Below are 144,179 nucleotides of genomic sequence, written 5' to 3'. Positions count from 1 at the left end.
ATTAGTCTTTCTTATCGCGTTTTAGTCCACTTTTTGCTCGGCGGTATGATGAAAAATGATATTTTTTTGCCTCTTTTTTTACACCAGAGTGGTGCATGGACGGATTCCTCCACAAGAGGCCCTCACAGCATACACACGCCTCCACCTTCCACCTCAGACCACCAGAGGGAGCCCATCAGGGATATAAATAGGGAAGGTGGAGCTAGGCAGTCAGTGAGACGAGTCTGTTGAGAGAGTTCCTGCAGTAGATGAGCCTGAGAGAGGTCAGCCTGCGGTAGAGCACAGTCCAGACTCAGAGAGCTCAGACTAGTGAGCTAACGGCGTGCCGACGCCATAAGAGCGGTGAAGAGTAGCGAGGCCTACTGCCAGTGTGAAGCCTAGTGAGGGCCACAAGCGGCCGAAGCCAATTGGAGTAGCGAGCTACATAGGGAGCAGAGGAGCTTAACCAGCTCACCACAAGACCATATACCGGACACCGGGTCCGAGTCTGCGAGGATCTCTAGGACCAGCAGAAACTACAGGAGCCACATCTGCATCTCTGGCTGCTATGGGCATAAAAGGGGACAAACTTATGGTGTGGCACCCATGCTCCCCTGACCTCAACCCCATTGAGAACCTCAGGAGCATCATCAAAAGGAGTGTCTATGATGGCGGGAGGCAGTTCACATCTAAGCAACAGCTCTGGGAGGGTATTCTGTCCTCATGCAAAACAATTAAAGCAGAAACCATCCAAAACCTGACAAATTCAATGGACGAGAGAGTTCAGAAGCTCCTTTCGAACAAGGGGTCCTATGTGCAAATGTAACATCACCTAGAATAAAGTTTTGAGTTGAAAACTGTTTGATTTCAGTTTGTAATAACCTGCTAATGCTTATAATTTCAAAAATGACAATTTTTTTGTTCTTTATTAAAATGAAAAGGTTGAAAACTCTGCTGTGCATAATAATTTGGAACATGCATTTTGAGTGCAGTTTGAGTTTTTTATTTTTTTTAAAATATACTTTTATCATAGGCAGTTTGTACAAAAACCTTTCAATTGTACTCTAATAGTTATTTGACTGGAAAATTACAATGGCTGCAATTCATATAGGTAATTTGGGAAAAGCTGAGAAAATATTATTTGCATAATAATTTGGAACACAGTGTATATAGTGTGACCCGAGAGAATGTCAAAAAATAAAATAAATAATCTATACTTACTCTCTGATGGCCCCCGGTGTCTTGCTTCGCTCCATTCTCCCTTGCCGGCAGCGGTCCACTGAAGGACCTGCCGACGTCAGCGTCGCGTGACCCGTCACATGACTATGATGTCAGCGCAGGTCCTTCAGTCCATCGTGAACTGCCGGCATGCGAGGAGGAGCGAACCGCGGGCCGCCAGAAGGTAAGTATATATTTATTTTTATTTTATTCTTTTTTTTACAGTTTTTTATGGTACCCAGGTCCAGAGGAGAGTCTCCTCTTCTCTAGACCTAGGTACCATCCGCACATTAGAACGCATGGAATGCACATCTACGTATACAGTGATGCGTAATCCATGCGTTCTAATGCAAGTCAATGGGGCCAAAACGCAGCACTTCCGCAAAATAATTGGTAGTGCTGCATTTTTTTCTGCAATGAAAGTCCGCAGCGGAAATTTCCGCAGCATGTACACAGCACATGCAGATTATCATTGGGGAACATGGCAGGCCTTCTACCATGCATTTTTTAAGCGTTTCTGCAGCGTTTTAGCTGCTGCGGAAACGCTTGAAAAACGCATCGTGGGCACACAGCCTTATGGGTACAATATATATATGTATATATATGTGGTGCCCCTGTGGGTCCAGTTGCCACAGAGGTACTGCACCTCACCCAGAGGTGTGGTACCCCACTCCCAGGTAAGGAAGGAACACTACCCGGGACCCACACATCTGCATCCATCACTACACCACTCCAGACCAGCAGACAGGACAAGATGCACTTGGTCACGGCTGAGCCCTGTCCCTGGATGGAGGAGGGGGGAACCAAAGGAGAGGCAACCAGGCTCAGCTAGCCAACCGGAGGCCCCAGCATTTTCAAGGTGTTGCAGCCGAAATCCACAATTACATCGCCGAAAAGGTGGCCACATAGGGTCCAGGGGACTGAGAGTAAGTCACTTGAAAAGGCCCGAGGCCACTGGCTTGGGACACTGATTGTGAGGCGCAAGGCAGGAGGACGAGAGCCAGCGCAGGGAGACGGCCAGAGAGGCACATAAGAAGGGGATCCCGACTAAGTGTACCTGAACTGCCTGGGAGTTGGCTGGATCCCTTCCTTGGAGAACACAGGACGACGTGGGTGGTTATAACCGGCTGCAGTGATAACCTGGAACTGCCTAAGAACTGTGAGTAAAGCCTGAAGACTGCACCCCACTGTGTCCTTGATTTATTGCTGCGTCATCGGCCCTGCACTACACTGTCCCTGCCAACAACATCTACCTCATCAAGTCCTATATACTGCCCTGGGGCTTAGCTCTGCCCGTGGAGAGCTGCACTATCTCTGCTGCATCATCATCAGCCCCAGTGGATCGACACCGCAGCAGTGGCCCCCTATAGCCGAATACCACGGGTGGCATCACAAACATTATCCCCAAATCTTTATTGCCCCAATTGACTCTTCACTTTATTTTATTGACCGTCCTGGGCCACGGACAGGGTCACTGCCACCGTGACAACCCCAATAGAAAAGGACCGGCCCTGCTACTGAGTACCCCACAGTCCAGGGGGCGCGTCATATATATACAGTATATACAGTTATATGAAAAAGTTTGGGCACCCCTATTAATCTTAAGCTTAATGTTTTATAAAAATTGGTGTGTTTGTAACAGCTATTTCAGTTTGATATATGTAATAACTGTTGGACACAGTAATGTTTCTGCCTTGAAATGAGGTTTATTGTACTAACAGAAAATGTGCAATCTGCATTCAAACAAAATTTGACAGGTGCATAAGTATGGGCACCTCACCAGAAAAGTGACATTAATATTTAGTAGATCCTCCTTTTGCAAAAATAACAGCCTCTAGTCGCTTCCTGTAGCTTTTAATGATTTCCTGGATCCTGGATGAAGGTATTTTTGACCATTCCTCTTTACAAAACAATTCCAGTTCAGTTAAGTTTGATGGTCGCCGAGCATGGACAGCCCTCTTCAAATGATCCCACAGATGTTCAATGATATTCAGGTCTGGGGACTGGGATGGCCATTCCAGAACATTGTAATTGTTCCTCTGCATGAATGCCTGAGTAGATTTGGAGTGGTGTTTTGGATCATTGTCTTGCTGAAAGATCAATCCCCTGCGTAACTTCAACTTTGTCACTGATTCTTGAACATTATTGTCAAGAATCTGCTGATACTGAGTTGAATCAATGCGTCCCTCAACTTTAACAAGATTCCCGGTGCCGGCATTGGCCACACAGCCCCAAAGCATGATGGAACCTCCACCAAATTTTACTGTGGGTAGCAAGTGTTTTTCTTGGAATGCTGTGTTTTTTTGCCGCCATGCATAACGCCTTTTTGTATGACCAAACAACTCAATCTTGGTTTCATCAGTCCACAGGACCTTCTTCCAAAAAGAAATTGGCTTCTCCAAATGTTCTTTTGCATACCTCAGCCGACTCTGTTTGTGGCGTGCTTGCAGAAACGGCTTCTTTCGCATCACTCTCCCATACAGCTTCTCCTTGTGCAAAGTGCATTGTATAGTTGACCGATGCACAGTGACACCATCTGCAGCAAGTTGATGCTGCAGGTCTCTGGAGGAGGTCTGAGGATTGTCCTTGACGGATCTCACCATTCTTCTTCTCTGCCTTTCTGATGTTTTTCTTGGCCTGCCACTTCTGGCCTTAACAAGAACTGTCCCTGTGTTCTTCCGTTTCCTTACTATGTTCCTCACAGTGGAAACTGACAGGTTAAATCTCTGAGACAGCTTTTTGTATCCTTCCCCTGAACAACTATGTTGAATAATCTTTGTTTTCAGATCATTTGACAGTTGTTTTGAGGAGCCCATGATGCCACTCTTCAGAGGAGATTCAAACAGGAGAACAACTTGCAAGTGGCCACTTTAAGTAGCATTTCTCATGATTGCATACACCTGGCTATGAAGTTCAAAGCTCAATGAGGTTACAAAACCACAAAAAGTACTTTAGTAAGTCAGTAAAAAGTAGGTAGGAGTATTTAAAACAAGAAAATGATACTTATGCACCTGTCAAATTTTGTTTGAATGCAGATTGCACATGTTCTGTTAGTACAATAAACCTCATTTCAAGGCAGAAACATTACTGTGTCCAACAGTTATTACATATATCAAACTGAAATAGCTGTTGCAAAAACACCAATTTTTATAAAACATTAAGCTTAAGATTAATAGGGGTGCCCAAACTTTTTCATATAACTGTATATATATAGAGAGAGAGAGAGAGAGAGATTTTAATTATTATTATTTTGTGATTTTTAAAAAAAATATTTTTACAATTTTTTTTTACTTTTTTACTTAGTTCTTCTATGGGACTTTCACTTTTTGTAGTCTGATTGCTTTATAAAGCATAGCAATGCAGGAGCCTTGCTACGCTTTATAAGCTGTCAGTGCTGCACTGATGCAAGCTATTTGGATCATGCACTGTGCATGATGATCTAACTAGCTTGATAGCTCTGGTGACCCGGTCATGATGACATTGGGTCACCATAGCAATGATCGGCCCCTCTCGATAACGTTGTGGGGGCGCTGATCGGAAGGGAGAGGAATCCCCCTTCCTCTCTCTGCCTTCTAAATGCTGCGAACGATCGGGCACCACTCCTGGCAGGGAATGTCGGGTGTCAGCAGTCATGTCATCTGAACACCCGGTGGCGATCGTGCGCACAGGTTCTGTGAGCGCAAAATCGTCATGAGGTATCAATACTTCCAATGTCGCGAAGTACTTCCCAAGCGGGATATATGGATACGTCTAAGGTCATGAAGGGGTTAAGCCACATTATATCTACAAATATTAGGGTCTTTCAAAACAAAAACAGCAAAAGAACGCTAAATATGCCTTCCTCTCCAGAAATAATCATTAGAAATGATCAATGTAATGCATGAAATGTAAAAAATATAAAAAGAAAAAAAACTGAAAAAAAATCCTGTTCTGCATAGCAATAATTTATTAATTGATTGTAGGGAACGCAATACTGCAAATAAATAAGAATATATTCCATTTAGCAACGTATAAGAAATACAAAATCCGCATATAACACTATGTTATTCTCAAAGAGAATAATTTTCATTCATTTTGACAAACTTGTCACACCGAAATGGCTACCACGAAACATAATTTCTTTTCCATGCACATTTTGAAGCAATTATAGCACAGACATTGAGTAACTCTTCAAGGGGTTAGGTAAATAATTCTCACCCCAGGTAGGTGAAAACCTGAGCATTAGAAAATTAGCATCCAGCCATCAATTTTATTAAATCAAGGCCTGTGACCCCGCTGTGTGTGAGAGACCCCAAGTCTCATACTCTTGAGGGATACATTTAAGTGCAGACTTTGGTTCCCCAACGCCAAATTTGCAAAAAAAAAAACCTACACAAAAGGACTCCTCTCAGAAGACTGTAACCCCCAATATGTTACCATGGTTAAATTCCCAGAATCCTGGTGACCTCCTGCTGATTTCCCTTATGAGCTAGTGTCCTGGAATCTCTCTTTATTAGGTGTCTGGAGCAGTTAGGCTGTGCTGAAGCCAGCAGCCCCACACTGAGGCGTTTATTAGGTTTTTGTACATTTTCTGTCTGGGTGCTCCGCTCTGCATCAAACTTTCCACAGCTGTTGCAGTCCATAAAACAAAGTGCTGCTCACACATTTCTATCGCTTTAGATGTGGAGTAGTAGAATCGCCTATGAAAAGTTTCATTGATATCTGAATTTTACTTTTATTTCCCTTCTTTTTATTATTGCTGTGAACTTTCCGTCAATAATCTACAACTATGCCATTGGTCAGGAGGGGTCTGACACAATACATACCGTAATACCCAAGCATATTTTTTCAGCCAGGACGATATTTCATTTTTAATGTTCTCCGTATTGGCACCCGTTTTTATACATCAACACAGTTATCACAATTTACAAGAAAAAATACAGTTCCCTATGTTTAAGAATTGCAGTGTATCCGTAAAAATAGAATGCTATACGGATGAGTCACATGGGATTACATTTTTTTTGCGCACCCATACACTTAAATAGGAGAGTCTCATCTGAAATACAGAGGAGACTACTGCATGATGCAATTTTTTTCACGAGGACATTTAATCAATAAAAAAAGATGGTCCTTTTGAATAACATTGGTTCAAGTGTACCCAGCTAGCCCTAAAATCTGTGAAATTTCATATACGCATATCCAAGACCGTGATCCTTATTAGAACAGTTCCTACTTTATACATCACTTCCAATTTGCTATGATTTATAGTTTCTTGACTATGGAATGCGTTAGAAAGTATACCATTTTTTTACATCATGGATCTTATGGATTGTTATGTTAGTAAACTTACTTTTTTCCTTTTTCACCATTCATTCCCTGATTCTTTAAAGAGCATACATTGCTTTAATTTATTTATGTTAATAGTACAAATGCAAAAAAATTATATTACCAATATTTTCAATATTCTTAATTCACAGTTAAAATCTGTCTTCACTGAATGAAGACTTTCCCATAACTAAGATAATAAATGGCAGTTAGTGCTCATAAAGTTCTATGAAGAGGGGAGGAGGGAGGAGCTAGAGGCAGCCACAGACATTCTGATGCTCTTGAAATGACACCTACACTTTCATAGCATGATGCATTTATTGGATGTGGATTGTTACAGTTATTTCTTATATATAGATTTGTATACAAACATGTATAATGTTTCACTTAAAGGGATTGCCAGAGATATGTACTGTAAGATGCTGCAAAAAGGCAGGAGTAGCGCTTGCTGCCTGTTTGCGGCATAAATCCGTATGATATGTGTATGCAATCCGCTCATCAGAGTCGTTGAGTTTCATGGAGGGCAGCGTGACTCTGTGACTCTGATGAGCGGTATAGATACTGACTGCTACAGCCTATGACGTTTCATTCTCTGAATAAGGCTCCATAGCCTTTGGCCTTCAGATTCGGGGATCGTTATGGCAACGCCATTGACTACGTCGGACCTGTGAGGGACAGTGTGTTGTCTTTATTTCTCTCTTTTTATGTTTTTTAGGAATCCATTTATGGACTGGCAGATTCAATGGATTCCCAGGCCTATGACGGACCTACATGGCTTTTTTTTATTATAAATTGGTGAACCAGGGAAAGTGTGTTGAGTGTTTTTTTTTTCAAATAAACTATTTTTTGTGTGTTTTTATTTTTAATTTCTGGGTTAGTAATGGAGGAGTCTGATAGACACCTCTACATTACTAACCCCTGGGCTTGATACCAGATGTGATTTTCGACAAATCACAGCTGACATCAAGCCCAACTACCATTACCCCGATTGCCACCGCACAAGGGCAATCGGGAAGAGCTGGGCAAAAGCTAAAAACACCATTTAGTGCCACATGAAAAGCACTAAAGGGTGTTAGCTTATTATATGTAGGGGGCTTGTGAATTTATATATCTACAGGATATCTATCTATTCTGAGGGTTCAGGCTTTGAATTTACTGTACTTGGCTGATGATCTTATATCGTGGTTCCTTTAAGATGTGTTCGAGAAAAAAATCGGAGCGCATACACATGGTCGGTGTGCCGTCTGTTTTTTCTGTCGCTCCCATTGACTTGCATTGGTGAGTCTCGTCCAATAAACGTGGCCATACACAGAATACTGTGATTTTTTTCCTCAACCCGATTCAAGCTGAGGAAAAAATCACAGATGAACACTGCCTCATTGAATAACATTGGTGCGAGTGCAAAGCGATTTTTTATCACATTGCACTAAGCGTTTTTATATGCAGATGTGAGCGAACCCCAAGGAGCAGATCCAGGCCCTATACGTGGTGTTTGTCAGGATAACCAAAAACCCAGCTGTGTGAGCCCTAAGTGTTCAGGGTTAGTGTTGAACATGCTCGAGTGTTATCTGAGTATCTTCGGCGTGCTCTGCTAATCTGTTTGCCTCCCTGCGGCTGCATGTTTTGCGGCGGTAGAAAGATGCAACACATGCAGGGATTGCCTGTTTGTTAGTCGATCCCCGCATGTGTTGCGTCTGTCTACCGCCACAAAACATGCAGGAACTGGAACATATTAGCCAAGCATGCTGAAGATACTCGAATAACACGTTATCCAAGCATGTTCGCTCAACACTATTCAGGGTCAATAGCGCTGCCTCCTCTAACTTGATGGAAGTGGATGATGTCTCTACGACATCTGCGCAGTGACTCCACTGTGAATGCACGAGACTTCGAGCAAAGACCGTCTTTACTTACGTCACCAGCTCACTGGCTATTCAATATGGCAGACTTAGGCACGCCAGCGCAAGTCTCTGATTCCACTGCACAGGTGTGAGACTTTGAACATTGTGTGGATGATGAAGGAGATTAAGCGTTTAAAGGGACTAGGATGGCGCTGAGCCTGATCTGTATTTGCCCATAGGATGGACCACAGAATTTACATACAGAACGGGACATGAATAAAACATTTATTTATTCATGTCTGGTTCTTGGAATTACTATCACCCATACTCCTCACCTATCTGACCTGTCTATTTTTCCTGGTATCTATATTTATGAACCATCATATTCAGGTCTCCAAGTTACCATTAGGGCCAATTCTGACTGCTGCATATGTGGCGCCCCTGAGGGTTCAGTTGCCACAGGGGTACTGCACCTCAGATAGAGGTGTGGTATCTCCTCTTCCAGGTAAGGATGGAGCATCACTCAGGACCCCACTTCACACTCAATACTACACCACTCCTGTCCTGTAGGGGGCCTAAATGCACCAGGGTGCTGCCCCTGCCCGGGATAGAGGAGATGGGTGGAACCAAAGATAGGGGGAACCATGTAGTGGGTGAGGGTAGAGGAAACACTTACAGGAAGCACTTATTGATTCATATATAATCTACGGCCATCTTAAGTTCAAGGTCTTTTGATTGTGGTCTTCTGTCAGGGTCCAGCAAGAGTCTGTAACTGGCTGAAGATTCACGGTCCCCGTTCTCAGGCCTTGAGACGAGGAGCAGGTTAGAGTTAACCAGTGTCTCTGCCCGGTCAGGGTCCCGTTCTAAGAAGGCCTAGGAGGGGAGCAGAGGAGATAGGCTCCACAGGCAAAAGGATCCCGGGGGCATACGGATGGAGCGGAGTCGCCACCTGTACTCCTCACTCTGGCTTAGCCAGAGGGATTCCTGCTGCAAGAGGGATGACTGGCCCCTGATATCTGACTGTGTACTTCACGTCACTGTTGGAAAAGCCCGGCGGCTTAGTGGATCCCAGGGAGGAACACAAGCGGGAGGAGAAGGAGAAGTAGAGGAACACACTGACGGGGTCTTGACAGGTGCTCCTGATCTACCTGGGAAGTGCTGAACCCCCTTCCTGGTGGCCGCAGTACGCCGTGTGGAGCAGAGAGAAGCTTTGCGGCTGAAAGTTCATTTAAAGTGAGTAAAGACCCGGATGACTTCATTTACCGCCTCCGCTTGGTTATTCCCGCGTGGCACTGCACCCACCATCCCTCCACACTGCTCATCAATCACTGCCCTGAGGCCTACTCCGCCTGTGGGGAGTAGTACCAACCAAGCTGCCAGAACATCAGCCTCAGAGGACTGTTGCAGCGCTGGTGGCCTTCACCAGAAACCACAGGTGGCGTAGTCGAACAACCACTCATCCAAAAAGCCCATTGTTTTCACGTGACAGACCTGGGCACGGACCGGGTCACGGCCACGATGACATCCCGCCCTACATTGGCCCGGCACCGAGTACCCCGCCGCTCAGGGAGGGCGTCACACATATTTCATGGATTTGCTGTTGTTACTGTATACAATTTTTTTGATTATTATTGTTGTATTGATGTACATATTTCCCTGATTGGGATATCCCTAATTTATCTAATTTTAATTATATTTTGTGTTCTTTATCAAACATACACTGTAAATAGTGGTCTGCTTGACTGAAGCATCACTGACTGTTAGGCTGTGTGCCCACGATGCGTTTTTTAAGCGTTTCCGCAGCGGCAAAAAAGCTGCAGAAACGCTTAAAAAATGCTTGGTAGAAGGTCTGCCATGTTCTGCAATGATAATCCGCATGCTGTGCACATGCTGCGGAAATTTCCGCTTCGGGTTATCATTGCGGGAAAAAACACAGCACTACCAATTATTTTGCGGGAGCGCTGCGTTTTCGCCGCCATTGACTTGCATTAGAACGCATGTATTCCGCTACACTAGATAAGCACATGCGGAATCCATGCGTTCAATGTGCGGATGGTACCCAGGTCTAGAGGAGAGGAGACTCTCCTCCGGACCCGGGTACCATAGAAACTGTAAAAAAGAAAGAATAAAATAAAAAATAAATATTATACTTACCTTCTGATGGCCCGCGGTGCGCTCGTCCTCCTATGCCGGCAGATCGCGATGGACTGGAGGACCTGCGCTGACGTCATAGTCATGTGATGGGTCACGCGATGCTGACGTCGGCAGGGCCTTCAGTGTACCGCTGCCGGCAGTCAGCACCGAGCGAAGCAAGACTGCGGGGGCCATCGGAAGGTAAGTATAGATTTATTTTTAATTTTTAACATTCCTTACGGTCACACTATATAAATCCATGCCGTTTGCATGGATTTATATAGTGTGACCGAGTTGACAAGCAGTTTCTAAGTGATGCTAAAATCGCTTTGAAAGCGCTTGACAACCCGCATGCAGAAATGCATGTGAAGAACGCTTCACATCCGCATGTCCCTGGCAGGAAAACACATGAACAATCCGCATGTACAATCCGCATGTACAATCCACATGTACAATCCGCATGTATAATCCGCATGCCTTTTTTTCTGCCAGGGAGATGCAGAAACACTCAGGAAAAATCCGGAGCATTTCTGCATCGTGGGCACATAGCCTTACACTGATTTGGACCACATTATTAAAAGGAGTGTCTTCACATCATGCCACTTTGAGTGCCGGATTCTTTTCTAGATAAAACATTATTTAGATTTGGCATCACCACAATTGTACTGATTCACAAAATAAAGGAAACATCTCATTTATACTTTACAGTGAGTGTCTTAAAAATGAACCTCAAAAAACCACAGCGATATTATTATTTTTTTTTGTGCCACCCCAATCCTCAAATAATTTATTTCTGCTTCCAATAAATTATAATAAAAACTAAGTTGCGCAATTAAAAGTGCTATTAATCCCACACAAAAAAAAGTTTTCACATGACCATATTGATGGAGAAATAAAAAATTGTGGCTCTTCGAAGATGTAAAAGCTGTGAAATGTCTGCCGCAGGAAAGGGTTAATGGTGACAGACCTATTCATATTGGTGCATTTAATAGAAGCCTCAATAAAGCCAACTCGTTTTTAATTGCTTCCGTCTCCTGTGACTAATTACTAGGAGATATTTCAGCCATAAATAGTGACCGACATGGTAGTATATAGCAATTCCTTATAGAAATCTTCATCATATTCTTTATTTTTTTTTCTTTTCAGGCCTAAGTGGATTCTTTACCGGTAGCTTTAAAAAAAGATACATGGCAGCTAACGCTGGGATGAATCATTGACCTCTGAGCTACTTTTAATAAGACCAGAAATGAGTTTCAGGCCTGGCATAAAGAATGCCACTCTATGGAGTTGTGTATGTGGAGTTTATAGGATGTTCAGATGCTAATCAGCGTGGGAACAAAAACTCCGTGCTTGATATTGCCTCCGCTGCTGCTGGTGACGCCTGCTTGTTTCATAAATTTTATCACAACCCAGCGCCACAGATAAAGCATCATAAAATGAGGTCAGAAAGCAGCAGAGCAGGAGGTTCTCTCAGGGGAAAATAAGAATGCATTCCAAAGGCCTCTTGTAAGATCACCAAGATGAACCCTTCACATGCTGGCCTCCATGAAGTCAGACAGGAGTTTATCTCACCAGTAGGCCTAGGTGTATACAATCCAGTTGGGTCAACCAAACATCCCTGTCTTCGGTGGGCTTCAGTTAGCAGAAATCCTCTGCTCTACCGGCTCCATTAAGAGCTTATTTACTTTTTTCGTATAGTGCCTGCAAGCTTTACATTTCAGGTTCAATGAAAATCTGAGTTCACCAATGGATTTTTTCATCTTACTTTCCTTCAAACTACTTTAAAGTGAACCTGACAGCTGATGCATGCTGCACTGGCTATATGAACTCAGCGGGGTATATCTGACTCGGAAACGCGGCGAATTTCAGGGAAAAGCATACTTTGATATCCGTGCTGTAGACTAGCAGGACAGGCGAGTTCCTGGTGTCTTCCCCCCACCTGCCGTCCTGCATTGATATGTCTCTGTCTATGTGCACGTGTAGAAGACATGCCCACCCTGCACCTTTTAACTCCATATCACTCAATTCCTCTTCTTTAACACCTTATACACCGTTCTTTCCTTTTTTGCATTTTTTCATTTTTTTTTACTTTATTGACTAGAACACCCCAACCCAACCTTCACATTTTATTTTTCACTTTTTCCCTCCATTTCACCTTGCAGAGACGTATCCTAGCGTATTTGGTGCCATTTTCCCTTTATAAAGCTATCCTGTACCCATACTCTGTAAATCTACCTTTTTTTATTTAACCTTGGTAAACGTGCTGGCCCGGCGCTGAAACTCGTTGGAACAAAAAAAGATCTATTTTGGAACACAAAATGCTTCTCATTTACCGCAGCACAGCCCGTACAATGTGATATCGTCTTCTTCTACTACGTGTGCGTATAGGCAGGGAGCTGTCAATCTAAGGTAGAAGATGGGAAGGACCCACCTGTCCGACTAGTCTACAGTGCGGCTCAGTCCCTGTCAATAGTGGTGCCATTTTTTAAGCCAGAAATGTTACTCCAGTGTATGACTGGAGTAGCATTTCTGACAAAGTGCAAGGAGACGCACGCCACTGAGAAGATGCATTAAATTAATTAAGTGTTGTACTACTCTTAATGAATTTAGTACTCACTATTGCAAAACGTCCCTTCATTAAGACTGGTGTGTATGATGCCAGTCGTAATAAATCAAACCCAATTTTTTTTTATTATAAAGGGAAATTCTCTAACTTTGCTCCATGTTGGTTATGACATATTTTATTAGCAAGGTTGTAGTTTTTTCCTGGATTTAGAAAATCTGCTTATGGAATGATATAACCTGATTTCATTGTAATATACAAAGCACTAGCAGTGGCTCACAAACGTCTTGTATTTCTAGATTCCGAATCTATACATTAAAGTTTTGGGATTGTACCACAAACTAGGGGCCTGTTTGCTGATGGGCTGCCCTTCTGTCTAATTTTTCACTGCGGCTCATGAACTGGCTCGCCCTATAGAGGGGGCAGTTGTCTACTAGCAATATTCTATCTTCTGCAGATCATGCATTCCTCAGAGCCGGGTGTGTGGCTTCCAGTCTGCGTGTGCCTGCCACACTTCACCGCTTCTGCTTATGTGTGCCTGACTCAGAGCTCCTGTTTTATGATGCACAGTCAGTTCTCAGAAAGCCACCAGATATATCACCATGGGAAGCTAGCTTTTATGGGTCAACATAAACAACAAGCATCTTGGCAGTTTTACTGTCTATGTATAATGTTACTCCAGTATCATCTAGGGAACTTTAGTTGGGGGCCAATATTTTCTTTTCAAGTGATATTGCAGATAAGCAGATCTAAGCCATTAAGTATGTGAAGGAATAGATTTGTAGTAGATCACATGGAAGGGTCCTAAAAAATGTCTCTTAAAGGAGCCACCTAGTGATCAGTCGATCAGTAACGGCTTAGCTCCTAGCCAAATGAGTCTACTGTATGCGTAGTGTTATAAGTCAACCACTCAAATAAATACTCAGCGGATCTGGCTAAAGGCCCCGTCACACTAAGCGAGATCGCTGCTGAGTCACAAGTTTTGTGACGCAACAGCGACCTCAGCAGCGATCTCGCTACGTTTGACACTTAGCAGCGACCAGACCCCTGCTGTGAGATCGCTGGTCGTGTCGGAATGGTCTGGACATTTTTTTGATCGTTGAGGCCCCGCTGGGTAGCATGCATCGGTGTCTTTGACACCTTACCAACGACCTTGTTGACGACTCAGACACAGAAACACATAGGCGTGCATCGTTATACAGGTCGCTATGGGTCGCCGCATCGTTGCTGCGTCGTTGGGAAGATCTGACTGTTTGACATCTCACCAGCGACCACATAGCGACGCAGCAACGATCCCTGACAGGTCGTATCGTTGTCGGGATCGCTGTAGCGTTGCTTAGTGTGACGGGGCCTTAAGAGAAGGGAGAAGGACTCTTTTCCTGCAAGCACGTCAGTAGCCAGACTTGAGCCCTTTAAGCTGCCTAATACCTGCTGGAATCTCTGGCGTCTCTTCTGCGCTATAGGTCTACTAATCAGAAGATGAGTCCAGGATGTCAGCAGGTAGGAGGTGGTTTGCAGGGCTCCCCACAAATACTGATGTGGCTGCTGGACCAAAGTCCTGCAAATAAATTTACGCATCCTCTAACCTTTTTACAAATTTAGTACCAAAGCCTCATGGATAGCAGTGTTACCTTGTAGTGCTGAAGTCCTGGGTATGCATCTGACCAAAGGCAACATGGAGATTGCACAGTATATTGTTTGAGTGGGTTACTTAAAGGTAATTTGGCTGCCGCCAACACTCCAAAATCAAAGCCATAGGTTAATTTGGAAAATACAGTGCCTTGAAAAAGTATTCATACCCAGTGAACTTTTCCACATTTTTTCATGTTACACTCACAAACTTAAATGTATTTTATTGGAATTTTATGTGATATACCAACACAAAGTAGCAAGTATTTGTGAAGTGTAAAGGAAATGATACAGAGTTTTCTAATTATTTTAAAAATATGAATCTGAAAATTGTGACGTGCATTTGTATTTAACCCCCTGAGTAAATACTTCATAGCAGGGGTCCTCAAACTTTTTAAACAGGGGGCCAGTTCACTGTCCCTCAGACCATTGGAGGGCCGGAATATAGTTTTAAAAAAAACTATGAACAAATTCCTATGCACACTGCACATATCTTATTTTGAAGTAAAAAAGCAAAACAGGAACAAATACAATATTTAAAATGAAGAACAAGTAAAGTTAAATCAACAAACCTACCGGTATTTCAATAGGCAGGTAAATATCCCCAATAGGCAGGTAAATGACCCCAATAGGCAGCATAGGTCTCCAATAGGCAGGTAAATGTCCCCAATAGGCAGGTAAATGTCCCCAATAGGCAGGTAAATGTCCCGAATAGGCAGCATAGGTCTCCAATAGGCAGCATAGGTCCCCAATAGACAGGTAAATATCCCCAATAGGCAACATAGGTCTCCAATAGGCAGGTAAATGTCCCCAATAGGCAGGTAAATGTCCCCAATAGGCAGCATAGGTCCCCAATAGGCAGGTAAATGTCCCCAATAGGCAGTATAGGTCCCCAATAGGCAGGTAAATGTCCCCAATAGGGAGCATAGGTCTCTAATAGGTAAGTAAATGTCCTCAATATGCATGATAGACCGGACCCAGCGTTAAAAAATAAAAAAATACCAGTACTCACCTATGTACCCCACTGCTCTGAATAGGCGCCCGCTCAATTCCGTCTACTTCTGGCACAGGTGCGTGACGTCATCACGTCGTCTGTGCTGTATACGGAGGGCCGCAAGTCTTCTGGAGTGGCAGCGCATCGCCTTAACTCGCCGCCTCGTCGTTCTGCCCACGATTACAAGGCCCGTCGGCATTGAACTGTCGTCTGCTAAGCAGGACAGGCAGCGGTGACAAAAACACCCGGCGGGCCGGATAAAAATCCTCGGCGGGCCGCATGTGGCCCTCGGGCCGTAGTTTGAGGACCCCTGCTTTATAGGACCACCTTTTGCTGCAATTACTGTTGCAGATCTTTTGGGATATGTCTCTACCAGCTTTGCACATCTAGAGGTTGAAATTTTTGCCCATTCCTCTTTTCAAACTAGCTCTAGCTCAGCGAGATTGGATGGAGGCGTCTGTAAACAGCAATTTTCAAGTCTTACCACAGATTCTCAAAGGGATTTAGGTCTGGACTTTGACTGGGCCTTTTCACACACATGAATATGCTTTGAACTAAACCATTGCATTGTAGCTCTGGCAGTATGTTTAAAGTCGTTGTCCTGCTGGAAGGGGAGCTTACGTCTCAGTCTCAAGTCTTTTGCAGCATCTAGCAGGTTTTCCTCCAGGATTATCCTGTATTTATCTCCATCCATCTTCCCATTAACTCTGAGCACCTTCCGTGTCCCTGCTGAAGAAAATCAAAGTGACAGCATGATGCAGCCATCACCATGTTTTCTTGTGGGGATGGTGTTTTCGGGGTAATGTACATTATTAGTTTTCCACCATATATAGCATTTTGCTTTTAGCCTCAAAAGTTCTACTTGGATCTCATCTAACCAGAGAATCTTCATCGATAAGCTAGATGTGTCCCCTACATAGCTTTTTGCAAACTGCAAACATTACTTCATATGAGTTGTTTAAAAAAATGGCTTTCTTCTTGCCACTTCTCCCTAAAGGCCAGATTTCTGGAGCATACAACTAATAGTTGTCCTGTGGACTGATTCTCTCACTTGAGCTGTGCATCTGACGCGCCCAGGGGATGAGGACGACTCGGCGCCCGGGCCTTGTTGTTGGTTTTGGGGATGCCGTGGTGGCCGGCTCCCGGGCCCGTAACTTGGGGTCACTCTTAAAAAAAGGGGGAAATTATATAGGATTGGGAAAGTTTGTGACGCCGCCTGAGGTGTCTGGTGAGGATCACCAGTGCTGCAACAGTCCTCTGAGGCCAGTGTTCAGGCAGCTTAGTTGGTGCGGCTCCCCACAGGTGGAGCGGGGCCTCAGGGCAGCGTAAGTGTAGGGATGCAGGACAGAGGGGACCCAGCCAGGTCAGAGAAAGAATAGGCACACACACGACAGTTCACTTCAGTACCTTTACTGGTAGTGTTTCTGGCACGATCCAGGGTACTTCAGGGTGAAGGGTGCATATCAGGACTCTCCCCAGTGAGCAGGTGTGGGGCCTCCTGTTTCTTGCCTTTCTTTGATAAGTTTTTGACCTGCCTGAAGCTAGGCCTAACTTGGTCTCTGACTTGCACCTGCTGACCTGGTGGTAGGGCCTTCTGTTGGAGATCACACTCCCTGGTCTCTTGGGCCTCCGTGATTCCTGACCCTGGTACGTATTCAGCTTTAGGTGTTCCTGGGACATATAGTTTGCCAAGGGTTCCGGTTGTTTCTGCTAGATGTAAGGAATCCCTGCAGACGCGGACCCGGTGTCCGGTAAATGGTTTTGGGGTGAGCTGGTTAAGCTCCTCTGCCCCCTATGTTGCTTGCTTACTCCACTCGCCTTCGGCCACGCTCGGGGCCCTCACTCGGCTTCACACTGCAGCAGGCACACTGTGCTTCACCACTCTTTTGGTGTCGGCACGCCCTAGGCTCACTAATCTGAGCTCACTGAGTCTGAACTGACCTGACAACCTCTCTGGCTGCAGCAGATTTCACACAGACTTCACTCTCTGTGGACTCCAGACTGCGACTCCAGACTTCAGACTGAGCTGCCTAGCTCCACCTTCCCTTTTTATATCCCTAACGGGCTCCCTCTGCTGGTCTGAGGTGGAAGGTGGAGGTGTGTGAATGCTACGAGGGCCTCTTGTGGAGGAATCCGTCCATGCACCCCTCTGGGATCTGTGGCACCAATGCACAGCAGGGCGCCGCATTCCCCCCTAGCAAAGCTCAGTACTCCCGGACTGAAGTAATTTTTTTTTTCCTCAGCCACTTACGGGTAGTTAGAGGCAACCATATCACTTAGATTGTCCATGGCAAGCATAACACAAAGTAATAAATACATACACAGGAAAACACACAATATAATACCCCAGGGGCAACTATCTACACTGTCAAAGTTTCCTTCTTTATTCTCTGTATCTGACAGGGGTCTGACCTCGCGTGCTACATGTCGACCTACGTGGTACTGGGATGCGTGAGGCACTAGTATTTGCACTACCTCCCATTCTGTCAGTTCTAAGTGTTGGGGAACTGCAGGGTTGCATTAACCTCTCTACAGGACTGGCAAGTATACCATTGGCTGGTCCTTCTTGCTTTGCTCCAACCGGGGATCCTTGTTCTGGGGATTCTTCTTGAGCAGGCTCTTCTGAAGCACTTACAGGTTCTACTTGCTGTGGAGGGTCTTCTGGCTGTTGAAAGAAGTGGATCACAGGTATTATTACTGCTCCTCCTAGTTGAGGCCAATCTGCCGGGAAATATCCTAAGTCAGTATGGAGTACTGCTTCTTTTGGCTCCTCCGGTACGGTGAGAGGCACTTCTTCTTGGGGCTTTAGCAGGTCTGGACACAACTTCAAATGGTCTCTAGATACCGTTGCAGTCGTTATTCCTCCATCTTTGCTAATCAAACAGGTCTTCTTGTTATCAAATCTTGAATTTAACAGGATGGCAGATGGCAGAACTCCTTGAACAATTCGGCTTCAAAGGCTGGGCCTTGATCTGTCAGCACCTGCTCCGGGTATCCATGGGGCCTGCAGAAGTATGCCTGAAACGTCTTCGCCGTGGTTTCTGCCGTCAGATCCTTGACAGGGGCGACCACCAGGAACCAGGCCACCATGGTCAGGGCATAGGAATATCCTGACCTGCTGGGTGACAGCTTGACATGATCCAGGGCTACGATCTCCAAGGGACGAGTTGTCTTGATGGGTTGCAGGGGTGCCTTCTGGCTGCTGTAGTCTTTTCTTCTGAGGCTACAGGGTCCACAATTCCGGCACCACCTCTCAATGGAACTGCGCATTCCTACCCAATAAAACCGACATTTCAGCAGGGTTTCTAGCTTCTTCCAGCCAAAGTGCCCCGCCTGATCGTGGTAGGCTTCCAACACCATCTGGATGTCTGTCTTGGGCACTACGATCTGCCATACCATCTCATGGATTTTAGGGTTGACGTACCTCTGGCACAGTTTCTATCTATAGATGAACAACCGGCTTCTCTCATTCCACAGCTGCTTGGCTTGTAGAGACTCGTCCTTCTCCAGGGATGAACCTTCCTTGGTTATCAGCTCTTTGATACGGCTGACAACCGGGTCACTGTCCTGGGTCTCCTTCCAGCTGTGGTGAGGCAGGGGGTTTAACGTCGTACCGCGATGCCTCCTGGAGGTTCGTTGCTCGTGGACCACTCCATTCCGATGAAAGGCAGGTAGTTCAATCTCCTCCAAGTCATCCACTTCTTCTTCAGTATCCGACTGGTGAGGCATCCTGGACAGGGCATCGGCGTTGGCATTCTTGCGGCCTGCCTGATACTTAATAGTGAATTGGTAGTTTGACAGTCGAGCCATCCATCGTTGCTCCATGGCTCCTAACTTGGCTGTTTCTAGATGAGTCAAGGAGTTGTTATCAGTGAAGGCAGTGAATTTACTGGAGGCTAGGTAGTGCTTGAACCGCTCGGTGATGGCCCAGACCAGGGCCAGGAACTCCAACTTGAAGCTGTTATAGTTCTCTGGGTTCCTCTCGGGCGGGCAGAGCTTCCTGCTTGCATAGGCGATCACCTTCTCTTTGCCATTCTGCTTCTGACTCAGTACAGCTTCTAATCCTTCTTTGCTGGCATCAGTGTACAGCAGGAACGGTTGGCTGTAGTCAGGGTAGGCTAGGATCTCGTCGCCGGTCAGGATCTCCTTCATCACCTCGAAGGATTCAGCTTGCTCCTTACCCCACTGGAACGGGGGGTTTCTGCCTCTCCCAGACTGTCCTACCAGGAGATCTTGCAAAGGTGTCGCTTTCTTGGTATAGTCCTTCACAAACCTCCGGTAATACCCGACTAGTCCCAGGAACTGACTTACCTCCTTGAGGCTCTTCCGCTCCGGCCATTTCTGGATGGCAGTGACCTTCTCCGGGTCTGGTGCTACTCCCTCTGGACTAACGATGTGCCCCAGGTACTGTACCTTTCGCTTGAACAGGTGGCACTTTGAGGGCTTCAGCTTCATCCCATACCGGGACAGCGACTCAAATACCACCGCCAGGTGCTTCAAGTGGTCCTCATACGTTTTGGAGTAAACTATAATGTCGTCCAGGTATAGTAGTACAGTCTCGAAGTTGCAGTGTCCCAGGCAGCACTCCATCAATCTCTGGAACGTTCTGGGGGCGTTGCAGTCTCCAAACAGCATACTATTGAACTCGCAGAGTCCCAACGGGGTGGTGAAGGCCGTCTTCTCCCGATCCTCCTCAGCAACAGCTACTTGCCAGTACCCACTAGTGAGGTCAAGGGTGGAGAAGAAAATTTGCAGACTTTAAGGCAGCTAGGGATTCCTCTATACGTGGTAAAGGGTATGCATCTTTATGTGTAATGCAATTTACTTGTCTGTAATCTACACACATTCTCATGCTTCGGTCCTTTTTCCTGACTAGAACTAGGGGAGCTGCCCAGGGACTACAACTATCCCTTACTACCCCTGCCTTCTTCATGTCGTGCAACATCTCCTTCGCCTTCTGGTAGTGTGCTGGTGGTATAGGTCTGTAACGTTCTTTGATGGGTGGATGGTCACCTGTGGGGATATGGTGTTGAACCCCCTTAATCCTCCCAAAGTCAAGTGGGTGCTTATTGAATACCTGCGCGTATTCCTGAACCACCCGGTGTACACCCTGCTTCTGATGGGCAGGAGTGGTCGTCTGTCCCAACATGGAGCTGTTGACACGAATCCTCCACCTGGGTTGCTGGGTCATCATCCTCCACTTCGTCTGGTGAGGTTAAGGACTCCGCCGTGTGTATGGAATTGATATTTACTGTGTACAATTTGGCAACAGTGGCATAGCATGGTAATCTAACCTCATCCTCCCCATAGTTTAGGAGGCGTACGGGCACCCTCCCATTGCATACATCTACTACCCCTCTGGCAGTCAAGAGTGTAGGTCTATGCTCCGAGCTAAGGGGCTCTACTACCGCCTGGTAGCTCTGTCCTTTGAGACCTATTGCTGCTCTACACCAAATCAGCATTTCACTCATCGGGGGAATCACAGTGGGTACCGGGTCTGTCACTCGTACATTACCGATTTCACCGCCTGTTAGCTTTACCTGTTGCTGGTACATAAGGGCTCGGATCTCTTTCTGCAGCGCCCTTCTCTGCCCTGGTCTGGCAGTGTCAGCTATCTGTTGGAGCAAGAGCAACACTTCTCCCAAACAGTTACTAACAATATTTGTGCCAAGTACCATATACAAGTCTGTATCATAAGGATTAGTCTCTACTACAATTAGTCCCTGGTCCTTCAGTTCCACTCTTCCCACCTTTACTGCCACATCCGTAACCCCTACTAGGTTAAGGGGGAGGCCGATTGAGGCATACTCGGAAAGATTTGGATCTGGTGGGTGAAGTTCGCCTATGGACCAGAACCTTTTGTAGAGGACATCAGGCACGATGGTTACCTGAGATCCTGTGTCCAGCAGAGCAGGTGTCGTGAGGCCGTCCAGCACAATGGACAGAAGAGGTCTCCCTCCCATGGACCTGTGGTACCAGTTTGATGGGCCTGAGGGGTCTACTCCTGGGAGTCGGTCCTCGGCCCCAGGGTTTGCTCGTTTAAAGGACAGCTCCGGACGGCGTGACCTGTCTTGTGGCAGCGGTGGCAGACAGGGTCCTTCGGCGGGCAGCGTTGGTCGCTGGTCCTCCCAGGGGGTGGCGTTGTCCTCCTCCTCCTTCTCATCCAGGGGACATTCTCAGGGCTGTCGACTAGCAGTATCCTTCCTTCCTCCTCGGGCTCCGTCCGCAGCTGCAGGGCACTCAGTACAGTGGTCAGGGTTTTGCTCAACTGACGCACTTCAGAGCGCAGGCTGTCCAGCTCACTAGGGGACGTTGCTTGCACCTTGGCTTCAGCAGCCACCAGAGAAAAGGTGGACGCTGCAGGCACTGGGGTGGCCCCACCCTGGTAACATTGGATAGCAGTTGTTTCCAGGGGCTGCAGTCCTTTTATAGCCATGTCCTTAAGGGTCAAAGGTGGCATCTGGATGATCCAGGGACCACCAACGCACAGTCCTGCTCTCCTCTTGAGACCTCAGTCCCCGGATAAACTGTTCCTTCAGCATTTTATTTTCATTATCGATGCTGGTTGGACTAACCTGTTTCAGAGCTCGCAGGGCCCCTTGTAAACGTCAGGCATAGTCCCGAACACTGTCCTCCGGTTGCTGACAGCAGTAGTAGAACCTCATCCGGAGGTCTGTCTCAGTACGATCCTCAAAGACAGTCTGTAACTTTTTAAAGATTGCGGACACTGACTCCTGGTCTGCGGCCGACCAGGTTTCTACTTCTCGCTCCGCAGCACCAGTCAACTGTCCTAATACAACAGCGGCTCTTTGCTTGCCTGTCATAGAGTACATGTCCAGTATACCGCATATTTTCCTTTTGAATCCAGACAGGGTATCTGGTTTGCCGCTGTACTGAGGGAGCCACTTCGCTGCAGGGATGTACGGTAGGGCCATGGGTATGACAGGGGTTACAAGCCCTGCTGGTGGAGAGGCTGCTCTGGCCAGCTCGGCGCCGGGCGCGGGTTGATCATCAGGGCCGTTAACCGCTACTCTGGCGTTGTGCTGTTCTTCGGACATTCTGGCACACCCCTGGCGAACTGTGGCCTGCCTTCTTTTCTTTTCTTCCGGTAGGCCGCAGCTCCGCAGGTGTTGGTCTTCCTTCTGGACCTTGCGTCGCTTGCGTCCTACGTCAGAGCACTCACCGGGGCTCCTTCCAGGACCTGGCGCTTCCTGGTTTGACGTCAAGGCATGGGGCGTGTCCGGGGCTTCGTGCGCTTCAGCAGGTACGCCTCTCAGTTTCCCGTGGTTACGCCCTTCTTCCCGCTCGGCGGCACAACAATGGCGGCGATCTTCGCCACAGTTAAATACACAGTTCTGATTAAAGGCGCACAGTACCCGGTGGCAACGGGTGCAACACTCCGTCGTTGCAGCAGGCACGGAATCCTGTTCGTGACGCCAGGAAGAGATGACACGCCCAGGGGATGGGGACGACTCGGCGCCCGGGCCTTGTTGTTGGTTTTGGGGATGCCGCGGTGGCCGGCTCCCGGGCCCGTACCCTGGGGTCACTCTTAAAAAGGAAGGGGGAAATTATATAGGATTGGGAAAGTTCATGACGCCACCTGTGGTGCCGTGTGAGGATCACCAGCGCTGCAACAGTCCTTTGAGGCCGGTGTTCAGGCAGCTTAGTTGGTGCGGCTCCCCACAGGTGGAGCGGGGCCAAAGGGCAGCGTAAGTGTAGGGATGCAGGACAGAGGGGACCCAGCCGGGTCAGAGGAAGAATAGGCACACACATGACAGTTCACTTCAGTACCTTTACTGATGGTGTTTCTGGCACGATCCAGGGTACTTCAGGGTGAAGGGTGCATATCAGGACTCTCCCCAGTGAGCAGGTGTGGGGCCTCCTGTTTCTTGCCTTTCTTTGATACGTTTTTGACCTGCCTGGAGCTAGGCCTAACTTGGTCTCTGACTTGCATCTGCTGACCTGGTGGTAGGGCCTTCTGTTGGAGATCACACTCCCTGGTCTCTTCGGCCTCCGTGATTCCTGACCCTGGTACGTAATCAGCTTTTGGTGTTCCTGGGACATATAGTTCGCCAGGGGTTCCGGTTGTTTCTGCTGGATGTAAGGAATCCCTGCAGACGCGGACCCGGTGTCCGGTAAATGGTTTTGGGGTGAGCTGATTAAGCTCCTCTGCCCCCTATGTTGCTTGCTTACTCCACTCGCCTTCGGCCACGCTCGGGGCCCTCACTAGGCTTTACACTGCAGCAGGCACACTGTGCTTCGCCGCTCTTTTGGCGTCGGCACGCCCTAGGCTCACTAATCTGAGCTCACTGAGTCTGAACTGACCTGACAACCTCTCTGGCTGCAGCAGACTTCACACAGACTTCACTCTCTGTGGACTCCAGACTGCGACTCCAGACTTCAGACTGAGCTGCCTAGCTCCACCTTCCCTTTTTATATCCCTAACGGGCTCCCTCTGCTGGTCTGAGGTGGAAGGTGGAGGTGTGTGAATGCTACGAGGGCCTCTTGTGGAGGAATCCGTCCATGCACCCCTCTGGGATCTGTGGCACCAATGCGCAGCAGGGCACCACACATCCCTGCAGCTCCTCCAGAGTGACCATGGTCCTCTTGTGTCTATAACGGTGATATCGTGACAGAGTGTCATCAGACGATTGCAGCGTCTGGTGACACATACACCTGTGGTAGTTAGAACGGCTTCACCGTTCAATTAGCAGTTTTAGCTTTCTTTGCTCTTTTTCTGCGAGTCAGATGATTTCTATGTAGATTTGGTTTGTGTGTGTTTCTTCTAATCTTTCATTTGGATTGTCCCAGCTACTCGTCAATTGTTTCCCACTGAGTCATTTTGTGAGTGTATTTGTATGATAGTGGTTTCCTGTCTCCTCTCTCTGCCTGATTTGTTTTATTCCATATACTTCTGTCCCATTCCTCCCTGGGTGGGGGAGAAGACAGATATATAGGAGCATAGCAAGGTATGAGACCCCAGCATCCTCACCATCAGGGCTAATCCGGAAGATAGGCAAAGCCTAGGGTTCCCCTAGCTTGAGGGACAGGATAGGAGCTCATTGCCCCTGAAAATTCTACTGCAATATTGTGACAGTGTGCTTCTCTAATTAGTGCTCTCCTTGCTTAGGATGCCAGTTCATATGAATGACCATGTCTTGGTAGGTTTGCAGTTGTACCGTACTCCTTCCATTGGATGATTGTGGATTGAACAGTTCTCCCTGAGATGTTCAGAGCTTGGGCTACTTTTTATAACCAACACGTTATCCCTGACCTGTCTGGCGTGTTCCTTGGTTTTCATTATGCTGTTTGAGCCCTAATTTTCTCAAACAAACCTCTGAGGCCTTCACAGAACAGCTGTAGTTATACTGAGAATAATGTACACATGGGTAGACTCAATTTACTAATTATGTGACTTCAGGAGGCATTTGTTCTCTCGGGATTTTATTTAGGGGTATCAGAATACATTGGGCTGAATATAACAGAACACCATGTATCATTTCCTTTACACTTCATAAATATTTGCTATGTTGTGTTGGTAAATCACAAAATCCCAATAAAATGCATTTAAGTTTGTGGGTGTAACGTGAAAAAATGTGGAAAACTTCATGGGCTATGAATACTTTTTCAAGGCAGCGTAGATTGTGAATCCAAGTGGGGGCAGGGACCAATATCAGTGATGACAATCTCTGTACCATGCTGCACAATATGTGCCACTATATACATAAATGAAATAAATACACTCTATGTGGCCAAGATGCACATATAGAATATCAACTCCTGAATTTAATTCACAGTGTTAATAGTGATCTGCCCTAAGTTCTGTGTGAGTATCTGTTAGATAATAACTGAGGATTCTAATAAAAAGCAGAATCCCATATTTTCAAATTTCAGCTGAAAAATAGTCAGCACAAACTTGAACCTGATAGTTAAAAGGTGTGCCAATTTATCACAGTGACACATAGGTAGACACCTATGCTATCTGTTATTTAGCTTACTGTAGGCCATTAGTTTCTGCTTAAAAACTAGCACAAAGCAATAATAAATCTGCCTCATTTTTGGATTCGTCAAAGCTCCTTTCTAGTGAGCTGGGGCATGATCCAATATTATAACTTAGTGTATGCTCACACTAGTGTATAACATGTGAGATTATTTGTTAAAAATTATGTTATTGCAATTATACCATTAACTTGAGATCAAGCATCTTTTTGTCTAATTCCCTCCCATATATTATATATTTTTTCAAAAGAAAAAGCCCTTACAGATTCAAAACTGAATTATGGAGGCTGTTATACTAGAATTAAATTGTATTATTGTTTAAAAAAATGTAAAAAAAAAAATCACAAAACTAGATCTTACACAACACCAATTAAACATAAGCTATAAGAGATGAGTGAGTCAACTCCGTGCAATTCAAATTTGGGTCAAATATTAAGAAATTTGATGGACAAGCAAATTTGAACAATTTTCAATTAGATTTGCGCTAATCAATAAAATGCCCACTGCTATTTTACACAATGTTAAAGATTACATCAGTCAGAGAAGGCTCACATGGCCTCGATCACAATCAGATGGGCTTCCCAAAAATGCCTTGCAGCTATCACATAGTAGCACAGCTTATAATATCTTATAAAAAATCTAAGGCAGGGAATGAACCATTTTGGCGTATATCAGTTAGAAAATGCAAAGGGATGAAAAGAGTCCTAGGAGACCGGAGAAGATTATACATGTTTTTTTAATGGCAATTAGTGTATCTGCGATTTATGACAAATTTATTCTCCACAAGTTGAATTTTTTGACACAAGTATCAAATTCAAAGTTCAAAAGATTCAATGATCTCTAAAAGCTCTTCCTATCAAGATGGACTGATGCAGAAACAAACTTCGATGCTGCATTCTGAAGCCCAAGATTTACTGAGTCCTTGTGGAGTTAAAAACATTTCTAAGAAAGTGTAACAATCTTAATGGCAGAAATGTGGTGTTGTTAGAAAGTTATATAAAGTTCAACCTAAGGTTGGGAAAGGATATTGAATGAAATGAAGGAGTATATGACGCGCCCCCTGGGCCTGTGCTGTGCAGGGGATACCCGGAGCCGAGTCTCTTGTGGGATGCTGGGGGTTGTAGTCTCCGTGTGGCGGCGACCCGGTCCGTGGCTCAGGGTGGTCAAACCAGTGGCAGTCTTAATGTAATAGCAAATGTCCGACTACGCCACCCGTGGATTGCGGTCAGTGGGGACCGCCGCTGTGCTGCAGACTGCTGAGGCTGGTGTTGTATGCACAGCCAAGTATGGGATAACTCCCCACGGGAGAAGTATTGCCTCAGGGCAGCTAATGTGGATGATGGGAGTAATGGTATGAGCGTCCCAGTCCTAATGGTGCTGGTGCGGCGATGAAACACAGAGACTTGTAATTGCAGTTTCCAATGCTTTACTCACAGTTGTTATTCGGTCAATCCTGCAGGCGATGACGGCCCAAGCCGTGCTGCGTCCACCAGGTGAGGGACTCGGTCAACTCCCAGGCAATTCCAGAGCGTGGCTCAGGGCTCACTTCTCTACCTTTCTCTGGCCGTCCCCACCAGTGACCCACCTTTGTCCAGCTTCCTCGGGCCTTCTGTTGGCAAAACCTATCTCCGGTTTCCCTGACCCTATGCGGTATGCTTTCCTGGTGGATGTAGTGAGGGGTCGCACCAAGATGTGGTCACAACCTCCGGTCTTTGGCTGAGGAATCTGTTGCCTCCACCAATTTGGGTTCCGGTACCCTGTTCTGCCAACCCTTCACCCGCACTCTCCTGGGTCTTTGGGGTTCCCTCTGTCCTCGTGTCTCTGGGCCTTTCTTGATGTTTCGTTCCTTGCTTCGTTTCTCCTCTGTTCCAGTTCCTTTCTTACTTTCCTTTCTGTTCCTTCTCCTCTCTCTCAGGCTCCGGCCTCCTGACAAGGCCTGCCTGTGGAGCAGAGCCCATGCAGCAGCTCTGCTCCCTGTCAGCCCTCTCTGGCTGAACTCCTCTCTTCTTCTCCTCCTGACTGAACTGACTGACTCACTGAACCTAGATCTAAGATGGTGCCCACCTTATATACCTCCTTCTAACACCCGAGCCCAGGTGACTAGCAACCAATGGGCTCCTACCTATGCCCAGAGACCCACCCCTATCTGCTCCTTCACCACTGGGTGTACTTTCCCCTCCCCACTCCAGTCAGGGACAGATGCTGTCGTGCCTGCACTCCTGTCTCGTGGGAGCACCGTTGAACTGTCCCTCGGAAATGGGGTGTGTGTGGTGCATGCAGCCTACCGAGTCCTGGTCCACACTCCATCCTTACCCGGGAGTGGAATATCACACCTCTGGTTCGAGGTGCAATACCCCTTTAGCAGCCGAACCCTCGGGGCGCTACATATATTTACAACGATAAAGCATGAATCAAAAGGTTCTAAAAGAGCACGTTTTACCTCCTAATCCTGAGTGTCAATTGGATGGATCAACACCTAGAACAAGGGGTAACGTTTCTCCTTATGGAGAGTGACACACCAGCTCTGGCACGTCAAGGTAAGGAGACTTATTCGCTGTGCAATGCTCCTCTGGGAAATTTAATATGCAAATTGCCTCTTCAGAGGAAAAGAGGACTTGATCTCTATAGCACCACCTATTGGAAGCAGAAATCCTACAAGTCACAATTAACCCTTTAACGAGTCGTGCAATACAACTTAGGATAAAAGCCGAATCAGAATCTCAGTTTGCAGACACAGTGTATAGGGCTGTTGGCCCTCGTCAGTGCAAAGTATGAGAACTGATTTGGCTAGATGACAGGCTCTGGACTGAGGTATAAGGGGTAACGTTTCTCCTTGTGGAGAGTGATACACCGGCTCTGGCACGTCAAGGTAAGGAGACTTATTCGCCGTGCAATGCTCCTCTGGGAAATTTAATATGCAAATTGCCTCTTCAGAGAAAAAGAGGACTTGATCTCTATAGCACCACCTATTGGAAGCAGAAATCCTACAAGTCACAATCAACCCTTTAACGAGTCGTGCAATACGACTTAGGATAAAAGCCAAATAAAAATTTAAATTTGCAGACTCGGTGTTTCGGGCTGTTGGCCCTCATCAGTGCAAAGTATTAGAACTGATTTGGCTAGATGAGAGGCTCTGGACTGAGGTCTAAGGGGTAACGTTTCTCCTTGTGGAGACTGACATATCAGCTCTGGCACATTAAGGTAAGGACTCGGAGGCTTATTCAGCGTGCAATGCTCCTCCGGAAAATTTAATATGCAAATTGCCTCTTCAGAGAAAAAGAGGACTTGAACTTTATAGCGCCACCTATTGGAAGCAGAAAACCTACAAGTCACAATGAACTCTTTAACGAGTCCTGCAATACGACTTAGGATAAGAGCCGAATCAGAATCTCAATTTGCAGACACAGTGTTTCGGGCTGTTGGCTCTCATCAGTGCAAAGTATGAGAACTGATTTGGCTAGATGAGAGGCTCCAGACAGAGGTCTAAGGGTAACGTTTCTCCTTGTGGAGAGTGATACACCGGCCCTGGCACGTCAAGGAAAGGAGGCTTATTCGCTGTGCGATGCTCCTCTGGGAAATTTAATATGCAAATTGCCTCTTCAGAAAAAAAGAGGACTTGAACTCTATAGCGCCACCTATTAGAAGCAGAAATCCTACAAGTCACAATCAACCCTTTAACGAATGGTGCAATATGACTTAGAATAAAAGCCAAATCAGACACAATAAAACCAGCAAACACAAAGGCTTTCTCAAGAGGCGCTATCATTCCTGGGACACCCTATGCTGTCTTTTGGCCCCCTTATCTGGTGATCTTATGGGATATTTTTATGTTTGACACTTGTGATATGGTTTATGTTTGAGCCCTGGTCACATTTTGAATTATGTCAATCAATTTACTGTAATACATATATTCCTTGTTTCTCACCACCCATGTGGGATGTACTTGGGTCCTTTCTTCACTGTACGGTGTCACAGTGTCTGACCCACTGCACCATATGTTCTGTTTACATATTGTGATTTATTAACTTATGTATTTAAATATTGCTTTTCAATAAAATCATTCCGATGCCATTATACTCATGTCTTCTCCAGTTTTAGATCACTTGGGCCTGAAGAGGACGGATGCAATGCTGGAAACTGGGTAGATGGTGATTGGTAAGTATTATAATATACTTGCACTACTTTACAGACATAATTAGGAGTAATTAGGGGAAAAAAAGCTGAGATGTCTTCTTTAGTGTCAAGCAATGATCATCAGCTATAACCACTGGTCAATCTGCTTTTCTCTTAGTGCACAGTCTCCTAAGTTTTCAACTACTTCTTTACTAGTTTGTGTGTTGACTTTCCTAACATTTTTACTGGTGGGAACCTATTGATATTCATTACCAAAATAAATTAAAGTTTTATGTCTGAATTGTTATCAATATAATTTATATGGCCAGGCTCATAGAAATTCTTCATTGTTCAGTGTATACAAAGCTTCCATCAACAGGAATGTTACAGCTATACACTTTAAAGGTAGGAGGTGTACCAGATTGACTTTTATATGCTTTTATATTGTCCTTGTTTTATAATTATTTTGAATCAAAACATTTGCTGAAAGTGTATTTTTTAAACTATAATATTATGATTGGTGGCATAATATAGTCTGTAAATTATCTCTAGAGGATTCAACTCCCTCCTTTCTCCTCCCACACCATGTGTAAAAATTATTTGTTGCAGGTAGTTTTGTTAATGAAAAAAAAAACAGTTTTGTTTATGTGAATGAATATTCTTGTTCTGGCAGCAAGCATTGGGATTTCTGCAAGCCCTGTTCAAGATTATTGCAAAAATTTCTGCTATAAATCTTCAGCATGTAGAAAAACAACTATACTTCCCAATCTAGCATTGACAATCTGGTAGTCAACTTTTCTGATATTTGTCAGAAATACAAACCACTAGCACCTGTAAAGTATACAAGGTAAATAGTTATGGACTCTGCTATATGACTGATGTGGACACTTTTATTATAATTATAAACACTTAATTTCATATATTTATCAATTTTAAAATAATTCAATCTGCATTTTAGTACTTGAATAAATCCTTGTTTCCTAAAGGGGTTGTCCACTACTTGGACAACCCCATCTCAATCAGTATGTTTGCACCAGTAAAATAGCAACACTTATACTCACCTCAGGTGCCTGCGCCTTTCCAGCGGTGTCTGCACTTGCTCTCCCGGGGGCCGCGTGAGATTGTTATGTCATGTGAGCCCTGCTCCCAATCAGTGCTGGCTTACGTCTCCCGGCCTTTGGATGAATCAAGCATCAAGAGGAACTGAGAGCCGGGACTGGTTGCTCACTTCCCCTTAATATCTCATACATCAGAAGGAGGGGAGAGCGAAGCCAGCGATGATTGGGTGCTGGTCTCACATGACATAACTATGAGACGTGGACCCCGGGAGAGCAAGTGCAGAAACCGCTGGAACGGCGCAGGCACCGGAGGTGAGTATAAGTGCTGTTATTTTACTGGTGCAAACATACTGATTGAGACAGGGCTGTCCGAATAATGGACAACCCCTTTAAAATGACTGTCCAATAGGAGTTTAAAATAGTTGTTTACCTGCTATTTATTCTTTCGTCTTGCATTTTTTAGCTCTTCTCCATTAGGACAGCTCTTCAACCTGTGATTACAGCTCAACTACAGTGATTACAGGGAGACTGAGATAGTCTGAGGCTATGTGCCCACGATGCAGAAATGCTCCGGATTTTTCCTGAGCGTTTCTGCATCTACCTGACAGAAAAAACGCATGTGGATTATACATGCGGATTGTACATGCGTTTTCCTGCCAGGGACATGCGGAAGTGAAGCGTTCTTCACATGCATTTCCGCATGCGGGTTGTCAAGCGCTTTCCAAATGATTTTAGCATCACTTGGAAAGTGCTTGACAACTTGGTCACACTATATAAATCCATGCAACCGGCATGGATTTATATAGTGTGACCGAAAGAATGGTAAAAAATAAAAAATAAATATATACTTACCTTCTGATGGCCCCTGGTGTCCTTGTCTTGGCTTGCCGGCAGCTCGCTGTACACTAAAGGACCTGCCGACGTCAGCGGTCGCGTGACTCGTCACATGACTAAATGACGTCATGGCAGGTCCTTTTCAGACCATCGCGAGCTGCCGGCAAGCCAGGACGCATCGCTAAGGACACTCTGGGCCATCGGAAGGTAAGTACAATGTATAGCTTTTATTTTATTCTTTTTTTGCAGGTACTTTAGTACCCTGGTCCGGAGGAGAGTCTCCTCCTCTCCAGACCCGGGTACCATCCGCACATTGAAACGCATGTAATCCGCATGTACAGATGCAGTGATGCGGATTCCATGAGGTCCAATGCAAGTCAATGGCGGCAAAAACGCAGCGCTTCCGCAAAATAATTGGTAGTGCTGCGGATTTTTCCGCAATGATAATCCGCAGCGGAAATTTCCGCAGCATGTGCACAGCACATGCGGATTATCATTGGGGAACATGGCAGACCTTCTACCAAGCGTTTTTTAAGCGTTTCTGCAGCGGAACTGAGACAAACTCCTTGTCTCATTATTGGTTCAAGCTTCTCTTTTCTCCTTCTGTCCTGCTTCTCTGCCTCCAAGGAATTAATATTTTCCCATGAACTCCTGACTTGGCACTACCCTGTCATGGCACTCATTCAACAACCAAGACTGCAGAGTGCCCTGCTGGAATTAAAAAAACAGGCAGGGTGTGGCTCTTATAGTCAACAGAGCAGTGTACAATTCCTTCCTCCTCCAGTTCTCTTGCTTCCTATGTATCTCCAAGTTCTTCTTGGGAATTTTGGACTAGGATACATAGCTGGGGTGAATATTGGAATTAAGCATTAACTGCAGTATGATCTACAAACAGAAATCTTGTGAATCATTTCAGAGCAATGAGAGGCATGACTTAAAGGATTTGGCCACCACTGTATTGATTGATGGCCTAGCCTTAGGATAGGCCACAAATATCTGGCAGCATCTGAGAACTTCCAGTTGTGTCGCCAGTGACAGGTAGTGGGGTGGTTTTACACTTCCACTGATCAGATATTGATTGCCTATCCTAGGATAAGCCATCAATGAAATGTAGAGGCCAAATCCTTTAACAAAAAATTCCTGCTCGTGTCATATTTAGTGTCCCTCTTTCATTTCTATACAAATTGTGTGGTATGGCAGAATGAATACAAAATGCAGAACCACCAGGGAGAAATATAATATATGATGGCACACATATGATGGAACACATATATACTGATGGAAATTTCATGCCTAAAATGGATCTGTTGCATAATTGATTCAAAAGGAAGCAGAAGGGCCCTGTTGACTATATTCGTGTGTGTTCGGTTCCTATTATGTGTCTGTTTTCCTCACGAAAGAAAAAGCTCAGCATACAAAACTTTGTATTCTATTTTACTCAATAGAGTCTTTCTGCTTCATTCTCAAAATGGATCCGCTTGTCAGGATTTCTGTTGCCCTTCTACAGTTTGATTACTAGTGGCTGCTATTGTTCACTTTAATAATTATGCTGCAGTTTCACTCTTTACCACTGGAGGCAGCTGCTGTGCTCTGCAATTGCCCTTTACTAAGATGGCAGATTCTGAATCTATGGAATCCATCTTGTTTCCTGTTTGGGCCTACTTAAGCCACATGATCTTCTCACTCATTGCCTGCTTATTGGGTCTAGCTGTTAGCCTAACTCCAGTATCCAGCTCTTGAACATTCTTACCCAGACTGTTCTCATTCATCTACGGATTGTTTTCTACAACTCCTTGCTAACTCCAAGAACTTCTACGCTTGCTGTTCCTGCTTGTGCTCATTCGGCCACTGGTTTCCAGCAGTACTATGCCAGTATCGTAACACCGCTTTGGACAATTTTGCTTTATATTTTATTTCCTGAAGGCGACTTGAAAATAACATTTATGAACATTATCGCTCATATAATACACTGCAATACTTCTGAATTGCAATGTACTATGTCTCCCAGAAGCAACTGATGTCCTATTACCTAGTGTTTCGCCCATTATCTCTTAAACCAGACCTGGTCAAAGTGTGGCCCTCTGGCTGCTCCAGCCCGGTCCGAGGACTGAGACAGCCGAAGGGCTGAAACAGTGCCCCATGGGACGAATCATTCCTTCTCCTGCCCAACATCCATCTGCCGCCGCCACCAGCTGTCACCGCTCTACGCATCCTCGGGATGCAGACAGCAGTCAATACATTGGTGCCTGCTCCATCCTTCCACTAATTAGCGTGTGAGAGAACAGACGCGATGACGTCATTTCATCGCATCAGCTGTGCATTGCAGAGAGGCAGTGCATTGGAGAGAGCAGAGTGCCAAGGAAATGGGAGCAAGGTAAGTATGTGTTGTTTTTTTTTTCATGTGTATGGGATATTGGTATGTATATTGGGGGCTGTCTGGGGGCTCATACTGTATATATTAGGCTATGTGGGGGCTCATGCTGGGTATAGGTGGGCTGTGTTTGGAACATGTTGTATTTAAGAGGCTATGTGGGGCTCATGCTGTATAAAAGAGGCCCTGTGGGACACATGCTGTATATGAGGCCATGTGGGGCACTTGCTGTATATCAGAGGCCATGTGGGGCTCATGCTGTATATCAGAGTCCATGTAGATCACATGCTGTATATCAGAGGCTATGTGAGGCACATGCTGTATACAAGAGGATATGTGGGGCTCATGCTGTATATAAGAGGCTGTATGGGGATCATATTGTATATAAGAGGCTATGTGGGGCTCATGCTGTACATGGGAGGCTATGTGTGGGCTCACGCTGTATATAGTGAGGCTATGTGCTGGCTCACGCTTTGTGTATAGGGAGGCTATGTGGGCGATCACGCTGTATATATGGCGTCTATGTGGGGGCTCACACTGTATATAGGAAGGCTATGTGGGGGTTCATGCTGTTTGTAGGAGGCTATGTGCGACTCATACTGTATATAGGTGGCTATGTGAGGCTAATACTATATATAGGAGGCTATGTGGGGCTCACACTGTATATATGGAGGCTATGTGGGAGCTCACGCTGCATATAGGAGGCTATGTGAGGGCTCATTCTGCTTATAGGAGGCTATATGGGGGTCATACTGTATATAAGAGGTTATGCAGGGGCTCATACTGTATATAGGAGGCTATGTGGGGCTCATACTGTAAATAGAAGGCTATGTGGGGGCTTATGCTGTATATAGGCGACTATGTGGGTGCTCATACTGTATATAGGAGGTGATGTGAGGGATCATACTGTATGTAGGAAGCATCATGGGGGCTCATACTGTATGTGGGAGGTTACCTGGAGACTCATACTGTAAGCATGTTGCTATGTGGGGGCTCATACTGTATGTAGGAGGCTATGTGGGGGCTCATACTATATACAGGAGGCTACGTGGGGGCTCATACTGTATATAGGAGGCTATATGGCGGCTTATGCTGTATGTAGGGGGCTACATGGGGTATCATACTATATACAAGAAACTACGTGGGGGCTCATACTGTATGTAGGAGGCTATATGGGGGCTTATGCTGTTGTAGGAGGCTATGTGGGGACTCATATTGTATACAGGAGGCTATGTCTTGGCTTATGCTGTATACAGGAGGCTATGTGGGGGCTCATACTGTATATAGGGGGCTCTGTGTGGGCTCTTACAGTTCATGGAGGGCTGTGTCTGGGCTCTTACTGTATATAGAGGGATATCAGCATACTTAATATTGAGCAGAATTAAGTAATACAATTATTATTAATATCAAAAATTATAATTAATATGTTAATATTAATATTGAGCAGAATTAATTTCATCCTATCGGTTCGGCCTTTCACAGCAGTCACGGTCTCTCATGTGGCCCCTCAGGAAAATGAATTGCCCACCCCTGTCTTAGACCATTGCACACTGCAATCTGTAGGTCTTATGAAGGTTTGCTGTTGAGACTGAAATATCACTCATATACCTATGCTGTCTACCATGTATACAAAGATAAGATAAAGACATATGTGTCGTTTTTTTTCAATGAAATATCACTTTGGCATCTTTCACATTTTTCTCATAGACACATGGTCAAGTACTTATAGTATATGGGCCAAGAAAATCCAAGCATAGCTGAAGACACCAAAGGGGTATTATGCTTGATTAAGCACCATGGCTGTCCATTTAGTGAAGGGTGCAATTCCTGTCAATTAGATGTACCCCCTACTATGTTATATCCTAGTAATGTGCTGCAAATATTGATGCAAACAACAAGCAAACCCAATTAAAGTCTCGAGCACGAAGAATGATTGCTTTCTCCCACTAACCCATTACATATTATTGTGTTACAAAATCATAAGAATTTAAAAACATATGTGTGCAATTTAATAAATGTGACTTGTATATGCATTATAGCATCCCTAATTACATGTAATAGGTGGAGTATCTATGCATTTATGGTCGGGTTACATATGCTATAAATATAAATATCTCCATCTGAAAACAGTCATTAGCATTCCTGTTGTGTCTAGGCAGGAAGAATTTCTCACTCCTGGTTACAGTACTATGGGCGCTACAGACCTGCGTGGATTCCTGTGTATTTGAACACCAAATGGATGAAGTGTTTGCAATCCAGAATTAAAAAGAGCATATACATGAATTTTCACACATATTAAAAAATGCCATAATTCAATCCAGGTAGGATAGAGATTTTCTCAGAGTTGGGGGTTTGGATCCACATAAAGTCCCAGTGACATCGCTGCAATAAAACCAAACAGGGACATGTTGTCCTCAGAATCTCTTAGTAGTGCAGCCTCTGGCGCTGGACCTGTAATTGCAAGTAATCAAATATCAACATAGAAATAACATATAGAAAAGGTTCTTACACTTTAGCGTGTACTCACTATTTAGCTTTAGCCCATTTTGTCACAAGAGATGACTTCAGTTTTATAAATGGTACATGATAGGCAGAGGGCCTTTTTGCAGATTTTGCATTGAAGCGCAGGAGCTTCAACTTATGTCCCTGTCGTACACTAAAAAGTTTATTTATTAACATTTTTTATTTTGTTTTAAAATATGAAACCAAACTATTCATTAGTTTTTCAGTTTCTTCTGCTCTACAGGCTGTAAGTAAAGAGGGCATTTACTTATATGACTGTTTTTCTGGCACCTACAAAATACCATCATCATCATGATCATGTTGTTATTAATTGCTATTTTACAATTCCTTTTAAAATACTGTATCTGACATTTTAAGAAAAATAATTCTGGTGAGTCCCAAAAATAATTAAAATCCTCAATTTATTGAAAAATAATTAAAAGATCATACAGGTTGGGGATACATCTCAACGCGTTTCTGGCAAAAGCCCTTATTCATCTGACATTTTAGCCGGTTTGATGTTTTGAGGTGATATTGTTGTGATTTAAATCCACCTGCTTAATTTTTTCCAATCTCTACTAACTACACTCACAACATTGAAATTACAACACAAAGATGGAAAATCAAGAACTATGAAAATCACAGGTTCGATAGACATGATAATACGATATGCAAATTATGAAGAAATGGAAACATAATCTTTTAAAACATCTCAAATCATTCAGTTTTTTATTTATAAGTGCCATGCACAGAAAAACACACACATGCCTTGGCATGCTATCAATGGGGTTTTTAATGCTTGCCTGAGAAATATTAGTCATGCTGACTCATCAAGATCTACTGTTGGCAGCTCTCTTTGCAATTGCTGACCAATGACGTGATAAGTGTACTCTATTGCAGAGAAGTCTGGAGATGCTGGAAGGTATCACGTTTAGGCTGCTCACATTAGCATGAGCACTATGTGGCCTGGCATTGTTGTGTTGAAAAACTTCTCCTTGGACACTTTTCACATTTTCTCATGAAGGCCTCTTCATGGAATTGCTCACATGGTCCCTAGAACAATATCCACCTATCATTGTGTCCCAAACAAAAGCGGGACATCACTGAAGAGGCTAGATCTCCATTTCAGCCTCCATTGCCATCTTGCTCTGCACCATGATAGCTTTTGAGAATGATGGTGTGAGAACAATGGAACACCAGTAGCTGGAACTTGTAGCCCAATGTTGTGGAAACATCTTTTGATAATTTGTGTAGACACTGTTTGAAAATTTTTGACACCTTACAATTAGTATTTGTTTAGCATTCTTCAAAATTGACAAACCTACGTAGGCAATGTCATGAAGAGGCCTTCACACCAGTCCTACTCCTAAGACTATGGTATGGGGTGGCATAATGTACAGTAGCCAGACCCCTCTATTTTTCATTCAAGGCACACTAATAGCTTGGCGTTACGCTGATTTGGTGATTGAACCAGTGATACAGCTATCTCTCCAAAATATTCCAAGAGTCGTTTTTCAAAACAACAATGTCAGATTGTATTTTGCTGGTGCTACTTTGAGCATCCTACATCGCCTAAACATAGTGCTGTCTGACCGAGCGCTCTCTGACCAAGCACTCCACCCATCAGCCCGTGGTGGTTTTAATCACAGCAGGATCCTAACTGCCCATATAAATGGAAGTTATCAGCCCAGGAGAGGAATCACATTAGATATGTTTCCAGCAAAGAAGATCGCCTTGTCGTGGCTACTGGGCATGCATGAATTGGCCAAATTATGTGCTAAGCATCTTCATTTTTTCCTATTTTCTAGACCAGTAATGCAATTCAAATGTCATATATTTCATGTTTACATGCTATAGCCCTACAGAGCGCTACTTTATTTGTTAGATAAACATGGTACCATAACCTGCAGGGTCTCCAATCTTGTCTCCCATCGACCCCATCTGGGATGTCAATGGTTGTCAATTGCAAAGGGAGCTGCCAGCAGTGGATCTTGATGATTTGCATGCCAAAGTGCATTCAGAGGGGCAGAACATTCCCCAGAAAAACATCAATAACCTGAATGATAACATGTCAAGGCATGTAAGTGTGTGTATTTCTACATAGTGGTAATACCTGATAATGAATAAATGTAAATGTTTTGACAAGTTTGCTTCCATTTTTTCATCATGTGTAGATCATTAACAACTCTATCGATCCTGTGATTTTCATAATTCCATGACTTTTTCTTCTTGATGTTGCAATCTCAATGTTGAGGGGTGTATATCTTGGAATTTGTGTTTCTAAACAGATCCAGGGCTGAGAACCATTTCGAGTGATATATGTTGTTAGATGCTGTAAACTGGTGCATGGAAAGAATCAGAATATTTGATTGTACGATTGAAGTTAGGCTAGTACACTTAAACTTGCTGTAAATGCTATAACAAGCCATGGCTGACTCCCATTAAATCTCAAGGAGGTTCTAAACTCTTCTGACCCCGGTAGAAAGCATTTCATCATAAAATAACATTGTTGAAGACATCTTTCAAAGTGACATGTACCAGGCAACTATTAGACGAAATTCTGCAAGAGTTATCAAGTTACTTGGAAAGTTTGGACACAAAAGAGTTTCCATACGAGATCAGTGATTGCCTGCAATGGATAGAATTCCTGGTTTCTTCTCCTTTTTTGCTTTAATAGTATCTTATCTTGATCACAAAAAATAAATACGATATACTTCAATTTATTTCAAACTCACCAGTGTATCAGGATCACTCATATGGTAATTTGATGACCAACTTATTTCTAAAATCTACAAAACTGAGCAACATTTTATGATTTCTGATAAGGCGAGCTGGAATCAGTAACTGCGGTTTACTTATAGTTAGTGTTGAGCATTCCGATACTGAAATATCGGGTATCGGCCGATATTCGCGGTATCGGAATTCCGATACTTAATTCCGATACTTTTACAATATCGAATACCGGAATCGGAAGTTCCCATAATGCCTGCGCTCTGCAGTGTCTCTGAAGGATGACAAGCTGGATGGCAGCGCTCAGCTGCGATCCAGCCTGTCATCAGAATGCCATCCCAGCGTGGGAGAATTCTCCTGATCGTTTAAAAGCCGGCGGGCAGTAAAAAGCCGCCGGCTTTTAAACAATCACACAGCCCCATACTGCTTCCCCGCAGCCTCCCACCCCGATCCTCCGCTCCCCTCGCCACCTCCCATCCCGATCGTAAGTTAGGACCGGGCGGGGAGCGCAGCACCAAGGAGCGGGGAGCGAAGGACCCGGGCGGGGAAGCCGGCAGTGAAAAGACTTCACCGCCTGCTTTCCCGTTCTGTGCTGCGCTTTCCCGCCGGTTATTTCAAATGAACAGCTGAGGTATCAGGTGATGCTGATCAGCTGTTCATTTGAAGTAGCCGCGGTGCCCTCAGAGGGTTCACGTGAGTTCATGCTTGACTGCATTGCATGAACTCACATGAACTTTCCCACGGCCGCACAGGTCAGCCTCACCTCCCAGACGATCAGCCCGTCATGATTGGTGTGTGTGGGTGTCTGTGCGTGTGTTTGCGAGTGTGTGCGGGGTGTCTGTGCGTGTGTCTGCGAGTGTGTGCGGGGTGTCTGTGCGATGTCTGTGCGATGTGTGCGGTGTCTGTGCGATGTCTGCGGGTGTGTGCGGTGTCTGTGCGATGTCTGTGAGTGTGTGCGGGTGTGTGCGTGCAGGCAGACATAGGCCGATGTGACACTACTACTCCCATCGGCCTATGTCTGTCCCCCGTCCACTCGTGCCAGCAGGATCAGCTCGATGGGAGCAGTAGTTCCCATCAGCCTGATCCTGTTATTTAAATTGCCCTACTGTTTCCCCAATAAATTTTAAATTCATGTCATTGGTGGCCAGTGGTTACCTACAATAAATTAGTTCATACATTACCTGTCCCCGCCGATCGCCACCTAAAATAAAGTAAAAAATAAAAAACTACACCTATACTCACCTAGACACCTAATTCCCCGAAGCCATCGATCTCCTGTAATAAAATATAAAATAATAAACCACAACCTTATCCTTACCCCTCCGTAGTAGTCCACGAGTGTCCCACGATGATCTCCAGTTTAGAGCAGCCACATAGAATGTGACCGCTCTGAACCGCTGCCGCCGCTAGAATGATGGGGCCGTAAAGCAGCCCCGTCATTGCATAAGCAGGTTCGCCGGAGTTCAGGCAGCGCTGCTCCGGTTAGCTCCTTTACGGCCCTGCTGTACCGTGAGAAATTCCCACGGTACAGCAGTGCCGTAAAGGAGGTCTCCGGAGCTGCGCTGCCTGAATGCACTCCGGTGACCTCAGTCAGTGGCTCCCGCTGCCGGGAGCGGACGTGTTCCCGGCAGTGTGAGCTTACAGCAGCCATGCACAGCTGTCACCATCTCCAGATGTGACAGCTGTGCATGGGAGATCAGCGCTGGAACGTGGACAGGTAACTAATTTTTTTTAGTAAACTAAGAATTAAATAAAATTGTGTGTTTTATTTCAAATAAATTATTTTTTTCTGGGTGTAGTGTGTTTTTTCTTTTTAACACTTTGTAGGTTAGTAATGGGGGTGTCTTATAGACACCCATCATTACTAACCTGGGCTTCATGGCAGCTGGCGCTGACATGAACCCCAACCCTATTACCCCCTGCCACCGCACCAGGGCAGCGTGGAAGAGCGAGGCTAAGTGCCAGAGTTGGCGCATCCTATGGATGCGCCATTTCTGGGGCAGCTGACGACTGGTGTTTCTAGCCTGGGAGGGGGCCAATATTCATGGCACCCTTCCTGGGCTATTAATATCAGCCCCCAGCTGTCTGCCTAGCCTTTGCTAGCTATTAAATAGGGGGTACCCCACGTCATTTTTTGGGGGGGTCCCCCATTTTAATAGCTAGTAAAGGCTAGGTATTCAGCTGGGGGCTGATATTAGTAGTCTGGGAAGCTCCGTGGGTATTACCCACTTCCCAGGCTTCAAACATCTGCCCCAGCCGTCTGCTTAACCTCCGCTAGAGCCTAAAATTATGGGGGATCCCACGCCAATTTTTTTTAAATAAATCCTTTATTTTAACACTAAATGACATTTGAGGAGTTAATAAAGATGCAGTCCCTAAATTATTATTTATTTTTTAATTAATTTTTCCCAAAAATTTTGACGTGGGCTTTGCCATATTTTTGTATGCCAGCCAGGTACAGCATCCAGCTTCTATGAACGCGCCATTTTCCGGGGTGGCTGCGGACTGCAATTTGCACCGGGGGGGGGCAGAAAGCTTGGGCCTCCCTGCGCTGCAGATTCCATCCCCCAGCTGCCTAGTTGTACCTGGCTGGACACACAAATACGGAGAAGCCCCACGTATTTTTTTTTTTAATTATTTCATGAAATTCATGAAATAGTAAAGAAAAAAAGGGCTTCCCTATATTGTTGTGTCCGGCCAGGTACAAATAGGCAGCTGGTGGTTGGGCGCAGCCCGTTCCTGCCTGCTGTACCTGGCTGGACACAAATATAGTGCGAAGTCCCACGTCAATTTTTTTTAAATTATTTCAGGAAATTCATGAAATAATTAAAAAAAAATTGATGTGGGGCTTCGCCCTATATTTGCGTCCAGCCAGGTACAGCAGGCAGGAACGGGCTGCGCCCAACCACCAGCTGCCTATTTGTACCTGGCCGGACACAACAATATAGGGAAGCCCTTATTTAAAAAAATTATTTCATGAAATAATTTTAAAAAAATTGACGTGGGGCTTCGCACTATATTTGTGTCCAGCCAGGTACAGCAGGCAGGAACGGGCTGCCCCCAACCACCAGCTGCCTATTTGTACCTGGTTGGACACAACAATATAGGGAAGCCCTTTTTTTCTTAATTATTTCATGAATTTCATGAAATAATTAAAAAAAAAAATACGTGAGGCTTCGTCCTATTTTTGTGTCCAGCCAGGTACAACTAGGCAGCTGGGGTCTGGAATCCGCAGCGTAGGGAGGCCCAAGCTTTCTGGGCCCCACCCGCTGCAAATTGCAGTCCGCAGCCACCCCGGAAAATGGCGCGTTCATAGAAGCGTCATCTTCTGGCGCTGTACCCAACTCATCCAGGGCCCTGGTGCGGTGGCTCACTGGGTAATAAAGGGGTTAAGGCCAGCTTGGCATTATCAGCTGGCCCTAAGCCCGAAATTCATGGGGTCACGCCAATATTAGACATGACCACCATGAATTTCTAGTAAAGTATTTAAAAAAAACACAACACCCAGAAAAAAGTCCTTTAATTGAAATAAACACACAATTCTTTATTGTTCTAAATTAAACTATACTTACCATCACGCCCATTCCAGCTGAAGCCAACGATCTCCTGCAATAAAAGAAAAATAATAAAGGAACCTCATCCTTACCTTTCCATGGTTCCCACGACAGCTTCAGCTCTGCTACATTCACATGACAGGCTGGATCGCAGCCGAAAGCTGCCATCCAGCTTGCCATGCCGCAGACACTGAGAAGCGCAGGCTTGCTTGCGCTCCTCAGTGTCTCTCTGTGACGGCATAAAGATGAGCTGAGGTCATGTCCAATGAACTCGGCTCACCTCATGCACGTCACTGACAGCGTGGGAAAATTCTCACGCTGAAGCGCTGAGTGCAGGAGAATTCTCCCACGCTGTCAGTGACGTACATGAGGTGAGCTGAGTTCATTGGACATGAACTCGGCTCATCTGGATGCCGTCACAGAGAGACACTGAGGAGCGCAAGCATGCCTGCGCTTCTCAGTGTCTGCGGGATGACAGGCTGGATGGCAGCGTTCTGCTGCGGTCCAGCCTGTCATCTCGGTGTAGCAGAACTGAAGCTGTCCTGGGAATCATGGAAAGGTAAGGATGAGGTTGCTTTATTATTTTTCTTTTATTGCAGGAGATCGTTGGCTTCAGCTGGAATGGGCGTGATGGTAAGTAGAGTTTAATTTAGAACAATAAAGAATTGTGTGTTTATTTCAATTAAAGGACTTTATTCTGGGTGTTTGTGTTTTTTTTTTTAACTTTGACTATGGGGTTAGTAATGGGGGTGTCTTATAGACGCCTCTCCATTACTAACCTGGGCTTGATGTCAGCTGGCATTATAAGCTGACATCAACCCCAACCCTATTACCCCACTGCCACCGCTACAGGGCAGTGGGAAGAGCGAGGCTAAGTGCCAGAATTGGCGCATCCTGTGGATGCGCCATTTCTGGGGCGGCTGACGGCTGGTGTTTCTAGCCTGGGAGGGGGCCAATATTCATGGCACCCTTCCTGGGCTATTAATATCAGCCCCCAGCTGTCTGCCTAGCCTTTGCTAGCTATTAAATTAGGGGGGACCCCACGTCATTTTTTTGAGGGGGTCCCCCATTTTAATAGCTAGTAAAGGCTAGGTATTCAGCTGGGGGCTCATATTAGTAGCCTGGGAAGCTCCGTGGGTATTACCCCCTTCCCAGGCTTCAAACATCTGCCCCAGCCGTCTGCTTAACCTCCGCTAGAGCCTAAAATTAAGGGGAACCCCACGCCAATTTTTTTTTAAATAAATCCTTTATTTTAACACTAAATGACAAGTACAGTAATCAACACTGTCACTGTACTTCATATATATGTGACTGACATGTTTCTATCTATCTAATCTATGTATGATTCTCTATTCCTTCTATTCTAAATTGTCGGGTACAGATGCTGAATTGCCGGCCGGCTTTTTTAAAGAGACGGTGCATGAAAACACTATTATATTTTTAAACAAATCCTTTACACTAAATGACAAGTACAGTAACCAACACTATCACTGTACTTATTATATATGTGACTGACATGTTTCTATCTATCTAATCTATGTGTGATACTCTATTCTTTCTGTTGTAAATTGTCGGGTACCGGTGTATGCCGCTGATGAATTGCCGGCTTTTCGCGTAATACATTCTACATTATTCTTAGTTGTTTTACTTCATGTAGAATTAACCTACAAGGAAAGAAAGGGTTTATTTTCATTCCTATATTTGTGTCCCATTGACTTGCATTGGTTTCCGGTATCGGAATCGGCGATATCCGATACTTTTTGGGTATCGGTCCGATCCAATCCGATACGATATTTCCTGATATCGGAAGGTATCGCTCAACACTACTTATAGTGCCTACAGGTAGTCTGAAGTAGTCAGAGACACACCTCATATCTCATCATTGGCTCAGGCTTCGGATTCCTGCCCCCTGAATCTTGGTTCCTCCCATTGGCTGCAGTGTATGAACACAGGGCATATCACAGGCTAAGTAGGAAGTGACTGCACAAGAAATTATTTCAATGGCAACAATGGCAGAACAATTATAAACTAAAGACTATAATACTAACAGTGAAGATAAGGTGGTTATTAACAATATTGATTATTCAATTGAAAAATTGCATACTAATGGTTGCCTTGCTATTTTATTTTGCAAAACATGCTCCAAAATCCCAGAACTAAAATAAATAACCATTGTAGAAGTATCTTCTGAAAATAATAAAACTAAATGATAATCATTTTTTAAAAATATACTTGGCCTTGAAGAGGCCAAAAAAAGAGCAAACAATTGAGAAAAATACACCATTTTGTAATTTTTTTAAAATAGAGTTTTTCTTGAAGTCATTGAAAAATAGTGTGATAAAGATTTGTCTTATTTTGTTTCCAATTTCTAAGCTTGCTGATTGGTATTCAGGCTAAAACTCTGACTGTGGCTATGATTAGAGTTGGATTTTTTTTCACTTAGTAAATCATACATTGTTTCCAGAGAGTTAAAATAATATATAGAGCAGCACGGTGGCTCAGTGGTTAGCATTGAAGCTTTGCAACGCTGGGGTCCTGGGTTCAAATCCCACCAAGGGCAACAAGGAGTTTGTATGTTCTCCCTGTGTTTGTGTGGGTTTCCTCCAGGTTCTCCGGTTTCCTCCCACATTCCAAAGACAGACTAATAGGGAATGTAGATTGTGAGCCCCAATGGGGACAGCGATGATGATGACGACTGTAAAGCGCTGTGGAATTAATGGCACTATGTAAGTGAGTTAAATAAATACATAAATATAGAGCTGTTACTTACTTTCTCTGAGTCTAGTGCAGCCTTTCTGATGCTGCTCTGGTGATTGTGTACAGGATGCAGAGGTGTTTTCATGACTACAGAGCACATCACCGCTGCAGCTAATCACAGAGCTGCTGTTGTACTGTACATGGCACAAGTAACTGAATAGTATTGAATTTGTGTAAAACTTTTATTAATCACATGGCATAGCACAGCCAATCAGGAGGGATTATCAAAGCCTGTATAAAAACAGAAGTAGGGAATGAAGCAGCTATTTTGTCGTGAATAAGGATAGAGAAATAATGTGGCGCCCTGCTGCGCATTGGTGCCACAGATCCTAGAGGGGTGCATGGATGGATTCCTCCACAAGAGGCCCTCATAGCATTCACACACCTCCACCTTCCACTTCAAACCACCAGAGGGAGCCCGGATAGGGATATAAATAGGGAAGGTGGAGCTAGGCAGTTCAGTCTGGTCTGAAGTCTGGAGCAGTAGTCAGTCTGGAATCTACAGCCTGGAGACACAGTCTAAAGTCAGTCCAGCCCAGACTCAGGGAGCTCAGATTAGTGAGCCTAAGGCGTGCCGACGCCATAAGAGTAGTGAAGAGTAGCGAGGCCTACTGCCAGTGTGAAGCCTAGTGAGGGCCCCGAGCGTGGCTGAAGGCAAGTGGAGTAAGCGAGCTACATAGGGGGAAGAGGAGCTTAACTAGCTCACCCCAAGACCATATATCGGACACCGGGTCCGCATCTGCAAGGATCTTTAGGACCAGCAGAAACAACCGGAACCCCTGGCAAACTACATGTCCCAGGAACACCAAAAGCTGACCGTTATCCCAGGGTCAGGAATCACAGAGGCCCAAGAGACCAGGGAGTGTGATCTCCAACAGAAGGCCCTACCACCAGTTCAGCAGGTGCAAGACAGAGACCAAGTTAGGCCTAGCTCCAGGCAGGTCATAAACTTATCAGGAAAAGGCAAGAAACAGGAGGCCCCACACCCGCTCACTGGGGAGAGTCCTGAAATGCACCCTTCACCCTACAGTGCCCTTGATCGTGCCTGAAACACAACCAGTAAAGGTATTGAAGTGAACTGTTGTGAGTGTGCCTATTCTTCTCCTGACCCAGCTGGGTCCCCTCTGTCCTGCATCCCTTCTCCTACACTGCCCTGAGGCCCCGCTCCACCTGTGGGGAGCCGCACCAACTAAGCTGCCTGACCACCGGCCTCAGAGGACTGTAGCAGCGCTGGTGATCCTCACCAGACACCACAGGTGGCGTCACAAACTTTCCCTATCCCATACACCTTTCCCCCATTCCCTTCCTTTTTAAGAGTGACCCCAGGGTATGGGCCCGGGAGCCGTCCACCGCGGCATCCCCAAAACCAACAACAAGGCCCGGGCGCCGAGTCGTCCCCATCCCCTGGGCGCGTCATCTCTTCCTGGTGTCACAAACAGGATTCCGTGCCCGCTGCAGCGACGGAGTGTTGTGCCCGTTGCCACCGGGTACTGTGCGCCTTTAATCAGAACTGTGTATTTTACTGTGGCGAACATCGCCGCCATGGTTGTGCCGCCGAGCGGGAAGAAGGGCGTAACCGCGGTAAACTGAGAGGCGTAGCAGCTGAAGCGTGCGAAGCCCCGCACACGCCCCACGCATCGACGTCAAACCAGGAAGCGCCAGGTCCTGGAAGGAGCGCCGGTGAATGCTCTGACGTAGGACGCAAGCGACGCAAGGTCCTGAAGAAGACCGTCACCTGCGGAGCTGCAGCCTACCGTAAAAAAAAACAAAGAAAAGAAGGTAGGCCATGGTTCGCTAGGGGGGCGCCAGTATGTCCGAAGAACAGCACAACGCCGGAATACCGGTTAACCGCCCTGATGCTCAACCGGCGCTCGGCGCCGAGCAGGCCGAAACAGCCGCTCCACCAGCAGGGCTTGTAACTCCTGTCATTCCCATGGCCCTACCGTACATCCCTGGAGCGAAGTGGCTCCCCCAGTACAGCGGCAAACCAGATACCCTGTCTGGATTCAAAAGGAAAATATGCGGTATACTGGACATGTACTCTTTGACAGGCAAGCAAAGAGCCGCTGTTGTATTGGGACAATTAACTGGTGCTGCGGAGCGAGAAGTAGAAACCTGGAGACCAGGAGTCAGTGTCCGCAATCTTTAAAAAGTTACAGACTGTCTTTGAGAATCGCACTGAGACAGACCTCCGGATGAGGTTCTACAACTGCTCTCAGCAACCGGAGGACAGTGTTCTGGACTACGCCTGGCGTTTACAAGGGGCCCTGCGAGCTCTGAAACAGGTTAGTCCAACCAGCATCGATAATGAAAAAAAAATGCTGTAGGAACAGTTTATCCGGGGACTGAGGTCCCAAGAGGAGAGCTGGACTGTGCGTTGGTGGTCCCTGGATCATCCAGATGCCACCTTTGACACCCTTAAGGACATGGCTATAAAAGGACTGCAGCCCCTGGAAACAACTGCTATCCAATGTTACCAGGGTGGGGCCACCCCAGTGCCTGCCGCGTCCACCTTTTCCCCGGTGGCTGCAGAAGCTAAGGTGCAAACAACGTCCCCTAGTGAGCTGGACAGCCTGCGCTCTGAAGTTCGTCAGTTGATCAAAACCCTGACCACTGTTCTGAGTGCCCTCGAGCTGCGGACAGAGCCCGAGGAGGAAGGAAGGATCCTGCTAGCTGACAGCCCTGAGGATGTCCCCTGGATGAGAAGGAGAAGGAGGACAGCGCCACCCCCCGGGAGGATCAGTGACCAACGCCGCCCGCCGAGGAACCCTGTCTGCCACTGCTGCCACAAGACAGGCCACGCCGTCCAGAGCTGTCCTTTAAACGAGAAAACCCTGGGGCCGAGGGCCGACACCCAGGAGTAGACCCCCTGGCCCATCAAACTGGTACCGCAGGTTCGTGGGAGGAAGACCTTTCCTGTCCATTGTGCTGGACGGCATCGCGACACCTGCTCTGCTTGACACAGGATCTCAGGTAACCATTATGCCTGATGTCCTCTACAAAAGGTTCTGGTCCATAGACGAACTTCACCCGCCAGATCCCAATCTTTCCGTGTATGCCTCAAACGGCCTCCCCCTTAACCTAGTCGGGGTTAAGGATGTGGCAGTAAAGGTGGGAAGAGTGGAACTGAAGGACCAGGGACAAATTGTAGTAGAGACTAATCCTGATGATACAGACTTGTATATGGTACTTGGCACAAATGTTGTTAGTAACTGTTTGGGAGAAGTGTTGTTCTTGCTCCATCAGATAGCTGACACTGCCAGACCAGGGCAGAGAAGGGCGCTGCAGAAAGAGATCCGAGCCCTTATGTACCAGCAACAGGTAAAGCTGACAGGCGGTGAAATTGGTAATGTACGGGTGACAGACCCGGTACTCATTGTGATTCCCCCGATGAGTGAAATGCTGATTTGGTGTAGAGCAGCAATAGGTCTCAAAGGACAGAGCTATCAGGCGGTAGTAGAGCCCCTTAGCTCGGAACATAGGCCTACACTCTTGACTGCCAGAGGGGTAGTGGATATACACAATTGGAGGGTGCCCGTACGCCTTCTAAACTATGGGGAGGACGAGGTTAGATTACCACGCTATGCCACTGTTGCCAAATTGTACACAGTAAATAACAACTCCATACACACGGCGGAGTCCTTAACCTCACCAGATGAAGTGGAGGATAATGACCCGGCAACCCAGGTGGTGGATTGGTGTCAACAGCTCCATGTTGGGACAGACACCACTCCTGCCCATCAGAAGCAGGGTGTACACCGGGTGGTTCAGGAATACGAGCAGGTATTCAGTAAGCACCCACTTGACTTTGGGAGGATTAAGGGGGTTCAACACCAGACACCACAGGTGGCGTCACGAACTTTCCCTATCCCATACACCTTTCCCCCATTCCTTGCTTTTAAGAGTGACCCCAGGGGACGGGCCCGGGAGCCGACCACCGCGACATCCCCCAAAGCCAAATAGCAAGGCCCGGGCGCCGAGTTCCCATCCCTTGGGCGCGTCAATAACATCACAGATAAGTCATAGAGAAAGAGAGAGAAAGCCATAAATCCACAAGAAAATGTACAGGTAGTGTGTAGCAGCACAGAAGTGAATATTAGTATGTCAGGAAAAGAAAATAGCACAAATGTAATTGATAAGAGAGTGACTGTGCCTGTGAGGCAATGCCAAGTATGGACACATAGCTGGCAGCTGCTGCTTGCTTGAACAGTGTGGTTATTTTGCTGTGCTGCTGCAACTCAATCACAATTATTTTGCATCTATGCAGAAGCAAATGACCAATATTGCTGAAAGAAAATATTGAAATCTTTGACACTCAACAAGTGTGCATGTCACATACAGTATTGATTTTTTGCACACCAGTTGTGTTAGTCTAATTTGACATGAATATATGCCACACCAATAGTCCTGCAATCGGCCTGCTATTTTTTTGGACATTTCCAAAGCATTTTTAATCGATCCTTTCAGGGAAGAGGGAAATTTGTACAAAAGCAAAGAAGGAGCAATATAACACAGTCGTTTAAATCTGTGATTTCCACACAAACTGTGTCACACAATGTACTTTGTTGTACATCTGTTTTGTACTCGCAATACTAATACTGCTGCCAAGGGGGGCCCATTATTCTGTATGGAGGACTATGTGGGTCTCTGTATACTGTATGGAAGACTGTTTGTAGCCATTATACTGTACGGAGGGCTCTTTGTGGCCATTATACTGTATGGGGGACTCTTTGTGGCCATTATACTGTATGGAGCACTATGTGAGGCCATTATTCTGTATGGAGGACGATGTGGGGCCCATTATTCTGTATGGAGGACTAATTGTGGCCATTATACTGTATGGAGGACTATGTGGGGCCCATTATTCTGTATGGAGGACTATGTGGGGCCATTATACTGTATGGAGGACTATGTGGGGCCCATTATTCTGCATGGAGGACTAAGTGGGGGCATTGTACTGAATGAAGAACTATGTGGGTCCCATTATTCTGTATGGAGGACTATGTGGGTCCCTGTATACTGTATGGAAGACTGTTTGTAGCCATTATACTGTACGGAGGGCTCTTTGTGGCCATTATACTGTATGGGGGACTCTTTGTGGCCATTATACTGTATGGAGCACTATGTGAGGCCATTATTCTGTATGGAGGACTATGTGGGGCCTATTATTCTGTATGGAGGACTCATTGTGGCCATTATACTGTATGGAGGACTATGTGGGGCCCATTATTCTGTATGGAGGACTATGTGGGGCCATTATACTGTATGGAGGACTATGTGGGGCCCATTATTCTGCATGGAGGACTATGTGGGGCCATTATACTGTATGAAGGACTATGTGGGGCCCATTATTCTGTATGGAGGACTATGTGGGGCCCATTATACTGTATGGCGGACTATGTGAGGCCATTATACTGTATGACAGATAAGTGGGGCCATTATATTATATGGAGGACTATGTGGGGCCCATTATACTGTATAGAGGACTCTTTGTAGCCATTATACTGTATGGAGGACTATGAGGGGCCCATTATTCTGTACGGAGAACTATGTGGGGCCCGTATACTGTATGGAGGACTCTTTGTAGACATCATACTGTATGGAGGACTCTTTGTGACCATTATACTGCATGGAGGACTATGTGGGGCCCATTATTCTGTGTGGAGTACTCTTTGTGGCCATTATACTGTATGGAGGACTATGTGGGGCCCATTATTCTGTATGGAGGATTATGTGGGACCCATTATTTTGTATGGAGGACTTTTTGTAGCTATTATTCTGTATGGAGGACTATCTGGGGCCCATTATTCTGTATGGAGGACTCTTTGTGGCCATTATACTGTATGGAGGACTATGTGGGGCCCATTATTCTGTATGGAGGACTATGTAAGGGCCATTATACTGTACGGAGGACTATGTAGGGCCCATTATTCTGTATGGAGAGCTATGTGGGGCCCATTATTCTGTATGGAGGACCATGTGGGGCCCATTATTCTGTATGGAAAACTATGTGGGGCCCTTATACTGTATGGAGAACTATGTGGGGCCCTTATACTGTATGGAGAACTATGTGGGTCCCATAGTTCTGTATGGAGGACTATGTGGGCCCATTATTCTGTATGGAGCACTATGTGGGGCCCATTATACTGTATTGAGGACGATGTGGAGCCCATTATTCGGTATGGAGGACTATTTGGGGCCATTATTCTGTATAGAGCAATATGTGGGCCCATTATACTGTATGGAGCACTATGGGGCCCAATATACTGTATGGAGTATTACGTGGGCCCCATTATACTGTATGGAGGACCATGTGGGGCCCACTATACTGTATGGAGGACCATGTGGGGCCCATTATACTGTATGGAGCACCATGTGGGGTCCATTATACTGTATGAAGGACTATTTGGAGCTCATTATATTGTATGGAGGACTATGTGGAGCCCATTATTCTGTATGGAGGACTATTTGGGGCCATTATACTGTATGAAGAACTATGTGGGGCCCATTATTCTGTATGGAGGACTATATGGGGGCCATTATTCTGTATGGAGGACTATGTGGGGCCCATTATACTGTATGTCGGACTATGATGGGCCCATTATACTGTATGGAGGACTATGTGGGGCCTTTATACTGTATAGAGCATTATGTGGGGCCCATTATACTGTATGGAGCACTATGTGGGGCCCATTATACTGTATAGAGGACTATGTGGGGCCATTTTACTGTATGGAGGACTATGTGGGGCCATTATTCTGTACGGAGTATTATGTGGGGCCCATTATTCCATATGGAGGACTATGTGGGTCCCATTATACTGTATGGAGGATTATGTGGGACCCATTGTTTTGTATGGAGGACTTTTTGTGGCCATTATTCTATATGGAGGACTCTTTGTGGCCATTATACTGTATGGATGACTATGTGGAGCCCATTATTCTGTATGGCGGACTATGTAAGGGCCATTATACTGTACGGAGGACTATGTAGGGCCCATTATTCTGTATGGAGAGCTATGTGGGGCCCATTATTCTGTATGGAAGACCATGTGGGGCCCATTATTCTGTATGGAAAACTATGTGGGGCCCTTATACTGTATGGAGGACCATGTGGGGCCCTTATACTGTATGGAGAACTATGTGGGTCCCATAGTTCTGTATGAAGGACTATGTGGGGCCCATTATTCTGTATGGAGCACTATGTGGGGCCCATTATACTGTATTGAGGACGATGTGGAGCCCATTATTCGGTATGGAGGACTATTTGGGGCCATTATTCTGTATGGAGCAATATGTGGGCCCATTATACTGTATGGAGCACTATGGGGCCCATTATACTGTATGGAGCATTACGTGGGCCCCATTGTACTGTATGGAGGACTATGTGGGGCCCACTATACTGTATGGAGGACCATGTGGGGCCCATTATACTGTATGAAGCACCATGTGGGGCCCGTTATACTGTATGAAGGACTATGTGGGGCCCATTATACTGTATGGAGGACTATGTGGAGCCCATTATTCTGTATGGAGGACTATTTGGGGCCATAATACTGTATGAAGAACTATGTGGGGCCCATTCTGTATGGAGGACTATATGGGGGCCATTATTCTGTATGGAGGACTATGTGGGGCCCATTTTACTGTATGTAGGACTATGAGGGGCCCATTATACTGTATGGAGGACTATGTGGGGCCTTTATACTGTATAGAGCATTATGTGGGGCCCATTATACTGTATGGAGCACTATGTGGGGCCCATTATACTGTATTGAGGACGATGTGGAGCCCATTTTTCGGTATGGAGGACTATTTGGGGCCATTATTCTGTATGGAGCAATATGTGGGCCCATTACACTGTATGGAGCACTATGGGGCCCATTAAACTGTATGGAGCATTACGTGGGCCCCATTATACTGTATGGAGGACTATGTGGGGCCCACTATACTGTATGGAGCACCATGTGGGGCCCATTATACTGTATGGAGCACCATGTGGGGTCCATTATACTGTATGAAGGACTATGTGGGGCCCATTATACTGTATGGAGGACTATGTGGAGCCCATTATTCTGTATGGAGGACTATTTGGGGCCATAATACTGTATGAAGAACTATGTGGGGCACATTATTCTGTATGGAGGACTATATGGGGGCCATTATTCTGTATGGAGGACTATGTGGGGCCCATTATACTGTATGTAGGACTATGAGGGGCCCATTATACTGTATGGAGGACTATGTGGGGCCTTTATACTGTATAGAGCATTATGTGGGGCCCATTATACTGTATGGAGCACTACATGGGGCCCATTATACTGTATAGAGGACTATGTGGGGCCATTTTACTGTATGGAGAACTATGTGGGGCCATTATTCTGTACGGAGTATTATGTGGGGCCCATTGTTCCATATGGAGGACTATGTGGGGCCCATTATACTGTATGGAGGACTATCTGAGGCCACTGTACTGTATGAAGGATTATGTGGGGCCATTATATTGTATGGAGGACTATGTGGGGCCCTGTATACTGTATGGAGGACTCTTTGTAGCCATATTTCTGTATGGAGCACTATGTGGGGCCATTATACTGTATGGAGGACTATGAGGGGCCCATTATTCTGTATGGAGGACTATGTGGGGCCCCGGATACTGCATGGAAGACTATTTGTAGCAATTATACTGTATGGAGGACTCTTTGTGGCCATTATACTGTATGGAGGACTATGTGGGCCCCATTATACTGTATGGAGGACTGTGTGAGGCCATTATACTGTATGACGGATTATCTGGGGCCATTATATTTTATGTAGGACTATGTGGGGCCCATTATACTGTATAGAGGACTCTTTGTAGCCATTATACTGTATGGAGGACTATGTGGGGCCATTATACTGTATGGAGGACTATGAGGGGCCCATTATTCTGTATGGAGGACTATGTGGGGCCCGTATACTGTATGGAGGACTCTTTGTAGCCGTTATACTGTATGGAAGACTCTTTATGACCATTATACTGTATGGAGGACTATGTGGGGCCCATAATTCTGTGTGGAGTACTTTTTGTGGCCATTATACTGTATGGAGGACTATGTGGGGCCCATTATTCTGCATGGAGGATTATGTGGGACCCATTATTCTGTATGGAGAACTTTTTGTGGCCATTATTCTGTATGGAGGACTATGTGGGGCCCATTATTCTGTATGGAGGACTATGTGGGGCCCATTATTCTGTATGGAGGACTATGTGGGGCCCATTATACTGTATGGAGCACTATGTGTGGCCCTTTATACTGTATTGGGCACTATGTGGGCCCCATTATACTGTATGGAGGACTATGTGGGGCCCATTATACTGTATGGAGGACTATGTGGAGCCCATTATTCTGTATGGAGGACTATTTGGGGCCATTATACTGTATGAAGAACTACAGTACAGACCAAAAGTTTGGACACACCTTCTTATTTAAAGATTTTTCTGTATTTTCATGACTATGAAAATTGTACATTCACACTGAAGGCATCAAAACTATGAATTAACACATGTGGAATTATATATTTAACAAAAAAGTGTGAAACAACTGAAAATATCTTATATTCTAGGTTCTTCAAAGTAGCCACCTTTTGCTTTGATGACTGCTTTGCACACTCTTGGCATTCTCTTGATGAGCTTCAAGAGGTAGTCACCGGAAATGGTTTTCACTTCCCAGGTGTGCCCTGTCATGTTTAATAAGTGGGATTTCTTGCCTTATAAATGGGGTTGGGACCATCAGTTGTATTGTGCAGAAGTCTGGTGGATACACAGCTGATAGTCCTACTGAATAGACTGTTAGAATTTGTATTATGGCAAGAAAAAAGCAGCTAAGTAAAGAAAAACGAGTGGCCATCATTACTTTAAGAAATGAAAGTCAGTCAGTCCGAAAAATTGGGCAAACTTTGAAAATGTCCCCAAGTGCAGTTGCAAAAACCATCAACAGCTACAAAGAAACTGGTTCACATGAGGACCATCCCAGGAAAGGAAGACCAAGAGTCATCTCTGCTTCTGAGAATAAGTTTATACGAGTCACCAGTCTCAGAAATCGCAGGTTAACAGCAGCTCAAATTAAAGGCCAGGTCTATGCCACACAGAGTTCTAGCAGCAGACACATCTCTTCAACAACTGTTAAGAGGAGACTTTGTGCAGCAGGCCTTCATGGTAAAATAGCTGCTAGGAAACCACTGCTAAGGACAGGCAACAAGCAGAAGAGACTTGTTTGGGCTAAAGAACACAAGGAATGGACATTAGACCAGTGGAAATCTGTGCTTTGGTCTGATGAGTTCAAATTTGAGATCTTTGGTTCCAACCACCGTGTCTTTGTGCGACGCAGAAAAGGTGAACGGATGGACTCTACATGCCTGGTTCCCACCATGAAGCATGGAGGAGGAGGTGTGATGGTGTGGGGGTGCTTTGCTGGTGACACTGTTGGGGACTTATTCCAAATTGAAGGCATACTGAACCAGCATGGCTACCACAGCATCTGGCAGCGGCATGCTATTCCATCGGGTTTGCGTTTAGTTGGACCATCATTTATTTTTCAACAGGACAATGACCCCAAACACACCTCCAGGCTGTGTAAGCGCTATTTGACCAAGGAGGAGAGTGATGGTGTGCTACGCCAGATGACCTGGCCTCCACAGTCACCAGACCTGAACCTAATCGAGATGGTTTGGGGTGAGCTGGACCGCAGAGTGAAGACAAAAGGGCCAACAAGTGCTAAGCATCTCTGGGAACGCCTTCAAGATTGTTGGAAGACCATTTCCGGTGACTACCTCTTGAAGCTCATCAAGAGAATGCCAAGAGTGTGCAAAGCAGTCATCAAAGCAAAAGGTGGCTACTTTGAAGAACCTAGAATATAACACATATTTTCAGTTGTTTCACACTTTTTTGTTAAGTATATAATTCCACATGTGTTAATTCATAGTTTTGATGCCTTCAGTGTGAATGTACAATTTTCATAGTCATGAAAATACAGAAAAATCTTTAAATGAGAAGGTGTGTCCAAACTTTTGGTCTGTACTGTATGTGGGGCCCATTATTCTGTATGGAGGACTATGTGGGGCCCATTATTCTGTATGGAGGACCATGTGGGGCCCATTATTCTGTATGGAGCACTATGTGGGGCCCATTATACTGTATGGAGCACTATGGGGCCCATTATACTGTATTGGGCACTATGTGGGCCCCATTATACAGTATGGAGGACTATGTGGGGTCCGCTATACTGTATGGAGCACTATGTGGGGCCCATTATACTGTATGGAGGACTATGTGGGGCCAATTATACTGTATGGAGCACTATGTGGGGCCCATTATTCTGTATGGAGGACTATGTGGGTCCCTGTATACTGTATGGAAGACTGTTTGTAGCCATTATACTGTACGGAGGGCTCTTTGTGGCCATTATACTGTATGGGGGACTCTTTGTGGCCATTATACTGTATGGAGCACTATGTGAGGCCATTATTCTGTATGTAGGACTATGTGGGGCCCATTATTCTGTATGGAGGACTCTTTGTGGCCATTATACTGTATGGAGGACTATGTGAGGCCCATTATTCTGTATGGAGGACTATGTGGGGCCGTTATACTGTATGGAGGACTATGTGGGGCCCATTATTCTGTATGGAAGACTATGTGGGGCCCATTATACTGTAAGAAGGACTATGTGAGGCCATTATACTGTATGTCGGATTATGTGGGGCCATTATATTATATGGAGGACTATGTGGGGCCCATTATACTGTATAGAGGACTCTTTGTAGCCATTATACTGTATGGAGGACTATGTGGGGCCAATATACTGTATGGAGGACAATGAGGGGCCCATTATTCTGTATAGAGGACTATGTGGGGCCCGTATACTGTATGGAGGACTCTTTGTAGCCATTATACTGTATGGAGGACTCTTTGTGACCATTATACTGTATGGAGGATTATGTGGGACCCATTATTCTGTATGGAGGACTTTTTGTGGCCATTATTCTGTATGAAGGACTATGTGGGGCCCATTATTCTGTATGGAGGACTCTTTGTGGCCATTATACTGTATGGAGAACTATGTGGGGCCCATTATTCTGTATGGAGGACTATGTTGGGCCCATTATACTGTATGGAGCACTATGTGGGGCCCATTATGCTGTATGGAGGACTATGTGGGGCCCTTATACTGTATGGGTCACTATGTGGGGCCCATTATACTGTATGGAGCACTATGTGAGGCCCATTATACTGTATGGAGTACTATGTGGGGCCCATTATACTGTATGGAGGACTATGTGGGGCCATTATTCTGTAGGGAGGACAATGTGGGGCCATTATTCTGTAGGGAGGACAATGTGGGGCCATTATTCTGTATGGAGGACAATGTGGGGCCCATTATTGTGTATGGAGTACTATTTGGGGCCCATTATACTGTATGGAGGACTAGGTGGGGACCATTATACTGTATGGAGCACTATGTGGGGCCCATTATACTGTATGGAGCACTATGTGGTGGCCATTACACTGTATGGAGGACTATGTGGGGCCATTATACTGTATGGAGCACTATGTGGGGCCCATTATACTGTGTGGAGGACTATGTGGGGCCCATTACACTGTATGGAGGACTATGTGGGGCCATTATACTGTATGGAGCACTATGTGGGGCCCATTATACTGTATGGGGGACTATGTGGGGCCCATTATTCTGTATGGAGGACTCTTTGTGGCCATTATACTGTATGGAGGACTATGTGAGGCCCATTATTCTGTATGGAGGACTATGTGGGGCCGTTATACTGTATGGAGGACTATGTGGGGCCCATTATTCTGTATGGAAGACTATGTGGGGCCCATTATACTGTAAGAAGGACTATGTGAGGCCATTATACTGTATGTCGGATTATGTGGGGCCATTATATTATATGGAGGACTATGTGGGGCCCATTATACTGTATAGAGGACTCTTTGTAGCCATTATACTGTATGGAGGACTATGTGGGGCCAATATACTGTATGGAGGACAATGAGGGGCCCATTATTCTGTATAGAGGACTATGTGGGGCCCGTATACTGTATGGAGGACTCTTTGTAGCCATTATACTGTATGGAGGACTCTTTGTGACCATTATACTGTATGGAGGATTATGTGGGACCCATTATTCTGTATGGAGGACTTTTTGTGGCCATTATTCTGTATGAAGGACTATGTGGGGCCCATTATTCTGTATGGAGGACTCTTTGTGGCCATTATACTGTATGGAGAACTATGTGGGGCCCATTATTCTGTATGGAGGACTATGTTGGGCCCATTATACTGTATGGAGCACTATGTGGGGCCCATTATGCTGTATGGAGGACTATGTGGGGCCCTTATACTGTATGGGTCACTATGTGGGGCCCATTATACTGTATGGAGCACTATGTGAGGCCCATTATACTGTATGGAGTACTATGTGGGGCCCATTATACTGTATGGAGGACTATGTGGGGCCATTATTCTGTAGGGAGGACAATGTGGGGCCATTATTCTGTAGGGAGGACAATGTGGGGCCATTATTCTGTATGGAGGACAATGTGGGGCCCATTATTGTGTATGGAGTACTATTTGGGGCCCATTATACTGTATGGAGGACTAGGTGGGGACCATTATACTGTATGGAGCACTATGTGGGGCCCATTATACTGTATGGAGCACTATGTGGTGGCCATTACACTGTATGGAGGACTATGTGGGGCCATTATACTGTATGGAGCACTATGTGGGGCCCATTATACTGTGTGGAGGACTATGTGGGGCCCATTACACTGTATGGAGGACTATGTGGGGCCATTATACTGTATGGAGCACTATGTGGGGCCCATTATACTGTATGGGGGACTATGTGGGGCCCATTACACTGTATGGAGCACTATGTGAGGCCAATTAAACTGTATGGAGGACTATGTGGGGCCCATTATACTGTATGGAGCACTATGTGAGGCACAGTATTCTGTATGAAGGACTACGTGGGGCCATTATTCTGTATGGAGGACAATGTGGGGCCCATTATTCTGTATGGAGTACTATGTGGGGCCCATTATACTGTATGGAAGACTATGTGGGGCCCATTATTCTGTATGGAGGACTATGTGGGGCCCATTATTCTGTATGGAGGACTTTTTGTGGCCATTTTACTGTATGGAGGACTATGTGGGGACCATTATTCTGTATGGAGGACTCTTTGTGGCCATTATACTGTATGGAGGGCTCTGTGGGGATTACAGTTGGAGAATCATACTGTGATGGAATCAGCATACTTTGTTGGGGGGATTGAGGGAGAGGGGTACAGTATGGTAATGATACTGTGAGTGTGGAGGTATTCACTGTGGGGGTATCATACTGTGCTTGGGGGCACTTTTGTTTGCATCATACATTTTTATCTGTTTCATTCAAGGATCTTTATCCTCTGTTAAATGACATATTTAAATTAGTCCATTGGGCCATATGCTTTTTACTGCTTTTACATAACATATTATAATATTCCATTATAATTTTTAAATTAATCATCTATAATATAATGCTACAAGCGTCCCTATGTCTGAAGCCTCTATAGACTGCGCAAGTCCGACACGCCTGCATAGTCTGGCTCCAGATAGAAGAACCCATGGAGCCGTTACAGGTAAGAGGAGTGTATGGCGCTGGAGATCACGGTATGCGTAGACACTGAACACTTGCCGCGATTTCCGGTGCCATGTTTACATACTTACCTGATCGTGAGGAGCGTTGCCGCGGCACCTCTCTTCTGGCCGGAGACCAGGGGCGGAGTGAAGGTATCGGAATCAGCGCATGTGCATAGCGCTATCCGTCGCCATTTTACTGAAGACATATTTGCACTTCTCCCCCGGCTTCCGGCAGAACAGGACACAGCATCTGGAGCACATGGAAGAAAGGTGAGTATAAGTGTTTTCTTTTTGTATGTGTGCAGCGTGAAAGGGATGAGGGGTACCATGCATACAAGGATTGGGAGGTGAGGGGGCCACACATACCAGGATTGGGAGATGAGGGGGCCACACATACCAGGATTGGGGGATGAGGGGTACCATGCATACCAGGATTGAGAGGGGAGGGGTACCATGCATACCAGGATTGGGGGGTGAAGGGTGCCATGCATACCAGGATTGGGGGAAGAGAGGACCATGCATACCAGGATTGGGGGTAAGGGGGCCACACATACCAGGATTGGGGGATGAGGGGTACCATACACACCAGGATTGAGGGGTGAGGGGTACCATGCATACCAGGATTGGGGGGTGAGGGGTGCCATGCATACCAGGATTGAGGTGGGAGGGGACCATGCATACCAGGATTGGGGGGGTGAAGGGTGCCATGCATACCAGGATTGGGGGATGAGGGGACCATGCATACTAGGATTGGGGGATAAGGGGTACCATGCATACCAGGATTGGGGGATGAGGGGTACCATGCATACCAACATTGGGGGGTGAGGGGTGCCATGCATACCAGGATTGGGGGATGAGGGGACCATGCATACTAGGATTGGGGGATAAGGGGTACCATGCATACCAGGATTGGGGGATGAGGGGTACCATGCATACCAACATTGGGGGGTGAGGGGTGCCATGCATACCAGGATTGGGGGATGAGGGGACCATGCATACCAGGATGAGGGATTGGGTACCATACTTGCCAGGATTGGGGGATGGGGGGTGCCATGCATACCAGGATTGGGGGATGAGGGGTACCATGCATACCAGGATTGGGGGATGAGGGGTACCATGCATACCAGGATTGGGGGATGAGGGGTACCATGCATACCAGGATTGGGGGATGAGGGGTACCATGCATACCAGGATTGGGGAATGAGGAGTGCCATGCATACCAGAATAGGGATGAGGGGCAATACATACCAAAATTGGGGATGAGAAAGCCATGCATACCAGGATGAGGGATTGGTACCATACAAACCAGGATTGGGGGATGGGGGTGCCATGCATACCAGGATTGGGGGATGAGGGGTGCCATACTTACCAGGATTGGGATAAGGGGTGCCATGTATATCAATTTGAGATGAGGGGTGCTATGCATACCAGGATGAGAGATGGGGTGCCATGCATACCGGGATTGGAATGAGGGGTGCCATGTATACCAGATTTGAAATGAGGGGTGCCATGCATACCAGGATTGGGGATGGGGGGTGCTATGCATACCAGGATTGGGGATGAGGGGTGCCATGCATACGAGGATTGGGGATGAGGGGTGCCATGCATACCAGGATAGGGGTATGAGGGAGCCATACATACCAGGATTGAGGGGTGAGGGGTACCATGCATACCAGGATTGGGGGATGTAGGGTACCATGCATGCCAGGATTGGGGGAGAGGGGTACCATGCATACCAGGATTCGGATGAGGGGCCATGCATGCCAGGATAGGGATGAGGGGTGCCATGTATACCAGGATAGGGATGAGGGGTACAATGCATACCAGGATGAGGGATGGGGTGCCATGCATACCAGGATAGGGATGAGGGGTACCATGCATACCAGGATGAGGGGTACCATACATACCAGGATAGGGATGAGGGTTGGGGTACCATGCATACCAGGATTGGGTATGAGTAAGCAATGCAAACCAGGATAAGCGGCGCCATGCATGCCAGGATTGGGATGAGGGGTGCCATGCATACCAGGATTGGGGATGAGGGGTGCCATGCATACCAGGATTGGGGGTGAGTGGAGCCATGCATACTAGGATAGGGATGAGGGGTACCATGCATAGAAGGATAGGGATCTGGGGTGGCCATGCATACAGGATTGGGGGTGAGAGGTGCCATGCATACCAGGATTGGGGATGAGGGGTGCCATGCATACGAGGATTGGGGATGAGGGGTACCATGCATACCAGGATTGGGGGTTGAGGTGTACCATGCATACCTGGATTGAGGGGTGAGGGGTACCATGCAAACCAGGATTGGGGGATGAGGGGTACCATGCATACCAGGATTGGGGGATGAGGGGTACCATGCATACCAGGATAGGGATCTGGGGGGACCATGCATACCAGGATTTGGATGAGGGGCCATGCATACCAGGATAGGGATGAGGGGTACCATGTATACCAGGATAGGGATGAGGGGTACCATGCATACCAGGATAGGGATGAGGGAGCCATACATACCAGGATTGGGATGAGGGGTGCCATGCATGCCAGGATTGGGGATGACGGGTGCCATGCATACCAGGAGTGGGGATGAGGGGTGCCATGCATACAGAATTGGGGGTGAGGGTTGCCATGCATACCAGGATGAGGGGTACCATACATACCAGGATAGGGATGAGAGATGGGGTTCCATGCATACCAGGATTGGGTATGAGGGAGCCATGCATACCAGGATGAGGGGCGCCATGCATGCCAGGATTGGGATGAGGGGTGCCATGCATTCAAGGATTGGGGATGAGGGGTGCCATGCATACAAGGATAGGGATCGGAGTGGCCATGCATACAGGATTGCGGGTGAGGGGTGCCATGCATACCAGGATTGGGGACGGATTTCATTTGAATTGTGATTAATGTTGAGCATTCCGATACTGAAATATCGGGTATCGGCCGATATTCGCGGTATCGGAATTCCGATACTTAATTCCGATACTTTTGCAATATCGTATACCGGAATCGGAAGTTCCCATAATGCAATGAGACATTTTCATTTTATTCAGCCAATGAGGATCCTAAGAAGTGTGGGCACATCCTGTTAGGCATGTAGGCATCTTAACTAATGGCATGGCTGTGATTGGCTGCTGAAATGATGTCATGATGCACTATAAAAGCCACCGCCGCCATTTTGAGCTCACTCTGCTGTGAATTCAGTTAGGGATAGGACGCTGTTGTTCTGAGGGACAGTTTTAGCTACCTATTTGCTCTATACTGCTTTACCCAAGCTACTTTCTAAATCACTGTGCCTTGCAGTGCTAGTGCACAGTTCCCTGTGCTGTTCACCGCTGTCTGCAAGGTCTGTGTGTGTGAGTGCAGCTCACCCTGTAGTGTGTGCTTCAGCCAAGTCTGGTTGTAGTGCACTCAGTGTGTGTCACTGCCTCATACATTGTCCTTTTTTGCCAATTCATAATTTTTCCTGATATCTCCTATTAGTGTGGTGGTTCCATCTGTATTCAGCTAAATTGGTTCCAAACACACTATATAGGAGTAGATAGAGACATTTTTTTCCGTCTTGCAGCACTAGTGCACAGTGCTCTGCATCTGTACTGTTCACCGCTGTCTGCAAGGTCTGGTGTGTGAGTGCAGCTCACCCTGTAGTGTGTGCTTCAACCCCGTCTGGTTGTAATGCACTCAGTGTGTGTCACTGCCTCATACATTGTCCTTTTTTGCCAATTCATAATTTTTCCTGATATTTCCTATTAGTGTGGTGGTTCCATCCGTATTCAGCTAAATTGGTTCCAAACACACTATATAGGAGTAGATAGAGAAATTTTTTTGGTCTTGCAGCGCTAGTGCACAGTGCTCTGCATCTGTACTGTTCACCGCTGTCTGCAAGGTCTGGTGTGTGAGTGCAGCTCACCCTGTAGTGTGTGCTTCAACCCCGTCTGGTTGTAGTGCACTCAGTGTGTGTCACTGCCTCATACATTGTCCTTTATTGCCAATTCATAATTTTTCCTGATATCTCCTATTAGTGTGGTGGTTCCATCCGTATTCAGCTAAATTGATTCCAAACACACTATATAGGAGTAGATAGAGGAGCCTTTCCGCAGCCTTGGGCCCTGCAGCCCCAGCCAGATTAGTATTAGCCTATTTTTTGCAGCCTCATCTATTGCATTGTAGGTTACCTTCCTACATTGTAATAGCTACAAAAAGTTTGTGATACTATCGTTATTACATCTATAGGCACATCCAGTGTCTTTTTGTGACAAAAAAAAACCTAAATAAAGTTCACCAAACACTCCACTTTACAGTTGTGTAGGCCACATTAGCTCATATTAAAGTCTAGTCCACACTTTATAAAATTAGTGTTTCTTATACCTGTTAGCAGCTGTTCAGGAATAAGCACACTAAGCCCTTAGTACTTTTCTGCCTATCTTTATCAGTCTACCAAGATGAAGAAGGCAGGGAGTAAGGCATGTGGTCGTGGGCGTGGAGTTTCTGCAGGGAGAGGACGTGAGGATTCTGTGCCTGCAGGGAGAGGACGTGGGGATTCTGTGCCTGCTGCGGGCACCAGTGACTCAGCATCCCCCAGTTTTACCAGGGAACAGTCCTTTATGCGCAGCTTTGTAGGAGCTAGCCGTACCCCACTGCTGCGCGAGGACCAAATTGAAGCCGTTGTCGGATGGATGGCAGCTAACGCATCGACTTCAATTAGTTCCAGATCCTCTCAGGTCCTGAGCACTGAAGAGCACCCATCTGTGTCTTCACCACCTGCCAAATTGCCCAGGCAGTCAGAGAGCCCTGGACAGGAGTCATCTCTACTTCTGTTCTCTGAATCTTTTGGCTTGGAAAGAGGGGGCCAGCCAAGCAGAATTCGAGAATTTGAAGAAGAGGTAGTATGCAGTGATGCGCAACCGTTTTGTCTCTCTGAATCTGAAGAGGCGGGTGGGCCAGTGCCTATGGTCAGCAGCACACCTCAGTACGCATCTGATGATGAGACTCAGGTGCCACTTTCTGGTGCGTACTGTGCTGTCGAGACTACCCAGGAGAAGCAGTTGTTTGAAGAGGGTGGTGTAGATGATGAGGTCCTTGACCCATCATGGCGTGAGGGACAGGAAGGTGGTGGGAGCAGCTCTGAGGAAGAGATTCCCCGAACGGCCCAAAAAGGAGGGAGAGGGAGGGGGCAGACTTGGTTGTCTGTAGCCTCCACTTCGGCACCCATTAGGAGCATGGCTCTTCCAAAATCCAAAGCGGGCGCTCCCAAGACTTGCAGTGCCTGGTCCTTTTTTGACACAGTTGCAGATGACATTTGCTTTGTCAAATGCAATCTGTGTAATCAGAAGGTGAAAAGAGGGAAAAGTGTCAGCAACCTCAATACCACAAATATGTGGAAACATGTGCGGACCAAGCACGTGGTGGAGTTACACAAACACACTGAAGACCTAGGCCAACCTACAGCGCCACCTACCACCTCTTCAGCTCGTGTTGTAGCCTCTTCCTCCAGCTCACACACAGCTGGTTCGGCTTCCTCACAGGATCGCCATGGAAGAATCTCTGGCACTGTTGTACAGAGACACAGTGTAATTCCACCCACAGCACCACTTTCCCAGTCATCCTCACACTCCCAGGCCAGTCTACAGCCATCGTTAGCACAGGCATGGGAGAAAAGGCGCCCATACTCGGCAAACCACCCCCGAGCACAGGCTCTGAATGCTGGCATTGCTAAACTACTGGCCCTTGAAATGCTATCATTCAGGCTGGTGGAGACTGACACATTCCGTAACTTTATGGCATTGGCAGTCCCACAATACAACGTGCCCAGCCGCTTTTATTTCAGCAGGCAAGCCGTCCCTGCCCTGCAACATCATGTGGAGGGAAAAATTAAACATGCGCTACAAAACGCCGTCAGTAGCAAGGTCCACCTGACCACTGATGCGTGGACCAGTAAGCATGGACAGGGACGATACCTTTCCCTCACTGCCCATTGGGTAAATGTTGTGGAGCCGGGTACAGATCTTGAGAGTGGCGCTGTACGTGTTCTGCCAACTCCAAGGATTGCAGGAATCCAGTCTGTACACATTGACTCCTCCTCATACTCCAGTTCCTCTGAATCAGCGCTGCAGGAGCCGTCACGGTCTACCTCCACATCGACCCGTGAACGGTTACCTGTTATGATGACCGATATGAGCACAGCCGTGGCCAAACGTCAACAGGCCGTATTAAAATTAATTTCTTTGGGGAATCGAAGCCACACAGCGCAGGAGCTCTGGAATGCCATCAAGCAGCAGAGTGACGTGTGGTTTGTGCCAGCGAATCTCCAGCCAGGCATGGTAGTGTGTGACAATGGCCGAAATCTGGTGGCAGCTCTGGGCCTAGGCAACCTCACTCACATCCCATGTCTGGCACATGTGCTCAACTTGGTCGTGCAGAGTTTTTTGAGGGACTATCCGGATCTTGATGCACTGCTTCACAAGGTCCGCATAGAGTGCGCTCACTTGCGGCGTTCCAGCAATGCAAGATCACGCATTGCAGCTCTGCAGCGCCAATTATGTCTTCCGGAACATCGCATCATATGTGACCTACCCACCAGGTGGAATTCAACGTTACATATGTTGGAGAGGTTGTGTGAGCAGCAGGCAGCAGTAATGGAGTACCAGCTGCAGCAGGCGCAAACAAGTCGCAGTGCGCGCCGTTCACACTTCACCACCACTGAGTGGGCCTCTATGAAGGACATTTGCCACGTTTTGCGTGCCTTCGATTATTCCACGCGGATGGCGAGTGCAGATGATGCACTAGTCAGCATGACTATCCCCCTTATCTGCCTGCTTGAAAAAACACTGCAAGCACTAAGGGACGAGGTTTTGGAAGAGGTGGAGGATGAGGAGTCACAAATGCCATCTGCTTCTCTACAGTCTGCGCAACGTGGTTCCTCACAAAGGCCTAGGCAGAGGACACTTTGTGAGGAGGATGAGGAGGAGTCAATGGATGAGGAAGACATCTGTCCAGAGGAGGGAGGTACACAATGCTCTAGTAGTCAGTATCTAGAGCGAGGGTGGGGTGATGCAGAGCAGGCAGAGATCACGCCTCAAGCAGGGGACAGCGTTTCTTGGGCAGTTGGCAGTCTGCAGCACATGGTTGATTTCATGCTGCAGTGCCTGAGAAACGACCGCCGCATCGCCCACATTCTCAACACGGCTGATTATTGGGTGTCCACCCTCCTAGATCCTCGCTACCGGGACAACTTACAAAGCCTCATAACACCGTTGAACCGGGAGCGTAAAATGCGGGAGTACCAAGACGCACTGGTGCATTCCATCATGTTCTCCATTCCAACCGAGAGCAGTGCTGCTAGTGCTTTACAAAGCAGCTCAGTGCGTCGAGGCAGTGGAGGAAGCTCTGCACAAAGAGGGAGCAGAAGCAGCGCCTCAGCACAAGGCAAGACCAGTATGGCCGAAATGTGGCAAAGTTTTGTGTCCCCGCCACCACAAATGTCTACACCATCACAGACGGCTCCAGTCAGCAGGAGGCAACGTTTCCGTCAGATGGTGACAGACTACATGTCTTGCCCTCTTAGTGTACTCCCAGACGGCTCTTCTCCCTTCAAGTTTTGGGTCTGTAAGCTGGATACATGGCCAGAGCTTAGTCAGTATGCACTGGAGGTGCTAGCTTGCCCTGCTGCTAGTGTATTATCGGAACGCGTCTTTAGTGCCGCAGGTGGTGTACTAACAGACCGTCGCATGCGACTATCCTCCGATAACGTTGACCGGCTTACTTTTCTCAAAATGAACAAGGCCTGGATCTCTCATGAATTTGCCAGTCCTCTTCCAGAATAAATAATTGGTTGGCAACAGTATCCAGGTCTCCTGTTCTGTTCATGTTTCTACCACCTGAACTGTAATCCCTGAGCTCCAACACCGCCAGTTGGCGCTCGGAAGTGCCGTCTGCACAGTCAACACTTGCTGCCGTGTTATTGGGGTTCAGTAACGTCAGCTGTTCCCCTGCTGTGCGGACGGCAATTTCTCCTGCTCTGTCCACATCCACTGTACTACTGATTTAAAACCTCCTCCAAATACACCTCTGGCTCCTCTGTTTTCAGTATTATCCCTGAGCTCCAACACCGCCAGTTGGCGCTCGGAAGTGCCGTCTGCACAGTCAACACTTGCTACCATGTTATTGGGGTTCAGTAACGTCAGCTGTTCCCCTGCTGTGCGGACGGCAATTTCTTCTGCTCTGTCCACATTCTCACTACTACACATTTTAAAGTTGCTCCAATTACACCTCTGGCTCCTCTGTTTTCAGTATTATCCCTGAGCTCCAACACCGCCAGTTGGCGCTCGGAAGTGCCGTCTGCACAGTCAACACTTGCTCCAGTGTTATTGGGGTTCAGTAACGTCAGCTGTTCCCCTGCTGTGCGGACGGCAATTTCTCCTGCTCTGTCCACATCCACTGTACTACTGATTTAAAACCTCCTCCAAATACACCTCTGGCTCCTCTGTTTTCAGTATTATCCCTGAGCTCCAACACCGCCAGTTGGCGCTCGGAAGTGCCGTCTGCACAGTCAACACTTGCTACCATGTTATTGGGGTTCAGTAACGTCAGCTGTTCCCCTGCTGTGCGGACGGCAATTTCTCCTGCTCTGTCCACATTCTCACTACTACAGATTTTAAAGTTGCTCCAATTACACCTCTGGCTCCTCTGTTTTCAGTATTATCCCTGAGCTCCAACACCGCCAGTTGGCGCACGGAAGTGCCATCTGCACAGTCAACACTTGCTGCCGTGTTATTGGGGTTCAGTAACGTCAGCTGTTCCCCTGCTGTGCGGACGGCAATTTCTCCTGCTTTGTCCACATCCACTGTACTACACATTTTAAAGTTGCTCCAATTACACCTCTGGCTCCTCTGTTTTCATTCTTATCCCTGAGCTCCAACACCGCCAGTTGGCGCTCGGAAGTGCCGTCTGCACAGTCAACAATTGCTGCGGTGTTATTGGGGTTCGGTAACGTCAGCTGTTCCCCTGCTGTGTTCACGGCAATTTCTCCTGCTCTGTCCATATTCACTGTGCTACTTATTTAAAACTTGCTCCAATTACACCTCTGGCTCCTCTCTATTTTTATTCTTATCCCTGGGCTCCAGCACCGCCAGTTGGCGCTCGGAAGTGCTGTCTGCACAGTCAACACTTGCTGCCGTGTTATTGGGGTTCGGTAACGTCAGCTGTTCCCCTGCTGTGTTCACGGCAATTTCTCCTGCTCTGTCCATATTCACTGTGCTACTTATTTAAAACTTGCTCCAATTACACCTCTGGCCCCTCTCTATTTTTATTCTTATCCCTGGGCTCCAGCACCGCCAGTTGGCGCTCGGAAGTGCTGTCTGCACAGTCAACACTTGCTGCCGTGTTATTGGGGTTCGGTAACGTCAGCTGTTCCCCTGCTGTACGGACGGCAATTTCTCCTGCTTTGTCCACATCCACTGTACTACACATTTTAAAGTTGCTCCAATTACACCTCTGGCTCCTCTGTTTTCATTCTTATCCCTGGGCTCCAGCACCGCCAGTTGGCGCTCGGAAGTGCCGTCTGCACAGTCAACACTTGCTGCGGTGTTATTGGGGTTCGGTAACGTCAGCTGTTCCCCTGCTGTGTTCACGGCAATTTCTCCTGCTCTGTCCATATTCACTGTGCTACTTATTTAAAACTTGCTCCAATTACACCTCTGGCTCCTCCATTTTTAGTATTTACCCTGGGCTCCAATACCGCTAGTTGCTGCTCAGAAGTGCCGTCTGCACAGTCAACGCTTGCTCCAGTGTTATTGGGGTTCAGTAACGTCAGCTGATCCCCAGCTGTGTGTCCGGCAAATTCTCCTGCTTTGTCCACATCCACTGTACTACGGATTTAAAACCTCCTCCAAATACACCTCTGGCTCCTCTGTTTTTAGTATTTACCCTGGGCTCCAGCACCGCCAGCTGGTTCTCGGCAGTTCCATTGGCTCTTGTACCTTCTGCTACCCATCCGGGTTCCAGTACCGTCAGCTGGTCCTCGGTAGTTCCATTTGCTCTTGTATCTTCTGCTACCCATCCGGGTTCCAGTACCGTCAGCTGGTTCTCGGCAGTGTCTTTGGCACGGGTACTCCCTCCTGCCCAGCCTGGTTCCAGCACGCCAGCTGTTTCCGGGTAGTGTCAACGTCACTTTGCCTCCAATGCGTTGTCCTGTCGTGTTGCGGTCGGGTTAGCCGACTCTATGGTGCCTGCAGTTTAGGTGACTCCTATGTGGGCTGCGGGATCTGGCAATGAAGGCTGGTTCCATAGTGCCAATAGGACAAGCACCCCCTGTAGGACAGTGGGTTTTGGTAACTGCGGCCGGCTCGCGGCCTTGAACTTTTTTTTACATGGGTACCTTCTGCTACCCATCCGGGTTCCAGTACCGTCAGCTGGTTCTCGGCAGTGCCTTTGGATTAGGTGCCTCCTTCTCGGTATCCAAGTTCCACCAACGTCTGCTGGTCCTTGGTAGTGCTTTCTGGCACAGGTACCTCCTGCTTAGTAACCGAGTTCCAGTAACATCAGCTGGTCCTCGGTAGTTCCATTGGCTCTTGTACCTTCTGCTACCCATCCGGGTTCCAGTACCGTCAGCTGGTCCTCGGTAGTTCCATTTGCTCTTGTATCTTCTGCTACCCATCCGGGTTCCAGTACCGTCAGCTGGTTCTCGGCAGTGTCTTTGGCACGGGTACTCCCTCCTGCCCAGCCTGGTTCCAGCACGCCAGCTGTTTCCGGGTAGTGTCAACGTCACTTTGCCTCCAATGCGTTGTCCTGTCGTGTTGCGGTCGGGTTAGCCGACTCTATGGTGCCTGCAGTTTAGGTGACTCCTATGTGGGCTGCGGGATCTGGCAATGAAGGCTGGTTCCATAGTGCCAATAGGACAAGCACCCCCTGTAGGACTGTGGGTTTTGGTAACTGCGGCCGGCTCGCGGCCTTGAACTTTTTTTTACATGGGTACCTTCTGCTACCCATCCGGGTTCCAGTACCGTCAGCTGGTTCTCGGCAGTGCCTTTGGATTAGGTGCCTCCTTCTCGGTATCCAAGTTCCACCAACGTCTGCTGGTCCTTGGTAGTGCTTTCTGGCACAGGTACCTCCTGCTTAGTAACCGAGTTCTAGTAACATCAGCTGGTCCTCGGTAGTTCCATTGGCTCTTGTACCTTCTGCTACCCATCCGGGTTCCAGTACCGTCAGCTGGTCCTCGGTAGTTCCTCAGCTTTCTTGTACCTTCTGCTACATTTCCAAGTTCAAGCTTTTTGAAATGGTTCTTGGTAATCACTCTGGATCTCCCTGACGAGGACCCTGAAGACGAGGACCCTGAAGACCAACCCTAAGAAGACGAGGACCCCGAAGACAATGACCCTGAAGACGAGGACCCTGAAGACCACGCCGAAGAAGACGAGGACCCTGAAGACCACCCCGAAGAAGACGAGGACCCTGAAGACCACCCTGAAGACGAGGACCCCGAAGACGAGGACCCAGAAGACCAACCCGAAGAAGACGAGGACCCCGAAGACGAGGACCCCCGAAGACGACGACCCTGAAGACCACCCCGAAGAAGACCAAGAAGATGACCCTGAAGAAGTTGACCAAGAAGACAAAGAAGAGAAGACAAGCACCAAGATACAGAAGAACAAGAGACAGAAAACCAAGAAGCAGAAATACAAGAAGCTGCAGAACAAAAAGCGGAAGAACATTAAGCATAAGACTAAAAATCAGAGCAAAAGATAATATCTAAATTATAAGCAGAAGATGACTAAGCAGTGTATGGGGGTGAGTCCGTTCCTCCTCGTGGTGCCCCTGGAAAAGACCTGCTGCTGCAGGCCAAACTGAACGCGGACAAATCCTGTTGTAAATCTTTTGTGACGGGCAGAACGAAAGGTGTAATGTCCAACCTTTTATAGATAACAACTACAGGAATGCCTGTCACAAATAAGAATATGATGAAGAAGAAGAATATGAAGAAGATGAAGAAGTAGAATATGAAGAATGTAAAAAAAAGAATAATACGAAGAAGGTGAAGAAGAAGAAGGTGAAGAAGAAGTGGATGAAAAAGATGCTGAGGATGATGAAGGAGAAAGTGTGGGAGAAGTAAAAAAGAAGGTGAAGAGCATGGAAGTAGTGAAACATAAATATCTGACAAAATATAAAAATACTTAACATAGTTAATATTTCCGTAACTCAGAACATAATAAAAAAATAGTAATTCCTGCTATTCCATTTGACTGGGCTAAACCTCTATGCCTTTATTGTCTCCCCCACCTCCCCCAATACATTCTACATTATTCTTAGTTGTTTTCCTTCATGTAGAAATAACCTACAAGGAAAGAAAGGGTTTATTTTAATTCCGATATTTATGTCCCATTGACTTGCATTGGTTTCCGGTATCGGAATCGGCGATATCCGATACTTTTTCGGTATCGGTCCGATCCAATCCGATCCGATATTTCCCGATATCGGAAGGTATCGCTCAACACTAATTGTGATTAATGGTCAATTAAAAGAGTAATCATGCAGTAAAGTGGTTTTCTCAAGTTCAGGGCCTGCTCCAGGTTTTTGTGGGCCCCAGGTGAAAGAATCTCAGTGAGCCCCTTTAACACATACCATGATTCATGATGCTCAAATAAGAAATATAGATATAGTACAATGCCAAAGATTTCACTTACTTCTTACATTACATGAGTGATATCTATTGTAAATTCTACAATAGCTCAGAAACCGGCAAATCCTCGCAGCCCACAGTGCATGCCGTTTTGGGATTCAAAAGTTTTCATTTTAGACCGAACAATACAGCATTATGGGCACCACATAGTCCTCCATACAGTATTATGGGCACCACATAGTCCTCCATACAGTATTATGGACACCACATAGTCCTCCATACAGTATTATAGGTAGGCAACACATAGTTCTCCATACAGTATTATGGACACCACATAGTCCTCCATACAGCATTATAGGTAGGCAACACATAGTTCTCCAAACAGTATTATGGTCACCACATAGTCCTCCATACAGTATAATGGGCCCCATATATTGCTCCATACAGTATTATGAGCCCGATATATTGCTCCATACAGTATTATGTGCCCCATATATTGCTCCATACAGTATAATGGGCACCATATATTGATCCATACAGTATTATGGGACCCATATAATGTTCCATACAATATATTGGCCCCATATATTGCTCCATACAGTATAATGGGTCCCATATATTGCTCCATACAGTATAATGGGCCCCTTTTATTATGCCATACAGTATAATGGGCCTAGTATAATGGGCCCTTTATAATGCTCCATACAGTATAATGGGCCCCAGATATTACTCCATACAGTATATAATGGCCCCATATATTGCTCCATACAGTATATAGTGGCCCGATATATTGCTCCACACAGTATATAATTGGTCCATATATTGCTCCATACAGTATATAATGGTCCTATATAGTATAATGGGCCCCATATAATGCTCCATACATAACAAAAAATCAAATACTCACCTTGCCGCTGGTATTGTCTCCTCAGCATCTTGTGGCTCTCTGCAGTGCTCAGCACTGAGGGCATGCTGTAGTGATGTCATCGCACCCTCTGCCCTGAGATGTCACAGAGAGTCAGAAGACGCTGAAGAGAGTAGACCGGAGCAGCGGGTAGCAGGGAATGAGGAGAGGTGAGTATTTGAAGGGGGGCCCATGCCAGTGCTGATACTGGGGTCCTCTGACTCTTGGGCCCCAAAGCATGCTGGTGTCCCTGATGGCGAGTGGGCCCCCTTGTTCGTCCAGGGCCACGGAACTTGCCCATGTGCGCAGGGTGGTGATGCCGGCCCTGCTCAAGTTGTCTCTTGAGCAGCTCAATGATATGCCTTCTCCTTACTTCCTGGTTTTTGGCAGGGTGGGAATTCCTCCCTGAGCCTCTATAGACTGCGCAAGTGCGACACACCTGCACAGTCTGGCTCCAGATAGAAGAACACATGGAGCCGTTACAGGTAAGAGGAGTGTATGGCGCTGGAGATCACGGTATGCGTAGACACTGAACACTTGCCGTGATCTCCGGTGCCATATTTACATACTTACCTGACCGTGAGGAGCGTTGCCGCGGCACCTCTCTTCTGGCCGGAGACCGGGGACGGAGTGAAGGCGTCGGAATCAGCGCATGCGCATAGCGCTATCCGGCACCATTTTACTGAAGACATATTTGCAGTGTGTCTTCAGCAAAATGGCGCCGGACAGAACGGCATGGGAACGCGCGTACTTCGGCGCCGCAGTTCTCCCCCGGCCTCCGGCAGAACAGGACCACAGCAGTGCTGGCGCACAGGGAAGAAAGGTGAGTATAAGTGTTTTTTTTTTGTATGTGTGCAGCGTGAAAGGAATGAGGGGTACCATGCATACCAGGATTGGGGGGTGAAGGGTGCCATGCATACCAGGATTGGGGGAAGAGGGGACCATGCATACCAGGATTGGGGGTGAGGGGCCACACATACCAGGATTGGGGGATGAGGGGTACCATACATACCAGGATTGAGGGGTGAGGGGTACCATGCATGCCAGGATTGGGGAGTGAGGAGTGCCATGCATACCAGGATTGAGGTGTGAGGGGACCATGCATACCAGGATTGGGGGGTGAGGGGTGCCATGCATACCAGGATTGGGGGATGAGGGGACCATGCATACCAGGATGAGGGATTGGGTACCATACATGCCAGGATTGGAGTATGGGGGGTGCCATGCATACCAGGATTGGGGGATGAGGGGTACCATGCATACCAGGATTTGGGGATGAGGGGTACCATGCATATCAGGATTTGGGGATGAGGGGTACAATGCATACCAGGATGGAGGGATGAGGGGTACCATGCATACCAGGATTGGGGAATGAGGGGTACCATGCATACCAGAATAGGGATGAGGGGCAATACATACCAATATTGGGGATGAAAAAGCCATGCATACCAGGATGAGGGATTGGGTACCATACATACCAGGTTTGGGGGATGGGGGTGCCATGCATACCAGGATTGGGTGATGAGCGGTGCCATACATACCAGGATTGGGATAAGGGGTGCCATGTATATCAGTTTGGGATGAGGGGTGCCATGCATACCAGGATGAGAGATGGGGTGCCATGCATACCAGGATTTGGATGAGGGGTGCCATGTATACCAGACTTGAAATAAGGGGTGCCATGCATACCAGGATTGGGGATGGGGGGGTGCTATGCATACCAGGATTGGGGATGAGGGGTGCCATGAATACGAGGATTGGGGATGAAGGGTGCCATGCATACTAGGATTGGGGGATGAGGGGTGCCATGCATACCAGGATTGAGGGGTGAGGGGTACCATGCATACCAGGATTTGGGGATGAGGGGTACCATTCATACCAGGATTGGGGGATGAGGGGGCCATGCATACCAGGATAGGGATGAGGGCAGCACATAACAGGATGGGGGAACAGGATTGGGGAGCACAAATACCAGGATGGGGGCAGCACAAATACCAGGATGGGGGCAGCACAAATACCAGCATGGGAGACCATATACCAATTAAAATGCTCGCCACCCGGACGTACAACGGGTTCAATAGCTGGTTATATTTGATGAAGAAAAACTTCCTCAATTGTAGACATATTTTTTAATAAATATCAAGGTTGGTCCTCAACTTTGTCCAAGCTTTGAACTTTGGCCCTCTGTGTATTTGAATTTGACATTCTTGGCTTTAAAGGGAACCTGTCATGTCCTAGCTACTATCTACACTGCCCCCATTGCTTTGTTAGTGATGAAATGTGCATCACTAACACGCTTTATTCATTAAAGTTGGTGGTAGTATAATGATTTTATAACATTATATATACTTTGTCCTACCTGCTCGTTTTCAGTCATAGGGATGTGATCCTGCTATTCAGTAAGGAGTGGCGCCTCATTCAGTCACTGCTGGCATCGCCCACGTATTTGAATATTGCTCCCAGCAAGTGCTATTATTGTGGGGCGCATGCGCATTTCTACATGTCCGGCCGCTGGTCCTGCGCGTGCGCAGTGAGGCTGTGCCGCTGCTCATGGGCCACTGCTGTATGCTTGCCCCCTAGGCCAAAAATTGCGAGCCAGCCCCTGACTGCTGCCTTTGTTCCGTTGTCACTGTTAGCTTTTTACAGTTTACATAGCATTTTTATTTGTAGTTGTTAGGGAAAGGAGGAATTGTGTTAAAAACAACCCTAAAGAATAGTAAAAAGTGTAGTAATTTAACCTTGCGACTGCCTCATAATGTGTGCGTGCCAGGCACAGTACTGATTTTCAGTCACAGAATGGTATGACTGATCGCAAAAAAGAATAACTTTTGGAGAAAAAAAATTAATTTAAGAAAGAATAAAATATTTGACAGTGCAGTGTCAGTAAAATGGCTTTTGATTACCATTCGTATAACCATAGAGCCAGATTTCTTTTGCTCCAATAAAATGTCCACGGCGCGTGCGCAGTGGTATCTATCAGCAAGCGATAAATGCTGCAGCACCTGCGTCATTTTGCTTGATGTAATTTTTTTTCTAACCTCACATAATGCATATACTATGTAAAATAGGAGGCAGGTCAGTGAAGGCACAGTGAGCTGTCATAAGCGAATACAGATGAATATATAAGCAGAGCACCACATAAAGCCTTCCCCCGAAGCACCAGAATATAATTGTCTCCAAACTGCAAAAAAATATTAAACAAGAACCACAGGACGGATTTCTTTTGAATTGTGATTAATGGTTAATTAAAAGAGTAATCATGCAGTAAAGTGGTATTCTCAAGTTCAGGGCCGGCTCCAGGTTTTTGTGGGTCCCAGGTGAAAGAGTCTCAGTGAGCCCCTTTAACACATACCATGATTCATGATGCTCAAATAAGAAATATAGATATAGTACAATGCCAAAGATTTCACTTACTTCTTACATTACATGAGTGATATCTATTGTAAATTCTACAATAGCTCAGAAACCGGCAAATCCTCGCAGCCCACAGTGCATGCCGTTTTGGGATTCAAAAGTTTTCATTTTAGACCGAACAATACAGCATTATGGGCACCACATAGTCCTCCATACAGTATTATGGGCACCACATAGTCCTCCATACAGTATTACAGGTAGGCAACACATAGTTCTCCAAACAGTATTATGGTCACCAAATAGTCCTCCATACCGTATGATGGGCCCCATATATTGCTCCTTACAGTATAATGGACATCACATAGTCCTCCATACAGCATAATGAGCCCCATATATTGCTCCATACTGTATTATGAGCCCCATATATTGCTCTATACAGTATTATGGGCCCCATATAATGTTCCATACAATATATTGGCCCCATATATTGCTCCATACAGTATAATGGGTCCCATATATTACTCCATACAGTATAATGGGCCCCTTTTATTATGCCATACAGTATAATGGGCCTTTTATAATGGGGCATTTATAATGCTCCATACAGTATAATGGGCCCCAGATATTATTCCATACAGTATATCATGGCCCCATATATTGCTCCATACAGTATATAGTGGCCCCATATATTCCTCCACACAGTATATAATTGACCCATGTATTGCTCCATACAGTATATAATGGTCCTATATAGTATAATGGGCCCCATATAATGCTCCATACATAAAAAAAAATCAAATACTCACCTCGCCTCTGGTACTGTCTCCTCAGCATCTTGTGGCTCTCTGCAGTGCTCAGCACTGACGGCATGCTGTAGTGATGTCATCGCACCCTGTGCCCTGAGATGTCACAGAGAGTCAGAAGACGCTGAAGAGAGTAGACCGGAGCAGGGGGTAGCAGGGAATGAGGAGAGGTGAGTATTTGAAGGTGCCAGTGCTGATACTGGGGTCCTCTCACTCATGGGCCCCAAAGCATGCTGGTGTCCCTGACGGCGAGTGGGCCCCCTTGTTCGTCCAGGGCCACGGCACTTGCCCATGTGCACAGGGTGGTGACACCGGCCCTGCTCAAGTTGTCTCTTGAGCAGCTCAATGATATGCCTTCTCCTTACTTCCTGATTTTTGGCAGGGTGAGAATTCCTCCTTGAGTGATTATACTTGTGAGTAGCAGAGCTGTAGTATTATTAGATTTATAAAGCTCAGCACAAGTTCTGCTGTAACACATTAATATATCAGTGGTTTGTTCTGTACACAGCTATGACTATATTTACACATAGAGATAACCGGGCATTTACACAACATACGGCTTTGAGAGCAGAACTGCTCTGTGAGAAGCTGATGCTGTGTTATGGTGATTTTGCAAGATTTATAGCAACAGTTTATCAGAAGCATGAAGGAGGGGGATGGAGGTGAGCAGTTAACTGCTGTATAAAAATTAATTGGCTGGAGAGAGGTGGTTGGGCTATTAGGAGTTAACTCTTCTCCTGGAATATAACTACTGTGCATACTCGGTCAGGGTCTGAGCAGGAACTAGTGGCCGAGCTTCACGGAAACCACCTGTACACTATGAAAGATAAAAGCTCTCATTGCTGGAGATAGAAAAAAAAAACAAAGTCAATTGCAAACTTGCATATTTTCATGCTGTCTAACTAAGGCTATGTAAATAGAAAATTAGGGTGCACACTGTCAAATAGAGTTGAGGTGCAGATGCAATGGACTGGAAATGTCCTCAAATCACGTAAAAATTAATTCATCGCACACTCATAGGAAGTTTTGCTTTTTAGTGCCAATTTATTTATAGAAATGAAATGTAGGAAAAATAACAGTGGTGAAGGCGACAATAAGGCTATGTTCACATGTCCAGTAATCATCAGTTAACAAATCGAATCCAGTTAAAAAAATTTTTATTTCAACTGGATCCGTTTTTTTACATTGAAGTCTATAGAAAACTGATCAGTTAAATAGCCATTTGTTTTGTTCCAATTGAAACTGATCCAGTAAGCAAAAAAATGGATCCTTTTTAAATGAAAGAAAAACTGATGGCTATTTAACGGATCAGTTTTCTATAGGCTTCAATGTTAAAAAACGGATCCAGTTGAAATGAAGTTTTTTTAGCTGGACAAAAATGTTTTGTCTGTACAACTATTGTGTTAATGGATTGCTGCAGGATCCATTCTAACTGATGATTACTGGACTTGTGAACATAGCCTAACTAAATCAATGTAATAACTTGAGAATAATTTCTTAAAGATAGATGAAGCGGCCAATATTGGCTGGTTAGGCTGTGCATCTAATGTGTATGAGGCCTCAAAACTCTATTCAAGCTCTTGATCCTTCTGTTTCCTTTGGGAGATAAGTAAGCCCAGATATATTTGACAATCCTTTTAGTTCTTTCTCATCATAGAGAACACTGTCTATAGAGGAGACAGGAGAAAAAGCTAATGGCTGAACGAGTTTTCAGCCAAATGCTATTCAAAGTTAATGGGTACTGTTAATGCTCATATATAGAGTTCATTGAATCTTTTAAAATACAAATTTGCAAGGTTCGACAAATTTAAAAAAGATAAATTGATTTACAGCAATTCAATTCATAATGTATCGCAATACTGTAAAGCCTCCAATTGCTCTTAAAAGACTTGTGGAAACCTGAGTCCCCTAGGTCGCTTGTGACTAGCAAGCACACTGTTTCTGACATCTTCTTTTTTTTTTCTATAAAAACTATTGTACTGGCTTGCTGCTGATTTCTAGTGCATTACAAATAATAAAATTTGTAATAATTAAAATGCAGCAGGAGAAATGCCAGGTTCCATATATCACTGATCAATCATACTTAGGGGTGGATTAAGAGTAGCAAGGGCCCCGGGCAGTTTAGAGCCACGGGCCCCCCCCCCCACACACACCTGATGTATCACGTGACATGTCACATGATCTCCTGTGATAGATCATGTGATAGTTCACGTGAATTAATTTGTCACAATATTAATATATTAATTATATTATTTTTTTTACATTAATTGTATGACTTAATAATGAGCACAATTAAGTATGCTGACATCCCCTATATACAGTATGAGACCCTACACACAATATGAGCTGCCACAATCCTCCTATACACAGCAGGAGGCAGCACAAAGCCATCTATACACAGTGGGAGGCCACACGTAGCCATCTATACACAGCAGGAGGCCGCACGGCACCATCTACACAAAGCGGGAGGCCGCACATAGCCATCTATACACAGCAGGAGGCCGCACGTAGCCATCTATACACAGCAGGAGGCCACTCGTAGCCATCTATACACAGAAGGGGGCCACACGTAGCCATCTATACACAGCAGGAGGCCACGCGGCGCCATGTATACACAGCAGGATGCCGCACAGTGCCATGTATACACAGCAGGAGGCCGCATGGTGCCATCTATACACAGCGGGAGGCCACACGTAGCCATCTATACACAGCGGCAGGCCGCACGGCGACCATGTATGCACAGCGGGATGCCGTACATAGCCATCTATACACAGTGGGTGGCCGCATGTAGCCATCAATACACAGCGGGAGGCCACATGTAGCCATCTATACACAGCAGGAGGCCGCACGTAGCCATCTATACACAGCAGGAGGCCGCACGTAGCCATCTATACACAGCGGGAGGCCACACGTAGCCATCTATACACAACGGGAGGCCGCACGTAGCCATCTATACACAGCAGGAGGCCGCACGGCGCCATCAATACACAGCGGGAGGCCGCACGGCGCCATGTATACACAGCGGTAGGCCGCACGTAGCCATCTATACACAGTAGGAGGCCACACGTAGCCATCTATACACAGCAGGAGGCCGCACGGCGCCATCAATACACAACGGGAGGCCGCATGGCGCCATGTATACACAGCGGGAGGCCGCACGTAGCCATCTATACACAGCGGGAGGCCGCACGGTGCCATCTATACACAGCGGGAGGCTGCATGTAGCCATCTATACACAGCGGGAGGCCGCACGGCGCCATCTATACACAGCGGGAGGCCGCACGGCGCCATCTATACACAGCGGGAGGCCACATGGCGCCATCTATACACAGCGGGAGGCCGCACGGCGCCATCAATACACAGCGGGAGGCTGCATGTAGCCATCTATACACAGCGGGAGGCCGCACGGCGCCATCTATACACAGCAAGAGGCCCACATAGCCATCTGTACACAGTAGGATGCCGCACAACGCCATCTATACACAGCAGGAGGCCGCACGGTGCCATCTATACTCAGCGGGAGGCCGCACGGCGCTATCTATACACAGTGGGAGGCCGCACGTAGCCATCTATACCCAGCAGGAGGCCACGCGGCACCCTCCACACACAGCGGGAGGCTGCAAGTATCCATCTATACACAGCGAGAGGCCGCACAGTGCCCCCCAGATACAGCGGGGGGGGCGCATGTAGCCATCTATACACAGCGGGAGGCCGCATGGCGCCCCCCAGATACAGCGAGAGGCCGCACGGCGCCCCCCAGAGACAGCAGGAGGCTGCACGCAATCACGCACACACACAAACATATACAGACATATACTGTACAGACCAAAAGTTTGGACACACCTTCTCATTTGAAAATATGTCTGTATTTTCATGACTATGAAAATTGTACATTCACACTGAAGGCATCAAAACTATGAATTAACACATGTGGAATTATATACTTAACAAAAAAGTGTGAAACAACTGAAAATATGTCTTATATTCTAGGTTCTTCAAAGTAGCCACCTTTTGCTTTGATGACTGCTTTGCACACTCTTGGCATTCTTTTAAAAAAATCTTTAAATGAGAAGGTGTGTCCAAACTTTTGGTCTGTACTGTACATACAGACATTAACACATTTGAAACACAAAAATACATATAAACAGACATCACGCAATGATATCTACCTGCGCACACACACACACACTCAATCACACACTCACTCACCATCCCCTGGCTCAGCTCCAATCGTCCAGCTCCTCTCTGGTGCAGCAGTGCAGGGCGCACACTGCGTGACGTCATGCTAGCAGACACGGCCACGCACAGGGCTGTGTCTCCTAGCTGTGACGTGGTCGGGCCAGCACACAGGGAAGTTAACAGGTGCAGTGCTGGCCCGGCTGAAGAAGAAGCAGTGGCCCTGCGCAGCTGCTGGGGGAGTGGTCCGGGGGCCCTCCCACCTCTGCCTGCCGGTATGTGCCGCATTGGCACCGCACATATTATAATGAGGGCAATCTGGCCATGGGCCCCCCAGGAGCCTCAGGCCCCCAGGTGGTAGCCCAGATTACCCTCATTATAATCCGCCTATGATCATACTGGGTCTAGCATTGCTGCTGGCAACTCTCCCCCTACCAATTGATTCTGTATTGCAAACTGAATTGCAAATTGTTTGAATTTGGCAGGATCTGCTAATTTCATATAATTCGACTAGAATTTGATTCACATCGAATCAATTTGCTCATCTCTACTCATAAACAATATACATACAGTTAAAACATAGGAGACTTCTATTAAGAGTCCATAAAGAAAAAGACCTGTAATAAAATTTGGCATGCACCAGTATAATTACTTTATCTATCAAATAATAAAATCAGTATGTTACTAAAGGAAATATAAAATAGGGATAACTATAGTATTGTTGAAAATGTGGCATGGTTTCATTATGACAAGTTTTAATCTGAGTAATTGAAATCCAAAAAATTGATGCTGCAGCCACTTAGCCTTTTTAAAGAGGTGTCCCTAAAATTCATATTTTAATCAATCTGATGTATGTGCATAAATATCTGGTACATAGAAGCCTGATTGCTAATTCTGAGACTCAAGTGCCCTTTGTTGCATTGTAAACTTATGACTGTCAATATCCCTCTGTTGGGACCTCTAGTAATGAATTGTAATACAGGGGGAACAAAACCCTTCACAGTTCACAATGAAAGTCATTAGCTATCTGCCTAATGTACATATATGTTGTGCTTCCCAAAACAAGACCTATGGGGAATTCACTATAAACTTTAGACCAGTTTTCTGCCATTGCACAAAAAAATTGTGACCAGACTTATTGGGAGAAAGAATGGCCAATCGTGGCTCAACAGAGTCACTATAGTTTATTCCAGAAAGTAGTAAGGCCATCCTTGGTCATTCCTTCTCTCAATAAGCCTTCTTACAAATCTTTTGCAATATGCGCAATGACAGAAAACTGGTCTAAAGTGTATAGTGAATTACCCATAGGTCTTGCTCTGGAAATATTGCAGGAATCTACTTACTTTCATTGCAGTAATAGAGTTCTGATTGTGGTGCACGGGCAGCCTAAAGGTGTACCAAATCATTAAGAAATGCCAATCATAATCAATTACCACTATTGACTTTATTGCCACCCCCTGGTTAAGCTAATGGGCAGGTCTTTTGAATGGGAAACCCCTTTACAAAATCCCTACTTGGGTATTTAAAAATAGACAACCTTGTTAAGTTGTACATACATTTCTTTTTGATAGCTTTCCAAATTCCTCTGAAAGCAAAGCAGCCAGGCCTGAGCATACCTAAGCATAACCTGGTTGAAGGCTATAAGATGACCATCAAAACACATAAACATTATAAAGAATGGATCACTGAAGTATCAAAATGTATATAATCTGCCAAAAAAGAAAGATCTTGAATATGATCTTGAAGCTCAGATGGAACATAAACACAACAAAGAGCATACATATTTATATTAATTTGTGCTAGCATTATTTTAGATAATTATTGATCTATCTTTGGCTGGAAAACTGGTTTATATTTCCAGAAAGTTGTAAGACTACATATGGAAACCATTTTCTTTTAGTTCGCTACAGCTCTCAGATATCTTGGAATGTTCAACAATATGTTTAATACATGAAATCCAGGTGCATGCAAACAAAAAGCATAAAAAAAAGATTTCACCTCATTTTACTGTGAGAATTTAGTGATAATGGTGCTGCGCGGCTGCCAGCAATCTCCTTTTGACAGCATCTTTTTCTTGAGCATTTCAAGAAAGCAATCTGGGGTTCTGAGGTTCTACAGTGGAACATTTCTGACATTTGGTAATCAAAACATCCTAAAGGGTAATTCTCGCAATCGCATTATTTTTTATACAAAGAACAGTAATTGCATATTTATTGATAGTATACAAACCAAGACCAACATAAAGATTTTTAGTTGTACCTTTGTGCCTTTTTTCTAAAATTCAAGAAAGGTCTGATCTTCTGTATGTCTTTCTTGAAAAATGTAATATTACAGGCTATGGCCAGTAGATTCTGTGATGGGGCATTGATCTAGGGAACTAGTCTGATTGGAGCATGTGGAGTTGGGAAATAATTTTTCCCCTAATATGAAGCCATTAGTGTCTGCCCCATGGGTTTTTTGCCTTCCTCTGGATCAATGTTAGGCTATAGGTTGAACTCGATGGACTAAAGTCTACCTTCAACCTTAAAAAGACCTTCAACCTATGAAACTCTGAAACTATCTCCATCTGCCCCTCTGTGCATCTAACTTCACATGGATAAATGGATGGCCCTATTCTTACACTGATAAAACTACATTTCTCCGCAACATTCTGCATCTTGGGGGTTTCGCAGAACCCTCCCTCCTTCTCGTAAATGCTCATGACTAGCCCCACTTCTTTCAATTGATGACTCAGAGATGTGTTGGAAGATGACTGACCGATGAATGTGTAAAATAGCACACGCTTCCAGAATAGCTATGCTGTACAGAGCTCAGCTCAATCTCCATTTAGAATGCACTCTATTCTTCTCCAGTACACAACTCTGTCTGAAGGATTTCATCTTCTGCCATATACATCCAGATAGCTTCAAGTGTATTTTTACATCATTGCTATGTTAGCTGATTTCTAACATAGGTCCAAAGTCCTGCACTCTGCTCTGAATTGCCTGCACAATGGAGTTTGTAATAACTAGGCACAGCAGGGCTGACACAAGTATGTCTGAGATGTGCTTCATAGTTATTGCTGACTGATCAATGAGTCCAAACTGAAAATTCTTCTCTGTTGATGCTTATAACTGAAGATTATTCTTTTGCCAAATGCAACAACAGAGTGGATTTGTAGTTTCACATAACAGATCGGTCAACAGCAAGCACTGCCTAGTTATTACAATCTCTGTAATGGAGGCAGGGCAGAGTGGTGCGCAGTACAGTTGTGCTCTGCTGGAAATCAGCTAACAGATCAATTATGATCCACTCCTTGGCTAGCCAGTAAAGTCCTTAAATATGAAAGAATAATGACATGGTTAGTTCCTCCCTTAACTTAAACCATTTTAAAAACTTGAGTGCCCGTCTTAAATGGGAGATTTACAGTGAAGGAAAACAGTACACCTATCTGAGCAGTGTCCAGGAGGCTGTGGTTGGTTCTGCCCAAAAAGATGATCATTAACAGATTAACAAACTGACAGACTCCCAGGATGGATGGCTTACTTTTATTGAAAAGAAGGGTGGCTATGTTGGTCACAGATATATATTTTTGAATATCTGAAATGTATTTTTGTACATTTTATGTTGTTTGGTTATTATTCTCACTTTAACAGATGAAAATAAACAATTGAGATAGGAAAATTAAGTTTTAATTTAGTTGGATAATATTTCTGAACAGTAATAGTTGCCCAATAATTATGCACACATAGATATTCTTGTAAGTAAGACAAAATCTCAGTTTTACTTTCTTAAATATTCAGGTTTATTAACCTTTTGGTTTGACCGACAGCACTGTAGTTGTTCAATAACAAAATTAATCATCAAAAATATAATATTGCCTAATAATTGTGCACACAGTGTAGAGTGCACAAAAAAATATAGGTTTTTATAAACGTAGAATACATTCTTTGACAGTGGTGCAGGTACACCAGAACTATACTGGAAGGCAGCTGAGAGAGACTGCACTCCCTGCAAATGCTTGACCTAGAGCAGTGAAACTGCAGCATAGCAGTTACAATTGTAACTGTAGGTTAAATAATGCAGGAGGGACATCCTTAGTGGGGTGATATGTCCAAAAAGGGGCAGCTTTAAAATGTGTTTAAATGAACACAAATTAATAACTAAAAATGCGCATTATTATAAGACCACATTGTTATTTTGGGAATAACAATTTAAGCCTAGAAATGAACGGTAAAAAAGAATATACTGTTTATCAGTCTTTGTGATTTTCTGCATAGTACTGAAACAATCTTGTAGAAATTCTAAACAGAACACAGCGATAGCGCCACTCAGAGTCAAATATGTCAATATAAGGTATTTGCAAAAAGACTTATTTGAAAGGATTAAATCGCGGTGCACTATTTATATTGCAGTGGACCACCTATTTAATATACAGACTTAAACCCGACATAATTTTTGTAGCTTTGTGTCTTTTCTCATCTCTATCTACCCCTCTGTGCATATAGCTTCACATAGCTGAATGAGCAGTCCCCCTGTTAAAATTACATTTCCCAGCAGTACTTGTTTGTTTTTAGTGCTGCAGACCCACCCTCCCTCTCCTGTGTGCTTGTGACTAGCCCCACCTCCCTGAATTATCCATCAAACTAATCTAAGTGTTGAATTCTCCTTATTCTTCTGTGTACTTTATGCTCCTGTACAGTAATCTTTCTGACCCATTTTATTTTCTGCCATCTACATCAGTATAGCTGAATTGACGTTTTACTTCATTGGTAGCTGCTAGTTGGTTCTAGCAGAGTTCAATTCTCCTGCCCTTGCCCACAACGGTCGTGCAAAGGCTGCTCTACTGATGCATATGGCAGAAGATAATCGTCTGTCATATGCATCAACAAAGTAGCATTTGGAGTTTCACACCAGTGGTTTCTCAGCAGCAAACTAACACAGCTCAACTAATTTCAGCTCATGTATAAATCCTGCATTATATCTCTTTTTTTAGCCACTCTATACAAAACCTCATCTTGCAGTACATCTCTCATTTCTATGACCTGTATATAGCCTCATGCTACAAAGATAAAAATGATCTCAGCTAATCCTCGATAGAATATCAAAATGCAGACATGTCCCATGGACGGTGCACGAATCAAGACTTTGTATCAGTATCAAGCAGGAAATGTCCATGTACAGTATAGACCAAAAGTTTGGACACACCTTCTCATTTAAAGATTTTTCTGTATTTTCATGACTTTGAAAATTGTACATTCACGCTGAAGGCATCAAAACTATGAATTAACACATGTGGAATTATATACTTAACAAAAAAAGTGTGAAACAACTGAAAATATGTCTTATATTCTAGGTTCTTCAAAGTAGTCACCTTTTGCTTTGATGACTGCTTTGCACACTCTTGGCATTCTCTTGATGAGCTGTAAGAGTTAGTCACCGGAAATGGTTTTCACTTCACAGGTGTGCCCTGTCAGGTTTAATAAGTGGGATTTCTTGCCTTATAAATGGAGTTGGGACCATCAGTTGTGTTGTGCAGAAGTCTGGTGGATACACAGCTGATAGTCCTACTGAATAGACTGTTAGAATTTGTATTATGGCAAGAAAAAAGCAGCTAAGTAAAGAAAAACGAGTGGCCATCATTACTTTAAGAAATGAAGGTCAGTCAGTGTGAAAAATAGGGCAAACTTTGAAAGTGTCCTCAAGTGCAGTTGCAAAAACCATCAAGCGCTACAAAGAAACTGGCTCACATGAGGACCGCCCCAGGAAAGGATGACCAAGAGTCACCTCTGCTTCTGAGGATAAGTTTATCCGAGTCACCTCAGAAATCGCAGGTTAAGAGCAGCTCAGATTAGAGACCAGGTCAATGCCACACAGAGTTGTTGCAGCAGACACATCTCTTCAACAACTGTTAAGAGGAGACTTTGTGCAGCAGGCCTTCATGGTAAAATAGCTGCTAGGAAACCACTGCTAAGGACAGGCAACAAGCAGAAGAGACTTGTTTGGGCTAAAGAACACAAGGAATGGACATTAGACCAGTGGAAATCTGTGCTTTGCTCTGATGAGTCCAAATTTGAGATCTTTGGTTCCAACCACCGTGTCTTTGTGCAACGCAGAAAAGGTTAATGAATGGACTCTACATGCCTGGTTCCCACCGTGAAGCATGGAGGAGGAGGTGTGATGGTGTGGGGGTGCTTTGCTGGTGACACTGTTGGGGATTTATTCAAAATTGAAGGCATACATAACCAGCATGGCTACCACAGCATCTTGCAGCGGCATGCTATTCCATCCGGTTTGCGTTTAGTTGGACCATCATTTATTTTTCAACTAGACAATGACCCCAAACACACCTCCAGGCTGTGTAAGGGCTATTTGACCAAGAAGGAGAGTGATGGGGTGCTACGCCAGATGACCTGGCCTCCACAGTCACCAGACCTGAACCCAATCGAGATGGTTTGGGGTGAGCTGAACTGCAGAGTGAAGGCAAAAGGGCCAACAAGTGCTAAGCATCTCTGGGAACTCCTTCAAGATTGTTGGAAGACCATTTCCGGTGACTACCTCTTGAAGCTCATCAAGAGAATGCCAAGAGTGTGCAAAACAGTCATCAAAGCAAAAGGTGGCTACTTTGAAGAACCTAGAATGTAAGACAAATTTTCAGTTGTTTCACACTTTTTTGTTAAGTATATAATTCCACATGTGTTAATTCATAGTTGTGATGCCTTCAGTGTGAATGTACAATTTTCATAGTCATGAAAATACAGAAAAATCTTTAAATGAGAAGGTGTGTCCAAACTTTTGGTCTGTACTGCATATACGATATCATAAGAAACTTTTTTATATTGTTTTAAAAAATGATCTAATAAATTGTTGTTTTTAACCTATTTCCCATTTTTTAGGACATGTTGTTGGATACCCTATACATACGAAGCCCCATACTATAGTATATCACATTTCCTGTCTGCTGTATAAGCAGCCCATCCAGCAGGATATCTCTACTTTCAGCCACTTGCATGCAACCTCTTCCTACCGTATATCTGACCTTTAATTTACCTGCAGTCAGGCACAGCGCTGCTTCCTCGTATGAGCTCTATGCACTGTAATGTAGAAGTTTACCATTCTCCAATGTACTGTCAGTGAGAGTATTCAGTATGGCCAGTGGCTTTGTCATACTCAACAGACCAGATTGTCTGTTGCAAGAGTGAAAAGGCTTACATTTGTCAAAATGAATTCGGCAGGGATCAGTGACAATTTTCATTCACCTGTACATGATGGCAATGATTAAATCGTTTTTAGCATCTGCCTGCCTATCCATTGTGTTCTGCACTGTTTTGCTGCTGCCAGTGCCATTACCTCCATCCAACCAGACATCTACTGTCTGTCCATCCTGTTATATCCAAGGCCGGGACGAGGGGTAGGAAGGGTAAGCACCCACCCAGGGAGCTACCTCCTGCCTTCCCGAAGGAGGCACACTTTGGGAGAAAAAAATGACAATACTGAATGCCTGCGGACTCACGCATATTCTTCTAGCCGCAGGCATTCACACAGTGATGTCCGAGGCGTGGGCACAGTGAACGATGTCAGTCACTGGGGACATGAGATGGGCTGGCTGTGAGGACATACGTGGGACTGGCTCTGGGCTGACTGTGGAGACATATGTGGGACTGCGTGTGGGGACATATATGGGGCTGACTCTGGCGACATACGTGGGGCCTACTGTGGGGAAATATGTGGGGCTGGCTGTGGGGTAATATGTGGGGCTGGCTGTGGGGATGTAGGGGGCTGCTCAGTGATGAAGACATTGGGTCAAGAAGGGGTTGTTAAGTGTTTTTTTATATTTGCTATAAGTTTATGTGACTTATGATAAAATGTTTGCTGTGAAATCCCTATGGCCGATTATTGTATGCCGGTTTTCCCATAGGCTCTGCCTAAGGCCGTCCCTGGGATGCGGGAGGTCTGCCCAGAGGGGGGACTATACAATAGATAGGGATTCAGCTGCACTACACTGCTCAGACACCAGAGAGTTAAGACTTGGGTTACATCATTAGCTGGGAGGAGTTACAGCATTAGAGCAATTTTATAGAAAATCATTTCTTGGTTACAGACAGTCTAGGAGGGGAGAGTGAGTTGTGAGAGGCATTAGGCAGAGTACGCCTGCCGTCAGCGGAGGCCTGTGTCAGGTCACCTCAGTCCACCCGAGTGCACAGAACCGGGGGTAGTTTCTGTTCCATATACAGAGAGAGACGGAGTGTGGAGGACGACTGAGCAGATAGGAAAACAGACTCCATCAGCAGTAGCAGCAGTGAAGAAGTGTTTTACTAGTGCACATTATCAGAACAGAATGAGGACACATTTGAGACGGAAACTGGATGCTGACATAGTCCTAGGCTCATGGCCTGTCAGAGGTGCTCAAGGCGAGGCCTCTATATCCCTAGAGGGGAGATTCTCAGCTGGGTTGCAGAAGAAGTAGATGATGTTGGGTCTCAGGAAGGGACGAGAGCAAACGGTGGAAAGGCACATAACCAAGGGTACTTCACTAACCAAAGAACTTGTCTTGATCTGTATACTGCAGCCGTGTATGGAAGAATTGCACAGTAAAAGTGAGTCTGTTAACCCGGATCTACGATCTCCTGTCTTGCTTGAAGTTGGTTCCATGAATGGTGTAACAGTGAGTACAGAAAGTCCTCCATTGCAGCACACACTCCGGTCTCAGTCCTTAATAGTAGAGGGGCCATTGGGCGAAGAAACGATAGTTCTGGCACACAGCGTGATGGTAGTGGCCCTGTGTGCTCCCCTCTACAGGGACATAAGCGGGGCTGGCTGTGGGGACATATGAAGGGGTGGCTGTGGGGAAGTACGTTGGGCTGACTTTGGGGAAGTATGTAGGGCTGCCTGTGGGAATATACTGTATGTGGGGCTAGCTGTGGGGATATATGTGAGGCTGGCTGTGGGAACATATACATGGGGCTGGATGTGGAGATATATACGTATGGCTGGCTGTGGGGACATATACGTGGGGCTGGCTGTGGGGACATACATGGGGCTGGCTGTGGGGACATACAAGCGGCTAGCCATGGGGATATAAGTAGGGCTGGCTGTGGAGACATACATAGGATTGACTGTGGGGCTGGCAGTGGGGACATACGTGAGGTTGGCTGTGTGAACATAAGAGAAGTTGCCTTTGGGGACATAAGTGGGACTGGCTGTGGGGACATTACAAGAGGGGCTGGCTGTGGGGGACATCATATTATACTGTGGATTATGTCATCACTGCAGACAGGTGAGGGATATGGTTGGTTTTTATTTTCTGCTTTTTTTTACAAGGGACAGTGGCTTTAGTGGAATGGGCGTTAGGTCCGTATACTGTGTTTTTTAATTTTAAATAAATGTTTAAAACGGTGTGGAATTTTATTTTAGATAAAAGACTTTACTCTGGCCGTGTCTTTATTTTCAAACATTTACTACGAGGTCAGTAATGGGGGCGTCTTATAGACCCCCTCCATTACTAACCTGGGTTTCATGTCAGCTGCGAATACAAGGCTGACATGAACCGCAACCCTATTACACGACTTGCCACCGCACCGGGGCAAGTGGAAAGAGCCGAAGTTTAGCGCCAAATTTGGCGCATCTTATTGATGTGCCATTTCTGGGGCCGCTGAGAGCTGATATTATTAGCCTCGGAGGGGGCCAGGATCCATGGCCCCTTCCCTGGCTATTAATATCAGCCTGCAGCTGTCTGCCTGGCCTCTGCTGGTTAGATTTTAAAAGGGGACCCTAAGTCAATCTTTTTCTAGGGTCCTCTTGTAATCTAGCCAGTAATGGCTAAGCAAACATCTGTGGGATGTTATTAACCCCTTTGCCCCCGAGGGTGGTTTGCACGTTAATGACCGGGCCACTTTTTACAATTCTGACCACTGTCATTTTATGAGGTAATTACTCTGGAACGCTTCAACGGATCCCTCTGATTCTAAGATTATTTTTTCATGACATATTGTACGTCATGATAGTGGTAAATTTCTTCAATATCACTGGCGTTTATTTGTGAAACAATCGGAAATTTGGCGAAAATTTAGCAATTTTCAAAATGTTAATTTTTATGCCCTTAAATCAGAGAGATATGTTACACAAAATAGTTAATAAATAACATTTCCCTCATGTCTACTTTACATCAGCACAATTTTGGAACCAACATTTTTTTTATTAGGGAGCTATAAGGGTTAAAAGTTGATCAGCGATTTCTCAGTTTTACAACAAAATTTACAAAACCATTTTTTTAGAGACCACATCACATTTGACGTGACTTTGAGGGGCCTTTATGACAAAAAATACCCAAAAGTGACACCATTCTAAAAACTTCACCCCTCAAGGTGCTCAAAACCACATTCAAGAAGTTTATTAACCCTTCAGGTGCTTCACAGGAATTTTTGGAATGTGGAAGAAAAAAATGAACATTTAACTTTTTTCACAAAAATGTTACTTTAGACCCAATTTTTTTTTACTTTCGCAGGGGTAATAGGAAAAAATGGACCCCAAAATTTGTTGTGCAATTTCCCCTGAGTACGCAGATACCCAATCATAGAAGTTTATAACATTAAACAGTAAAAATAAAATTTTCACATTTTTTCAACAGAAATGTTTTTCAGCCCCCAATTTATCATTTTCATAAGGGTAACAGGAGAAATTGCACCATGCAATTTGTTGTGCAATTTCTCTTGAGTAAGCAGATACCCCATATGTGGGGGAAAACCACTGTTGGGGTGCACGGCAGGGTTCGGAAGGGAAGGAGTGCCATTTGACTTTTTGAATGTAAAATTTGCTTGAATAATTAGCGGGCACCATCTTGCGTTTGGGGAGCTACTGATGGGCCTAAACAGTGGAAACCCCCCACAAGTGACCCCATTTTGGAAACTAGACCCCCAAGGGAACTTATCTAGATGTGTGGTGAGCAACCTGAACCCCCAGGTGCTTCACAGAAGTTTATAACATTGGACTGTAAAAATACAATTTTCACATGTTTTCAACAAAAATGTTTTTCAGCTCCCAATTTTGAATTTTCATAAGGGTAACAGGAGAAATTGCACCATGCAATTTGTTGTGAAATTTCTCCTGAGTAAGCCGATACCCCATATGGGGGAAAAAAACACTGTTTGGGCGCATGGCAGGGTTCGGAAGGGAAGGAGCGCCATTTGACTTTTTGAATGTAAAATTTGCTTGAATAATTAGCGGACGCCATGTTGCGTTTGGGGAGTCCCTGATGTGCCTAAATAGTGCAAACCACCCCCCCACAGTGACTCCATTTTGGAAACTACACCCTCCAGGATTTTATCAAAGGGTATAGGGAGCATTTTGAACCCAGAGGTACGACACAGAATTTGATAACATTAGGTCATCATATTGAATAAGTTGTCATTAGTCTTGAGTGCAAGTGCTCTCTATTTGAGTTTGCATCGGGTACTCGCGTATGCACCAAGTATTGCAGGTGCTCAAGTGACATGCTCGAGTCCCCACCCCGCATGTTTCACGGTTATTAGACACCCAAAAAGAAACATCAGGGGATCGCTCGTGCATGGCAGGCAATCCCCGCAAGGTTTTTTTGGCGGTATAACAGCTGCAAAACACTTGCGCTCAACATTAGTCACCATATCGTCGTCATTTTTTTCTTTACTTCTGAAAAAATCCCAACCCCAACCCTAACCTTAGCCCAACCCTTACCCCAGCCCAACCCTTGCCCAACTATAACCCTAGCCTAACCCTAGCCTAACCCTAACCCTAGTCTAACCCAAGCACAACCCTAACCCTAGCACAACCCTAACCCTAGCACAACCCTAGCCCAACCCTAACCCTAGCACAACCCTAACCTTAGCCCAACCCTAACCCTAGCACAACCCTAACCCTAAAGTTTATTTTTTACACCGTTCCTCGTGCGGTATAAGTGATTAGACGTCTTTATTCTTCGGGTTGGTGAAATTACAGCGATGCCAGATTCATATTGGGTTTTTTGAGTGACAGCTGTCACACACTAAAAAAACATTTTTTTTTGCAAAGACTAGTTTTTGCATTGCCATATTTTGAGAGCTATAACTTTTCCATATTTCGGCCGACAGAGTTGTGTAATGGCTTGTTTTATGCAGGACAAGTTGACGATTTATTGGTACCATTTTCGGGCACATGACATTTTTGATCGCTTTCTATTCTGATTTTTAGAAGGCAGAATAAACAAAAATCAACAATTCAGGAATTGTTTTTTTTTTATGCCGTTCTGCGTGTGGTAAAATTGATAAGGCAGCTTTATTCTTTGGGTCAGTACGTTTACAGCGGTACTGCATGTATATATTTTTTAATATTTTGGCGCTCTTACACAATAAAAACTATTTTATAGAAAAAAGAATTGCTTTTGCATCACTTTATTCTGAGAGCTATAACTTTTTTATTTTTCGGCCGTTGAAGCAGTATGGCAGCTTGTTTTTTGCGGGACAAGATGACGTTTTCAGCGGTACCATTTTTATTTACATTCATCTTTCTGATCGCGTTTTATTCAATTTTTTGTTTGGCGGTATGATGATAAAACATCGTTTTATGTTTCGTTTTTTATTTTTTTACCGTGTTCACTAAAGGGGTTAACTAGCAAGACATTTTTATAGGTCAGGTCGTTCTGAATGCAGCGATACCAAATATGTGTACTTTTATTTTATATATTTTATTATATATATATATATATTTTTTTTGATTATTTTTTACATGTTTTTTTATATTTTTACAATTTTTTTTTCACTTTCTGCCATTTTTATTACTTTTACACTTTGTCCCATAATGGGACTTTCACTTTTTGCAGCCTGATAGGCTGTATAGCACAGGAATGCAAAACCATCCCTGTGCTATGCAGCCTGTCAGCGCTGCACAGGGAGAAGTTACTTTGGTCGCGCACTGCGCATGACCAAAGCAACTTCCTGCCTCCTGGTGACCCGGATGTTGTCATGTTGACATCGGGTCACCATGGCAACATCCAGGACCGGACTCAGACGCCGCGGGACGCCGGCAGAGAAGGTAAGTATCGTGCTTACCTCCTCTTGCCACCGGAATGCTGCAATCGATTTCGATCACAGCATTTTGGTGGTTAATGTGTCGGGAGCGGTGCGGGACCACTCCTGGCACATAGCACCGGGTGTCAGCTGTAACAATCAGCTGACACCTGGCGGCGATCTCGCCCGCATCGCTTGTGTGCGGGCGAAATCGCCAAGGCGTACTAATACGTATCAGGCCCATAAGGCCCAGGGCACGGATACGTATTAGTACGCCCTGGGCCAGAAAGGGGTTAATAACCAGGGAACATTTTTGGCTAAAGGACCCTTCCCCGGCTAGTATTATCAGCCCTCAGTTGTTGGCTTTCCCTCTGCTTGTTATATAAAAATTACGCGGGAGCCCACACAATTTTTTAAAATTTTAGGCTATGTGCCCACGTTCTGAACTTAGCAGTGCTTTGGATGCAGCATATTTTTGCTGCATCCAAAACGCTGAGTTCTATTGAATGCAGGTAAATCCGCATGTGTTCACTGAACCATGTGGATTTACCGCATTTAATACATTCTAGAGGTCGAATTTCTGTTGCAGAGACTAGCGACTCCGCAAGAAAAATTAACATGCTGCGGTCCTGAAAGACGCGCCGCATGTCAGTGTCTGTGGGTGATCCGCAGCCTCAGATGCATGCATAGTGGACATGGGATTTCTAGAAATCACGTCAAACCAGCTGCATTGCCTGATCATGGGCACGTACCCAAACTCACCCGCAGCATATTAATTTCTGTAGCGTAGACACTAGTTTCTGCTGCAGATTTTGACAAACTTAAATGCCATTACACGCTGTGGATCCACATGTACTGACAAAACAAGTGCAGCATTAGGAGTAATGGGATTAGGGTTAATGGGATTAAGTGTCTCTGACACCTAACCCTAGCTTTTCAACCAGGCACCCTCATTACTAAACCAGTAAGTAAAGAGTTAAATAAACACACACACACTGAGAATAAAACACTTTATGTAAAATAAAACAGACACATTGTTTAATCATTTAAATTAACCAATATACTCACCTCCGGTCTGACGGTAATCCAAGGGTTAAAGCAATGTCTCATGTTTCTTTTTTCAAATATCTTTATTTAGCTCCAAAAAGCATTCATTGCTGTTCAAAGACACAACAAAAAACACATCAAAAATGCCCCAACATCGCAGCAAAACACGCGTTTTCGCTGCAGCAATTTTGCTCCCAAGAGATCCAGAAACCTTGCAAAAATTTCTGCAATCAAATACTGTACGTGTGCACATAGCCTCAATGAATTGGGTTGGAGAGGCTCAGTGGTTAATTAATTTATATTTGTATTGGGAGGAGAAAAGAGGCAAATTATAGTTAAAGGGGGCACAGAAGCGAATTTAAAATTGTGTTAATGTTGTTAATTAGGGTAATTAATTTAATTGTTGGTTGGTTGTGGTGCATATTTATATTGAGGGGCACAGTGTGGGGATTTTTTTTATTCAGGAGGCAAATGTGCATTTGTCTGTATATACAGTGGGTACGGAAAGTATTCAGACCCCTTTAAATTTTTCACTCTTTGTTTTATTGCAGCCATTTAGTAAATTCTAAAATGTTCATTTTTTTCTCATTAATGTACACTCTGCACCCCATCTTGACTGAAAAAAACAGAAATGTAGAAATTTTTGCAAATTTATTAAAAAACTGAAATATCACATGGTCATAAGTATTCAGACCTTTTGATCAGACACTCATATTTAAGTCATATGCTGTCCATTTCCTTGTGATCTTCCTTGAGATGGTTCTACTCCTTCATTCGAGTCCAGCTGTGTTTAATTAAACTGATAGGACTTGATTTGGAAAGGCACACACCTGTCTATATAAGACCTCACAGCTCACAGTGCATGTCAGACCAGATGAGAATCATGAGCTCAAAAGGAACTGCCCAAGGAGCTCAGAAACAGAATTGTGGTAAGGCACAGATCTGACCAAGGTTACAAAAGAATTTCTGCAGTACTCAAGGTTCCTAAGAGCACAATGGCCTCCATAATCCTTAAGTGGAAGAAGATTGGGACCACCAGAAGTCTTCCTAGACCTGGCCGTCCAGCCAAACTGAGCAATCATGGGAGAAGAGCCTTGGTGAGAGAGCTAAAGAAGAATCACTGTGGCTGAGCTCCAGAGATGCAATAGGGAGATGGGAGAAAGTTCCACAAAGTCAACTATCATTGCAGCCCTTCACCAGTCGAGCCTTTATGGCAGAGTGGCCCGACGGAAGCCTCTCCTCAGTGCAAGACATATGAAAGCCAGCATAGAGATAGCTCAAAAACACATGAAGGACTCCCAGACTATGAGAAATAAGATTCTCTGGTATGAGGAGGCAAAGATAGAACTTTTTGGTGATAATTCTAAGCGGTATGTGTGGAGAAAACCAGGCACTGCTCATCATCTGCCCATTACAATCCCAACAGTGAAACATGGTGGTGGCAGCATCATGCTATGGGGGCGTTTTTCAGCTGCAGGGACAGGATGACTGGTTGCAATTAAAGGTAACTTGAATGCGGCCAAGTACAGAGATATCCTGGATGAAAACCTCTTCCAGAGTGCTCTGGACCTCAAACTTGGCCGAAGGTTCACCTTCCAAAAAGACAATGACCCTAAGCACACAGCTAAAATAACAAAGGAGTGGCTTCAGAACAACTCTGTGACCATTCTTGACTGGCCCAGCCAGAGCCCTGACCTAAACCCAATTGAGCATCTCTGGAGAGACCTGAAAATGGTTGTCCACTAACGTTCACCATCCAACCTGACGGAACTGGACAGGATCTGCAAGGAAGAATGGCAGAGGATCCCCAAATCCAGGTGTGAAAAACTTGTTGTATACTAATGGCTGTACTAGCTCAAAAGGGTGCTTCTACTCAATACTGAGCAAAGGGTCTGAATACTTATGACCATGTGACATTTCAGTTTTTATTTTTTAATAAATTAGCAAAAATGTCTCCCTTTTTTGTTTTTTTTTCAGTCAAGATGGAGTGCAGAGTGTATATTAATGAGAAAAAATGAACTTTTTAGAATTTACCAAATGGCTGCAATGAAACAAAGAGTGAAAAATTTAAAGGGGTCTGAATACTTTCCGCACCCACTGTATATATACCTATGTATATATAAATATATATATACACTGCTCAAAAAAATAAAGGGAACACTCAAATAACACATCCTAGATCTGAATGAATGAAATATTCTCATTGAATACTTTGTTCTGTACAAAGTTGAATGTGCTGACAACAAAATCACACAAAAATCATCAATGGAAATCAAATTTATTAACCAATGGAGGCCTGGATTTGGAGTCACCCCCAAAATTAAAGTGGCAAAACACACTACAGGCTAATCCAAATTTGATGTAATGTCCTTAAAACAAGTCAAAATGAGGCTCAGTATTGTGTGTGGCCTCCACGTGCCTGTATGACCTCCCTACAACGCCTGGGCATGCTCCTGATGAGGTTTCGGATGATCTCCAGTGGGATCTCCTCCCAGACCTGGACTAAAGCATCCGCCAACTCCTGGACAGTCTGTGGTGCAACGTGACGTTGGTGGATGGAGCGAGACATGATGTCCTAGATGTGCTCAATTGGATTCAGGTCTGGGGAACGGGCGGGCCAGTCCATAGCTTCAATGCCTTCATCTTGCAGGAACTGCTGACACACTCCAGCCACATGAGGTCTGGCATTGTCCTGCATTAGGAGGAACCTAGGGCCAACCGCACCAGCATATGGTCTCGGAAGGGGTCTGAGGATCTCATCTCAGTACCTAATGGCAGTCAGGCTACCTCTGGCGAGCACATGGAGGGCTGTGCGGAAATTCAAAGAAATGTCACCCCACACCATTACTGACCCACTGCCAAACCGGTCATGCTGAAGGATGTTGCAGGCAGCAGATCGCTCTCCACGGCATTTCCAGACTCTGTCACGTCTGTCACATGTGCTCAGTGTGAATCTGCTTTCATCTGTGAAGAGCACAGGGCGCCAGAGCCAATTTTGCCAATCCTGGTGTTCTGTGGCAAGTGCCAAGCGTCCTGCACGGTGTTGGGCTGTGAGCACAACCCCCATCTGTGGACATCGGGCCCTCATACCACCCTCATTGAGTCAGTATCTAACCGTTTGTGCAGACACATGCACATTTGTGGCCTGCTGGAGGTCATTTTGCAGGGCTTTGGCAATGCTCCTCCTGTTCCTCCTTGCACAAAGGCGGAGGTAGCGGTCTTGCTGCTGGGTTGTTGCCCTCCTATGGCCCCCTCCACGTCTCCTGGTGTTCTGGCCTGTCTCTTGGTAGCGCCTCCAGCCTCTGGACACTACGCTGACAGACACAGCAAACCTTCTTGCCACAGTTCGCATTGATGTGCCATCCTGGATGAGCTGCACTACCTGAGCAACTTCTTTGGATTGTAGAGTCCGTCTCATGCTACCATGAGTGTGAAGCACAACCAACATTCAAAAGTGACCAAAACATCAGCCAGAAAGCATTGGTACTGAGATGTGGTCTGTAGTCCCCACCCGCAGGACCACTCTTTTATTGAGTGTGTCTTGATAATTGCCAATAATTTCCATCTATTGTCTATTCCATTTGCACAACAGCATGTGAAATTGATTGTCAATCAGTGTTGCTTCCTAAGTGGACAGTTTGATTTCACAGAAGTTTGATTTACTTGGAGTTATATTCTGTTGTTTAAGTGTTCCCTTTATTTTTATGAGCAGTGTATTTATACATATGTGAACTTACTAATTTCAGGGTTGCTGTGATCTGTGTAGCAAAATGTCGATATAAAGGTCTGACCAGATAGAAAAAACACAGAACATTTTTCCAAAAGGATTGTGGTTGGTCAAGGTAATCTTTGCCAAAGATCAGTCGTTCCTTTTTATGTCATTTCTTCAGCAATGGTTTCTTCCTCGGCCTTCGCCCATAAATCTCTGTTTGGTTTAGTGTGCAGAGTATGGTACTTGTTGAAACCATGACCCCAGACTGTTCCAGGTTGGCCTTCAGGTCTTTGGATGTTTGATGTGGTGTTTTTTCTACCATTCGCACCAACCTTCGAAGACATCTCTTGTCAATTCACCTCTTTCCCCCATGTCCAGGGATGTTCTTAACGGTTCCATGCTTGGCAAACTTCTTAATAACATTGCGCACTGTTGAAATTGGGATACCAAGGTCTTTGGAGATGGCCTTATACCCTTTGGAAGTCTTGCTTTTGCTAATAATAACAGGTCTGATGTCCTTAGACAGCTCCTTTGTCTTCACCATTGTGACAAAGGAACAGGGCCTACCATGTGGCTTTTTAAAACACTGAAGTCGTCATTCATTGGCTAATTCATGTCACATGAGCACCGACAATTAATCACAGGTGAATCTCTTTTGTGATTTACCACAGGCAAGTCAAAATGTGTTTCCATGATAAATTAAAGGGGTTGTCCGGTCAAAAGTGATGTCTGCAGTCACTCTGTGTGACTGCAGACTTATGAATCCTCCCAGCACAGGCACTGTGCGCTGCAGGGATTCGCCGGTATGAGACCCGTGACCGGAGGCTATGTATACGTTATACATACCCTCGGCCATTCAGCGCCGCCTCTCTCCATTCACTTGTATGGAGCGAACCCACGCCTCGTCTAGTGACATGCACGGCCAGTGGGCATGTCCAACTAGAAGGCGCAGCCTTGCTAAATACAAGTGTATGGAGAGCGAGACTATATGCACTGGCCGGGGGTATGTATAACATATACATACCCTACCGTTACCGTGTCTCATACCGGAGGGTATGTATAACATATACATACCCTCCGTTACCGTGTCTCATACCGGCGAATCCCCGCAGCACAGTGTCTGCGCTGGAGGGATTCATAAGTCTGCAGTCACACAGTGTGATGTAGACTTATCACTTTTGACCGGACAACCCCTTTAATGTAAAGGGTGCCAATACCAGTGACACAAGCTTTAGGTTTTCCTATTTTTCCCTCCAATTGTTTTTGGTTTTAAATTATTGTTTATCATTTGCTCTTTTGTATTTAACACGAGAGCTCTATACAAAAAACTTTCACTTGATTCATTTTTTTCAGGAGATATTCCACATTATGTACTTAAACGTCATGGGTGCCAATAATGATGATCAGGACTGTAGCTGATATACTCTCTGGGATTCTGGAGAGTAGATAAGTGACATCTGGTCAAGAGAGGTAAATTTGACCGTCATCAGCATATGGGTGGCACTGGAAGACAGAGGTGTATCTAGGTTTTCTGGCACCCGGGGCAAAATTCAGTTTGGCGCCCCTACCTCCCCTCCAAGCACATATGCGATTTTCACCAGTTACATGCCGACGAGCCGCTCCTAATTCTCTCAATGTTCAGTGACAAACTGAGAGAAGCAGGAAGAAAAGTTCGTTGTGACGTCACAGTAAGTAAGAAAATCGCATGTGAGTGAAGTGGCCATGTGATGACTGCTGGAACTAACAAGCAGAGGTGAATCCTGGCAGTGAGGATATTACATGATGCTAGGATCGGCATGCTACAGGGCTTCATTTTATAATAAAAAGGCTTGTCCAGGTTTGAGATGAAAGTCTGTAGTCACTCTAGGTGACTGAAGGCGTCTGAATTTTCACAGCGTATGAATAGCGCACTTTTTGGATTCTCCATTACAGGTGGTAAGAGTGGACGGTCATGTGAGCACAAGTATGCGATTTATGAACTTCTGCCCATATTCCGACTAGACGTGTCCGGCCTCGCTCAATGCATTTTCATTGAGTGAGACCACGCATATCTAGTGGTCACGTGACCACATGTATGTAAATTATCAGCACAAGAGAATCCTGACAGCGTGCAGTGCGCACTGTGAGAATTCAGAAGCCTGCAGTCACATAGAATGACTGCAGACTCATCACAAACTTGGACAACCCCTTTAATGCTCCTAACATAAATAAAAATATGAGAATTAGTATCACAAATAACATTTACATCCAGGTACCTGATAGATGACGTTGTCTCTGGACTTGTTCTCTTTCTTCTCTTCTTCATCTTGTCCAGACACCATGATGACTTTTCTCATCTACACCTCGTCTCTGCAGACTTCCATCTTCTCCGGTCTTATGCAGCACATCCCCATACGATGCCCTTAAAGCTAGCCGTGTCATTATAATGCTCCTGTATAAAAATATCTGCCCTACGCTGAGCCCCTGAATAAATATTTGTCCCTCACTATAATCTCTGCACAAAATATGATCCCCACACTGTCCCTCTTATGGTATATGCCTTCCACATTGCCCTCTCCTTTCTATACTGGGCCCCCTCTTCACACTGTCCTCTTATACTGTGTCCCCTCTATACTGTGATCCCTCATCACACTCCCGTTCCGTGGCATACTGTCCCCTCTTGGTTGTGCCCTTACACTGTCCCGCCATGCTACCCCCCACTCTACTCAAGTCTTTATTCTGTACCCACTCACACTTTTTCCCCCATACTGTCTCCTTGCATTATTCCCCCTCCCTCCTCATACTGTCTCTGCTCACATCCCCCCTGCTAATGATATTGTCTCCTTATACATATTTACCTCCTCACTTTACATACTTTCTCCTCACATATCCCCCCCGACTCCGCATACAGTGTCTGCACACAACCAATCACCCTTACTACCCATACTGGGTCCACATAAATTTTTCCCCTCACTACTCATCTCAGGAGTCTGCACCCATCTCCCCACTCACCATACTGTGTCTGAATCTGTAGCACCCTGAGGACTCGGCTGCTACAGGGGTATTGCACCTCAAACCAGAGGTGTGGTATTCCACTCCTGGGTAAGGATGGAATGTGGGACTGAGCTCAGATAGCTGCATGCACTACACTCATCCCATTTCCGGGGGACAGAACTACGGTACTCCCACCAGTTAGATGTGCAGGTACGACAGCGTCTGTCCCTGGCTGGAGTGGGAGGGGGGGAGGAACATCCCAGTAGTGTAGGGGCAGATAGGGGAGGGGCTCTGGGCATAGAGGTAGGAGCCCATTGGGTGCTAGTGACCTGGGCTCACACATAGAGGGAGTATATATGGTGGGCACCATCTAGAGATAGGGTCAGTCTGTCAGGAGAGTTCTGAGGAGGAGTTCAGCCAGGAGGGCTGACAGGGAGCTGTGGCTCCGGCTGGGCCCAGCTCCAGGGCCAGGCCTGAAGCAGAGAGGAAGAGGAAGAAAGGCCCAGAGGCATAAGACCAAGAGGGAACCCTGAGATCCCACGAGTGAGCTAAAAAGGGTGAAGGGTTGGCAGAAGAGGGCACCGGATCCCAAACTGACGGAGGCAAAACATCCTTAATCAGGAACCGGAGGTTGTGGTCAAGTTTTGCCATGACCCTCACCACATTCACCAGGAAGGTACACCACGAGTAGGGTCAGGAAAGCCTTAAAAGGTTTTACCATATAGAGGCCCAAGGGAACCGGACAAAGGTGGATCCCTGGTGGGGATGGCCGGAGAGAGAGAGAGAGAAGGGAGCTCAGGACCACGTTCCGGAATTGCCTGGGGGTTGGCCGAGTCCCGCACCTGGTGGACGCAGCACGGCTCGGGTGGTCACTCCCGGCCGAAGTGACTGAAGCAACACCAGTGAGTAAAAACCCTGAAACTGCATCCCACGTCTCTGTGCCTCCTTACCGCACCATCACAACCCCCATCATCTCCACCTGCTGCCCTGAGGCCATACCCCTCCCGTTGGGGGTTATACCATCCCCGCTGCACCATCCTTCCACCGGCCTCAGCGGTCTGCTCTGCAGCGGCAGCTCCAAAGCTGCATTCAACGGGTGGCGTAGTCATCCAACATCTACTGCTAATAGACTCGCCACTTAGTTTGACTCCCTGGGCACGGACCGGGTCACCGCCACGAGACTACTACCCCCATCTGATCCGGCTCCGGGTAAGCCCCCGTGCGCGCGATGCCGCACGACACAGAAGGCCCAGGGGCGCGTCAATTTTGGCGTAGTCGGCAGGATTTCGTGCCCGCAACTACCGGGTACTGCGTGCCTGAAGAAAAGCTTATATGTACCGTAAGAAGAAGTTTCCCGCTAATTCCAGAGGGTCCCCGCCATCGGACGCCATCTCGGGTCGTTTCCCGCCGCTTGCCCGCCATCTGCAGCCTTTTCCCGCCATCCACGGAGTTTCCCGCCATTAGGAGACGATTCCCGCCATCTGAGACGATTTCCCGCCCTGGCAGAGCGGACGCCATTATGGGCGTGCCAGAGGGTGGCAAGAGGCCACCTCCCATCGTGGGCCTGGTCCCAGAAGAGCGCCAAAAGCAAAGACCGCCCCCACCAGCAGAGACTGCAATGATAGAGATGTCCATCAGAGTGGGGGGTCTGCCCCTGGAACTGACAATCACCAAGTTGCCCCTGGACCGCCCTCAGTATGGGCGGATCAAGAACAAAAGAGAGAGGATGGGTGCAGCCTGGAGGAGTCTGGAGAGATCGCACCCGGAGATGGAGGGAGAGTCAGGCAGCACCGACCCTGTGGTCAGGAGCCTGTTGCAGGCCGCCACCCCCGAAGGCCTGGTGGAGATTCTGGCACAGCTCCCCCGAGATCGGGAGCATGCACAGACTGCACTGGAGGGCTTGGCTCGGAAGATGGCCCGAGTGCAGCAAGAAGTGCTGGCCGAGTGGAGCAGAGAAATGGCCCTGCAAGCTGGAACCCGCCAGCAAAGGCCGCCACCCGCAACGAGGAGCACGCCTGCCCCTGAAGATGGTGCAGGAGGGACGAAGGCCGGAGACGACGCCGTGGAAGGAGCTGAAGAGATGGAAGCAGGTAAAGGGGACGTCACCACCCCAAGCCTAGTAGCCGTAAGCCTGCCCCAGCTCCCCGTCGCAGAGCCCGAAATTCCCCTTACCGAGCCCGTTGCTGCACCGTCACTGCTCCAAACTAGGCCTCAAGCGGCAGGAGCCGCGGCCGCGCCCTCTGTGACGTCACGCGCCTCAATCCAGAGCGTGGCCAAGCAGGAAATGCCACCGGCCTGGTCGCAGGGCCGAGTACCCCCGGGCGCCGCAGTTCCAACAGCGCCCTCTACTTCCACTAAGCCATCGGCCTGGTCGCAAGATCGAGTACCCCCGGGCGCCGCAGTCTCCACAGCGCCCTTCACCTTCAGGGTGCCGCCGGCCTGGTCGCAAGGCCTGGTGAATCCGGGCGCCGTTGCCACCACCGCGCCCTCGACCTCCAGAGTGCTACCCTTGGGTGAAGACTTGTTCGCCCAGCATACTTGCCCGGATGGGCAACCCTTTGTGTGGACTCCGGAGTACACCACTCCCCGACTCCAGAAGGAATGGCCTCTGTGTGAGCCCCTGATTCCGGCTCCGGCGCCCGCCAAGATCACCCCACTCCCGTTGGAGGAGGCGCAGTTCGAATGGGACCCCACCGGCGAAAACCTCATCGGCTTCACCCAAGAGACCCGGGCGGCCGCAGCCCAGCGTGCGGAGTGCTGCCGGCAACAACTGGAGGTCTTCGACAGGGAGCGGCGAGAGAGGCGGGTCCGCGAGGAGCGGCTGCAAGTTCAGAGTGTGGAGCAGAAACGTCGGACCCGGCGAAACCCCCGTGCAGCGCACGGTCCCCGCGCCACCGGGACCATAATCAAGTTCCAACTGGAGCACGGTTGGGGCTTTATCCGGGATCACAGAACCCCCGGCGACGTCTTTGTCACCCGCAGAGATGTCGAGAGTGATCTGCCGGAGGGACACAGAAGACGTGACCTTTACCCGGGTGACGAGGTCATCTTCACCCGGCATCAGTGTGCTAAGGGACCATATGCTCTTCATGTGCACCGACTGACCGAGGAAGAGCTGCGGTATGAGGAGGATCAAGAGGACCCGGACGGGTTTGAAGATTACCCTCAGAAAGGAGCAGGAGGACGCCGTTACTGAAGTACGGTAAAGCGGAACTGTAAATAGTTACCCGTAAGGGTACAAGAACTGCTGCTAATTAAAATATGGTCCCCGTTGGGACTAGTGAATTGTTCCCGTGTGTCCCTAACCCTAACCAGGCTGAGGACTGTGAGCAGCCATCCCTTTATCCCCACTGGCCGAGGACTGAGAGCGGCCACTCTGTAAATAGTTGCGCTTCCTAAGGCGCCCCCTACCGGTTTTATAAGGAACTGTTTTTGTGACTGTTGCACTTTTACCTGGTCATAAATTGCACCGTGGCCAGAAGATCAAGAGTGTGTTTTATAAGAGAATGTTTTATATGCAAGAGTCTTATATTGAAAGTTAATGTGTTTTATATGTAAGTGCACTTTAAAATTTTTGTATGTTTTATATTGTTTTACTCTTTTACAGCCCGAGGACGTGCTGTGGTTTACCAGGGGGGAATGTAGCACCCTGAGGACTCGGCTGCTACAGGGGTATTGCACCTCAAACCAGAGGTGTGGTATTCCACTCCCGGGTAAGGATGGAATGTGGGACTGAGCTCAGATAGCTGCATGCACTACACTCATCCCATTTCCGGGGGACAGAACTACGGTACTCCCACCAGTTAGATGTGCAGGTACGACAGCGTCTGTCCCTGGCTGGAGTGGGAGGGGGGGAGGAACATCCCAGTAGTGTAGGGGCAGATAGGGGAGGGGCTCTGGGCATAGAGGTAGGAGCCCATTGGGTGCTAGTGACCTGGGCTCACACATAGAGGGAGTATATATGGTGGGCACCATCTAGAGATAGGGTCAGTCTGTCAGGAGAGTTCTGAGGAGGAGTTCAGCCAGGAGGGCTGACAGGGAGCTGTGGCTCCGGCTGGGCCCAGCTCCAGGGCCAGGCCTGAAGCAGAGAGGAAGAGGAAGAAAGGCCCAGAGGCATAAGACCAAGAGGGAACCCTGAGATCCCACGAGTGAGCTAAAAAGGGTGAAGGGTTGGCAGAAGAGGGCACCGGATCCCAAACTGATGGAGGCAAAACATCCTTAATCAGGAACCGGAGGTTGTGGTCAAGTTTTGCCACGACCCTCACCACATTCACCAGGAAGGTACACCACGAGTAGGGTCAGGAAAGCCTTAAAAGGTTTTACCATATAGAGGCCCAAGGGAACCGGACAAAGGTGGATCCCTGGTGGGGATGGCCGGAGAGAGAGAGAGAGAAGGGAGCTCAGGACCACGTTCCGGAATTGCCTGGGGGTTGGCCGAGTCCCGCACCTGGTGGACGCAGCACGGCTCGGGTGGTCACTCCCGGCCGAAGTGACTGAAGCAACACCAGTGAGTAAAAACCCTGAAACTGCATCCCACGTCTCTGTGCCTCCTTACCGCACCATCACAACCCCCATCATCTCCACCTGCTGCCCTGAGGCCATACCCCTCCCGTTGGGGGTTATACCATCCCCGCTGCACCATCCTTCCACCGGCCTCAGCGGTCTGCTCTGCAGCGGCAGCTCCAAAGCTGCATTCAACGGGTGGCGTAGTCATCCAACATCTACTGCTAATAGACTCGCCACTTAGTTTGACTCCCTGGGCACGGACCGGGTCACCGCCACGAGACTACTACCCCCATCTGATCCGGCTCCGGGTAAGCCCCCGTGCGCGCGATGCCGCACGACACAGAAGGCCCAGGGGCGCGTCACATCCATCCCCCACTCGGTTCCATACTGCGTTCACACCTATCCTCCCCATTCTGTGTTTGCACCAATCCCCCCACTCACCATATTGTGTCTGCACCTGCCCCTCCCTTACTCCCCAAACTTGTGCCCTTAAATCTTCCCCGTTAGACTAAATCTTACACTAAATCTCCCCCCCTCCCAGCAGTCAAAGCTATTATATTACGTCTGTGTATCCCCTGGCACATCACTGCTGAACAGCCCTGTGTACCACCTGGCACACCACTCTTAGGCACAGTCCTGTGTACCACCACCCCCTGGCACACCACTCCTGGGCACAGTACTGTGTACCTCCCAGCACATCATTGCTGGGCACAGTCCCATGTACCCCCCCGGCACACCACTCCTGGTCACAGTCCCGTGTTTCCCCTCCCCTGGCACACCACTCCTGGGCACAGTCCTGTATACCCCCCTTCCCCGGAACACCACTCCTGGTCACAGTCCCGTGTTCCCCCTCCCCTGGCACACAACTCCTGGGCACAGTCCTGTGTACCCCCCTTCTCAGGCACACCACTCCTGGGCACAGTCCTGTGTACCCCCACCCGGACACAGTCCTGTGTACTCCCCCTTGCACACCACTCCTGGGCACAGTCCTGTGTACCTCCCCGGTACACTACTCCTGGGCAAAGTCCTGTGTTCCCCCTCCTTGGCATACCACTCCTGGGCACAGACCTGTGTTCCCCCTCCCCTGGCACACCACTCCTGGGCACAGTTCTGTGTACCCCCTGGCACACCACTCCTGGGAACAGTCCTGTGTACCCACCCCGGGCACATCAGACCTGGATGCAGTCCTGTGTCCCCCACCAGGGCATACCACTCCTGGGCACAGTCCTGTGTACTCCCACCCAGGCACAGTCCTCTGTACCCCCCCAGCACACCACTCCTGGGCATAGTCCTGTGTACCCCCACCCGGGCACAGTTCTGTGTACTCCCCCAACACACCACTCCTGGGCACAGTCCTGTGTCCCTCCACCCGGGCACAGTCTTGTGTACCCCCTGGCACACCACTTCTGGGCACAGTCCTGTGTACCTCCCCCTGGGCACAGTCCTCTGTACCCCCCCGGCACACCACTCCTGGGCACAGTTCTGTGTACCCCCTAGCACATCACATTCCCCCATGCAGATCTGATTATCCCATAAAGCAGTTCCCACAGTAGCAGCTTCTGCACTCACCTACATCATAGAAGGTTCTCCCCGAAGCTTACCAAAGTTCACGCTGGTGAGTTGAGCCCCATCACTGTCACAGGCGCAGCGCAGGCAGTGCAGTGTGCCAGATCCTGGGCTGCTTCCCATGGCTGCCTTCATGCTGTCATTCAGCATATAGACTTCACCTGAACACGGCGGGTCCGGATGGGTACAGGTGGAGGGGGGTGCCCTGGGGTTCTCCTGATGCTGGCTCTTCTGAGCCAGTGAATGACGTCAGCAGCGTGATCACATGACCTGATCACGCTGCTGACGCCCCTCTGACTCGGTGCCTGGCGGTCAGAGCTTCAATTGTACTCACGTCTAAAAGACGCAAGTACAATTTAAAATTGGGAGCCGGCGTGCTGCAAGTTTTGTGAGCTGACTGAAGCTTGCTCAGAGAACAGCCGAATCCCAATGTGGGGGGCAGCAGAATGTAGCCTTTGGGGAGACACTTCGGACCGCCGCATTAGGCGGCCCAATTGCTCACCCCCTGCTCGCTGCACCCGGGGCAGATGCCCCAGCTGCCCTCCCCTAGATACGCCTCTGCTGGAAGACATGGAACTTTATGAGTTATTTCAGGAAGAAGGTATAGGTGGAGAACAGTAGGGATCCCAAGACAAAGCCTTGAGGGACACCAACAGAGAGAGGATGGGAAAGGGATGTAGTATTGGTATGGGAAATGCTAAATGAGTGGTTAGTAAATTATGAGGAGATCCAGAAGATAGAAAGGTCTCTGATGCCATGGGAAGAAACTACAGTTGAAACCAGAAGTTTACATACATATGTATGCGTGTTTTTCTCAATATCTGACATGAAATCTAAATAAACCTTTCCCATTTTAGGTCAATTATTATTATTATTATTATTTATTATTATAGCGCCATTTATTCCATGGCGCTTTACATGTGATAGGGGTATACATAGCAAAAACATTTACATAATCTTGAACAAAACGAGTCAGCGACTGGTACAGGAGGAGCGAGGACCCTGCCCGCGAGGGCTCACAGTCTACAAGGGATGGGTGAGGTTACAGTAGGTGGGGGTATAGGAGGTCATGCAGTAATGTGGTGGAGCGGTGGTTACTGCAGGTTGTAGGCTTGTCGGAAGAGGTAGGTCTTCAGGTTTCTTTTGAAGGCTTCCATGGTAGGCGAGAGTCTGATGTGTTGGGGTAGAGAGTTCCAGAGTAGGGGGGAAGCACGGGAGAAATCTTGTATGCGATTGTGGGAAGAGGAGATAAGAGGGGAGTAGAGAAGGAGATCTTGTGAGGATCGGAGGTTGCGTGCAGGCAAGTACCGGGAGACTAGGTCACAGATGTATGGAGGAGACAGGTTGTGGATGGCTTTGTATGCAATGGTTATGATTTTGAACTGGAGTCTCTGGGCAATGGGGAGCCAGTGAAGGGATTGACAAAGGGGGGAGGCTGGGGAATAGCGGGGGGACAGGTGGATTAGTCGAGCAGCAGAGTTTAGGATAGATTGGAGGGGTGCAAGAGTGTTGGAAGGGAGGCCACAGAGCAGGAGGTTGCAGTAGTCTAGGCGGGAGATGATGAGGGCATGCACTAGTGTTTTTGCAGAGTCTTTGCTGAGGAATGCACGGATCCGGGAGATATTTTTGAGCTGGAGTCGGCAGGAAGTGGAAAGGGCTTGGATATGTGGTTTGAAGGAAAGATCAGAGTCCAGGGTTACCCCAAGGCAGCGAGCTTGTGGGACTGGGGAGAGTGAACAGCCATTGACTTTGATGGATAGGTCAGATGGGAGATATGATTGAGAGGGTGGAAAGATGATGAACTCTGTTTTATCCATGTTCAGTTTTAGAAATCTGACAGAGAAGAAGGATGAGATGGCGGACAGACATTGTGGGATTTTGGTTAGTAGGGAGGAGATATCGGGTCCAGAGAGGTAGATCTGTGTGTCATCAGCATAGAGGTGATACTGAAAGCCGTGAGACTCTATGAGCTGTCCCAGACCGAAGGTGTAGATGGAGAAGAGCAGGGGTCCTAGAACTGAACCTTGGGGGACACCGACAAACAGGGGGCGAGATGAGGAGGTGGTGCGTGAGTGGGAGACGCTGAATGTCCTGTCTGTTAAGTATGAGGAGATCCAAGATAGGGCTAAGTCTGTGATGCCAAGGGATAAGAGAATCTGTAGTAAGAGGGAATGGTCCACTGTGTCGAAGGCAGATGACAGGTCCAGAAGGAGGAGGATGGAGTAGTGTCGCTTGGATTTGGCGTTTAGTAGGTCGTTGGTGACTTTGGTCAGGGCAGTTTCAGTCGAGTGGTGCGGTCGGAAGTAGTGTTGAGCCACCCCCGTAGTGTTCGGGTTCGGTTCGGTTCGTCGAACACCGGGATGTTCGAGGAACTGTTCGTCGAACAGTTCGTCGAACACCTTAGAACACCGTCGATCACCGTTAAAACCAATGGCAGGCAAACAAAAACACATAGAAACACATAGAAAACACCTTCAAAGGTGTCCAAAAGCTGACAAACTGCTCAGAAGACGCTCTCTTTAAAAAAGCCGGCCGGCAATTCAGCAGCGGCATACACCGGTACCCGACAATTTAGACAAGAAGGAATAGAGCATCACTCATAGATTAGATAGATAGAAACATGTCAGTCACACATATAAGAAGCACAGTGACAGTGTTGCTTACTGTACTTGTCATTTAGTGTAAAGGATTTATTTAAAAAAATAATAGTGTTTTCGTGCACAGTCTCTTTAAAAAAGCCGGCCGGCAATTCAGCAGCGGTACCCGACAATTTATAACAGAAAGAATAGAGCTTCACACATAGATAGATATAAACATGCCAATCACATATATAATAAGTACAGTGATAGTGTTGGTTACTGTACTTGTCATTTAGTGTAAAGGATTTATTTAAAAAAATAATAGTGTTTTCATGCACCGTCTCTTTAAAAAAGCCGGCCGGCAATTCAGTACCTGACAATTTAGAATAGAAAGAATAAAGAATCACACATAGATTAGATAGATAGAAACATGTCAGTCACATATATATGAAGTACAGTGACAGTGTTGCTTACTGTACTTGTCATTTAGTGTAAAGGATTTATTAAAAAAAATAATAGTGTTTTCATGCACTGTCTCTTTAAAAAAGCCGGCCGGCAATTCAGTATCTGTACCCGATAATTTAGAATAGAAGGAATAGAGAATCACACATAGATTAGATAGATAGAAACGTGTGAGTTACATATATATGAAGTACAGTGACAGTGTTGCTTACTGTACTTGTCATTTAGTGTAAAGGATTTATTTAAAAAAATAATAGTGTTTTCATGCACCGTCTCTTTAAAAAAGCCGGCCGGCAATTCAGTACCCGACAATTTAGAATAGAAAGAATAAAGAATCACACATAGATTAGATAGATAGAAACATGTCAGCCACATATATATGAAGTACAGTGACAGTGTTGCTTACTGTACTTGTCATTTAGTGTAAAGGATTTATTAAAAAAAATAATAGTGTTTTCATGCACCGTCTCTTTAAAAAAGCCGGCCGGCAATTCAGCATCTGTACCCGACAATTTAGAACAGAAAGAATAGAGAATCACACATAGATTAGATAGATAGAAACATGTCAGTCACATATATAAGAAGTACAGTGACAGTGTTGATTACTGTACTTGTCATTTAGTGTTAAAATAAAGGATTTATTTAAAAAAAAATTGGCGTGGGGTTCCCCGTAATTTTAGGCTCTAGCGGAGGTTAAGCAGACGGCTGGGGCAGATGTTTGAAGCCTGGGAAGGGGGTAATACCCACGGAGCTTCCCAGGCTACTAATATGAGCCCCCAGCTGAATACCTAGCCTTTACTAGCTATTAAAATGGGGGACCCCCCAAAAAAATGACGTGGGGTCCCCCCTATTTTAATAGCTAGCAAAGGCTAGGCAGACAGCTGGGGGCTGATATTAATAGCCCAGGAAGGGTACCATGAATATTGGCCCCCTCCCAGTCTAGAAACACCAGCCGTCAGCCGCCCCAGAAATGGCGCATCCATAGGATGCGCCAATTCTGGCACTTAGCCTCGCTCTTCCCACTGCCCTGTAGCGGTGGCAGTGGGGTAATAGGGCTGGGGTTGATGTCAGCTTATAATGCCAGCTGACATCAAGCCCAGGTTAGTAATGGAGAGGCGTCTATAAGACACCCCCATTACTAACCCCATAGTCAAAGTTACAAAAAAACACAAACACCCAGAGTAAAGTCCTTTAATTGAAATAAACACACAATTCTTTATTGTTCTAAATTAAACTCTATTTACCATCACGCCCATTCCAGCTGAAGCCAACGATGTCCTGCAATAAAAGAAAAATAATAAACCAACATCATCCTTACCTTTCCATGGTTCCCACGACAGCTTCAGCTCTGCTACATCGAGATGACAGGCTGGACCGCAGCAGAACGCTGCCATCCAGCCTGTCATCCCGCAGACACTGAGAAGCGCAGGCATGCTAGCGCTCCTCAGTGTCTGGCTGTGACGGCATCCAGATGAGCCGAGGTCATGTCCAATGAACTCAGCTCACCTCATGTACGTCACTGACAGCGTGGAAGAATTCTCCTGCACTCAGCGCTTCAGCGTGAGTATTCTCCCACGCTGTCAGTGACGTACATGAGGTCAGCTGAGTTCAATGGACATGAATGAGCTCACCTCATGCACGTCACTGACAGCGTGGGAAAATTCTCCTGCACTCAGCGCTTCAGCGTGAGAATTTTCCCACGCTGTCAGTGACGTGCATGAGGTGAGCTCATTCATGTCCAATGAACTCGGCTCACCTCATGCACGTCACTGACAGCGTGGGAAAATAATCACGCTGAAGCGCTGAGTGCAGGAGAATTCTCCCACGCTGTCAGTGACGTGCATGAGGTGAGCAGAGTTCATTGTCGGCTCATCTGGATGCCGTCACAGCGAGACACTGAGGAGCGCAAGCATGCCTGCGCTTCTCAGTGTCTGCGGGATGACAGGCTGGATGGCAGCGTTCTGCTGCGGTCCAGCCTGTCATCTCGATGTAGCAGAGCTGAAGCTGTCGTGGGAACCATGGAAAGGTAAGGATGAGGTTGCTTTATTATTTTACTTTTATTGCAGGAGATCGTTGGCTTCAGCTGGAATGGGCGTGACGGTAAGTATGGTTTAATTTAGAACAATAAAGGATTGTGTCTTTATTTCAATTAAAGGACTTTATTCTGGGTGTTTGTGTTTTCTTTTAACTTTGACTATGGGGTTAGTAATGGGGGTGTCTTATAGACGCCTCTCCATTACTAACCTGGGCTTGATGTCAGCTGGCATTATAAGCTGACATCAACCCCAGCCCTATTACCCCACTGCCACCGCTACAGGGCAGTGGGAAGAGCGAGGCTAAGTGCCAGAATTGGCGCATCCTATGGATGCGCCATTTCTGGGGCGGCTGACGGCTGGTGTTTCTAGCCTGGGAGGGGGCCAATATTCATGGCACCCTTCCTGGGCTATTAATATCAGCCCCCAGCTGTCTGCCTAGCCTTTGCTAGCTATTAAAATAGGGGGGACCCCACGTCATTTTTTTTGGGGGGGTCCCCCATTTTAATAGCTAGTAAAGGCTAGGTATTCCGCTGGGGGCTGATATTAGTAGCCTGGGAAGCTCCGTGGGTATTACCCCCTTCCCAGGCTTCAAACATCTGCCCCAGCCGTCTGCTTAACCTCCGCTAGAGCCTAAAATTACGGGGAACCCCACGCCAATTTTTTTTTAAATAAATCCTTTATTTTAACACTAAATGACAAGTACAGTAATCAACACTATCACTGTACTTATTATATATGTGACTGACATGTTTCTATCTATCTAATCTATGTGTGATGCTCTATTCCTTCTATTCTAAATTGTCGGGTACAGATGCTGAAATGCCGGCCGGCTTTTTTAAAGAGACAGTGCATGAAAACACTATTATTTTTTTTAATAAATCCTTTACACTAAATGACAAGTACAGTAAGCAACACTGTCACTGTACTTCATATATATGTGACTGACATGTTTCTATCTATCTAATCTATGTGTGATTCTCTATTCTTTCTATTCTAAATTGTCGGGTACCGCTGATGAAATGCCGGCCGGCTTTTTTAAAGAGACAGTGCATGAAAACACTATTATTTTTTTTAATAAATCCTTTACACTAAATGACAAGTACAGTAAGCAACACTGTCACTGTACTTCATATATATGTGGCTGACATGTTTCTATCTATCTAATCTATGTGTGAAGCTCTATTCTTTCGGTTCTAAATTGTCGGGTACCGGTGTATGCCGCTGCTGAATTGCCGGCTTTTCATGTTTCACTGTGAGCACTGTTCCCATCGATTTGGGCAATCACTGTAATGCCACAACCACCATGGCTGTGGCATTACAGTGAGTGGCAGACAATCCCTGCATGATTGGTGCTCTAAATAGCGCCAGACATGCAGGACAAGCTTTTGGTGCACGAACAGTTATCGAACATAACCTCGAACAGCCGAATTTTTTGCAAATCGTTCGGGTTCATCGAACAACTCGAACACCGCCCAAAACAGCTCGAATTTGAGATTGGCGAACAGTTCTAGTCGAACACCGCTCATCTCTAGTCGGAAGCCAGATTGCAGGCGGTCGAAGAGGGAACAGGAGGAGAGGTGGGAGGACAGTTCAAGGTGGACATGTTGTTCTAGTAGTTTTGAAGCAAAGGGGAGAAGTGATATGGGGCAGTAGCTAGTCAGAGAGGATGGGTCAAGGGAGGGCTTTTTGAGGATGGGTGTGATTGCGGCATGTTTGAAACATGAGGGGAAGACACCGGTTGTTAGTGACAGGTTGAAGAGGTGGGTTAGGGTTGGGATGAAGACTGTGGTAAGGTAAGGGATGAGGTGGGATGGGATTGGGTTAAGTTCGCAGGTGGTGAGGTGTGATTTGGAGAGTAAGGAGGAGACTTGAACTTCTGTAATGGTGGAAAAGTGGGGTTTGGAGGAGAAAGGTTGAGTAGATATGAGAAGGGGTTGTGCGGATTTTAGGCAAAAGCTTTGACTGATGGTGTCAATCTTCTGCTTGAAGAATGAGGCAAAGTCTTCGGCTGAGATGAGAGAAGAGGGAGGAGGTGCTGGGGGACGAAGGAGAGAATTGAAAGTGTTAAATAGCTGTTTAGAGTTGTGAGACAGGGAGGATATGAGAGATGAGAAGTAGGTTTGTTTTGCTGTAGTGAGTGCGGACTTGAAAGTAGTGAGGGATTGTTTGAATGCGATGAAGTGCTCGATGGAGTGAGACCTTTTCCATCTTCGTTCCGCAACCCTGGAGGCCCGTCGCAGTTCTTTAGTAAGTTTGGTGTGCCAGGGTTGCCTGTTGATTGTGCGAGATTTGGTGTGTGTGAGAGGGGCGATCGAGTCGAGAGCTGCAGCAATTGTGGTGTTATATGAAGAGGCAACAACATCTGCATTGTGTAAGGAATTTATGTCTGTGAGAGGGAGGAGGGATTCAGAGAGTGAGTGTAGGTCAAGGTGTTTGAAGTTTCTGCGAGCGTGTGTAAGTTTGTGGAGTGGGGATTGTGCACCTGGAGAGGAGAGGGTAGAGAATGTGAGGAGGTTATGGTCAGAGAGAGGGAGGGGTGAGTTAGAGAGGTTAGATAGGGAAAAAAGGTGGGTGAAGATGAGGTCCAGTGTGTGGCCATCTTTATGAGTAGCTGCCGAAGACCATTGAGCATGGCCGAAGGAGGAGGTGAGGGATAGGAGTTTAGAGACAGACGAGTGGGAAGTGTCAATGGGGATGCTGAAGTCACCCATTATGATAGTGGGGATGTCAGTGGAAAGGAAGTGAAGCAGCCAGATGGTGAAGTGGTCTAAGAAAGTGGTGGCTAGCCCTGGGGGTCGGTAAATAACAGCCAGTTGGAGGTCAGAGGGGGAATAGATACGCACACAGTGCACCTCAAAAGAGGGGAGTGTAACGGAGGGTGGCAGTGATATTTGGGTGAAAGCGCAGGTATCTGACAGGAGAAAACCTACGCCTCCGCCATGTTTGCCATTGGGGCGGGGGGTGTGGGAAAGGTGGAATCCGCCATATGAAAGTTCAGCTGGGGAGGCTGTGTCAGAGGGGGCAAGCCAGGTTTCGGTGATGGCGAGGAAGGAAAGTTTGTTAGTAATGAAAAGGTCGTGGATGTAGGAAAGTTTGTTGCAGAAAGCGAGTGTTCCATAGAGCTCCTGTTAGTGCAACTGAGGAAGTGGGTATTAGTTGGATGGGTATGAGGTTAGAAGGGTTGCGACAGTTTGTGGAAGGTCGTGGATAGGAGGTAGAAGTAACTGTGGGGATATGGTGAGGAGGACCAGGATTTGGAGAGATATCTCCAGCGGCGAGGAGGAGCAGAGAAAGTGTTAGCAGGTGGGACCAGGAGAGAGCATGAGGTGGCTGTCTGTGTTTGGAGATCCAGGATTGAATGTTGAGGAATAGTTCGGAGGAGGAGGTGAGATGAATGGGGAGGATGGAGGGAGAGAGGAAAAGTTCCTTACTAGGTGTAGGGATTTGAGGGGTTACTAGAAAGTGGAGGACTATAGAGGAAAAATTGAGAGCAAACAGAAACATAGTTAAAAGAGAGTAAGTGGTCAAAGTGTTGGTTACCTGACTCCTGCCCTGACTAACTGCCTCTGAAATAACTGCCACTTATCTCGGAAGCCACTTTGCACAAGAAGACGCGTGCACAACCCAGCACGCGTGCACCCCTTAAAGAGCTTCTAAGTATATAGGGCACACTAAACCATCAGGTGAGGGGCATTGTGGGAGCTGCTTGTGGCTAAATTAGCAGCTGATAATCACACCAGGAGATGGCTGGGTGATCAAAGACAGAGTCAGGACTCTGTAAGCTCTGCAGTTTAGCACCTCTAAACATCAGATAAAATCAACAGTGGGGAAAGGACAGACATATGTGAGTATTGAGTGGAAAGGGACAGATAAAGCAGAAATATCTAGCAGAGAATTCTACCAGTGAGTTGAATCAGGAGAGTAGAGCATTAGATGGCGGCATATACAGCAAGCAGAGGAATTGTGCAGGGAATAGCATGTACCAGTGAGTTGAATCAGGAGAGTAGAGCATTAGATGGCGGCATATACAGCAAGCAGAGGAATTGTGCAGGGAATAGCATGTACCTGTGTGAAAAGAGAAGAAGAAGACGGGTGTTAGTCCATTGCCTCTGAAATAACTGCCACTTATCTCGGAAGCCACTTTGCACAAGAAGACGCGTGCACAACCCAGCACGCGTGCACCCCTTAAAGAGCTTCTAAGTATATAGGGCACACTAAACCATCAGGTGAGGGGCATTGTGGGAGCTGCTTGTGGCTAAATTAGCAGCTGATAATCACACCAGGAGATGGCTGGGTGATCAAAGACAGAGTCAGGACTCTGTAAGCTCTGCAGTTTAGCACCTCTAAACATCAGATAAAATCAACAGTGGGGAAAGGACAGACATATGTGAGTATTGAGTGGAAAGGGACAGATAAAGCAGAAATATCTAGCAGAGAATTCTACCAGTGAGTTGAATCAGGAGAGTAGAGCATTAGATGGCGGCATATACAGCAAGCAGAGGAATTGTGCAGGGAATAGCATGTACCAGTGAGTTGAATCAGGAGAGTAGAGCATTAGATGGCGGCATATACAGCAAGCAGAGGAATTGTGCAGGGAATAGCATTTACCTGTGTGAAAAGAGAAGAAGAAGACGGGTGTTAGTCCATTGCCTCTGAAATAACTGCCACTTATCTCGGAAGCCACTTTGCACAAGAAGACGCGTGCACAACCCAGCACGCGTGCACCCCTTAAAGAGCTTCTAAGTATATAGGGCACACTAAACCATCAGGTGAGGGGCATTGTGGGAGCTGCTTGTGGCTAAATTAGCAGCTGATAATCACACCAGGAGATGGCTGGGTGATCAAAGACAGAGTCAGGACTCTGTAAGCTCTGCAGTTTAGCACCTCTAAACATCAGATAAAATCAACAGTGGGGAAAGGACAGACATATGTGAGTATTGAGTGGAAAGGGACAGATAAAGCAGAAATATCAAGCAGAGAATTCTACCAGTGAGTTGAATCAGGAGAGTAGAGCATTAGATGGCGGCATATACAGCAAGCAGAGGAATTGTGCAGGGAATAGCATGTACCAATGAGTTGAATCAGGAGAGTAGAGCATTAGATGGCGGCATATACAGCAAGCAGAGGAATTGTGCAGGGAATAGCATGTACCTCTGTGAAAAGAGAAGAAGACGGGTGTTAGTCCATTGCCTCTGAAATAACTGCCACTTATCTCCGAAGCCACTTTGCACAAGAAGACGCGTGCACAACCCAGCACGCGTGCACCCCTTAAAGAGCTTCTAAGTATATAGGGCACACTAAACCATCAGGTGAGGGGCATTGTGGGAGCTGCTTGTGGCTAAATTAGCAGCTGATAATCACACCAGGAGATGGCTGGGTGATCAAAGACAGAGTCAGGACTCTGTAAGCTCTGCAGTTTAGCAGCTCTAAACATCAGATAAAATCAACAGTGGAGAAAGGACAGATATATGTGAGTATTGAGTGGAAAGGGACAGATAAAGCAGAAATATCAAGCAGAGAATTCTACCAGTGAGTTGAATCAGGAGAGTAGAGCATTAGATGGCGGCATATACAGCAAACAGAGGAATTGTGCAGGGAATAGCATGTACCAGTGAGTTGAATCAGGAGAGTAGAGCATTAGATGGCGGCATATACAGCAAGCAGAGGAATTGTGCAGGGAATAGCATGTACCTGTGTGAAAAGAGAAGAAGAAGACGGGTGTTAGTCCATTGCCAATGAAATAACTGCCACTTATCTCAGAAGCCACTTTGCACAAGAAGACGCGTGCACAACCCAGCACGCGTGCACCCCTTAAAGGGCTTCTAAGTATATAGGGCACACTAAACCATCAGGTGAGGGGCATTGTGGGAGCTGCTTGTGCCTAAATTAGCAGCTGATAATCACACCAGGAGATGGCTGGGTGATCAAAGACAGAGTCAGGACTCTGTAAGCTCTGCAGTTTAGCACCTCTAAACATCAGATAAAATGAACAGTGGGGAAAGGACAGACATATGTGAGTATTGAGTGGAAAGGGACAGATAAAGCAGAAATATCAAGCAGAGAATTCTACCAGTGAGTTGAATCAGGAGAGTAGAGCATTAGATGGCGGCATATACAGCAAGCAGAGGAATTGTGCAGGGAATAGCATGTACCAGTGAGTTGAATCAAGAGAGTAGAGCATTAGATGGCGGCATATACAGCAAGCAGAGGAATTGTGCAGGGAATAGCATGTACCTGTGTGAAAAGAGAAGAAGACGGGTGTTAGTCCATTGCCTCTGAAATAACTGCCACTTATCTCGGAAGCCACTTTGCACAAGAAGACGCGTGCACAACCCAGCACGCGTGCACCCCTTAAAGAGCTTCTAAGTATATAGGGCACACTAAACCATCAGGTGAGGGGCATTGTGGGAGCTGCTTGTGGCTAAATTAGCAGCTGATAATCACACCAGGAGATGGCTGGGTGATCAAAGACAGAGTCAGGACTCTGTAAGCTCTGCAGTTTAGCACCTCTAAACATCAGATAAAATCAACAGTGGGGAAAGGACAGACATATGTGAGTATTGAGTGGAAAGGGACAGATAAAGCAGAAATATCAAGCAGAGAATTCTACCAGTGAGTTGAATCAGGAGAGTAGAGCATTAGATGGCGGCATATACAGCAAGTAGAGGAATTGTGCAGGGAATAGCATGTACCAGTGAGTTGAATCAGGAGAGTAGAGCATTAGATGGCGGCATATACAGCAAGCAGAGGAATTGTGCAGGGAATAGCATGTACCAGTGAGTTGAATCAGGAGAGTAGAGCATTAGATGGCGGCATATACAGCAAGCAGAGGAATTGTGCAGGGAATAGCATGTACCTGTGTGAAAAGAGAAGAAGAAGACGGGTGTTAGTCCATTGCCTCTGAAATAACTGCCACTTATCTCCGAAGCCACTTTGCACAAGAAGACGCGTGCACAACCCAGTAATTAGGATCACCATCATAGATCAGTAGAAAGGTCTTTGTACTGTCCCCTCATATACTTGTACATAGTAATAAGTTTACCCCTAAGCCTTCGTTTTTCCAAACTAAATAACCACAAGTGTAATAACCTGTCTTGGTATTGCAGACCCCCCAGTCCTCTAATAACCTTGGTCGCTCTTCTCTGCACCCGCTCTAGTTCAGCTATGTCTTTATTATACACCGGAGACCAGAACTGTCCACAATATTCTAAGTGTGGTCGCACTAGTGACTTGTATAGAGGTAAAATGATGCTCTCCTCATGAGCATCTCTCTTTTAATGCATCCCATTATTTTATTTGCCTTTAAAGCAGCTGCCTGACACAGGCCACCAAACATGAACTTGTCGTCCACCAATACACCCAGGTCTTTTTCAGTTACAGTTTTGCCCAGTGTTATACAATTAAGCATATAATTATACATTTTATTTCCTCTGCCCAAGTGCATTACCTTTCATTTATCCCCATTAAAGCTCATTTGCCATTTATCAGCCCAAGCTTCTAGCTTACATATATCCTCCTGTAATATAAAAATGTCCTCCTCTGTATTGATTACCCTGCAGAGTTTAGTGTCATCTGCAAATATTGAAATACTACTCTGTATGCCCCCTACAAGGTCATTAATAAATATGTTAAAAAGAAGCGGATCCAATACTGACCACTGTGGTACCCCACTGTTAACTGAGACCCAGTCTGAGTGTGTTCCATTAATAACCACCCTTTGTTTCCTATCACTGAGCCAATTCTTAACCCACATACATATATTTTCCCCTATCCCCATTGTTCTCATTTTATGTATCAACCTTTTGTGTGGAACCGTATCAAAAGCTTTTGAAAAGTCCATATACACAACATCCACTGCACTTCCTTGGTCCAGTCCGGAACTTGTCTCCTCATAAAAGCTGATCAGATTAGTTTGACAGGAATGGTCCCTCGTAAACCCATGTTGATATTGGGTCATGAGGTTATTCTTCTTCAGATACTCTAGTTTTATGGGGACGATTGCAAACAACTTTATTAATAATGGAAAGCAACCGAACCCGGGGTCCGCGATGCAGCCTAGAAGGCTGCGGCCGAACACCTTCCGGGTAAGAAGGTAAAACAACCAACTAATATATAAATTCCTCCAGTGTTACTGCACACTGCGACGGGAAAAGAGATTCGCACTATCTCCGCTAACTGCACGAGAGATGTGCGACAAATAACGTAGCCATAGCCCTGATAACTGCAAAGAGGCTACGCAACAGACGCTAAGAAGTGTGTGTGACTCACGCCGGCATATACGTGCTCCCAGCCGGTGTGCAACCGGACTGCGGAGTCACTCTCCACGTGACTAACAGGCGGTGCCAGGAATACGGAGTCCACAGTCTTCTCGGGGTGTATAGCGACCCCATTGTCGGAGCCAAATTGTCAAACAGAACTACCTGCCTCCCTCCAGCTAAGACTGCCTATCCCCAGCTAAACCTGCCTGTCCGAAGCTAGAGCAGCAAGAGAGCACGTGGAGCTCAAACAGACAAGCATCCCCACATGAACACAACCTTAGCTCAATGATCAGAGTGCGCCGCCATGCTTGTGTGCAGCCTATTTAAAGACTAAGCCCTGCCCACTGTCGCATTATTGGTCGCACTACTGATGACATCACCCGCGGCCAATCAGGCGGTGCCAGGTCACCGGATCAGCTGACACCAAAGCACCAATCACGGTCCGCTATGTCACGGGCATGCTCAGTGCAGTGCATCCTGGACTTAGGCTGTAGCAGCCCTTGTTCCCCTCCGCAACCTATGCTTAACACTACTAGGAACAAGGACCAGAGAGACAGCCTGTACTTCTCGTGCACTGACTAGGCGTTGGGACCGACGGCGATGCTAAGCAACATCAGAATGGGAGACAACGGATGATTCTGACCCAATTTCAGGTCCAGCAACTGCCCGACACCTAACATTAACCTCCCTTCTAACATCCCCCTCCACTTGACGCTCATATTCCTCAATGAGCAGGGGGGCATGAATGTGGTCCACCGGTTCCCAGGAGCGATCCTTAGATCCATGACCCCTCCAGTGCATCAGGAAATATTTTTTGCCACGAACCATCTTAGACCCCACAATAGCCCGCACCTCAAGATCATCACCTCTGGTGTCTGTAGCAGGTTGGGGTTCAGCGAGTTTTGTCAGGCGAACGGGCTTAAGGAGCGACACGTGAAAAGTGTCGTGACTCCTCAGGTGTCGTGGTAACTGTAAACGGTACACTACGGGGTTTACTTGGGCCAAAATTTTGAAAGGACCAATAAAGCGGAGGGCAAACTTAGCAGATTCCCCTCGTACTTTGATATTGCGAGCCGCAAACCACACTCTGTTGCCCGGATAGAATACGGGGGCTGGACGACGAAGAGTGTCAGCCGACTCTCTCATCCGATTCTTGGAGGCCAATATAGCATCCTGGGTATGATCCCAAACCTTCCGCGCCTCCAAAGCCCAATCTCTGACCCCAGGTTCCACAGAGGGAACTGGCATAGGAACCGGAACGCGCGGATGTTGGCCATTATTCAGAAGAAGCAGAGTCTGATCTGTGGAATCCGCCACGGGTAACGGATGGAGAAGACCAGCCGAACTTTGACAAGATGATTTATCTCTCGCATAGGAGATACACTCTAGAACATATTCCTTAACGCCCTGGCGCCACCGGGGCCACCAATACGACCGTTGGAGAAACTTCGTGGTACGTTTGACCCCAAAATGATCTCCGATCTTAGAGGCATGTGCCCAGGAGAGCACCTCATTTTGTAGATTAGGAGGAACGAACGTCCTCCCAGAAGGAACCTGTTTTAGGGACACTGGAGCCACCATTCGCAAACTTCCCGAAGGAATGGTAAGCCTGGGCTCGTCATCATCCTCAGCCGTATCCATGGACCGGGACAAAGGGTCTACCCGAGGGTTCTTTATGATATAATCTCCAAAGCGTTTGATACCGTGCCACACAAAAGGTTGGTATATAAAATGAGAATGCTTGGTCTGGGGGATAATGTGTGCAAGTGGGTAAATAGCTGGCTGAGTGATAGAAAGCAGAGGGTGGTTATCAATGGAGTAAGCTCAGGGTGTGTCAGGGTTACTAGCGGGGTGCCTCAAGGGTCTGTCTTGGGCCCTATATTATTTAATATATTTATTAATGATCTAGTGGAAGGGTTGCATAGTAAAATAGCAATATTTGCAGATGATACTAAACTTTGTAAAGTAGTTAATACAGATGAGGATAGGGCACAGCTACAGGAGGATTTAGATAAATTGGGGAGTTGGGCCAAAAAATGGCAGATGGGGTTCAATGCCGATAAATGTAAGGTCATGCACATGGGAAAGAAAAACAGCAGTCATCCATACATATTAAATGGGAAACCGTTGGGGAAATCTGACATGAAGAAGGACCTGGGCGTCTTTGTTAATAGCAAATTAAATTGGAGTGCCCAGTGTCAGGCAGCAGCTGCGAAGGCAAATAGAGTCATGGCATGCATCAGAAGAGGAATAGGGGCATATAATGAGAACATTGCTCTTCCTCTGTATAAAGCGCTGGTAAGGCCGCACTTAGAATATTGTGCACAGTTCTGGGCTCCGGTGCTTAGGAAAGACATATTGGAGCTAGAGAGGGTACAAAGGAGGGCGACTAAGGTAATAAAGGGAATGGAGGGACTAGAATACCCAGAGAGGTTGTCAAAATTAGGCCTATTTACATTGGAAAAGAGAAGGCTTAGGGGAGACCTCATAAACATGTATAAATACATCAGGGGGCATTACAGAGATCGCTGTTTATACCAAGGATGGTGACAAAGACGAGGGGGCACACTATGCGTCTGGAGGAAAGGAGGTTCCTGCACCAGCATAGAAGGGGATTCTTTACGGTCAGAGCCGTGAGACTCTGGAACTCTCTGGGAGAGGAAGTGGTGATGTCCAACTCACTTAATGAGTTCAAGAGAGGCCAGGACGCCTTTCTTGAGAACAATAAAATTACATCTTATGCTTAGTTAATTAATCCAGGGATTTAATCTGACTGCCAGATTGGTGTCGGGAAGTGAATTTTTCCTCAATGATGTAAATTGGCCTATACCGCATGTTTTTTTGTTGCCTTCCCCTGGATCAACGCTGCGGAATAGCTGCAGTGCACAAGAAACAGGCTGAACTGGATGGACGCTTGTCTTTTTTTGGCCTTATAAACTATGTAACTATGTAACTATATGATTTTCTTGTGTAAATACTGTTGAAAAAAAATCATTTAGCATATTAGCTTTTTCCTCATCCTCATCCACCATTTCACCCAGACTATTTTTAAGGGGCCAACATTATCATTTTTTAGTTTTTTACTATTTATGTAGTTAAAGAATATTTGGGGATTATTTTTACTTTCTCTGGCAATGAGTCTCTCTGTCTCAATCTTTGCTGCCTTGACTTGGTTTTTACAGAATTTATTTAATTTTCTGTATTTATTTAATGCCTCATCACTACCTACTGGCTTTGGTTCTCTATATGCTTTCTTTGTGTCACTTATTGCGCCCCTTACAGCTCTATTTAGCCATAGTGGTTTCCTCCTATTTCTAGCATGTTTATTCCCATAGGGTATATATTGAGCATAGGTCCTATTCAGGGTGCTAATAAATGTCTCCCATTTGCTTTGTGTAGTTTTATGTCTCAGGACATTGTCCCAGTTTATTGCACTAAGATCATCTCTCAACCGTTGTAAATTTGCCATCCTGAAGTTTAGTGTCCTTGTAACCCCTCTACTACACATCTTATTAAACGATACATGAAAGCTTATTATTTTGTGATCACTATTACCCAAGTGACCCCCAACTCGAATAATTGACTGGCCTGTTGGTAAATATTAGGTCTAGCAGTGCCCCCCTTCTTGTTGGATCCTGAACCAGTTGTGAAAGGTAATTGTCTCTCATAGTTGTCAAAAACCTATTACCTTTGCTTGAATTACATACAGGTTTCTGTTCCCCAATGTATTTCAGGGTAGTTGAAGTTCCCCATAATAATGACTTCTCCTTGAGTCGCTGCTTCAACTATTTGCTTTATGGGGATATTCTCCGCTGCTTCCATTATTTTTGGAGACTTATAACAAACCGCTATCAGTAATTTATTACTTTTTCCCCCTCCCCTTATCTTCACCCACAGGGACTCTACATTTTCATTAGATTCACATATATTCTCATGCAAAATGGGTTTTAAGGATGATTTTACATATAAACACACACCACCCCCTCGCTTGTTTGTACGGTCATTTCTGAACAGACTATAGCCCTGTAAATTAACTGCCCAATCATGGCTCTCATCCAGCCATGTCTCAGATATCCCCACCATGTCATAATTATTTTCCAGCAAAATTAATTCTAATTCCTCCATTTTGTTGGTGAGGCTTCTGGCATTAGCGTACATGCATTTTATGTATCTCTCTGTACCTCTATTCCTTCTTACTATATTAACTGTTCTAACCCCACCCCCAATTTCTTTATTTGTGCCCAGGTCACTATCTGCACTATCTTCCCCACCTATAAAATGAATACCCTCCCCCCAATCCCTAGTTTAAACACTCCTCCAACCTTCTAGCCATTTTCTCCCCTAGCACAGCTGCACCCTCCCCATTGTGGTGCAGCCCGTCCCTAGAGTAAAACGAGTAGCCAACCGAGAAGTCGGTCCAGTTCTCCAGGAACCCAAACCCCTCCTTCCTACACCAATTCCAGAGCCACTTACTTATCTCCCTAATCTCCTGTTGCCTCTCTGGCGTGGCATGTGGTACAGGCAGTATTTCAGAGAATACCACCTTGGAGGTCCTTGCTTTAAGCTTGCAGCCTAATTCCCTGAAATTATCTTTAAGGACCTTCCACCTACCTCTAGCTTTGTCATTTGTGCCAATGTGCACCATAACCTCTGGGTCCTCACCAGCCCCTCCCAGTAATCTGTCAACCCGATCAGCGATGTGCCGAAATTGAGCGCCTGGTAGGCAGCACACTGTTCGACGATCCCTGTCTTTGTGACAGATTGCCCTATCTGTTCCCCTAATAATTGAGTCCCCCACTACCAGCACCTGCCTGGCCTGCCCTGCTCTCCTATTTCCCCCCTTACTGGAGCTGACACTCTTCCGGCTTTCAGAGGACATGCCTTGCTGCAGCAGTGCTACCCCTGTACCAATACTCCCCTCATCTGCCAACTTTGCAAATTTATTGGGGTGTGCCAGATCAGGACTAGCCACCCTGGCACTCTTCCCTCTTCCCCCCTTTCTAACTGTCACCCAGCTAGATGCCTCACTGTCTTGCAGCTCCCTACTACCACCCTCCCCCACATCTAGCCCAGTGAGCAGCTGCTTAGTGAGCAGCAGACTCTTTTTCATATTGTCAATGGAAAGAGAGAGAATGTTTTAAATCATTTTTATTACTTACTGCAAAGTCAAAAGTTTACATACACTAAGATTACTATGCCTTTAAATAATTCTGGACTGGCCATATGATGATGTCATGTATTTGGAAGCTTCTGAGCTTGTTTTTGACAACATCTGAGTTAATTAGAGACACACCTGTGGATGTATTTTAATGCACACCTGAGACACACTGCTTCAGTGTGTAGCATCATGGGAAAGTCTAAAGAAATCAGCCAAGATATCAGGAAAAGAATTGTGGACTTGCACAAGTATGGCTCATCCTTGGGAACAATTTCAAGTTACCTGAAGGTGCCTCGTTCATCTGTATAAACAATTATATGCAAGTACAAACAAGATGGGAATGTCCAGCCATCATACCGCTCAGGAAGGAGACGGGTTCTGTGTCCCAGAGATGAATGTGCTTTGGTCCAACATGTGCATATCAACCCAAGGACAAAAGCAAAAGATCTTGTGAAGTTGATGGTATGATTGTGTCAATAACCACAGTGAAACTAGTACTGTATCAACATGGGATGAAAGGTTACTCTGCCAGGAAGAAGCCATTACTCCAAAATAAACATAAAAAGTCAGATTAATGTTTGGAAATGCACACAGGAACTTAGACCTTAATTGTTGGAGACATGTACTGTGGTCTGATTAAAGTAAAATTGAACTTTTTGGGCATAATGACCATCATTATGTTTGGAGGAAAAAGGGAGAAGCTTGAAAGCCTAAGAACACCATCAACTGTGAAACATGGGGGTGGCAGCAACATGTTGTGGAGTTGTTTTGCTGAAGGAGGGACTGGCGCACTTCACAAAATAGATAGCATCTTGAGAAAAAGAAGATTATGTGGCAATACTGAAGCAACATCTCAAGGCACCAGCCAGGAAGTTAAAGCTTGGGTGGAAATGGGTTTTCCAAATGGACAATGACCCGAAGCATACTGCCAAAATGGTAACAAAGTGGTTTAAGGATAACAAAGTCAATGTTTTGGAGTGACCATCACAAAGCCCTAATCTCAATCCTATTGAAAATTTAAGGGCAAAACTGAAAAGACAGGTGCGAGCAAGGCGACCTACAAACCTGGATCAGTTACACCAGTTTTGTCAGGAGGACTGGGCCCAAATTCCGACCAACCATTGTGAGAAGCTTACGGAAGGATATCCCAAACGTTTGACCCAAGTTTTTCAGTTTAAGGGCAATGGTACCAAATACTAATGAAATGTATGTAAACTTTTGACTTTGCAGTAAGTAATAAAAATGCCTTAAAACATTCTGTCTCTCTCATTATTCTGGCATTTATCAAATATTAAAAATTATGGTAATCCTAATTGACCTAAAACGGGAAAGGTTTATTCTGATTTCATATCAGACATTGAGAAAAACATGCATATGTGTCGTTTTATATTGTGTATGTAAACTTCTGGTTTCAACTTTATCTGTTGTAGGAGGGAGTTATCAACTGTGTTGAAGGCAGAGGGCATGTCAAGAAAGAGGAGTATAGAATATTGAATATAGTCTGTAAGTAATTTTGGTTAGGGAAGTTTAAGTAGTGGAGATTGTAGCTGGATTTTAGGTTGTCAAAGAGTGTATTGGATGAGAAAGGTTCAATATGGGCATGCTGTTTGAGGAGACAGAGTTTGGATCAATGGGTGGCTTCATGAGAATAGGTATGATTGCTGCGTGTTTGAAAGCAGAAGAGAAGAGAGCAGATGTTAATGATTTTTTGAAGAGATGGGTTAGGGCTGGGATAAGCATCGTGGTAAGGTTGGGGAAGAGGTGGGATGGGTTAAGGTCAGGTGCACAAGTGGATATTTGTGACTTGAAGAAAAAATTAGCAAGGTTTTTTTCATTGAACATAAGAAAGAAGGTTATGGGGGAAGGGTATTGGTCTGTTAGTGGTTGTGGCGGATAGACATTAAAACTTTGTCTGATGTGTTCATGTTCATGTTGTGAAATTACCCATGATGATGGTGGGAATGTTAACAGAAATAAAGTGTAGAAGCCAGGTGTAGAAGTGGTCGATAAAGGAGGTGGCAGGACCTGGGGGTCAATTTTTGATGGCCACTTGGAGGTTGGAGGGAGTGTGAATATGGATTGAGTTCACTTCAAAAGAAGGGAGGATAAGGAAGGTCAGAGGTGGGATAGGGTTAAAAATGCAGTTGTTAGGGAAAGGTGAACTCCACCACCATGTTTATTTGCTAGGAAAAGGAGTGTGGGTGAAGTGAAGGCCACCATAACACAGTGCAGCAGGGAAGGCTGTGTTAGAGGGTGTCAACCATGTTTCTGTGAGGCCCATGAAGGATAGATTAAAGTGGCCATGAATGACATATAGTTTATTACAGATGGCGTGAGCATTCCATAGTGCTCCAGGGAGAGGGAGTGGAGCAACGAGGGTCAAGTGAATGGGTTTTAGGCTAGAGAGGTTGCAGAGATTTTTAGTAGCTGGGGAATGATAGGAACGAGAAATAATAGTTCTTAGTTGCAAAGGACCAGTATTGGAAAATATATCATATACCATATAATACACTAACATACCATAGAAACATCTGACTAAAATATCTAAAAACCCTGAAGCTGTAAACTTTGTGAAAACCAAAATTTGTGTCAGTGTCAAAGCTATTTGCCACAACTGTAGACTGCAACCTATTTTCCTGGTTCTGGTTATTGTTTTTAAAATAAAATATATTTTTTATTAACTATAATACAAGTTATTTTTTAAGAATACACACAACTCAATCCAGCGTCAGTCCCCACCACTCCTCTGAGGCTGCCCTAACCAAAATTACTGATGACTTACTGCCAAAGCTAACAGACAATTCTCTGTATTCCACTTTCTAGACCAGTCCGATGACACAGACACAGTCGACCACTTCCTCCTACTACAGATCCTCTCTTTCCTTAGCATCTAAGACCTTGCCCTTTTTCTTCATACCTTACTAACTGCACATTTACCATCTCTCATTCCCATACTACACCCTCATCCTGCCTTCTCTCTGTTGGTATCTTTGGAACCCATATTCTTCAACATCTATAAATTTGGCCTGGAAAAACTCACAAAGTCCCATGACTTCCAGTATCATCTATATAGTGATGACACTCAAATCAACCTCTCTGGCCCAGATGTCACATTTCTGCTGTCCAGAATCCAGTGTCTACCTGCCATATACTCCTTCTTCTCATCACGTTTCCTAAAATTTAATGTGGACAACAACAAAATCATAATCTTTCCTCCATCTCGCTTAACTCTCCTACCTGATCTATCTATCACTATAAATGACATCACATTTTCCCTTGTACAGCAAGTCAGCTGCCTCAGAGTAACCCTTGACTCTGCTGTGTCTTTCAAACCACACATCCAAACCCACACCACCTCCTGTCGCCTCCAACTCAAAAATATTTCCAGAATTCATCCCTTCCTCAACCCTCTATCTACTAAAATGTTAATGCATGCCCTTATCATCTCCTGCTTTGGATACTGCAATATCACCTGTGGACTTCCAACTAACACTCTTGCACCTCTTTAGTCCATCCTTAATTCTGCTGCCCAATTAATCCACCTCTCCCCTTGCTACATCTCTACCTCTTTGCAAATATCTTCATTAGCTCTCAATTTCCCATGGGATACAGTTTAAACTACTAGCACTGACCTACAAGGCTGTCCATAATCTGTGTCCTCCGTACATTTGAACTAATCTCCCAATATCTTCCTACACTTAATCTCCGGTTCTCACAAGACCGCCTTCTCGCCTCTACTCTTGTATGTTCCTCAACCAATCACCTTCAAATCTTCTCAGAGCATTCCCCATCCTCTAAAATTTCGTACTCCAAAAGTCCAATTTTCTCCAACATTCGGAACCTAATTTCATTTGTTTGCCAAACAATTGGTTTGGAAGTACACACTGGAGATGAGAGGATGGATCACTAGAGGAGTGAGTTTGAGTTGAATTTCCCGAAATTCTCATGACATGTTGAAATTGAACACCTTGAGATTCAATTAGCAGTTTGCAAAAAAAAAAAGTTCCCGGAACCATTTCCCACATTACACTTTTAATCAGCTACATGGATATTTGGAGATGTAGACTGGCTTTTCTGACTTCTACGGGAAAGCTTTCTAAGCATGCTCTGATCCAGGCAAAGATCTTTTGTGCAAAAATGGTAAAGAGGTGAGTTGTGATCATCACCTATTATGAATGGTGGATGTTGTGTTATTGACTGTATATAGAGATGTTATTTGTCATTGTAACAGTGTAATCCTTCCTGTAATGATATTAAGACTCCTGAAAAGTCATAGAGAATAGGATAGAGAATAGGAAGTATAAGTCTAGCAGTAGACTTGTGTCCATTATGAAGTTTGCAAGTTTTCTTCTTTTTTTTCTTTAAATATAGTGATATGGAAATTAAAAAAAAAAAACATTAACACATTTAAAAAAAAAATTAACATAAAAACCTGATTTAAACAATGAGTGCCCTATTTTTTGGACTGTAAGACACACCTGACCATAAAACGCACCTAGGTTTTAGAAGAGGAAAATAGAAAAAAAATTTAAGCAAAAAATGTGGTCATGATGCACTGTTATAGGGGAGGGGGTCTGCTGCTGACACTGTTGCAATTTTGTACTAATATCCCCCATCTTGGTATATATGGCCCCCCTTTCCTGTTATACGTGGCCCCATCCCCATCCTGGTATACATGGATCCCCATTTTGGTATGCATGGCACCACATCCTCATCCTGGTATGCATGGCACCCCTATCCTGGTATGCATGGCACCCCCATTCCCATCCTGGTATGCATGGCACCCCCATCTGCATCAGATGTACACATAATGAAAATAAAGATTTCAACTTACCTTCCTTCCCTCTGTTCCAGCACTGCGACCTATTCTGCTGCCAGGAGCTGATCTCACTGTGTGAGCAGCGCATGACGTCTCTGACATGCACCCCCACACGCTGAGGTCTGCTGCCGGAATATTCACTGCTCCCTGCGCCTAGACTATGGATGTGGGGAGTAGTGAATATTCATTCTCCTTAAAAGGGGGCACACTGCCGCAACTTCTGACACTGTGCACGCTTTTAAGGAGAATAAATATTCTCTACGCCACACACACATGGGCGTGGGGAGCAGTTAATATTCATTTTCTTTAACAGCGGGCAGTGTCAGCTCCTGCAGGCGGCTCCTGCCTCCTGTGCACCGCTCCTCTGCCACTGACGCCCCCCCCCACACACCCCACCATCCACAGATTGACCGTATATCCGGACTATAAGACGTACCCCCCCCACACTTTCCTCCAAAATTTTAGAGGAAAAAAGTGTGTCTTATAATACGAAAAGTACGGTAATTTTCTTGACATGTTGACTTCAGTAAATAATTATTTCCTTCTAAGTCTATCCCGTCACATGAGACTTCAGTTAGGCCATCCAACGCTTGCTTGTAAGCTTGTAAGGGCAGCTCTGTCACCAGATTTAAAACGAAAACGATAAACATTACTAAGGGGGTTGTCACACTCTATATGATTACAGACTTGTGAATCCTCATATCGCGAGCACTTGCGCGCTGTCAGGATTCTCTGCTGGGAGCAGTTAGTCATGTGACTGCAAGTTTGCAATTTGCATACTTTCAGCCATATTCTGACTAGACATGTCTGGCCTTGCTCAATTCACTTGTATTGAATGAGGCCGCGCACATCTAGTCAGCACGTGACCTCATGTATGCAAATCACATTCTTGTGGGCACTGGCTTGTCCGCTACCGGCACTGGAGAATCCTGATAACGTGTACTCTGCATGCTGTGAGGATTTACAAGTCTACAGTCACATGTTATTTAACAGTAACATGTTATCTGTTATACCTGATAAAGCTGTTGTACTTACTTTTAAAATCCATATTAGAATAGTTGTATTACTATTATACTAGAATGAGCATTTTATGATTCTAACTAAAGAATAAGAGAGCTTATGAGTCCAAGTGTATTCAGTCTCCGCCCACTCAGCTTGATGGACAACTGCAGCTTGTACAGAGCAGTGTGAAATTTCATCAGCAGCAGGGAAGAGGGACAGTGAGGAACTATCAGTCAGTCTAGGTGAGCGGAGATTGCACAAGAACTTTTAAAATTATTTTTTATTTCTTTATACACAATTACTCTTACATGAATTTTCAAAGTAAGCACACCAGCATTATCATATCCAGGTTAACTGTTTAATAATCTATACAACTTGACCAAATAGATGCTTGATTATTAAATCTTCTGGATTATGGGATTTGCAAGAAAAAAATGAGAAGAAAAGAAGTAGCAAAAAATTGCTTCAATGAGTAGAGAAATCATAACCAAGGAAAACAAAAAAAATGCATTCTAATCGAAACTGGCCTATGGTGAATTATTTTTTAGATGGATTGGATGGAGGCTAAGTGAAATTGCTTACTATTTGCACCAGAACCTATTTCAGATCAATTCGGAGCCAGCCACCGTCACTTTAGAGAATTAATATTCAGAAGTTAACCAGGGTCCCACAGCCCATGGAACATCTCAATTCCTGCCCATTTTCTTCCCTCCTCTTCACAGCAATATGATGTTGCAGTAATGTGAATCCAAAGGAGCAGCATCAGCAAGAAGTGATGCAGTCAGACTGTAAGCAAGTCTGGACGGTCTCCTCTCCATGGGAAGGAGGTCAGGGAGCTGGTGAAGCTGCTGTCGGTCTGTGTTCAGGCTGCGGTTTCACTGGAATGTTTTTTTGTATTCACTTCTTTAGCCTGACTCTCTAATGCTTACTCTGTCCCTCCCCATGATTGCCAACCGTCCAGAAATTCCTGGACAGTCCGTAAAAATAGGGCATTTTTTTTGCTCTGCCTGTAAAAAAAAATTCTGCACTCTGTGATTTTTTTGAGGCTGAAGAATCTTATACAGATTTTTTTCACTGTAGTTATCATCATTTTACAGTTTACAGTGAATACAGCTGATGTCTTCATATCAGAACTATGGGTTTTAGACATGTATCACCTAGAATCATAATGATGTATTATGATTATCCAATGTGTCCATAAAAAATATTGTCTGTCAGCGATGTTTTTTGATAAGCTGTCCAGAAAAGATAAAAAGTCAAGTTGGCAACCCTGTCCCTCCCCCATAAAACCCTATCCAGATATTGTCTCCTCCTTTGAAGAACCTTTAGCATTTTATGTAATAAAGCCCCACAGGGGCCCTGCTACATTTTATCTCCTTTCCAATACCCACAGAGCCCTGGTCTCCTCTAGTTTGCCTAACAGGACCCCCTTTTATTTCATGTTCCTCCTGGTCTCTTTTTCTTGGGCTCCTCTTCAGGTCAAAGCACCTGAAACTGAAGAGAACCTGGAAGTGATGAGGTCAATAAATATGAGTTTCATCTCAGTTGTAATTTTATTTAGGGGTTAGCATTGTGCTATTAGGGAAAAGTGCCCAGGTTTGTGGAACAGTCTAGGGACTGTGGTCTACACAAACCACCACTGGTTCTTCTTCCTGAATGTTTTGTTTCTAGTCCTGTGAAATTCCACATTATAATGCATTTTTGTTCTGGAAACATGTCCCAGATTCACTGAAATACCGAATGCTGAATGAAAGCAATTTAACTATAAATATTAAAACTTTTACTATATGTCTGTGTGGGGATTTCTACATGACATATCAAACTTTATTGGTAAAACCAAGTTCTTTCACATGTTTATACAAAAAGTCACTTCTGCAAAACATATCAAGGAGCAGCTAATGGAGGAACTGAATATATTTTCTCAAGAAGGCAGGATTCCCAGAATGAAAAGATTTTTGAGTCTTTTAGGTGTGACTGGCTCTTTTACAAAAGCTCTTAACCTTTTTTACTAACAGGGAGGCCAGCAAAACACTGCAGAGTCTGTGAACTCCCACAAAGAAGAGCTGCTCAGATGTTCTTTGTCATTCCCAGATGTGGTGGCTGGAAGAAGATGTGCGGAAACCAGTGAAGGAAGTTGTAGTTCCAAGTGCTGTAAACTTGAGCTCCTGTTTCTCTGGACGCACGACCAAACTGGGGCAGGACAGCTGCTGGGAGTTCACTGGAGCAGCACTTTCCCACAGTCTGGAGATGTGACACATGGCTCTCACACATTCCACAGCCGGCAGACTCAGGCCAAGCTTGGCCAAGAGTCAAGGCAGCACAGAGCTGCTGCTGGGAGCTTCTGAGTAGCAGGTTCCGGGAGCTTTGGCATCACACAAGGCCTTTTAGGGTAAAATACATATAGGAAACATACACACATACACATATAACTAAATTGCACACTAAAAACACGACATCCTATTATATTAACCCCTTCCACGCCGGGCGATTGTCCGTTTTCTGCGCTTTCATTTTTTCCTCCCCTTCTTCCAAGAGCCATAACATTTTCGTTCTCCCGTCTTTATAGTCGTACGAGGGCTTGTTTTTTGTGGGACAAGTTGTACTTTTGAATGAAACCATACATTTTATCATGCAATGTACTGAAAAACAAGAAAAAAAAATTCCAGCCTTAATAATGTCAAAGTGACATCAACATATATGGCTACGGGTAAATGGATTTTAACCGTTGATTGTACTTGGGACTTTTTTTGCACTTTAGAGTTAAATATCTTAATATTTTAAATTAATATTATTTTTTATTTTATTTTTTAATAAAATATACATTTTTAGAAACATAATATTTCTATTAAGTAATACACCTGTCGGAGGCAACTATGGCCTGAATCAGCTACTAGTGGTTGAACGGCTGGTGCAGACAGTGCTGCTGCTGCCACTATTTGCACTATAGTCTCCCACATTTTTATTGGCAGATGACATGATATGGGTGTTTTTTTACATTACCCATTAGACATTGCCACCCTTTATTTTACTAGTCAATTTTAAATGAGGCAGCACTGAGTTCATGCAGGATTTAGCCCTATAAACTAAAAGCATGGCCATAATGGCACTGTGATGCTGATTAATATGATACCTTATTAATCAATGTCCAAAAGACACACAAAAGGAATCGATTGTTAGACACTTTGGTTCAACATTTATACCTTAGATCCCTATTATCTACATGATAGGCTCTGGGATAAAAAGTGACTCCAGTTCACAAAAATATGCAAATATATTTCATTTATTAAATACAATAAAATTACAAAATAATTAAAAACAAGATAAGGATGGGGGAGAGTGGAACCTCCAATAGACAAGAGACACGGATATATTCAGCCTTGACCCTGGTGCTTATGTACAGGAAAATAGCAGCAATATTAAGGTGAATTGCTGACACCTATGTAGCTATTTGTATATGAGATATCTATTTATGTTTTGTATTAACCAGATACCAGATAAATTAAGCATTACAAAAAATGTTCGAACCAGTATACCATTGTCCATTCATAAAGTGCATTGTGTAAACAAGAAATATTAATACTAAGGTATTAATATGATGCCTGATGTAAAGGGATCCGATTAGTGGCTGCTGAATACTCACCTTTTCAGAAAATTACGTGTTATGTGCTTCAGGGCGGGATGTGGGGGCAGGGTCGTCTCCTTGTTCTAAGACCCCCCTGCTTCCTTTTTAAAAGGAATTGAGCTGAAATCTCAATCTGCGCATGCGCCAATTCCGGCGCCATTTTTTTGAAGTCCTGCACACAGGAAGCCGGCTCCCACTGCACTTGTGCTGTCCACATAATGGTGCTGGTGGGGGAACAGAATTTTAAAAAGAATAATTAGTGACCTGCACAAGAAACAGAGGAAGCTGATGGGTGGTCGGAGAACAAGAAGAAGACCCTGCCCCCACGCCCCGCCCCAAAGCACACTGGAGCACAGAAGATGTAATTTTCTGAAAGCTTCATAAGGTGAATATTCAGCAGACATTGAGCGGATCCCTTCACATCGGGTATCATATTAATCAGAATTACTGAGCCATTATAGCCATGCCTTTAGTTTATAGGGCTAAATCCTGATAACAGGTTCTCTTTAAGTGATTTGGCCAAAATACAACTAGAGAATTATTTGAAATTATAAACTTCAATGAATTCTGAAAATTTTGACTGAACAGAGTAAATTTGCTGTTGTCTAATAATCTACAAATATATATGGAAATGTTTTTGAAAGGAAATATAGATATCTGAACAAAGGTTTCATTTATGTTGATGTCCATTTGAAGAATACCATAATTGTTAACTGTTCTTCACTCCTCTGCTATCACACACTACAGTATCTGTACAATTTGTTCACTGTTTTATGGCTTTCTCTCCCTAACTCTGTTGCTAAACTGTGAGCTTTGATGTCATCTTACTATCCAGATTCACTCCAAAATGGCTTCTGAATTCCATGTCTCTTCTTTTTTTCCAGTCTATGATAGTCCCTTTTCATTGGCTGTGCTATACTATGTGATGTGATAGCTGCAAGGCATTATGGTGATGCCTGCCATGTCAACTCTGAGGTCATATGAGCCTTATCTGACTGATGCAATCTTCTGCAATGTGTAAATTGGCAGGGGTGATTTTTGTTGGCTTGTATAAAGCTAATTGCAGATTGTTTGAAGTTGTTGGGTTCAGTGAATTCCAAAAAATGTTAAACTAATTCAATTTGCATCAAATCGATCTGCTCATCTCTAAGAGTGATAGATTTCTTGCTAAGCTAAAAGTGTGAAGTTATCCTTGGAACAGCACTTGGTCATTTTCTGTACAAGCTTTTGTGGCAATGTAGGGAACATGTTTGTCACAATGTAACTAACCACAAGTATCTGCTACTTCCGTCAAATTAATTAACTAAGTTACAAAAATTAATAAGTAAGCAATTCACTAAAATATAGAAATTCAATGCAGATATCCAGCAAGTCTTTGAAGTGATCGCAGTTTAGAATTGATTTAGGTGAAGTCTCATGCCTGGAGAACAGACAAAACAATAGAACAATAGGGGAAAAACATAATGTTAGAACAATGCTGCGAGGTGACTCTGCCAAGGTCATTTCAAGATTAACTGACATTTTTGGAGCATGTGACTATAAAAAAAGCATTTCTTTTAATTTCATCATAATCATTGGGGCTGGAGGGTATTTATTCTACATGCTAAAGTGCAAGCATCATATCAGGTGTAATGTATCCTTATACTATCACACAACCACATACCCAACAAGCTAGATAATAATGATGTACAAGGACATAGTTTTACTAGTGCAGCACAATCATTTAAACTTGTATGTGGCCAGGCAGAAAACATTTTTTTGGAAAACCAATAATCTGCTTTAAAGTCAATGTTACATCACATATAATACTTACAGTGGTATTCAAATAGACACATAAAAGCTCATCTTCAAGTTAGGAATATCACTTTAAATACACTTTAGATACAAATTCAAATATTACCTAGTTTTCACAAAAGTAAAACATGCACAAAAATCTAATATCTAGCATGCCACAGAGACAGAGGATGGGATAGGCAAAAGATTGAGCAAGGAGAACAGCGCTGCTCCAGGTGATTGACAGGTCTCTCAGTATGGGAGAGACCTGTCAATAACATGGAGTGATGCAGGGGTTAGCCGGCCAGGGGCAGTGCCCCATAGTGAGAGATCTGTCAATAGCATGGAGGGATGCGGAGAAAAGCTGACTGGGAGCATCGTCCGACTAGTCTGGTTTCCGGTTATGGTCCTTGGCCAAATCTTCCAACGATATTTTCTCTGAAACATAGGAGCGTTTCAGAGAAGAATATACCTGGCTGCAATCGAGGTTCTGGCCCGTGGTTTGGGCTGCATGAGTTGCATGACAGGTTCCACTTTAATTACTCTACTCTTCTATTTATTATACACCATTTAAAAGCCTCCAAGAAATGGGGTCTCATCCAGCTGTGTTCTACAAATCATACCTTCATGCAGCAAGACATCTCAGCTCCCTAGACCATTGTAAATAGCATTAGAGGAAACAAATTGGTTAGGCTGATTTGCAGTTAACCCTGAATATACAGATTTATGTAGCGCAAGACATGTCCCCTAATAGTAATAATAGTACTATACTATGAGTTGTTGCAAATATCTGCATTTTAAGTGAAACATGCTTCTTTTCCAACTTATGAAGTGCTTTCATTGCTTCATTTCTTATTTATTGATTTATTTATATTCTTAATAATAATTAAAAGTTCATGCAAACAGTAAATGCGGGAACCGTCTGCTTTGTGAAGAGAAGCCCGACGTGGCGACAATGATGGGAAACCATGGAGTGGAGCAGTGAAGCAGCATTGAAAGCCCCTTGACATTGTCACTTCCTGGGTAATTAAGAGCTTCTACAGTTCCATGTCACTGGCAGGGCCTAAACATATTAAAAAAAAAGATCCTCATTCTCTTGCCTCAGTCAAGATCTCTGCAGTGAATAGAGGAAATAAAGGCAGTTTGTTCAGGGAGTCCGTGAAAGGGAAGATGAAAGAAGAAACCTAAATTTTTCAGCACAGTCTGTTTCTGACATGGGAAAATAGCGCAGACAAGAATAGATAGTTTGTTCACTCACTCGACAGATTATCTGTGTGAATGTAGCGTATTAGGCAGGATAGATGACGCCAACTTTTTTTCTTTTTTTCATTTTTTCCTTCTTGGTACCTTGAAAGTAATAATCAAAGAACTGTAGCGTGAAAAGCACAGAATGGAGTTTTCTTTTGGTAATGAAACAAGACCCCATGTTCCACTCATTGTATCCCACCTACTCAACTACTATTAGTTTGAAAATGAAAAGAGGTGGGCTTGTGTAAGTATACCATGTGACTTACCAAGCGTTCATGGTCACTGTCAAGAATTTAACCTCATTTCAGCCAAGCAGTCACAAATTGTCTATGCGCTGTTTTGTCCATTGACCAATATGTTAGCATTCAGAATACAGATTATCAATGTGGACAAGACCCAGCTAGAAGAATGAAGGCCATTTTTAGCAGATACTGGTTTATGTGGACACATTGGTGGCTCATTCATTGTTTTGTGTATAAGCAAGGAACATTTAAAGGAGGTTTTTACATGCAGCGATAATCCGCTGACTGATCAATCACAAGCTTTGCCCTGTCCAAAAATGTCCAGTGATCGAACGGCCAACCATAATTTCCTAGTTTGTCATTGATTACATCTTTTATATTGACATCAAAGTCAAAGTCCTAGTCTAAACCAGGCATCTGCCTCTTGCTTGTAACTGAAAGTGGATGAGAGGGGCAACTGGTTATATATATGTAATAACTATAATCAACAGAACATTAACTTGCTGTATTATCCATAGGCATTTGCTCCAGGTATGAACATACTCATAAACAACCTAGCATATATCACCTATCCAAAGTAGACAATTCGCAGAACCAGGTCAGTTTGTCCTATGACATCACCTTACGCCAGCTAATCAGTAGAAGACCCGCCGATGCGGTCCAGCTGCCACAGATTACTGATTTGGCTAAAGGTTTAGGGTACTACGAATGAACTCACACCAACTTTAATCTAAAGGAAAGGTGATAAATGAATGATCGTGGAGGACTCAACCACTGGGACACCCCACAGATTATGATTATGGAGTTTCCATAGTTCCCTGGTTGAATAGAGTGACAGTGAACATACAAAACCACTGCTCTACTTACAATCTAAAGGAGTGGCTGCGGCACACACACTACCGCTTCTTTCATACAGAGGACTTTTGATCCTGTCCTTAGGATCAGTGGGGTTCTCACCAATGATCATACATTTATCATCTATTCTGTCAATAGGCGATAAATGTTGTTTATGGGACTGTACATGTAAAAAGGCCCATGGATCTTTGTTAAAATTATCTGTACTGTATGTATTTCTAGTCACATTTGCAAATGGTCTGGTTTGCAAAAAATAACAAACATTTCTATTATTTGTGTATACAGCCAGTGGCAGAACTTGAAGCTTATGGGCCCCAATGCAAAAGCTCCAACAGGGCCCCCAATTATTGCAAATCTTTAATAGCATTGGTCTTCTCATATAGGCCAAAGGGACTTTTTAGGCCCCTTAGACCACAATGGCCCAAGTGTAATTGCAACCCCTGCACCTATTGTAGTTATGCCCCTGTATGCAGCACCTATGTAAGTATATGTGTCTCCATGGTGCAGGGTAGAAAATAAACTTGCCGTAGTCTGATCCTGTTGGCACGTGGCCTACAGCAGAGCCTGATACTGTATGCATCCTGTTCACAGCAAACTGCTGGCAATATTAGGCAAAAACATGTAAATGATAAAAAGAGAAAACCTATGACTTCTGAACTGATAGGTAAGAGGCCTAGTGCAATAGGCTTCAATTATTCTGTATTATTGTGAGATTGGAACTGTGTGTATAGTATATCTGTTGGTCAAACATCCAGATAAATGCATGTACAGCATGGTATATCTATGTGACTGGCAAATAAAGTGTAACCTATTTGAGGTTTGAACAGCCAGACTTTGCCATCTTATCTTAAAGCAACAGGAAAGGCAAACCTTAAAAGTACACTGCGCTACACCCTGATATTGTGGTCTGAGGAGCCCTATGAGTCAGTGAACCTCTGTACTCAGTGTATGCGAACCACGCGTACAATAACAGGTCACTTTGTAAAGGACAATAGAAATATGCAAGGCATAGCTGTATCCTTTATTACAGGATCTTATCGGGCGCGTGCCTCCACCTTCGCTTCTCGCACTGTACGTGCATTTCTGCCAAAGCTCGGGGCTTAGTCTGTCAGCACGAGCTGCCACTCCGCAGACATGACATACGTCTCAGGAAAAAGAAAAGACTATTCTAAATATGAGCTGGAACTCAGGCAACACGTCTCCTGTTTGTGGAATACAAGAGACCAGGACTGTGAACTCTTACCTCTCCCTGTGCAAACAGACACAATGAAAACCTGTTTGCTGATAGCTATAAGGAAGATCGCTACTTGGTATGTGCTGAACTTTCTTCAGAGCTAAACACATTTCTACTCTTACGTAGTGTACAATTACATTATAAAGGGTTACCAGTATTAAAGGATGCATTATTGATGGTAGTGATGTGTAGGTCGCGAACGTTATGAGACGAAGAACCGGCTCCCTCCTGTCAACGATGGGAGCCAGCGCCCCAGTGAGAGCAACTAACTTCTCTAAATGGCTCTCACTGGGCGTAAAACTGCGGTGTATGGCAGTCTTAACTCCGCCCACCAGAACCAAACTCTGCCCAGTCATCAATTTAATTGGTCAATTGCGAGTGGGCAGAGTTTCGGCCATGGGTGGCCAGAGTTTCGGCCCCATCAATATCATCTTAAATATGTGTTCAACCGTGGTTAACACATATTTAATAGGGATCCATTTAGGATCCAAAAGAGCCGACTCTTTTTGGTGAGAGGAGCCAGAATAGCCAGATCACCAAAAAGAGACAGACTGCCCATCACTAATAGCCTGCCCTTAGAATCAGACTAACTTAGAATGTGCCCAGGGGTCCCAAGACCTATAGCATCCATAGTGTGGTTGTGCTTGGTACTGCAGCTCAACTCATGCAAGTAAATGGTGTGTGAGTCTTTTACTGGAACAACATGAAATAGAATAGAATCAGGCATCACTCCATGTGTAGATCAGTGGAATAGAAGCTGAAAAATAAAGGCTTAATAGAGCTGCTCACATTTTCAGGTTGTTCAAATCACAACACTGCATAAGGCTTAAAGGAGGACCAAGGAACGTGGCTACTGCTTCACCCGCTGAACTTGACAGGCGCAAGACATGGTTGTGCTTGTAGGAAGAAAAATCAGTTTAGTATGAGCGCTGCCAGGTCCAGAAAATGATATTTCCAAAAAATAGGACAAACATGACTTTATTGACAATGCATTTCAGAGTTGCTCTAAGTTCTTTGTCATGACGGAGATGGAGCAACTCCAAAACACGTTCTCAATAAAGTCAAGTTCATCCTATTTCCTTGGAATTATCATTTTCTGGACCTGGCAGCGCCCGTACCAAACTGCATTTTCTTCTAAAGAACACAGCCTTTTACTAAGCCAAAGCTGGTGGGTGGTGGCATATGCCTTCTCTTTTCTTCTCTTTCTCTTCATTCCCCTGCTATCAACTGAGGCTCTTATACCCATAATATAATTTGTATCATGACAAAATCAGACAGTTCAATCAACTTTGCTCTAATATTCATGAGCACTTTTAGGCTTAGGCTTACAAAGAGAATTCAGTGTCGAGCACCAAGTGTGATATGCACTAAAATACAAACATCTCATTTACATCACGTAATTGTCCTCTCTGTTGCATGTATGCAAGCAATAGCTTCCAACATACATACTCCAGGGGGTTCTATAAATCCTTAGGTTCTCCACTGGGCAAGTATAGAGCAATATTCCTAAAAAAAGAATTGTGTAATTGGGTATGCTACCATGCAGTATAATTTTTTTTACATGAGCACTTATGGCTAACATATAACATATGGCATCTGCCAGAAATATATGTCAGGAGCTTTTTCTGGCATGTATGTTAAAAGGACACCATTAACATGATGTAAGAAGAGCTTTATTGACACCAAGGACTAGATTTACAATACCGGTTCTATAACTTATTTCACTTTTATATGTAGTAAGACATAAAGCAACAAACTAGTTCATAATAAGTCACAAGAACCAAGCAAGAAAAAACACAAATTCAAAGAGGTCAGTTATCAAGATCTAATATATCTTTAAAATCAGTAGACAACAATTACTGTCAGCAATAAAACGATAAGTCATTGAACAAGGCACAGGTAATAGATAAATGTGTCATGGTCCAACATCCAATCTGAATGAATGCAAGAAGAAACTAATTAAGCTCACAATCGG

General features: G+C 45.6%; 1 long non-coding RNA gene across 1 annotated transcript; it reads right to left on the bottom strand.

Annotated features, from left to right (window-relative positions):
• Positions 1-135,225: 135,225 nt before the first annotated feature.
• On the bottom strand, positions 135,226-142,240 carry LOC141258087 (uncharacterized). The gene is made up of 3 exons (XR_012318194.1): positions 142,214-142,240; positions 139,884-139,972; positions 135,226-135,869 (listed from the first exon to the last, which is right to left on the bottom strand). It is a non-coding gene; the product is annotated as an uncharacterized lncRNA (long non-coding RNA).
• Positions 142,241-144,179: the final 1,939 nt, after the last annotated feature.

Source organism: Phyllobates terribilis, unplaced genomic scaffold (assembly GCF_046119375.1).
Source record: "Phyllobates terribilis strain yellow unplaced genomic scaffold, ASM4611937v1 Scaffold_3__8_contigs__length_932513732, whole genome shotgun sequence".
NCBI classification, from domain to species: domain Eukaryota; kingdom Metazoa; phylum Chordata; class Amphibia; order Anura; family Dendrobatidae; genus Phyllobates; species Phyllobates terribilis.
The sequence above is the reverse complement of the archived record's forward strand: the minus strand, read 5'-3'. Positions and strand labels throughout refer to the sequence as shown.